Consider the following 144,179-nt stretch of genomic DNA (forward strand, 5'->3'; position numbering starts at 1 on the left):
ATCAAATTAAAAGCAGTGAAAACAATTTGTGAATTAATTCAAACATAAATAGTGTTTTTTTAACTGAAAATTGGACTTCCGCCACATGCAAATATAATGACTAAAGAGCGGACCCAGAGTTCAGTTGTTGTAAATGCATTGTTAAAGGTTCGCCAAACCTTTTTTTTTTTGACTCTAGCTTTGTAAATAGAGCCAAACCGCCCCGATTCCTGGAAAAAGCACGTTCTCTATCCGCGCTCTAATAATGACTAATATGTACATACATACATTTAAAGTGGAATTACTCAGTGGCGTAACTACTAATGTAGCGGGGGAGGCAATGCTTACGGGCTCACGGAGATAGGGGGCCATAAATCGTCAAAATAACTGTTCAAATTAGGACACATTTTGCGGGAATGCAGGTAGTGAAAAACTATTTCGGTTTTCTTGAACTTAGGAAAATTATGAATATGCTGGAAACAGATATCGAAAAGTTTTCTCAGATTAATTCGAATCTCAATTTTCTCATGTACTTTTATTAATAAAGAAAGATCTTTCTGAAACAATGACCATAAGGCAATTTTCAGAATTACTTATTACCATGTATAGTTATTTGGAGAGTGATTTTTCAGATTATTTTTATTCATGTTATTTTTACTCTTCCGGTAACTGTTGCTAGCGAAGAAAGAACATTAAATAAATTAAAAATAATAAAAGATTACAAAAGAGATTCGATCGGTCCAACCAGACTCAATGAACTATTTTTGCTTACAATTGAGCACAAATAAGCAGCCAAAATGGACCTCAAACAACTAATTCATGATTTTGCAAACGGTAAGGCTCGAAAGAATAAATTTTAAAATAGGCGAGTTAAATTATGTACTTACATATTAACATTAATTATATTTATATTAATACTGCGTTGCGAAACCAAAAATTTGGTATTTCGATTTTAAAATTTGAGGCGGGGGTCTTTGATGATTTTTTGCTTACGGGTCCAAAATTCCTAGTTACGCCACTGGAATTACTATTAAGGTTTTGATAACATCATGGTATACAGATCACAATAAACAGAGAGCTTCCATATAAACTTCATAATTTATCATATAAAATGTTCACCCACCCTATAATCAACTGTTTTCAACATGACATTTACCTTTCAGGTGAGTTGTGCGAGTATGGAAAATCCTTCACGATAACCGGTAGCGATCCAATCGAACCCCCCGATCCGTCAAAAGCGCAACCGCAGCGGACACGTCGACGGCAGACCACGCTCGATATACAGCAGCAGCTTCGCACATACATAAGTCACGTCTCCCATCCTCTTACCAGTGTCCACGGTGTGTTCATCTTAACGTTCAGGGGGCGGCAGCGAGTCAGTTGTCGGTGGGCCGCCAGTGTAGCAGCGCGTGTGCCACTCGCCATCAAAACCCGACCGGTTTACCACTCACGTACATTTACATACATATATTCGCCAAAGCTCTCGGCGAGAGACATCGACGAGCGGAGCCCGCACGAACCCCTGCGAAGAAAAGTCATGACAGTTTTTCATTTAACGTGATCCCCGTGTTAAATACAGTGCACATACGTCCACACACCAAAGACTCTCTGTTGGCGATCGTCCGTTGTGGGCTTTGCTGAAAATTCCGTCCGATCGTCGACTTTTGGCAAATTTACGAGGGATCGTGTTCAAGGATCGGTCGATCGGCTGACGTGGTGAGTTTTATGTTTATTGCTGTATTATTATTATTATTATGATGTTTTCTTATTATATTGTGTAGGTATTGTATGCGATGTGAGTAGGTAACGTATGCAGCGAGTGTTGAACAATTGAAATTCGTCCTCGATTTTTCCGATTTTTCTCTCTCGAATAATTGACCTACGCATAAAATTATAAAATTGTTCAATTATAATATGATTTGACCCTCGAGCATACATGCATGCGATATGTAAAGGAAAATTTGCATTAATTTATGGTAGATAAATTATGATTCTATTCGTTCGTTTTTTGAAGATATTTATTAATTCTGAAGATTTATTGGAAATGAGTTATTCAATGAATTCTATTCATCGTTGTTCCAATTTTTTTTTGTACATAATTTTTCGTTCAATATGATCCTCGCAACGAATTGATTGATGTTTCGTACTGGAAATTTAATTGATTGCCTAATGCAATTATCGATGTTATTCGTTGGTGGATAGTTTTTTTATCGTTAAATTGATTATAGAAACTTAATTACTTGAATCATCTTTAATTTTAAGCATTAAGTAAATTTAAAATGTCTTATCGTTTGATATTTTTGATATGAAAAATAATCTGTAATATAGAAATGGCATTTATGCATTATTTAAATAATAGATTATAATTTGTATGGTGGATTGCATAATTAGCTCTGTATATTCATATATGTATGTATGTACATATGTACATGAATGAGCCCATCGAATAAGTAAATACATATCTACATATATTTTGTAAACAGAGCTTCGATGAATTGAGGTTGAAATTCACTCTTCAGAGATTTTCCTCGAGAGTGAAAATCGATTTCGCTCGCACACGCGACCCGTGAAAATTCAACATTCATTCTCGTTTAAGTGCTTCACATTCACGTCATATTTTTTTCACCGCTTGAGCACCCAGCATCCCACCATACATCAATCACGATTGCATGGCCGCACGCAGAATTCATCTGGTGAATCGAACAGCTTTTAAAGATAGCGTGCTGAAATACAGAAATGAAAATCAGGGCACATTCCAAAGTAATAAAAATCAACATACTAATACACACCACTGTCAAGACGGAGTGTGAATAATTGTTTTCGTATAACATATAACGACCTGTCGTCGCCTTTATTGAGCTCTTCTTTTCATCGACGGTAATGGTTATTTGAACTCTGACACGTTTCACCATTTATCATATTTTCACTGTTGCTCAAATGCTTCCGTTACGATTTTTTAAGCAACACCTAAAACAACAACGTAAATTTTCCCAGTTGCTTGAAACAATACTCGCTACAATGTTTTTGCGTATTAATACGAAATACATATAATAAGCAATATGTATGTATTCGGTAAACAAAATATGTATGTACTACGCATGAATATAATATGATTTAAAATCGATTTCTTAATTTTTTATATTAATAAAATTCGTTCAAAAACAAAAGGCAATCTTATTGAACGCGCTAAAATTTGCGACACTGTCAAATTTTTCCCAGATTGTTTTATTCAAATTTTAATATAATGTAATCGACATTTGCATTAAAACATTGAGTTTGAAATTCTTTGTTTGAACTCATCTTATGTAATCAAAGTCTAATAAATTATTTGAAAAATTAATTTTCTATTAGATATATAAAATATAAAATTTTATTTTTGTGATGTAAAATTATACAAAAATAATATTTTTAGTGTAGTATACATATGTGAATATTTGAAGATGTTTAATATAATTTAATTGTTCAATACATGTACATACATATGTATGTAGTTACTTAGGTGCTTGGATAAAATAAACATTTTTTTTAACCACTAGTACTACACATAGATGACTAGTGAGTCTTGTGATTCTACATCTATAAATATTCGTATTCGTACATCTATAAATATATAAAATCAGTTTTAATGTTTAATATTTAGACAGTTTTGCATATCAAATAAATGATTTCACATTGAAACTAATGCAAATAGAGCATTTGCCGCATACAATGAAATCGAGTCGTAAAAATAATTACATTATTCTTTTACTATAACATGCGAAAGTGGCAATATATCAAAAAGTAGTCTTATTAACGTCGTGTTATCTCAGCAACGACGCGTTATAACGACGGAATTACGTTATTACGAGCGAATTTTCTACGACACTAACGCGACCACAGCCTGTGAGAAAACTTCACAGTTATTGTTTGGAAGAATCGGTTTTACTTTCATCACTCGCCGTAATAATTGCGGAGATCCCTTGTTAAACACACACACACTCACATATATTGGAGGAAGTCGAAGAAGAATTTCACACACGTGTATATAATAAATAAGAGTTCCATAAGCACGAGAAACCCATCTAGAAGCTCACGATTTGACCGTGAAAACGTACATATTATGGTTGCAAATTCGAACCGAGAGAACTCGGACAATGTTCTGCGGCAAATTTAATAGCCTGGTCGCAAAAAAGTGCGAAATTATCTCCGAAGTCTTGGGAAAATTTGCATTTTCGAGGCAAAATGAAACCGTTCCTCCTCCTTCTTCTCCTTCTCCGGCCGATTCACTCGGCCTTGTCCAAAATAGCCGCGGTCTCTTAACAATTAATTTTCCCTCGGTGTTGAGAACCGAAATGTACTCGTTGTTGGCCAACTGTGTGTCAAAACGTTCAAATATCCAGCGGGGAGATAAGGTCAGTTTTGAAATGCACATGTCGATTGTTGCGCTGAAAGAGTCGGTTCTGCCCTATCTGGGGTGTTGAGATAATGTGGATGTGGCGAAACGGTATCGAGTCGAAGATTCGCAAATTATAAAAAGAAGTAGTACATATTGAAGTTTGTACGTCGAAATATTTTCAATGTTTTCGAAAATCTTTTTGGATGCTTTTCTTCCTGTTTTTCGTTCTCTTCACCAAGGAGATGATTTCTAAAAGTGTGACGATGAGTTTTGAAATTTTTGATAGATCGATTTGGATTTATTTTTTCCGATAAATATCCATGGAAAATACTGGAATCAGTGTTTAATACAATATCGTATATTTTGTAATAGATTTGACATTGTAAATACGAAATGTGGATAGATTTTTATGAACAACTATTTATCTATGTATGTATATGAAATTGGAATAAGTTCATTCATATTAAAAAAAGTGCGGATTCTATGAGTTTTACGCGCAGTAGAAATATTTAAACATAAATACATGTACATATATCCTCGCAATCGAAATTTGTTAATAATAATATTTTTTATATCATTTTAAAATTAATTATAAATAAATTAATTTTTATATAGAATTATACTTTTTATGTCAAAAAATTTTACTCTAAATTAATCATATTAAATTTTACAACAATTATTATTTATTTGAATATTTAAAGCAAACATAGTAAAGCGTTTTTTAGTATTTGAATAGTAATTTGAATACGGGATTTTTTTTACACTGAATTAGTCCAAAGAAGGCATTGTTTGAGTCCATTGAAAATTTGTTCCGTTCTGAATTGCGCTTATATAATAGCCTATAAAATAATTAGCTTATCTTTTGAATACGATAAAATTATACAGTAGTGATTTAAATAAGGATTATTATTTTTGTTTTTTTTTTTATTATTTTATTTTGTATTTGACATTCAATATAATTATGTTTGAACTAACATACAATAATCTATACACTATTAAGCGTACTGACCTAATATTTGATGAGTTATAAATTACAGTTGGTCATTATTAGCCTTGCATATTAACTGGTAAGTTTGGTCGGCTTCTATTAGACTCATCGAAGTGTTCATTTCATATAAAGTTATAAAATCATTTAAATGATTTCGGCTTTCAAAATCCATTAATTTCAATTATGCATCGAATAACTAAGCAACTGACAAAATAAAAAGGTTTTGATTATGGTAAAATTGATTAATCTGAATCGAAGTGTGTGCGTAGTGGATGTTTAAATGCCGATCGTATAATTTATTTTTTCATTGAGGGTTGCGGCTAATCCCAAATTGATTAAGATGACCACAATCGATTGCATTAATCGGCGATAAGATGGAGCGTTTATCTACGAATTAAACTATTACACATTCGATATAATCGGCAGTGGAACGTAGACCGTGTGAACCTCGTAAAAGTAAACGCGATAACGAGCATGTCAATATGCGGAGCGAATTCGGCGCTAGTGAAATTTCAAAATATATATATACATACATATGTATATAATATATTTTCGGCGACGGTGCCGTTGCATCACTTCCATCATCATCATCATCATCATCAACAACAGCATCGTCGGCCAGAAGAAAAGTGGTGCAAAGGCTCGCGATCGCGCAGGCAGGCGAAATATTTGCATGCAACTTGCGAAGAAAGTCCGCGTTGCATTGTCTGCTCACATGATCGAAATTTTTCATATTTTCCCCGTGATGTTTTTTTTTCGCAACACGCAGACGACTTGCAAATTGTTGTGCTTTTATATGAAGACACTCACACACACGGTGTGCTCTTCGATATGTGTAGGTGCGTGTTTGGAAATCGTTTGCAAAATTCAAATTGGCGGGCTGGTTGTGTGTGCAACGAAATCGCATCCGATCCGTCTTGATTTGTGAGCGTTTTAAGAATATGTATATGTATATATGTATATATATATATATATATATATATATATATATATATATATATACATATATACATATACATATATACATATACATATATACAATGTTTGGACGAATTATTGTTTTGTTTTTCTTACATTAGATGAAGTCTTCTGAATGATCTTTATTATATGACGTAAGATTTTCGTTAAGTTCAGTATTTATAATGATATTTCAGTTGTACGAAAAAATTGTAATGAGGTTTTATATGCAATCATATGATTTTGTAATGGCGCTTTTATATTATATGGATTGAGAATGATTAAATTTTTTGTTTAAACTGAAATTTGTTCATAGACTTTTTAAGAAATATGAACTTTTTATTTATTTGAAATTAAAAGTCAACTTCAATATCCAGGATCACATTGACAAGTTGATTTCGGATAAATTTAATTCATAATAATTAGTTTTTTAGCATTTATTTCAACTGAGTGTATCCCTAACCTTTAGCACAGATGATAGACCTGTTAATTGAAAGCCCCGTATTTGAATATTTAATGTGGGAAAAAGATATCTCATAATCTACATATATAATTATATGCATTTTATAACATGCAAGGCAAGAAGATTTTTATAGATGAAAAATTTGCTTCTTTTATCGTAGTATTTCTTAATCGATATAATCTCATTTACATATCAACTGCCAAAGTTAGATATATGTATATGTATACATAGGTAATTCATATGAAAATTTTGCATACAATTTATGCACAATCAATTTGCTTCGACTTATAGATTTATCACCATGTTATATATAAGTAAGATATAATAATAATTGAAATCACTTAAATAAATCACTTAAATAATAATTGAAATCCTATAATAATTGAAATCACTTAAAATACAATGTTGTTAAATCGTTCGCTAATTTAACTAAATAATAAACGCGATAGCATTGATTATATTCAATTTAAAATTAGTTTTGCTTATTAGATACGGGTATAATTTTATCTCGTTTCAATTTGCACGTATTGTCTAGTAGTTCCCAAACAAACCGATTCGTATATGTATATGTATGTATACATAGTATGTTAAAAAAAAAAAACATGAAAAATATCTTAAATTACGGTCCCGTCGAAATATATTAACAATTTGTAGGCCATCAGACGTATTGTTTGGTAATGAACACTATGCTGAAACGCGTATTAGAATCGCTCCAAATTTTCCATTACCAAACAAAAACACGGTCGTGTGAGATTTATCGGTCGTTTACGTGGAAAATTTAATGTTACAGTAGTTGAATCTGGACCGATTGTACGTACGGATATATTTAGTGTGTTCTGTAAATAAATTTTAGCAATGATGACAGTATGTAGTATGAAGTTAACAATGAACGAATCTTGTTTTTGTACTTGCATTCTCGTGTCGCGTTTCGTACATACTTGCAAATATCAAGGGCGACGAGGAAATATTGTATGTATGTACAGTATTAATTTATTGTTTTATATTATATTATATATTCGAGAGTGCAAAAACAGGTCCAGTTAGCATTTTGCATGAAGGAACGAGTTCGATATTGATAGTCGTAAAATCTATAATTAAATGGTGCACACGATGTATTGTAAAAATTAATACTTGTGCTTGGAAAGGTTGAGCTCCTTTTCATGTGTGACTTTTACATATTTTTCTTGGTCATATTGTGAACATTTTTCTTGGAGTAAAATGTCTATATAGGGGAGATGTCATAGTAATTGGCCGATATATATGTAATGATTGACCAATTGGATTATAAAGTTAAAAGTAGTCATAGAAGTATTTGTAATGTTATCTACTAGTAGTGGACAATAGCACCGTTTTGAGCATATATGGTTATTTTTAATGTTAAAATCCAGGTGGTCAACTATAATAGACCCAATTACTGTTGAGTATGTTTTATTTTTGCTATACTATATTGAAAAAATTTATGTAATAAATGTCAAATTTGATTTGAGCTTTCGATTTATGCTTGATTTCGTATGGTATGCATTTCGTAATGTAATGTTTATTTCCCGTCAAAAAAATGTATTCAATTATTTTACTAGACATACTTATTGTATTTAATAGTAATGAAATATTAAATAATTCGATCGAATGTACTTTTTATGTATTTAGTTAGAAACGCGTTGAAGTTGTGTCATATGTACTTGTTAATCAATTATTTTCTTTGTAATTAATTGTATTAAATACAGAACGGGCTATAAATCAAATCGAAAGCTCATTGACCTTTTAAAGGTACGTAAAAAATATAACAATATTTTTAAACGCTCAATCAACGTATTGCGCTTCAAATTGTGTATTTTAAAATCGCGTGTAAAATTTCATTACAAATTTGAAATACTTGCAAGCATGTTACTTTTCAATTCTTCAAAAACATACACTAAAGTGATACAATAGAGCGATTTATCACGATTTAAATTATTCAACGCGAAATTCGATGAAATTGTAACAAGAAGGGAAAAAAAAAATTGGACCGTTTCAAAAGGAAACTGCATTAGCATATTTATACAAAACATATAACAATATCGAGCGTGTACATATAAAGATGTGATGACACACCGCTCTCGGTTAGTCAATACCGAGTCAGTTTTTTGCGGTTAATTGCATTTCGATTCTTTCGCTGTGAATTAATTAGAACTTCTGTTTTGCAAAGCGATGTTTATATTGTATTGTATTATTTAAGCGTTTTCGCTGAAATGAGATTGCGTTTCGCGCAAAGGTTAATGGGGTTTTAGAGCTAATGAAATCGTCCGATCTGATATTTGGGTGTGTGTCTGTTAATTAAATGAAATCTTCGTTCGCCTATCGGATATTGTTCTTTAAGACGCACAATAGAACGTTTTAATCCGAGACGTTTCACCTTTTCGGTGTAAATACATATAATAGTTTAGTAATAATGATCGTGGAGATGATTGTGAGCTGATGTTAGCTCATGAGTACTTCAATGCAACTGTTGTCAGCCCAAAGACGAGATTTAATGCTAATTTTAATTTAAATCGCTTTGAAATTCTAATTCGGAAAGAAAAATTTATGTCAGCTAACAGTTTGTCCGAATATCATATGCAAAACTTTTATTTAAAATGTATTGATAAATTTTATAGGGAAAATTATAGTTCGTTCGACTTTTATTTCAATACTTTATGTTAATTAATTATATTTATATTATTAAGTATTTTTCTATCAAAATAAATCCTTATACAAGCCCTAATAAAATTTAAAGAAGAGTGAAAACAATTTAAAGATCTTTATAATATATCATTTGAATCACGATTTTTTGACCTTATAGTTTAATTTAAAAAGTTTCATACACATAAATTCTAAAAGATTCATGATTGATTTTAAGGTGTTAAAATCTGGTATCAGGTAATCTCTCGGTTTATAAGGTTAGAAGTGTATAGCATAAAAAAATTACTATGTTATATAAAATTTCATAATAAATATCCGATATTCAGTTGCACTAGTTAGAAAGTATTGATAATCTCAAACTCTCGATGCATTTTTTGGAACGTTTATATGGCATTTGGCGATGTTGCGCCACTGCCACTGCACTCAAATGCGACTCGTCCAGATTTTCTCAACAGGTCAGACACACTCTTAGGTTAATCATTTCATCTTAGAATTTTATAGGTAGCGTTTTGCAACCAAACTAGGTGATAAATCTCAAGAGCGGTATTAAATTGTGAGTTTTTTCAGTTAAAATTTTGAGCTGTGGATGCCTATTTGTACGTCTAACGATCATCAATTGCTCAAACGATGTATTAAGTTGCTTTATTATCTCATCGGTTCTATGTATGTATGTACATACATATAACCGTCGAGATTCTACAACTGAAAGGCACTTACTTTATTGACCAGGAAGACTTGCGATTCCACGTAGAAAAATACCGTTTTATATACTCATAACTATTGATATATTATTTATTGTTTATAGTGCATCTATCGTTTACGTAAATGGAAGTAAAGCGTTCGAAATTAGGACAATACAGTAGATCAATCGTGTCCGTCACGGAAAAGGTTATGAAAGTTCGTTGAAAGCATTTCACAAATCACGATGGTTTATTAATTAAAATTATTTATCTAATAATGTAGAAATAAAGCTGATGATTTTATATATAATATTTTGTTAAATAAAATTGTGTTATAAACTTTTATAGCTTGTATTTTATACTGTTTACATGTAGTACATATGTACATATATGAGCCGTTAATTTGAAAGTGCCATAAGTCCACTTTTCCTCAATTCGAGAAATGTTTTTATTTAAATAAATTTAAAAATACTGGTGGTCTGTAATACGTTTATTCTGTTCTTCCGAGATTCTGGACATATCGAATTATAAGAAGTCATAGCAATTTGTGAATTAAGTCAAACAGAAATAGTGTTTTTGCAAATGAAATTTCACGTATTGTGTAGGTGTGGATATGCTGTAAAATTTATTGTATAGTCAGTTTAATGTTGTATTAATTTATTATAAATATTTTCAATTTCAATTCCGGCCTACTAATGGCAGTTTTCAATCGATCATTTTTGATAACATTCAATTATTTCGAACGAATCAAAATGTCAAATCTCTTATTTACAATTAAATAGAATGGTAAAAATGTAATCGATCAATCGCACATGCATCTTCGTTTAAATTTGAACCGAGCACAATATATCACCTTTGACCCGTTAGCTCATTTCATACAGATGCATGATTATAAACAATGTACAACGTAATAAATCAATTATTGCCGCTCGAATTCAACGAATCGTCTGCGAATTTACATTCGAAAAACATAATAAATGACACTCACTCAGATGACGGCTGTTACATTATAATGATGCTACCACTGAAAGTGAATTTTTTTTGGTATCCGGTTTTGAGTCAATGTGAGGTTAATCGTTTTTATTTTTTGTTCATTTCGTTTGAATAATTAACAGATTAATAACAACTATCATTAATTTGCAACTCGTTTTCAAACGTGCGCTTTACCATATTTGTATACATACGTTTGATTAAAAGTGAAGGTTTACAATATGAAAGTAAATTTGTTGATACGCTTGTTTTTTGCATCATTATGGGCTGTCAAACGTTTTTGCGTTGATTTTGTACGTGCGAAAGCATGCTTCGTTGAATAATAATAATTCAATTTGAAGACTCGCAAAAGTGCGCCCTTTGAAATAAGAAAATTATAATGATATTGATGAGTTCGTTACGAGGAAACGTAAAAATGACCCGACACGCAACCTTTCGACCACGATCTCAATTAACGGATACCTGACGAAATGTTCGGAGATCTATGAGAAATGTTGATCCGATCGGAAGCAGTGAAAGTCGTATGGATCGTATTTTTTTTATATACATAGATGAAAATATGAAAAAGTGCGATCTATTTTTTTCATTTGCACGATTGACATTTAAAAGTGTATACATTTGTTTGGTTAGATTTTTTTGACGTGACAGCATTGACAGGATCCTCTATGTTTCTATGCAAATTTATTGAAATGCAATCTTTTTTTGGTGGCTGGTTGTGAAATTTAGGATTTAGGTTGTGATATTTGTTTGTTACATTCTATGTAGCTCTAACGTGTATCTATTGTTTAGTGACGTTTGTATTTGTTAAAATAATCAATGTTCAAGTGAGAGTTTTGTGTGTAAAATTCTGTCGAGATGGTTAAGGTTAGATTAGTGTAGGTTAATTGAGCTTACTAATCGATTCGTTCATGTGAGTTATCTTTGTGAAAGTGTGCAGCTAGAATGAGTTAAGGTTAGGTTAGGTTGGGTTGTGTGACGACTATAATCGTTTGATTTGGTTGGAAAATTTGCCTTTACATATCACTAGAAATATTTGTATTTAATATGTACATATGTACAATTGGGTTCGGTGATTATTGCTCACAAAGTGCACGCCCAAAAGACACGAACATCTCTAACGGAATATCTGGCAGCCGAAAAGTCTATCATACTAACGATAAATCTATTGCCAAATACTTCGTATTCGTGAATTTCATGGCAAAAATCGTCTTTTGGGCGATCGCAATGTGAGTAATAATCCAATTACCGTACAACTGAATAGTCCAAGTCTTGATTTATATAAGTAGAAATATGTTGATTCATATGGCTGCTGGGAAGATTTGTTTGAAATTGAGGCAAATCATTCATTTATTATTAGATTAGAATTTTCTAACTGCATTGATCTCTTGGCAGTTTTATACCCTATTATTTTAGTACCATTCTAGCTATTCAAACATTTACAATGTTATTTTCAGTATAATACAGAGCTCTCGACAGTTACATATCCTTCAGAACTAATAATATCCTATCGAAACATTGAGCTACGATATTTCATAACTTTTTCTTCTGTTTTCTTAGGTCTATTGGAGACGAAGTCTTCTCGAAACATTATTTATGTATAAAATAAAATATTCAGAATTTTCATTCATATTATATGTATATGAATGAAAGCCCGTTTCTCGTGCTTTCCTGCCCAAATGAGGCCCGTTTCCTGGGTATATCGCGCCCCTAGGCAGATTAGTTTTCAGCTCCTCCCCCCCATTAATTAAAAAAATATATATATTTTATAAAATGTAGAAGTTGAAGAAAAATACATTGCAAATTTTTTATTCAAAATAAACACGTTTTATGTCCAACATATATTATAATACTAATAAAAATGAATAAAATAAAATAAGCAAAAGGAACATGTTATTGTGGGATATATTTTGAAAAATACATACATAAAATTAAACTAGAAACTATCTTTCATTCCATTTTATTTTAAATTTTAAACTATTGCAATGTAATATATGTAATATTTACATAATAATAAAATATTTGAAATAAATTTGTAATCAATTTTGTAATCAGTTGAAATGGAAGAATTGAATACAAATTTTCAATATTCGATACATCCGATATTTCGTTTGACGTCACGTTTTAGCAGTATTTTATTAAAATACAACTCCAAGTAATCGTTTGCATCGACGAAAGTTTATTTTTCAACAAGTTTTATTCCCGAGTGGTTGATATTTGACAGTCGACTTCCTGCGTTCCTCGTAAAAAATAATATATTATAGTCAGTATTGTTACTTAGAAAAATTAAGTTCTTTTTTTTTCAATTTTATAATAATAAAAAAATAATAAATGAGGTCCTCGCGGGGCCCCTTGGTTTGGCGCCCCTAGACACGTGCCAAGTCTGCTTCACCTTTGAGTTGGTTAAGTATTACGCTGATTAATATATGTAGTATTTAGGTACATATATGTACATACTTGAATGTATACATTTGAATTCTTGACATTCTTTTCAAGGCTAATTAATCTGAGATTTACAGATGAGATATGTATATAGGTACATACACATATAAATGTCAAATGATCCACCGAGATAGTCTCGATTCGTCCTTCTGCAAGTACCCGTGTAATTACTTATAATGTATATGAAACGTACATACATATTATATATGTATACGTAGAGAAAATGTACATGTTGAATGTAACAACTACATCATACTAATAGTACAACGAAAGACGTTCACGTAAACGACGCGCCGCTCTCATTATCGGCCTCGAGTTTGCGCAATCGGCGATTCTTCGTGAGTCTTCCGAGGATTGCCACCACCACTTTGGCTGCTGCTGCTGCTGCTCATCTCCTCCGGTTTCGCCATGTCGTGAGAGAAGATGAAATTGATAACGGTCGACGCAATCAGCCACCACAATTAGACAGTGAAATGAGTCCGGGAGATTGTCGAGCGGTGCACAGATGCACAGGCCCACTCTCACCGGCCATCTTCGTCCATCGGTCACGGACCGGACGAACAATCGCAGCATCCATCACGACGGTCCGTATGCAGGTTGTTGTCGCAAGAGTTGTGCCGCGGATTGCAATTATTAATTTGGCTTTCGGTCGACACTCTTCGTAACGGCACCTTTCGCCCCGCGTCCGTATTATGTTCCGAAATTTGCCTTTGACGAAGGTGATGCAAGACGTCTGTTGCGGTGATTAGGCAAATTTTGGCCAAAGATCCCTTTAAGTGTGATGATGTTACAATTGGAAAGGATTTCGTACGGGTTTTTTTTGATTGAGGTGTGCGTGTTTTACCTTAGCTTCAAAAAAAGTGAGAAAGCACTCAAAAGTGTGGCACGGGACACCCTCTTATTAGACTCCGACTGTATTAGATGTATCTTCATATCATTGTTAATTCGTGCGATCTTAAGTTTCTCCTGCATTTCTTCAAATATTATCACTGTAAAATATACAGATATGGTCACTTTGTAGGTTAAGAAATTTATTAAGTATAAAGAGTAAAATATTAATATATGATTGTATTGTACGGCCTCATACTGTATGTTGCGCTACAGTGCCCAATCTATTTAGTGGATTGTGTATTGATAAAATGCAGAAAGTGCAGCATAGAGCAATGCGTGCGATTTTGATTATGAGGAAACGTAAGAATGTTAGATGAATTGAAATGGTTGGATATTAGAAATAGTCTTAAATTAAGCTCTTTAAAATTTGTATATAAGCTAGATAAGAATCTGTTACCCAAATATTTTAATAATTACATGCATAGTTAGGAATAGAGATATACTTAATGATAAAACTAGAAATAGGAATAAACTAATTATAAGTAGAGTTAAGAAAGCAAAAACTGCAGGAGGTGTTTTCCATAGAGGTGTTCAAATATATAGGTATAGTAAATATATTATTTTAGGGTTACTCTTTATAGTTTTGTTAATTTTGTTAAGTAGGTATGTTGTGTTATAGTTATTAGTTTAAGTTTGATTTTGTTAATTGTTAAATAATCATTAGCAATTTTCTATTTAATAATAAATAAATAAAATCTATGTATGTCAAAACTAGAATAAAATATCGCGAAAATACTCCAGGGGGTGAGTTTTGTCAAGGATCGCAACGGTATAGAGTAGGCGTGCTATCGCACGGTATAGCGTGAAAGATTATCTAAAAAAACACGTTCGTGTCTATTTTTTTTTCATTTTTGTAATGAAAAGAAATTCAAATTAAAATGGAAATAGATACATTTAGAATTGATGAATTTATTTTAATGGTTATAATTGATTGTACAATACAGTCTAGTAGAATACAATTAAACTCGTTGAATTGCTTGGATTTTCTGGATTGCCAATTTTTTTAATGAAAAGTTGAAAATTGTTGATTTGCATAGAAGACAAACATATGTACATTCAAATTATGACTTTTAAATAACAGAAAGAAAACTATAAAATTGGAGTATTTTAATTGAAAAAATTAGTATTCTAAAAAAATATGATCGATAGTAAAATTCATTACAAGTAATAATTTATGTTAATAGGTATAATCAAAACTATCTGAATAAGCAATGCTTTTATTGTATATCGTGTAAAATGATTAAATTAAATTAATTTAAATTAAACATCACAATAATTGAATTTTTATATGTTATTAACTTTTTGAATCTATGTACACACCATACATACATATCCACATTTTCTCAGTGAAGTTGAAATTTTGTATTTTGAAATCGTTGAATTTTACAATCGTTTTTAATGGTTCAATTTGGCTTGCAATAATTCTAAAACGTAATGCTATCTATAATTTATATGACATTTAAATGTCACTAATGAACCATTCAATGAAACGTCTAATCCAATTGATGCGCAAATTTGATTTGTTTCCATTGAAATGCCGAATGACTGTCATCTAAATGGAACATATATACATATGTACATGGAATATATGTACACATGTACATATGTACATTACAGTCGAAGTGTATTTTCAGTTGTAATATAATATAATATATTCCAACTGGCGTATCAGCTCATTCATATTCGAATACAATTCAACTAGTAAATTATATCTCTACAAGACCAAAAACACTTTCAACAGTGTTCTCCAGTTGTAATATAACAGTTGAGATTTGACAGCTCTGATGTTTTTACGCATGCTTCAGAATTCAATAATGTCTTAATGTCTTGGTATTACGAATAAAGGTAATGAGTACCATTTACGATAACCAAGAGTGCGTTCAAAATAAAAATGTGACTTTCCAACTCAATTTACTACTTTACCAACTCAAGTGACGTTTTTACGAAAACCTAGCCTCTCCATTTAACTTGGCACGAATTTAAAGTTGAACTGTATTTTCAGTAGTAGTATATTTTTATCAGTTTAAATTTAATTTATCATACGAATCAACTTACGTGGGTTAGACGGAATATATTCCAACTAGCCAAAATATGTATATTACAACTTAAAATACAATTCAACTATAACGGTAGTCGGTTACGAGGTTAGATGGAATATATTCCATATCTACTACTCAAAATATATTACAATTGGAAGATACACTGCAACTGTAACATATAGGTATGTACATATGTACATATATACACTTAAAACCATCTCCAGATATAATTATCAATTAAATGAAAACTTTTTAAAATAATTCCTCTATATCAATCATTGTACTAAAATAAATAAAACCGTTTTGTAAATATTGCGCCATTCAATAATTATTGTTTTAGAATGTGGTATTTATTCTCGGTGTACAATTATTCCAATTTGAACCATCATTTGAATGTTGAGAAATAAACAGAACAAAACATCGCACTCTCGAACTCGCTTTAACTCTAACATTCTTTTACCAATACGTGCATACTTTTTGCACAAAGAGCTTTTCATTTAATTTTTTTGCAAACAACCATTATAACTAGCATCCACTATTTAATTAATTCCTCATTTTTTCGATCCAATCGAAACATTAAAACCGGTGCTACATACATACATAGATGCATACAAGACGGCCTTCGTTGTCGAAGTAAAATGCACCATCCCACTTTGCAGCCTTGGGCAACGAACCGAGACGAGCTTTTATTTAACCCGTAATTCGCAATTAAGTCGTGGAAAACCCTAAAGTTTCCCAATGACATAAAAAAGTAACATTTTGATATTTCGTCTGCGAAATAAGTTTCGTCTTGGGCAATTGGCGCCAGTCACGCAAAGTGTCGCACAGTTTAAATGTTAACAAATATCGGCGAAAAATGTGCCCCGCTATTATTACACGTTGCGCAATTCGCTAATGGTCGTATTAGGGTTAATTCAATATATATTATATTATTATTATTTTATATATGTATAGATAGGTATGCGGTTGCGTTAACAATGGGTATGAGATTAAGAGTTAAACATTGGTGTTGTTTGCGCGTATGCGGCAATGCAACTTCACACGGTTTATTCATCTCATATTGTTTATGTATGTATGTGTATATTAAAGTGCGAGATATAATAATCACATTATTGAGTATTAAAATATAATGTTGGGAAACTGCTTGAGGTGATGCTATCTATTATATAATTTGCACGTTAATGGTTCGTTTAAAATTGACGAAGTGAGGGGGGGGGGGGAGAAACGAATATGAGTAATGCAATTAGTGGTAAATAATTGTGCGGATGGATATCCGTTAATGAATTTTCAATTGAATGGTGTCTGATTTATTCGGAAAAGCGAAGTTCGTGCCGGATGTATCCGATTATGATATATAGCATTAGATTTTCATTCGTGTAAGTGGTGTCGAGTAAAAGAAAATTCGCTTCCGCGAACGTCGTATTCGTTTTCGAAATGGAAGAATGCGGTTTCCGTTTTGGATATCTCTCTTTTTTACGCTTTGGTAAAAAGATGAATTGATTTAAGCACGCAATTATTGCACTCATACATGCAAATTATGACTGTGTAAAATTTAAATTGATTTGATATTTATTGTAAATTGAATTAATAGTTGGTAAATTATAATAGGAGCAATAAAGTTCAAGATCGAGAGTGAAGTATTATAATTACATATTTCGAGTGTATTATAATTGTTCCACATGTAAATGAAATATGTTTTCTACGGTATAAAGATGAATGTTTATTTGCATATCTACAGTTTTTAATTTAAATTTTCAAGCTTTCGGCCAAAATTTATAAGACATACATATATTTGACCTAAAATAGAATTTGTAACCCTCATTTTAAAAAGGACGTTTTATTTTTAACCAGCATTATAGATCAGAGGCTAGTATGTAATGCTTTTCGATTCTATCCCTGGTTTTGATGCTGGCCAGACCTTGAATATGTGATTCCAAGGTCGGTCGTTTCCTTTCAAAGTTTGCCAATTCAACTGATTTCATTGGAAACGGTTCCAAAAATTTGGCAATCCTGTCCTATTTGAGTATAGAGCATCTCTTAAATTATCTATATTTAAAAATGCTGCGAAATTTTGTACCTCTACGATGAATTTTTGATGATCGATGTTTGTAATTGGCCTTGAATAATACTTATGTTCAATTTTGAGCATGATTTCCTGTTTATAAAAATAGGTATAAGAACCTGTATAAATAAATAAATAAATATTTAAAAAAAGGTCCAACGAAGAATGACAAAAATGCCTTCTGAACTTAAATTACTTTCATACGATATGAGATTGAAAATAATTTATCTTTCCACTTTGGAGACGAGAAGAATGAGAGGTGATCTAATTGAAGTCTATAAAATTATAAATAACCATTACTATGATCAACCTTCTTACAAAAACACTCACCTGAGAGGCCATATTCTTAGACTTCACAAATATATTTACTTAAAAATAATAAGAGTCCTTTCTTTCAAATAGAGTTTTCAATGTTTGGAATAGTCTATCTGTGGAATTGGTAACTTCATGTAACTTTAACATTTTCAAAATAAACTTGATGATTTCTTCCTTTTTAAGAAGTTTTTTGATCATGCGAAAATCATAAATCGAGATTTTGACTGATTCTAACTCAGAATCGATCACTGATCACGTTAAGAAAAAATGCGTGTATGTGTTAGTATGTGTCTTTGTATTTTCATAAATACATAAAAAAAATCATCAAGTACGTTTATGAGAAAAAAATGCGTTAAAATTTGGACAGAAAACTGTTTGACATATATTTAATATATTCATTCAGAATTGTTTATGAACAGAGAAGGATGTATGTAGAAATAATGTATAGTAGAAAAACATAATAGCTTATACTTTTATAGAAATATGTAAAAATGAATGAAGTAATGAAACTCAATTAAATAAAACTGTTAAGTACATACCTATATATAACATGTTTCTAATAACATATTTGATCTCATATACACGTTAAAAGCCTATAATATGAGCATTTATGAATTTCAGGTGATTAAGAATCAATTTTCCGAACAAAAGAATCTGTTGTATTACAATTCAAAGTTTAACGAGCTCATTAATTTAAGGATAATCATCAGCGTTCGTTATTTAATCGATGGAAAGCGATTCCCCCTTGACTACAACCAAGGATTTATTTCCTCATTTCTTCCGGCGAAGATTTATCGATTCGATTGCGACACTGCTATGTTCATACATACATATACATATATAAGAATTAGACGAAGAATAAAAAAAAACAATGGTCATTTTCACCTGCTTCCATTTTCGCAACATCCTCGGCCGTGAAAACCGAACGCGTCTATCTCGTTTGTATGGAAACTAATGCAAATGCAACCGACAACTGTCGATTCATTTAAAAGTCTCAAATTGAAGTCTTCTTTTATTTTATTCTTTTTTTTTTGTTTACTTTTTGTTCAATGAACATTCGGACGTTGCGTTGAAAGCTATGCATATTCATACGTTGCGATTAATTGCCGCTATAGTAATCCGTTACAATAGAGAACGCGAGGTATCCTCGTTATTTAACCAGTTTATTTATTAGACACACAAGAATAAATTAATACTTAAGTGCTTGTGAATTAATACTATCCTTGGTCATTCGTTTATTCATTCATTCTTTTTTTTTGTTCGTGTGTCGGATTTTTTCATTCGAAAATCTTGACGCTGGTGGGTTGCTTTTGTGGGCTTTGATTTTTTCGGATGTCGGAACGGTAGTGGCAAATTTGAAAATTGTTCCGTGAAAAGCGCGGATCGTCAATCTTTTGCATTATGCAAATTGGATTGAGGTAATTTTATCGGTTTTGTTTCATCGACGGTACTTTCTATGTCAGTTGCTTCATAAAGCGGTGATTAAATCGAACGATTTTCACTTTCGTTCAAAGATTTGATCTTGTTGTGAATGTGATAAATATACAAAGATATTTGTTGTAAATATACATATATAAATAAATAGTTTTGATCCTTCTTGAAAAAATACGGTTAAAATTATTTTTAACTGTATTATACATATGTATATAAAAAATCAGCACTTCTCAATAACATCTTGATTTAAAAAAAAAATCACAAATTTCATAGTTGAGATCTTTATACATACATATGTATATTTATGGAATAATATTTGTAAAAATTTTATTTTTTATTATAAAATGCTACAGGTATTTAAATATATTTTTTTTGTATTTATATTTGAAGATATTTAGACAGATTTTAGTTTGATCTTCTCATATACATAGTATTAAACTTTATTTATATATTAAATGCGTCTATTTTTTGTATAAAAGGTTACACTTAAATAGTATTTAAAATAATTAAAAATAAAATAAATTAACAAACACCTTCACCATATGAGCCAATATATTTGAAAGAGGCGTAAATCCGCTTTTCTTCATTTCAAGAAATATCTCGTAAAACTTATATATAATGGTTTGCGTTTTGTAAATATCCAAAAATATTGGTGACGTGTAAAAAGTGTATTCTGCTTTTTCGAGATTCAGAACATATCGAATTAAAAAAGTAATCATTATTTATAAATGAAATCAAACCGAAATAGTGTTTTTAAAACTGAAATTGGATTTCCGCCACTTATATAAAATAAATAATCAAAAACAAATATAATAATAGAACATGCTACATATGATCCCAAATTAAAAAATCCCTCAACCAGATCAGTACCTATATTTTTTAGATTAAACAAATCCAAATTCATATGTATATTTAATTTCAGATTTTTTATGTAGCATTTAGCCGAGTTAAACATATTTGCTTGCGTATGAAAGCTCTTCATTTATGGGCGAATTAAAATGACAGAAAAATGTTATACACATATTTGAACAAGAATAATAGTGCTATTAAAAAACAATAATTCGTATGTATACCTACCTACATATGCATTAGATTAATTTTAGAATTTTATTTGCGATTTGAACACAGTATTCGAGAATTTCGCACACATTAAATCTAGTATCTAATTTGCTAGAACGATAATAAATGGCCAAAATTCAAAATTGTAGCCTTATGCAACGGCAACGAGACCGACTCAAATTTATCGCTTTATCGCAAATCGTGTGGTATTTGTAAACTCTGACAAATTATACCTTTCTTCGTCTTCAGACCACGCGTGCCAGACTAAAGGTTACGAATTTGCGAGCGCCAAAAACAGTAATGGACCCGTTTACATTACACAAACTACATTTGTATATGTATATATGTGTACAAATAGGCGGATAAGAAAGTAACACACCGAGAAATCGCTATTTTACATACCGATGCGTAAGTGCATGTATAATAAATAATTTTTTTCTCATACGTTCGGATTATGAGTATATTTTTAGCGGATTTGCCGTATAGATATACATGCATACATATTTGCCCATTCACACAGTTCAGGCAGAGAGTCCTACATTGCGCGCGTTCGCCTCACGAACAATGGCTTTTAGAGACTCTCGCGTAACCTTTTCCACGATTTTTTTTCGGTTACGCAATTCGCACTATTGCATCGTAATTATCGCATAAAAATGAAAGCATTCCGACGATTTGGGGGGGGGGGGTGAGGAGAGTTGTAGGACGTTTCGTTTTAAAAGGGACCGCTCCACTTTTCACTTTCACTTGCGACTCATCGTCGTGTCGCACTTTGATGATTGATTTTGTTTTACGTAATCAATTTGTGACCTTGGTTCTTATGAAGGAACGTGTCTTTTTTCATTATTGAAATGTTAAAAGTCGATTAACCTCTGTTTAATGGGCTAATTATAGCTTGTAAACTAGGCACTCAATTGGGTGTAGTATGTGCGATATTCATTGTAATACAAGTGGTTCGGTTTCATTGTTTATTTTTAATATTTAATAATTTCATTGTTTATTTGCGGATTGAATTATTCAATTAAAAAAAGACATTAAGGAAATTAATCCGTTTTATTACTGAATATTGGAAACATTTATAAAGAAATTCATCATAATTTTTAATGCCTGTATATTGTACGTAGGTACATATGTACATTATCTATTGGTTCGTTATAAGTAACAAGTCCAGCGCCGTGTTATAGTGAGACATGATGAGATTTTGAGATTCAACTGTCATTACGATCGGTCTAATTGAATTTATTGTATAATACACATGGGTATGAATCTTAATCCACGCGTAGCTGGGTATATTTGTGAATTACATATGTAATACATTATATGTATATTCAACGAATGCAACCCTACTTTTAATTATATTTAATTTATGTTAACCATACATGTACTATGTGTACCAGTATACATATGTATGTATGTACTATATATAAACTTTTTATATTATAAATTTGAAATTAAGTTCAATAGTGGTGATAATTAGATGATAGGTGGCCAACAATTCAACAGTTACATCTGATACATTTTCAAACTCTGATCGGAAACGATTGACTTGGAGTTACAAATAGCCCAGTCTGATCAGCAGCAGCGCAGAAATACTCCAAATCATACAGTGTATGACTCTTTTTAATCGAGGTCAAATCAGGACTCGAACCCGAGACCTCTCAGTCGTTAGGATTATATGCTAACCACTGATCTATGCTGCTGGATAGTTATTATTAATTATTTATATGTACTTATTAGTCCGATAAATAAATCTATCGACTTTATTCGTGAATTTTTCTTCCGAACTGGAAGAATTTTCTTTTTCATATTATTTTGAAGTCTTAGAATTTGTTTCATTTCTAAATATTTTTAATAATTCTTAGTAATTTGAGTTTGTTTTTGATCTTCTCGAGAAATCGAGTAGTGTTATTCTTAAATATCTTATATTATTTCTATATCAAAAAGAACATTATAATATTGTCCTTTCATAACTCCTGTGGAAAGACATAAGGTCCGATGACTATAATTCCCTTGCTATTTCGTTTTTATGCTTAAATATAAACCTGTTGGTAAAATATTTATGGTTCTTCATAATAATTAAAAAATATATTGAAATTGTATGCTAATACATTTAAACTTAATAATGTTACGCAACGTCATTCTGAACGTACTGGAACTGTACATATGTATGTTCGTAGATATATACATATGTATACATACATATATACGCTTATAATAAATTTAATATTTAGTATTATAAGCGTACGTGTACACTTAAACGCTTCCACTCGAATCATTGCGCACTCGCACAATTATCATGATATTCGAGGAATTTTATTTCAATTAAAAATATTGCACAACCAAAATGTTTGCGACACCTGAGCGATGAGATCTTCTTATATATATATATATATATATATATATATATATATATATATATATATATATATATATATATATATATTTTATAATATACTTCCACATGTATGTATATAATATACTCTCGGACGCACATCTCACTTTCTAAAACTCCGTTGTGAACTTTGCTCTCGTTACACGACCTGGGCAAACACCGTAAATGCATCATCGGCAGTGTAACGACCCGTCAAAAATGACGGGTGCTGAACTAATTGCTTATATTAAATCAGCTGATCACTATCGAGGCACCCATTTAACATTTGATATTGCGACACGTTTGGGATTACGTTATATTTATTAATCAACGACATCAGTGGTCGCTTCCAAAGACGGAAACGTACCCGCCCACGAGTCATGACTAATTCTCGGGTATTTTTTTTTATTTATTTTTATATTATACATATTTATTTGGATTTGTATCGTGTGCATTTAAATGTGTTTTGTGTGTCAAGTTGCGTTCTCTGTGACCGATATTTAACGTCGTGACGCGATGCTAATGATAACCGCGAATAAATCACTTTCGTTTTCTCGGAGCGAAGATCCAACTGGGCGGGGTGTGCTGCAGAAGCTGACGATGATGATGATGATGGTTAGTGTTTATCACGAATTTCTAGTGTCGAATGATTTCAACGTGAGTTTCGTTTTTATATGAATAATTCATTATTAACCAAGTCTAATTATGCAGAAATAATACATACATACATATATGCGGCTGATTAAGTTTAATATATATCTTGTTTATACTTTGGATTTATTTTTGTTTAATTTAAAAAATTACAAAAAAATGCTCGTCATAAATATGTGTTATTAATTAGAAAATAATTTAATGTAATCGATTCGTAATGGTGGATTTATTTTGTAAACAAATGGAAGTATGAAATTTGACACACTTCTATGTCAATAAATTTACATTTTTTATTGATTAATTATATTTTCAATATTGAATATTATAAGTTAGGCAACAATTTAAATAGTCAGTAATTTTTACCAAAATTTTATGATAATAGTACTATTTTTTAAAATATTTTTTGATAAATAGACACAAGTCAAATAGTCAATGGGCGATAGTATAACTTACAAATACCGACAAAGTTACCGACCAAAGAAATACAGGCCTTATATGTACATATATATGTACATAGTCAAAAGCCAAATATGCGATAACATATTTCATTTTAACGTATAATGCGAAATTCACACATGTGGTAAAAATACTTCTGATTGTTATTGATATTGTATATTTATTATTTAATTAATAAATAATAAATATTAAGATCGATAAATAATTGAAATTGTATTTTTAAAACAATGAATTCAATAAAATGCCTATTTATTTATTACGGTCAAAAATATAACCATTTTCCGCAAAGAAAATAAAAAACACAATACAAATAGAGTTAGTAATAAACATTTAGAAAAAAATAACGAAAGACAAAAAGAGAAACTACAATATGTTATAAAAATACAACACAGTATTATGATTTTTTTTTTGAGGATTAATAAACATAATACAAATCATTTGAAATATTTACATATGGTATGTACGTTGACAATATTTTCTATAGAAAAGCACTAAAATATCTAATTTGGATTTTGTTATTTCGTAAATATTATTACTTAAATTAATCCGAGCCATCGATATAATAACTTTTTATTATACTATTGCATAAAAAATAAGACTATTATTTGAAACGTGTGAGCATAATCTTGATCTTTCTTGTTTCAGCAGGCTATATTTTTGTTTTTTTTTTTCTATGGCAATTTGCAATTTTTTATAATTTTGTTTGGATTATATTAAAATAATAGTTTAATAATACGAAATTGATAGTTTTCGACGTAATGTATTGTATCGAGTCGGTCTACGGTTGCATCAAAAGTTCGCACAACACCTTGACATTTCGTGGAGACCAATAAAGACGATACTATAATACATACATAGGAGTCGACATCGGAAAAATCTAATTTTGTTCAATATCCAAACACATATTCAACTTTCCATTATTGGAATCTTGTTCCGTTGCCATGGACGCAACAGGTAGATATCCATTCGAGGAGATTTCTCCTAAAGTACATTTTACGATTTGAATATTCTCATCACACGGGTTAGGTACGGGTAGGGAAGTGAGAGTTTTGTGCAAATTGTCGCATAATATGCAATTGCACGATGCAAAAATGTGATATTTGTTTTTTTTCATCTCGTCTCTTTCTCCTTGTTTCTGTTTTATCGCCGTAGCAGCCGATAAAAGAAACTGATACATGGTTGTCGATATTGATAAATAAATATACGAGGTTTATTCATGAGTGAAACTTGGCTCCTCCTTTGAAGTATCGAGACCGAATGTCACGGACAATGCTTTGAACTTATTAGACATTCATGCGACTCTCTACTAACAAGAAACGTTTTTCAAATGAAGATATTTGCTTAATAATGGCACTTTTTTCGTTTTTATTCTTTTTGGTCAAAATAAAGACTTTCTTCGCTTTAGAATGAGACGTGAATGAAAGGGAAATTTTGAATTGTATCATTGTTGATTTAGTGTATAATTCAATCATGGTATTTAATAATATCTACATAATATATAAAAAAAAAACCTATTGGTTTTAAACCAATACTATCTACATATGTATGTAAATATTAGTTATTCCAAAAATGTTGACATTTACCACTAACGTTTGTACCGGTATTTATATTTATTCGGAAATAGTCTCAGGTCTAAATACGATATTTTCGGCATACTTTGATTTATAAAATATAAAATTTTTCCAGTGATTTAACACTATTCAATATTTAAACAGCGTTATAAAATAAATTATAATACTCTTAATGCCTCCTTTGAATAGCAGGTCAAAAAGGATGTTGAGTTTTGACTCATTCTTCAGCTTCATAATCCATACAAACTAGCTAATACAACGCTTTCTTTTAAATTAAAAACAATTCTACTTAAATAAAATCGAAATTATTATATGTCGGTACTACTGTTAGTCTATTTTGTACTGCCAGTAGTACCGAAGGTTGAACATTGACCAAAAACCGGTATAATTGATTTCGGTAGTACTGATATTGGAATCCTTAGTACATACATATGTAAATGTGTATTATATTATGAAAGTTAATTGATATTAATCGCTTAGATTTTCTGATGCAATTTTTTTTTTTTTTTTTTTTTTTTTTTTTTTTTTTTTTTTTTTTTTTTTTTTTTTTTTGGTGCCATCTTATCGATTCCCGATAAATCATCACCAGCGATATCGTTGCTCTTCAGATCATGTACGGGCACTACGGAATCATCACTCCGTCCCCAAAATTGTGATGCAAATAGAATAATCATATTAAACTCCAATTAATATACACCCTTTTTATTAATTTCACTCAAATTAAAAGTTGATTTATAACTTTTGCGATTTTATTTAAATTTATTAAAGAAAGCCTAATGCTAAAAATATAAATAAAAGCTAGTCATGTGATAGTCGTTAAGGCTTGATTAGTATGCTGTTTTAGTGCTGTATATACTATTATTGTTTCGTTTCGAATCTTGCACACATTTTTGTCTTTTTTTTTATAATCGCCGTTATGATAAGTTTGTGTCGAATGCAATATGAAATATTGCAACAATGTGATTTTTCCCCGATTCAATGACATTTATCATAATGACATTTCATTTCATAAGTGCCATTGTTAATTATTATCAGCGTTAAAATGACGTTGCAAAATTGTGCTAAAATTCATCAACCTTCAAGTTTTTGTTTGGATTAAAAATTAATCGTTATGTGATATGAATTAATGAACGTCTAGCGATTTTGTCACAGAGAATGCAATTCAACTGCAGCAAAATTGTATGACAAGAAAAGTTTCAGACACGAACCCAACTTAATATTGTATATTTGCTTATATGTAATTAAATTTTTAACTGTTCGAACACAATCGTTCATACGAATAATTACTAGTTAGACAAAAGAAAAATGTCAAAATTTCAAGTTTATTGAAAACATACATATGTATGTATGTACATATGTATATAACAGTGGCGTGCCGTCATTGGACTATAGGAACATTGGACTATGTATACATATGTCCCCTAAAATTTAAATATATCAACAATTCAAATCGTTGCTAAATTGATATTGTTCACTCGGATTACCGTATTATTATGTAGATACTAAATTAATAACTATATTAATATTAAATTTTATAATGAATAATAATTTTAATCATTTATGATTTAATAGTTATCTAACTAAATAAATATATAATTTATTAAAATAATATAAAAATAAGTAATTATATTTATATTATATTAAATTAATAACATAATATTTAGTACCGTAGTATTAGTTCAGAAACCGGAATCGGCCTTACCTGAGGTAGTGGTAGTGGCAGTGGGTTGTTATAGTATGGTCCGCCGCGTCGTTCGCTTGCACGGACTAGCCGTCTCAATTATGTTCCCTTCGAGTTACTAACGAATTATTATATGTATATACTTACATATGTATGTAGGCGTTCCGTCGAACACAAAAGATTATTTAATTTATTATTTAATTTAATTATCTTATTTAATTTAATAATTATTTAATTTAATTTACTCATTTCTTCAAGCATTTTTAGAATTTTCACTAGGAAAATTCTGATTTGTGTCTATCAAACATTAGTCCGAATGATTTTTTTTTGTTAAAATGACTCATATTTACACAGAATTTCTTAAAAACAAATATGGCAAGGGACTCGGCTCCCGAGCCGATTCCTTTAGAACAAATCAGTGCGGAGCGTGCGGAAACAAATAAAAAGGCCTTGCAACGTTGCATTTTCAATCAATTGTTCCTCAAATCATTCAGAAGATTAAGTTGTGAAGACTAATAAGATGCTATTAAGTATGCTACTTAGGATATTTTCGCTCTCACGGAATTGAAAAATTATACTCTGACTTCAAGACAGATTATTATAATTCAAAAACTGAAAATATGTATTTTTTTTATATATCTATGTAGGTTTTGTATGTATGTATATATATATTTTTTTGTTCATACCTAGTCCCCAGTTTTAAAAATCACGGCACGCCACTGGTACATACATACACACATATACATATGTATGTAGATATAACTCGTATAATTTTTTCCGGAAAACTATCTTAGATATTGAAATATTTATAACCAAGTAAAATTCTGATAGTTTTATATAAAATTATTTTTTGTAATTTATATACGACCATGACTATGTATTTGACTTTACTTTTTTATTATATTATTTGCTATATTTTATAGTCATTTTTCAATGATATTTTCTCAGAAATCGTTCTACAATCAATATTTAGAAATATTTAGCATTGTCAATCACGTAATGCAACAGCCCTAAAATATCAACCAAATTTCGATCTACATACATGTCGTATTTTTCATACATATATGTACAAACGTATATGCAGTGCAATGTGATATGATTTCAACCTTAGTTTGATATAATTTTCTCAATATTTGATATAATTTTCTCAAAATTTGATATAATTTTCTCAAAATTTGATATTTAACTTTAATTTGATTAGATTTAGCAACTATATAGAAACAAATTAAATTGGCATAATAGTGCTATCATTTTCAGCATATTTTTAGCGAAAAAAGAACACTTGGTCCATTATATCCGTATGTGTGAATCCACGTACATATGTATGTATTAAATGTACAAACATACATATATGTAGTGTGATTTTGACGCGTCAGCGAGCATGTCGCGTGAAAGAACAAAAGCAGAATAATTTCCCCTCTATGTGGTGTTGATATTATTTTTTTCACACATTAATAACGAAATTATAAGAAAACAATGTCAATTGCTCAACTACCGTCGGGTCAATTGTTAGAACCATTAAAGGTTGTTATTGGGCAACACGTCGACGAAGGAGCATGTATGATTCTGCAAACCGACTTGCGATTATTATTATACGGACTACTCTATAATATCATATTATAAAATTCATGAAGTTAACCCGATCCGAATTTTATAGTATAATTTTTTATTGAATTTCTCGATAAGCAGACACAGTTGCACAATCTCGTTCAAGATTGGCTCACATGCAACCGGACGATCAATCGACCTTTCTTACGATCATAATATTTGCTTTAAATACCAACACTGACATCTCTGATCCACTTTTTCGACATCGTAACACTTCTACGAGACTATATTGAAAAAATAATACAAGGTATGGACGATATACCGAATTGATGACGAGATTTTATCTTCACTACCCTTATTTATTGGCCTGTCAAATTTCGATTCGGTGGATTGACAGACTTGTTCTTTATCAATATCTTTACCAAATGAACAAAGCATGCTGTAATTTGCTTTGAACTTTGATGGCTCAAAGCATTTTTCTCGTTCAATCTTTCACATTGGATTTTTTTAGTTATTACTTGGACCACATGTATGATGGTGATATTATCTTATTTCGGTTTATTCTTGAAGATTAAAAAAAAATAGCAGACTTGATAGAATACTTTATATATGTATGTACAACGTACATACATGTCGCTAAATCACTTTCTGAATATCATTATTTTGTGTACTATATATGTATATGTAGATAAAGACAAACGGTCATTAAGCCGCTTATTGATTCAAGTATTTTTGCCAAACAGACAATAATCAAACAGTCAGTGACCAATAATATAACTTACTGATTATTTATTTACTGACCAAATTAAACGAAGCTATCGACCAAATAAATATAGTTCATATTAATCAAAAATTGTTACATAAATATAGTTATTTGTATGTTTTATTTTTATTTTTCCACCATGCAAACCTACAGTTTTCAATTTAGTTATTTGATGCTACATTCTATCATGCTCTATCTTAAGCTTTATAAAACCCTTGACTTTATAAAATTTTCAGAATATATATTTTTTTCAATTTACACTCTTTCGAGTAACGACACGTACATGAATTCACTTAGTATAATAGTTGCAAAAACAACAATTTTAAAATATTGGCAACAGTTTTCAAAACAATGAATAAAATAAAACAATAAATTGGTGGATGATTAATTAAGATTTTTTGATTGGAAAGAGGAATATAAAAATGGGTTGATATCGACTGAAATGTTATTAAAAATATGTAAATATGCTGAATCGGAATAATTGATTACAGAGGGATTTAAATGGTACAAAGCATTACCATTACAAGACCAAGTTATTTTTTAGTATTGGTTTGAATATACATGTATATACATACATTATGTATGTATAAATGACTGGTTGATTTAAATTTTTTTATGTTTAATACTTTTTTTAACTAACATCCCAACTACACATTAACAGTGACCGAATAACTAACTGCACAAGTTCTAAATTGATGGACCAAAAAGCGAAACAATACAAAACCGATTATGGCGTAATGAAAACATTACGATTCTTGCGATGTGCATTATAGACAATCATGCCTATTTTTTTTATATAAATAGATATAATAAACGAACCATTAAAAAGGTGCAATCAGCCGTAAGTTAATCTCTCACAAAATACACTTACGACATAAATAAATACGTCCACACAAATATTAGACCACCGTTCGTATTTTATTTATATTGTATATGTATGTCAATTATCGAGTTGACATTTCGATATCGTTTGTCAGTATGTATTTTTTTATTGACCGGTTAAATAATTCTCATGTACATAAGTGGCAAGGTCGTTCAAGTTTTGACCATCGCATTGATAGGTCGGTCGAAAGCGGTCCAGAAGTGAAATGTTGTTGATATTTATATGCAAAAACTGTATCGAATGCTCTCGAATAATTCAGCTTTGAATTGTTTATGAATTTCTTTTCAGAGCTCCATTGAAATGTGAGATTTCTCTTTGGTTTCCTTTTTTATTTTTGGTTTTGTATGAAATGGAATTAGAAAATTTATAAGTGTCGCTAATGCGTTTTGAATAAGACGTGTCGTCAATGTGTGACGATAATTATTATTGTAGGTAAAGCCGGAATTATTGCGACAAATTCCGCAAAATGTCAAGGTTTGCGTTCTCATATCCGACCTTGTCGTATTGGCATAACCCACGCAATTATTACATATCGAGATCCATTAATTTCGTGTTCGTAATCGTGATTGACACGATGATATGTAGTTTGAATGACGAATATATGCTATAATATACATATGTATGTATATGTACGTGTGTGAATGCGCACGCGTGTTTCGGGTATTAGCCTTCGATATGCGAATGAAATTGATATTAAATTTTTGATTGTTAAGCTTATGAATTTTTATAAAAACGACGATTCATATGTAATACTTTCGCAAGCATACAATTATAAGATATTATTTAAACTTATTTTTTTTTAATTGATTTTGATTTTCAAATGATTTTTATCGTTCATAAATTGCGTTACATATTTATGTAGTTACTGATCTAGTAATCATTTTCTATATGACAATTTTTTGTTTGTTTATATTTATAATATAATCTTATTTTAATGTTAGTGTACAGCAGTGGTCGCCACGTGGGCTCTTTTTGGGTGTAGTTCATTTTTCGAGTATAAACCTAATGGCCTATTTTTTTCTCAAGATGCAGTAAACAGAGGTTTTCGATATAAAATATAATATGTATTTTAATAAAATAAGTCACAGTAAAATAAATAAACGAGTACTATGTACTGTGATAAATATAATATACATCATTAACAATATAAATATTTCGTACTAAATATTTTAGATAAAATACGTTGTCCTTTTTATCTTCGTCAGGGAGGTTTATTTGAACTATTCAGCTCCTTTGGGAGTATTATTTTTAAATAAAATGAACATCCCCTGTCTTGCTTAGAGAAAAAATTGTGTAGTTAATAGCAATTCATAACAAAAATAGTCTTAATGAACGGGCACAGCACGTACAAATATACCATAAATATTTATTGCAGTTATTAATTTGCAAAAGATGCGAGAACAATGACAATATCTTGAATGGTAGTCGTGTTTTATTAGTCGAAATAAAAAGGTTCACGCCCAAAATATAAACTAAAAATCTAAAAAAGCCCGCGTGGCGACCACTCGTGTACAGCATAGTAGGGAAATAGCTCAAAAACCTATTTACAACTCTTTAAATTGAAAATTCTCAATACTATGATCAAAAATGTGCTCGAGAGCGTGGATAACTTTTTGATCGGAAACAACGTGCAATTTTTTAATCTATACATATGTACATATATGTAAATCTTATCTATTGAATGGGCGTAGTTTAATTTTTTTTTAGAATTGGAATGTATTTTATCCGTTTATTTATCATAGCAGTTGAAGATGAAAATTTGTCTGCTAATTCGAAAAGTTTCTTTTATTACGGTCATATTATGTACGTAATTGCGGACTTAAACGCAATACTGTGGAATGCCTATAAGTCACCACTTCATCAGGCCAATTAGTTACTATTAGCGTTCTTGTCCTATTCAACGATATAACTATCATTGTTATGTGAGAATTTATCTCGGTTTTAAGTGATTTTAAAAAAGACATATGCACTTTATTGATAAAAGACGAGGACGTTGAAAATTAAAAATTATGTCTCGACCTTAGCGATATTTTTTTGTTTTCAAATAAAATCAAATAAATCAAATAAAATCAAAATAAAATCAAATAAATCATATAAAATCAAATAAATCATATAAAATCAAATAAATCCCTTTAATCCATATTTCTCATTCAAAGATCTTCTAGGATTTTTAATTTTATTTTTTTTATTAATATATTTAACTCTCACTGTTCCCAAACGAAAGCTGCCAACGACTTACTTTCAAAATAATGACGGAAACATGAAAAAAAATTGTAATTTTCTGAAAATAATGCTTCTGCCATGCAAATGGGCGTTGTGAGCGTGGCGCGCTTTATATGGGAGTTTCTGGAAAAACGGCGACTTTGAATTCTCGTCTATAGGTGAATGTTATGCATTTTTTGTAAATATAAAAGAAATTGAAACTAATCTAAAAAACTTTTTTGAAATTTTTGTCCGAGATAAATTGACATTGTTTAAAATTGATAACGTTTTCTTAAAATTGACACAAGTTTTCCACTAGGTCCATGGATGGAAATCCAAAATTAGCGTTTTTAAGTCCAGACTTACATATATTATTAAGTTGTTCTGAATTTTTAAACGGTTTATTTCTTACAATGCTTAATTTTCCACGAATTAAATGTCATTTGAAATTTTATGTTGACATAAAACGATTAAGATTGATGTAAGCATGCATGTATTTATCCTGTCAGAGGATTGTGTATTAAGAAATTTTACATTTAATCATTCACAACTTGTATATCAATGTTTCGCTACGAACTGCTAGCCTCCTCATTTCAATATATGCATATTTAATTACATACATTTACGTTTCAAACTCGCATTGAATATACCATCGGATCAAGGTTGAAAAATAAACTGTAAATTAATCGCACCAATTTTAAGCCCCAGATTAACTGAAAAAATATATAAATTTCGCAACAATATACATAAAATGTTCCAATACTAATATATAGGAGCACATTAGCTCAACCTTGTTCTTTAAACGAACGATTACATCTGCCGATGCATTTTAGCATGCAAGCAGTTATTGTGCAAGCTCAATAATAATTTATTATTATTTATTTTTTAATTGATCATCGCATTCCGTTGGAGTCGAAAATAATCGATGTAAAAATTAACGGAAAATTTATTGATAATTTTAGAATGTGCACGATATATTAAAATTAAAATTGCTCAATATTTATGATGATTTTCTGTTCCATGATTCTAGATCGCAATCGAGATGAAGATGTCCAGCGTAATGGGTGCTGGATCTGCAACGACGTTCGCGTGTCTCACATTAATCATCGGTAAGTCATTTCTTTCTTGATATTATTATCGTTTTTACTATATTATAATTTAATATCATACACATGTGTATGTATAAGGTTAAATTTTACGCAATTTTAATTTTCGCGTTGTGAAATTGCGCGTTAAACAATGGCACTTGCAATTTACTATGTAGATAGAGATATTACATATATACATAGTATGTAGTGTGTACGCGAAAACACGGGTTTTCACAGATTCGTATCGTGATTATTTTCGTATGAAGTTGTTTACACACTATTTACGTGTCGTTTTTGTTTATGTAAGTGGTGAATTTCATTCGCGATGATGTGAAGCTGGATGAATTAACAATGCACATTTTCAGGATGTCCTTATTGTTTTGTTTATCATATTATATGTCTGTATAATGCGTACAGCATGTAATACAATTCAAATCAAAATTATACACGTGAGTAGATTGAATTTAATGATATATTGTGTGTTAAGTGTTCCGTATCACACTCATATTCTTTTTTTTTATTCTTATGTAAAATGTGTCCATGCTTTTCATTATAATAATTATAATCTATTATTATTCAATATATTATACATGCATATACGTAGTTGTATTTTATTTTAGCGATCGAATTGTATGAAGCGTATTATTATTTTGATGACACTAAAGTCGATCACTTTTTGCTATTATTAAACATCATACGTATATTACCGGTCTCCGTGACGAGACAGAATGTTAAATTACAGAAAACGCAAATATCGGAAGGCAAAGATCAAAAATCGAAAGATCAAAAAAAAAAATGGTGCATGGTAAACGGTACATACTCACTTAATTTGCGCGAGCAGGATACAACAGGAACAAGAGGAACAGGCTTTTCCTCTCGTATTAATGTGCGCGCGCAGAATACGGGAGTACAGAATACGTTCTTCTTGTTCCTGTTGTATCCTGCTCGCGCAAATTAAGTGAGTATGTACCATTTACCATGCACCATTTTTTTTTGATCTTTCGACTTAAGATCTTTCGATTTTCGATCTTTGCCTTCCCGTATATTACAAATGTATATTAGAAATTTTTCATGAGCATTTGGTGCAAATGTATTTAAAAAAAAATATATTAATATTTTTCTTTATATCAATATTGTGTTCCAAATTGCTTTGCAATGCTTGAGAAGATGAAAGTCAGAAAATAATACAAATTGTAATAAAAAGTGTAGACACACAGAGTGGTTGGTACGCTTCACGTGTTTTTTTTTAAAGATTTTTGCACATGTAAATAAAACTCTGCTAGTTTGGATCTCTATCATCGCGTCTCTTCGCAAACCTCACCCGCTGGAGTTTTTTCGGTGATATTTTATTCTTGTTTTGATAAAGGTTTGACAGTGGTTCCCATATTTGAAGAAATGTTTTAGAAACATATCGAAATAATAAGATCGTACTAATTTACAATGACATAAAGATACGCCTATTATAGCTGTAGTCCAAACGCCTCCCGTGCCGCATTTTTGAGTGTTTTCTTATCATAATCCCACAGGCGAACTTATAGATTAATAAATAAATAAATAATGAATTGAAACATTAGTATTTTTTTTTAATTTAGAACTTTTTAAATTTTTTGATTAAAAAATGGTATCATTTATTTGAGGTGGGGAGAGGTGGGGGGAGGTGGGGGGGAGGTGGGGCCCTTAAAACAAAATTGCGCCTGGGGATTTCAATCGAGTTGATCCACCACTGACTCTAAAATATGCAATATATCAAATTTGATAGACTTAAATTTAGAAAAACTGTTGATTTGCATTACAAAAACAAACAAACATTAATATTGTTATACTTAGTAGATAAAAGTAGTGAATTTATTTATTTAAGTTTAAGCTTGGACCATTGTGGCATTACAGGAGTCCCTAATGCACTACAATGGTCGAAAGCATACAGAGAGATGAGAAAAATAAAAATATATACATACATATGTATACATAGAAGAAAAGATTATGCATACATGTATGCATAATCATAAAAAATAGCATTATAATAATAGCAGATAAAGTAAAAATATAATAAATAATTATAATGTAAAGCCAGCACCAATATATAATATAAGAACCAGCTGCAAATACAAAACATCCCTGTGAGGCCCAAATGGAAGACATAAGATCAAAATTCCACTCATACATTACATCCAATTATGAAAATAATGATGAGCGTAGGCTACTAGACAAATAGGTTGAAATAATTTTATAACGTTTAAGTAGGAAACCTTTTCAGAAATTCAAATATGAGCTGATATAAATTTGGTTTCAAACTGAAGCAATTTTGTACATTATTAAAAAATATTACTTTTTGATGTTATATGTAAATCTGAAATTGTATTGAAAGTTTGAGAGTTTTTTTATAGTGGATGTATTGCTTAGTACTTTGTACTTTCTAGAAGATGTAAAGGTTTTGAAAGGTGATAAACCGGTCGAAAGCTATATATTCTTCGAATAGCTGTACATATATACGTACTATTCGAAGAAAGCGAATCCATCTCACGAAGTCCTCACATATCTATAGGACATTACATTCTTACTCGGGTCAAAGTTGAACTCGCCCTTTGCCATTGTCGACAATGATAAATTTTCTACGAGGCACAATGGGCGAAAAGTGCTAATTGAACTCATTGTAAATGCGACAATAACCGCTATGAATGCCATCGTTAAAACACACACGTGTACTTTCATAAATAGCATCAATCGAATTCGGAACGGTATAGCCGTATTGTATTGTAAAAAGAGAACCTTTCTAAAATAGAATAAATCAAATAACGGAAATCTGTAGGAATTCGTCGTTTTTTAATTCGTTTATAATTACTGGTTCAAATGTGTCCTAATTTGACCAGATCGCGACCTTCGCGCCGTGAGAATCATCCGACACAATGACTGGTTTCATTATATATACAATATATATTTTTTGGCAATTTTGAAATATGGTTCTGCGTTGCTCAATAGTTCACCGTGCAACTGGGCTATGTATAGTATCAGTAGAAAAAAAAAAACAAAACAGAGAAATAATCACACTTAGGATTGTGATGTGTGAAATAATGGAGTTATAAACGTGTGTGACCTAATTAAGTAACGGTGGCGAATTCTGATTAATTGCACGGTTGCATATTTCGATTTTGAATGTCGACGGTTACTCGACCGGTTATGTGGATCGTTTCGCAAATCGACCGCGTTCCGGAAGATCTTCGGACGATTTCGGTGTGTGAAAATTCACGAAACCGGAACGAGGCGGGTCGCACGCGTTTGGGTCACAATTTCGTACCGGAAGTTGCGTTATTATTGTGTGTGTGTGTGTGTGTGTTTGTATTTGAGGTGTTACGTATAGTATTATACATATACATATATGTACATTCATATGCAATTGGTGCGTCACGACCTTACAATAACATCTCCGTGAGACGTCGTCGTTTGAGAAACTTGAGAGAAATGGAGTGAGTGGTTCACTCCGGAGGTCATTCTTTTATTTCCGTTTTTTTTTATTTACATATTTAAGAAAAATAGCCTGCGGTTATGATTTTTGTGATTTTTCTAGTGTGACCCATTTTTTTTTCAATTATCTATTCAATTTTGGATCTTTGTTATGCTGCGTTATTATTAAGGATACTATTACCTATTGTTTTATGCAATATTTTAATTGAAAGATAGTGTGAAATTCTAGTGACGGTCTGTTTCCGATGTGTCAATGCGTGACCTTCTTCAATTCATTCGAAAATATTTGGGGAAAGTTTTTTTGAGTCACAAATATGAATATATGTAGATATAATTATGCATAATAGATTAAGCCTTTGTGGGTATTCTTTTACGTTTACAATTTCAGATACTTTTTCAGTACAATATAAGAGCTGGCTTATAAAATTAAATGACAGTATTTTGTTACTGTTGTTAATAAAGATTATACATAAAAGATAAAACTTAAACGAGTATTAGGTCAATAATATTAATATATTTTTTAAATTATTTACATAGATATGTACATACATTCGATGATACACTTTTGATTATATGATTCACAGTTCTTAAAGAAGCATTTGTTTACATATACATACTTGATTTAGTACTATTCATTAATCTTATCTATGTAAACGAGAAATGTTTGGTTTAAATTTTTTTTTAAATTTATATTTTATGCCATTACGGTTTGCCCCTAAGCGACACCTATGGTATTTAACTTAATATATACATTTATAGATTCTAAATTTGAAATCATATTCAAATAGTGGGCAGGATAGTCCTGCCAAATTGATGAGAAGCTGTTTCAACAGTGAAATCAGATAAATTGGCAAACTTAAATTATAAATATATGATTTCGTAGGTTAAAATTAATTTTAACCATTTGAGAAATCGTCTCCTTTACTGATTTTTTACGTTTATAATTTAATTTCATGGCAAAAAAGAGAGGGAGGAGGATATTTAAAGATCATAAAATTGATTTCTCTATTAAATTTATAGCCATCGAAAATATTGTAAACATGTTAACATAGTTTGAATATTTAAATTTGACTTTCGTGATTGAAAGTCCATGTAAGATTGAACATATTATACAAGGGAGAGTTTGTTGTGGGAATTTCATTTTGAATAATTTAATTAAAAATCATATTATGTGGAAAAATAATCTTGAACTACTTTATGGAATCATATGGAATTATATTTGAAATTGATCAAACCCCTTTTCTTCATTTCGAGATAGGTATAATATTAAATATAATGTTTTGCGTTTTACAATATTTAAAAATACTGGTGGCATGTTATACGTTTATTCTGCTTTTCTGAGATTCTGGACATACCAAATTAAAAGAAGTGACAACAATTTGAGAATTAAGTCAAAACAGAAATAGTGTTTTTGGAACTGAAAATTGGATTTCCACCACTTTCGAATATAATGGTTCATATATATATATATATATATATATATATATATATATATATATATATATATATATATATATATATATATATGTATGTATGTACACACATATTTACAAAAAATATATTATAGATTAGTTTGATGTTTATCACATTTATTATGATTGAATTTCATGGAATTAATAAATAATTTTAAAACAATAAAAATTGAAAACATAGTGCGTAGACATACCAGTACGATGAAAACAAGAGAAAATTAACCGCACGCTTAGAAAGCGAAATGAACAGTTTTGTAATAATAGTCATAATATAATAAGCCGGCGCGTAATGCCTTTTGTAAAGTTCACACAACGTTTCCCATTAAGATTATTACTATTATTTATAATAAACGAACAGATGAAGATGTCGTTTTTCTACGAACGCGTGATAAATACAATGCCATTAAAATATACCGACATATGATACAAGCGAACGGAGACTATCGTTTAATCGGTCGGGCAAATTAACCCTATTACGAGATCGAACAGTCTAATTGACACACGCTGATTTCGGTTATAACGAGTCTACATATAACATACATCGGTTAATAGGATAATTTTGCAATTTTTTTAAATATGTATGCAACATGAGAACGGCGCCGTTGTCTTCGCAGGCCGTCGTTAATGTCATTGTCTCACGCCTCCGATCCTGCTGACGTTTGGCGAGATTGTAATGGCGCGTTTACACCGGAGAACTGCGATTTATAATACCGAGGGAGTATGCGTATGCATTAAGCAGCCTTTGGCCGGCTTTAGAATGCAATAGATGAATGATTTAAAGCTTGTTTTACGAAGTTGTATGAGGAAAGTGGAGTGATTTAGTAATATCGACTGTCATTATCAAATTTTAAGCGAACTTTAATGGAGTGACAAAATACAATAAAAATTTATTCATGTGTGAAGTTTATGAATTATAATTTGGTGTATTGTGAGAACTCCATTAGAATGTTTTAAGGTCGTTTGTAGAGTAAAAAAATAGGACGAATCGTGAATGTTTTAATTTATTATGTGTTAAAAATAGATTTGTTTGCAAGTAAAAGCTTTTGAAATTGTATTTCATTTACATATGTATATGCACAAATATAAAGATCGTTTTAAATACAACTTCCGAATAAATATCCGACTCGTCAATTAAATCGTTGCTGCTGTGCCTGAAAGTAATATTTTCCACTTCAGTGAGGGTGGGTTATCGGATATTATTTTAGCATACATGTCTGGTAGCCTGCGCTCATCATTATTTTCACAATTGTAAGTGATTTATAAGTGGAATATTCTCTCTTTCATTTGAGAGTTTTGCATTTACGGCTGGTTCTTATATATACCGATATATATACATACATATGAATTCGTGCTAGCTATATGTACAAAGATGCAGGACATTCCCTACTATGTATTCTGTTTATTTGATTTTTTTTTACTTTATCTGCTATTGTTTTTATGATTATGTATGAATGTATTTTTGTCTGTATATATACATAAATACATACATTTATGTACATATATTTTCTCTTCTTTCTGTTATAATTTCGATTATTGTGGCGCAGTAGGGATTCTTGTAATGCCACAATGGTCCAAACTTAATTAAAATAATAACTTACGACATTTTGGTTTTCCTACCAATAATTTTTGGAAAAATTTTGCTATTCATGAAATTATCTTTAAAATGTTTCATGACTAGACATTTTATTGAGTATGCATACTACATGGATATTTCGTAGAAAACAGGAATAGTTCTTGTTTCCATATAATGTATTTCTTTTAATGATTTTACTAATTGTTATTTGAATGGACAATTTGTTTTATAACAACAACCGGAAAAAAACTATCAAATGGATCTACGGCTAGTTACATAAAAGCCACATTTTAATAAACAATTCCATGTGTCTTTATCGATTAATGAGATCAAACATATCATTAAATTAATGGTACAATAAGTATAACATTTCCGAAGCATGCTATTTTTCTGAAATAATACGCCAATGAAGTCACAATCTTAACGTGTCAATTTGTAACAAATTTGGTATATTAAAAAGCGTTACTTTGAAATATGTAAAAAAAAAACGAACGTGTTTTTTTTTTACAAAATGAACCATGAATTGTAATTCATTAAAAATAAAAACCAAACGAATAAATATTCCATACTGATATTAGCATTCGAAACGTAAACAACATTTATACCACGAACACGCAAAGTTGTCTTATTATAATTGAAAACTGAACAAACGATCTTTACGAGACAGTAAAATGCGTGGAGGATGGTTTGATTATAGCCACATTGTACACATCTAGAACTAGTTTGCTTTCGAGGACACGCCGAAGAAGCGGAAGACCTCGAATTTGACACCGAAGCGGACCTTAAAAGGATTACTAGCATACGGGAAACCTTTATCTGGAATCTTTACCCGCAAACTTATCCACTGTATGGACCAGTTTTCCATCCACGCCCCAGGCCTATAGAGAAATTCCGTTTAAAAGTCAAGACCAATCGATTTCTCAGAACGAAAACGAGAGCAAGTTTTCAAGGCAAACGGACCGTGTAAAAAAGTGCAGATTCACCGAGTGAGAAATGATCCAGTGTTAATCGTAGATGAGCGTGTCTAGAAAAACATCGAGGTATGCTTCGCTTGTAGAGAAAGAAAAAAATGCAATTTTGATATTCAATAGTGAATTAAATTGTGTGTGAAATGTGTACGTATAACCTTCTATGACCCGTTTGTTAATTTATGCAAGTGTATTATATAGGTGTATACATATATATGGAAATAATGCAGTTTGAATATCAAAATAGTGATTTGTTTATCGGTGTATGTCTTATTATCGTTGTATTTAGTAGATCGTGAAGTTTTCTTTTCGAATTATAATTATACGAGCGTATAAAATAAATAATTGATGTTTTCGTGGTGATGAAATTGATCTTCATTTGTAACTGTTAAATATGATGGTATATGGAGCGCGTGTATTCTATGTGGATCTTGGCCTTTCTTGTAAGTAATGATGATGTTTGATTAATGACCGTGAATTTTGATTGATTTTTTACGGTTGTGTTTTTTGTATAGGAATGCAATTTTCTGGTATTGTGTTTTTTTTTATACTTTGATTGCTTGCAAAATTCATTGATTGATGGACCGAAGCACGATCCAATAAATGGCGCTTAATTTTTCTCTTAACTCTCTATATGACTTGGGTTGCTCTGTCCTTTTATAGAAATTGTTAGGTTAAGTAAAAAAAATGTCTATTTAAATTGATTCAGCGTTGAAATGATTCAAATCTTAATTCAATATTGATAACACTGAGCAACAAAATAAATTACCAGAGTGGAAACTTATAAATCTTTATTACATTTGATCCACTAAATTCGAATATGACAATGATTTTTGTTGGCTGTTTCTCATTTAAGCTAATAAAGAAATGATCAATTTTTGCATATTTTTGACTTTTGCTGTATTTAATTCAAATTCTAATATTGTTGTGCCAAAAGTGAGTATTGGAATCAATAGTCATATATGTACATTTCCTATTGATTGAAATTTTTTATTGCTTTGAAATACTTGAAATTAATTATCTAGTAAATTTTGAAAGTCAAAAATGTGTTTTTTTCATTAATATTATGAACTAATTTCGCTAATTTTCAGTTCTTCACGTTTACAAAGATTGCTTTTTATGTCAATTTATTTTTGTTTTATCGAAACAATACGCCCAAAGAAAGCATTAATCGCTAGTAAATTCTTCCCAACTTAAAAATACCTTTCGTTCACTCTATCAATTCAAACAACCCGATGACCCGACGTCGACGATGATGATAATGATACACCGCAGTGAAACAATAAACAAATTAAACTAAGTGGAATCGGTCCAGTGGCCTTGTTCGGTGAGAGGAGGACCCCGCGGGCCATCTCGTTTCTTCCACACCGATCATTGTACGAAATCAATCATGATTGACGGGATTTCCTCGGCGATCTTAGCACCGTTTACATTCCGATTAAAATCAATAGCAATAATAAATTTTAACACCATTAACGATTATACATTGGGAAAGGTCATCACTATGTAGCATCTGTACCTCAGCAGAGATAAATATGTATCTATATGGGTAAATAGATCGAAAACAATCCAAAATGAGTACAATGTATCAATTGTAGATATTTTAATGTTTTATTCGTGAGTCAAGTTAGTATGTAAGTCCAGGTCTGGGGTTCAAATTTTGGAAGAAGGAATGTTTCATATAGTAAATCATTGCTAGTTACTTTATCTATGTACGTAGTAACAATAGATGAAGTTTTGTGATCATGCGAAAATTCGAGCTCGAGATTTTGACTGATTCGAACTCGGAATCGATTACTGATAACGTTTTCATGATCTAGAAAAAATGTGTGTGCGTGTCTGTGTATTTAGGGGATTTTTTGAACACCGTCAGTCCTATCGAATCAAAACTTAGTATCGGTTACTGAAATTCTTATCGACATGACGTAAATTTATTTCAAATTTTTAAGTTGACCGGAAATGGTACCTCCCCTTATAGGTGTCCTTTTTTTTTTTTAAGTTTTTGAATTTAATTATCTCCCAAATCGCTAACTGAATCGGATTAAAATTTTTTATATGTAATAGAAATAATAATATCTATAACCTTATATTTTTTTATATTTTTATCTGAACCGGAAGTAGTAGTTTTACTCTAGAGAATCGAGGTTTTTTATGCTTTTATCAGAAACCTTTTGATTTATTGAACTGAAATTTCATATCTAGAATTTTAAGCGTAATAACAAGTTATGGATAAAATTTGGTAAGCATAACTCAACCGGAAGTGGCAGTTTACTCTTGTTCGATTTATCTTCCACTACTTTTTTCGACCCCTTAAACATGTGTGATCTTCACGAAAAAATTCAAGTATAATTCTTGTTTTTTTTAAATACTCTTTTCATATGTTATTCTTTTTCATGCTCTTAATTTATATACCGCTTCAAATTTTTCTATAAACACTCTCTATAACTTTATAAGTTCCCTTTGAATTTGTAAAATGATCTACGAGTACCAGTCGAGTGCTCTGTCATAACACAGAACATTGCCTCAATATTGTATTTTCTAGATGGTATGAAGATGTTTTAGGTTAATCTGTCACAGTGTGATATGATGTTGACCTTCTCAGTCCCATTCGTGGTTTTGAGAATTATTTTTATAAAAAATCTAGGACTTCTATGAATCCAAATATAAGCTCTACTTTAACCTTCAATCATTGTTTCGGTTATTTTAATTAGTAAATCTGCTGTCTATCATAATACTTCCTATTGTGTACTATTCGAGCATTATTTTCAATAATTTTTAATCTACATACATAGCAACTGCATAATTACCGTTTGATTAATAAAATGATATTATATTGACAAAACCTACATATATTATTCATATCCTTTTTGCTTACTGTTCTGTTCTTCTTTTAATTCCTGCTACTTACAGCTTATACTGTATTCAAGTTTTATGCTAAAGCTTTTGTTTCACTTTCAATCTCTTCTCATCACATCATAAATATTCATACATGTTTGCTTGAGTATTTTACATCACCATCTTAGTCATATTTTACTCGTGTCATTACACGCATACATACATCTTTTTACTCTTATAATTCGTTCGACGTCCTAGTTTCACGTAAAATTGGATTTATTTTCAAAGAATTGCGCTTTTGTAGGATTATTATCGATCAATATCTCATATACCTACGCGACACTGTTATTATATTAATACATATAACGCAATACAAGAAATGGTACGATCAAGGATAACTGCATTGTCTACCGGTCCGGTTTAGTCACACCGTTCCAATTCGGAGACATTATTACTACCAAGCCTAATGACACTTGTTCGGACACATGACGAACGATGGCTCAATTGTCGGATGCTTTTAAACATCACGATGGTCAATCGCACGATCCGAACCGTGGGAATAAACGTTAGATTTGCGGTACCTGCCTAGATGGTCCACGGATCGATTGCTCAACAGTGTTCGAGCTGATGCAGAGCCAAGGTCTGGCCTTTGGACGATCGTCCTACAATCCGAGTCATCTCAATGGGTCATCTCATTTCACTTGTTTGCATACGAATCCGATCGATGATTGTTAAAATCGGCGGGTATTGTCTCTGTGGTGATCTTGGGCTTTGGTCCTTGAACGTGTTGTAGGTTTTAAGGTACGTTTTCCCACACTCGGATGATCGATCAATAAATCAATTTGCATCCGTGATGTTTTTCCGTTGTGCTAATTATCGACTTTGATGGTGCTTTGAACCAAATGCCAAGACGTGCCTTGATGCATTATGAATGAGTCGATGTCAGGAGGCGTTCTTTTTTAATGTTAATTTTAGCATTGAAGATTGGATAGATGCAATTGGATGTCGACGGGGTAATAAAATTGTGAGTAAAATTGCCAGATTAAATTAACGATAGATAATTTTATAAGGTCGTTTTGTTTAAGTTCAGATTTTATTACTTAGCTTTCATTAAAGTTGTTTTAATAATAATATGTGCAATGTATGATGAATAGTCGTATTTTATTTCTGATTTTACGAATATATTATTTGGAGTATGCTATACTTTTAGTTGGGCGTCAAAAAGAGCACATTCATCGCAGCATTCGTGGGGTCAAAGAAAGTGACGAGAGTCGAAAGGGACTTGATTGCACAATATCTTTCAATTCCATTCAATGTCGATCCATATGTATAATATAATATAATACAAACATCGTAATATTACGTTACTCACGTTTGGAGCGCTTCAAACCGATTCATCATTATTTTCGCCAGACATGATCAATCATTCCAACGACACATCTTCATTTCACCGAAGACATGCACAGGTTTTTTTTTTGTATAGCCGAAATGGTCATCTGTGAGAATTTCTCTGCCTGGGAATTTTTAGTTGACTTTGAATATTGCTGTAGGTATGCAAATCGATTGGCAAGTTCGTGAGGCGTTTGTTTTTCTTAATTTCGATCATTGGATAACGGTTTGAATACAGGAAGTGACATTAATGAAAAACCTCGACATTTGTCCATCAAATTGCATGAATAAAATGACATGGGCAAATATGCTAATCGTTTATATAAATTGCATTATTGTCACGAGTGTTAAATATTTCTTCGAAAACAAATGTGATGAATGATTTAAAAAAGATCAATAAAGTTTTGTGAATGTAAACATACATATACTATATTATACGAAGTTTTTGTATGCATGTTTTAAAAAATCGACTTAAAGTATAATGAAAGTTTAATCATTCGATTATATGAAATATAATGAGTACTTTCTACATACACACAGACTCGTATTATACAGCGTTAACACGTTTTTATTTTTTTATTCATTCAAAATGTAATACTTTTTCTTATTTTCGCTATATTAGAAATAACTAGTCATTTTAGATATGGATAAACTTTTCCAAAAGTCGATTGTTTGATTGAAATTTTTAGCCATATTTAAATATGTACATATATTTATTTAAAAACTTACATGCACTCAAAAAAGTTGATACTTAGTATTATTTCTAAATCAAAAATCAACAAATCTTTATTATTCGATTATATTTGATTCGTTCCTTTTTGATTTATTTTGCATTTTAAAACTTTAATATGAATCATTTCCTTAATTCAATACCTGATTGTGTTTATACATGATATTGACGTCTTTAAAGTGCCCATTCAGTAGTCATTTACAATATTACCACACCCAATAGTAACTACTCATCGTTCGTACTAGACCAGAAAGATCCATCGAAACACGCCTATTCGTTCATTTACTCATCGTTTGCAATGAAATAATATCTTTATGATTTTTCTTCTCCTCTTTAACAAGTAAAATTACACTCTTCAAGCAACATCGAAATTGGGTCATGATGAAATGCATCTCTCGAACAAAAGGTGAAATGTATACGCATCAAGCCGAATATGAATCGTTGCGAATCCATTCATCGGTGCCTGTGTATACCCATGTAAATTTTTTTCCACTGTTTTTTATGGCGAAATGCGAGAAAATCCACAGGAAATGGTCTCTGGATTAGTGCAATGCCATTATTTACGCTCGACGCTTACTAAGAGGCGAGGGATTTGTGCAAGAATAACACTCAGATAATATAATATCTTTAAGTAAAAGTAACAATGTATGCATTACGTATCTTTGTAATATTATTCCCGACAGTAATGTGCGACTTAACCGTGAAAACCTTTCACTGAATTAGATGCGCTCGTAGTGTGAATTTCGATATTTAACATTTGCACTTTTACGATGTCGATCTGTAGTAGATATAATATAATGTTTATGGGTAAATTATAATGAAATAGCCTTTGATATCAAAGCTTATCTCATTTTATTTACACAATAGTTGCAAATTTCCAATTTGATGCTACAATATTTATATTGAGTATGGCAGAATTTTATGTACATACATACATACATACATAGATACATATAATATGATTATCTGAATTACTAAATCAGTATAGTAGACTAACTGATCCATTTTTGTATAGTAGAAGAAGAAAATGCTAGTGATGCTCGACGTTGCTTGAGCGAATGAAAGTCATAAAACATTTCTTTAAAGAAGTTCGACCCTTTCAAAATCAAAGCCAATACGAGAAATAATATTTAAAGTACAGGTTAAGGTACCGTAAATTATTAATGTTTAAAAGATGTTTAAAATTTAAAGATAAAGATAAAGATAAAATTTAATGTTTAAAAGATGAACTTCATTAATCACTATGAAATCTGTAGATTTACATAGTGATTAAAATACTGATAGAAAACAGAATACGAAATATTAATGTGTTATTGTGGAACATATTTTATAAAAATCATAAAATAAAATTTGGATACTATCTTTCATTCCGTTTTATCTTGAATTTCAAACTTTTACAATATAATATAATATTTTCGTAATAATATATACAAGATAATATTCAAAAACTATCAAAAAAGATTTAAAATATAAGTTTTTTGACTATTGCTGATCAAAAATTTGTAATCAATTGATGATTACTTTTTAAATTTTCTATATTCAATACTTCCAATATTTCGTTTAACGTCACGTTTCAGCATGGTTTTATTAAAATACAATTCCAAGTAACCATTTGTACCGACCGTAGTTTTTTTTCAGACAAGTTGCGAATGAGATGATGATACATTGTATGTATGTACATATATGTACATATGTAGAACATAAAATATATGCATATATAGAATTATCTTCATTTACACGAACATTTGTGATTTTTTAGTTTTCCATAAGAGCTCTTATAAAAGTCTTTGGTGAAAGTTTTATAAAGTAGAAAATACATACATATGTATATACATATATAGTTGCATATGTATCATAATAAAGCTTCTGATTAATCACAGATTGAAGTTGATTTGCCGAATCTAATTTTCGGTGCGCTTACACGGCAATTAGTCGAGATTAAATATGCCCGTTTAAATTATTCTCACCGCATCGACGATGACGCTGAGGACGATGATGATGATGATGAGGACGATTACGACAAAGACGTTCACTTTCCTTGACCTCGTAGCGGCTGTTAGATGCACCGCTGTTTATCCCCTCAAACATGTATATAATAAATTGCATACACGGGTGCATTGGATACGATTGCATATCAAGGACGGTCCAATTTTTAACGTTCGAAATGTCAATTAGTGTTATCGAATGAGGCGAAAAATTTCACAATGCGACCAGTTTGGCATTTTACTTTGCGCATAATGAAAAATTCACTTTTGTTTGCGACACACGCCTACTGTTACCACCAAACGAGAGTAAATCCTCTTCTTTCAAAAGAGTAACAACTCTCACTCTCGACGTAAAAAATATATACATACATACAACACGTATACAATACGAATTTGAAACGGACGATGATACCATACAAGGTGCGACACATACGTGTGTTTTTATTGATTTATTCTTTACAAATTGTTGTTTTATATAATTAATCTTCGTGTATTTTTAATCTTGCTTAATAGCTTAATTGGTATTGCGTTTGGTGAAAGACTGAAAGGTGAAAGGTTCGTATACCTACTAATAAGTACATAAAAAGTAACAGGAAATACATTGATTAAGAGATAGTATAAGTAGAATTATGAAATAAGCCAAATAAAATGCGAATAAATGTAAAAAATATATATAAAATATCTAACTTTGTTGTTTGATGATTTGATGCCGTATTTTTTTCAGTATAATTTCATAGGAAATAGTAAATTGTAAAAAAAATAATCAGAATCGCCATACATTTTATATCTATGTACCTATAGGTATTGTTTTGAAATACGAAATCGTTTAAGGATTACATTTATCTATTTTTTATTGTGTAATTCGGAGGAAGAGGGAGTTGGCAACTGCACGCCGACTTTCATTGTTGTTGTTCTTGTTTTTCACAGTATTTATCTTTTCTAATTGAATGTTCTTTGGCTTTGTGTATCGGTAATTGCCCGGTGCACGGCATACCTCTGAAAAAGCAATCGAACAAAAGAAATCAACCGCCGAGATTGATCTGTAATTATTAGCGTTGTTCTTTGTTGATTTGAGCAATCGCCACTCGCATGCATTCGCCTCCATTTAAAGGTGACATTTAGCAAGTAATAAAACGCTAAATTTCACAACAGATAAATGCAATTTGGCAAGTGCGTTTGAGACAAATTTTCGCTCGAATATTGAGATAAGTTCCAACTAATTTTAAAAATTGTGTTTTCATACTGGTATAAGTATTTCTTCTTTGATCTAACCGTCAATTAAATATTTAACGACCCATTCTAGTCCAATAATATATAAAACTATTTCATTTGATGCAGTTTTCACATTCCATCTATCGTCAATAACCAATCGCACCAATCGTCTTAATTAAGTCGGCGCTTCTTAACCATTATTACCCGCTTTCGCGGAAGCTGCGGCGCCCGTTCTCACCGAGTCAGCTACTCGATTACACGCGGCCCTCTAGAGGTAAATTTATACCACGATCGAGAGACCATTTTCGATGCCGAATTATTTATGTAAGAAGTCGAAGAACTCTTCCAATTGTCCGACAGACGGATCGGGGTTACGCAGGCGATAACCATCGGTCTACGCTCGCTTCAGATCGCCTTTTACCGCGTTTGTGATGTGCTCTTAAACCGCCCCGGTGCGAATTGACTGACTGACTTAACCGACTGATTTAACCGGAAATTTGAAGATTATCGCATAAATTTCGATCTTTATTTATGTGCATCGCATTGTGGTATGGCAAATTGAGCAGCGCCGCCGCTTCGAAGAAAGTTCGCGTGCCCATCGTGCCGTGAATTCAATTAGCATAAAGCTTCGGTAATGACGGTCACGATATGTTGCGCTTTTTCAAAACATTGATTTGTTTATTATATAATGCGGCGGTTCATTAATTTTTCTACGTGTAGGAATAATGAATTTAAAATAATTCAGATCGAATTATAAAAGATCTATGTGGGTTTTATGCTTACTCGCGCGTTGATGTCTCCATTTAGAAGATATTTGTAGAAATAATTATTAGTTTATTTTGTATTTACCTTTTTCATTTGTTTTATATTTGTAAATTTCAATTTCTTCTTATATTCTATTTTATAACCTTTTCCAAATATTTTAATATTATAGTTTAATTATGCAATGTTCTACATATTTTGTCATGCCTTTATTCTTTACTTTTTAATTTGTTTTCCTTATATTTATCTTTTTCATTTTTGTAAAAATCTATTATTGGACTCGGATGTTACATATATTATTTATTTACTATTTGTTTTTTTTATACATATCTACATATGTACATCCTGTCTGTTGATTTTTCAATTTATAAAATAAAAAATAAAATAAATAAAAATAAAAATTAGTAAATTAGTAAAAACTAGTAAATCAACAAGATTGTTAAATACATTCGAATTTAATATGTATGTATATTCCAGACATTGAATTTGGAGTTATTGCCGTAATTTTAATGTTGTGTATTCATATGAATAAATAAATATAATAATAAACTTACTTTATTTCATATATTTAGCATTATATTATAAAAGAGCATTGTTTAGATATATTTTCTTAATTTAATTATAATTTTTATTTAAAGAAAAACAGAAATAAACAGCATTACTACGTGTATAACATTGACACCAAAAAAGTTTCTAAACAACAATGAAAAAAATAAAAATAATTTATGTACGTTTATATTTATTACTAAGAAAAATGATCAAACAATGGGAATTTAAAGCAAGAAAAGGAACAACATTAGTATCAATATGAGGGGAAATATTGTTAAAAGAAGAGCAAGATCCATGTATATAAAATGAATAATAGAAATAATTGATAGAACAGAGATCAATGTGAAATAAAGAAAAATTACACGGGGATCTGATTGGACATTGAAATAGGATCTTACCTAATAAATAATACTAATTATATAATTCAAAACCTTCAACAAAAACATAAATCATAAATTTTCCTCCTAATTGCAAGGAAACATAACGATCATTGTGAAGAAATCTGGAATAACAGGAATGGAATTTTTCATTTATGCGTTTTAAATTATTAAAATATAGATACGCGATAGAAGGGATTCGAAACAGCACCTACTAGCAAATATAGATTTATCTGGTAAATTAATTAGTCTATAATTTGTAATGATTATACTTTGCCTAAATATTCAAATGAGACCGTTACTCAAGAGGAATACAGTAAGAATTCGTTTCTTTGAAAAAATTAGACCTTCAGGAAAAAGTAGACCTTAAATTTTCAAAAAATGTTTAATAAAGTTACACATGTCAAAAACAAACATGCGAGTTGATTCTATTAGGAAAAACTACACATAGGTACATACAAAAACATGTATCGAGTACATGTTTATATATAGATAGTAATAATAGCTGTCAAATTTGACTGTTTTTTTTATTTAATAACCTCGAGTTAAATTATCAAAATGATTTTTTCTCCCCTAAATACAATAATATGTCGTTAATTTTTTGATGGCTAAACTGCAATCTTTTCACTCATAAATCTAAATAATTATAGCATCTAAACGTACATAGTTCGTACTGGATAGTTTCACTTTGCGACACACGCATTATAATTCACGTTAGTTAAGTCAGTTAACACCGATTGACATATGCATTTCGCTAAACGAAACAATAACGACGAAAGCAAATTCGCACACCGGAAGACTTTCTACGAGACAATAATACACCCAATCGTGGGTGCTATCGCAGACGAATTGCACAATTATTGCCCACCATCGTTGTCGATTTGAATACCTACGAACATCCGCCACGGAAGGCGATGAGCAAATCCCCAAGTGAAAGCCACCATCTTGCTGAAAGTTTACGTGAAAACTTCACACCCACATTATGTCGTCTTGTCTCTAATTCACATTAACTCTGTTGCACTTTGATGGTTGTATTTGTCACCGAATCCTGGAAAATTGATTCATATAGTAGATTGAGAGATATATTTTATATTCACTTTGAAGACAGACAAGTAAAACCAATTAAATATAACAAAATAAGTGCACTATATGTATATTTAATGTTATAGTCGTTTTCAACCAGTCAAAAATTTAAATGTCATAACAGTTGCTAAATTATGTTGCCGAAATTGTCAATGTATAAAATTCCAATATGAACATATAACTAAGAACTCTCATTGTAATCAATACATATGTAATACAAAATTAAACGTATAAATATAAATATTTTATAATTTGACGCCGTTATAATATTTTTTTGAAAAAAAGTTAGACCTTGGACTGGAACTTTAAATTCATATTTTTTATTTACATTTTATAAAAAACTTGTTAATATAATTTTCTTTTGATTTACATAAATAAGGTAAAAAGGTATTGAAAAAAATTCTTCAAAATTAGGTTTTAATAAATAGCTAAGCAAGTATGTAGATTTATGTAATTAAGTAAATTAGTCTATAATTATTATACATACAGAGGTTTTTGATAAAATTAATTAGATGATTTCATTATGATTATAACCTTTTTCCCTTTTGCGTAACTGCTCAAATGAGACCTTCCTATTATACAAGATTACATTGTATGCATTTTGATAATTTTTAACTGGATATTTGATTTTGTGTTCTTATTTTATGTTTAATGTTAATTAAAATGAGTATATTTTTATTCATAGTAATAAGTACGTTTGTAGTGTGCAAGGAAGAATAGTATTAGGTATTTTACAAAATATACTTAAAACGATGAATGTAATTTTAAACTGTGAAAATTTCTATCTTTATAACTCATGTTTGAACATTCTTTGTGAATAATTAATTTCTTGTATTATTTCAGGTGTCCTGCTGTCGGTCGATTCAGCATCTGCAGCCAGACGGAATGTAAGCAAATAAACAACACATAAAATCCAATAAATCATTCATCATTGGGTGTATGCACAATATTCATATGTTTAATACGACGATATTGATCGATTGTGACTGCGACAATGTTTACTACCATGTTTTAACCATAGATAGTCTTCCTCGGTAACGTTAACCACTTGCGTAGGAATAATCGAGTCATAAATTCAGAATTGAAGAACGGAGATGAGAATCGTGCGACCTTTTTGTCCTCGACATCGAAATCGCTAATTTATAACGGAAACTTTACAAATAAATAATTGATTGTTGCGGTCGTCTCAAATTCGCCGCGCGTTTCAACCGTGAAGCGACCTGTCGAACGCCATTTTTATTCCATTTACACTGAATACACAATGGATATACCCCGTTATCATTTCGGCGGCTCGTCTAATCGCATTCGCACGATTTTGCGCTTTTAGCCGATCGATTTGACCCGTGAAACTTAACCCTTTAAAGGCCCACCCGACAGCGGCGTGAAACGACAGCTTTCATGTTTATTCAATGAAGACAAACGCTGGTTTCAATTGTGGACGATGGCGTTTCGGCGAAGCGGAAATTTCGATTCAGAGCTTTTTGTTACACGACGTGAATGCCTATTTGCACATTCATGACAGCTGTGATGAAAATACAAAACTGAATTGTAAATCTTTCAATACTAAATAATCACAGATTTGTATTGCTAAAGTTAAATAATGATTTAATTTCATCGTAAACTATGGATTATGTTTAAAACATGCCCCGTTCCGAACGGGCAGTTCGTCAGATGGCTCTTAATTGATTTTTATTTTTACATAAATGCTTTTTATTATTACGAAATTATGTTCACAATACATCTTATATCTATTTCAATAGCTACTGATCTACTGATCATTTTATATTTTACAATTTAATTTAATTTGGTTAGTAATCATAGTATTATATTATTCTAATGTTAATCTACAGCATAATAGGAAAAAGAGTTCAAAAACCTATTTACAATCCTTATAAATGTTCATAATACATCTAATACATAATATTAATTAAAGACTCTCTAAAGTCGATGACCTAAAGCAGATTGTGTTTAGGTAATCTGTGTTTATACCTGAAGGGTATAGACATTTTGTTGTAATCACCGAGACTCTTCACAAGTGTGTTAGTATGGTTATTAGTGATTCTGTCATAGAATCTACTGGTTAGTTTGTTAGTAATGTCTGTAACAAACGGAATATTATATATGGCATGCAGTTTTTCAAGTTAGTATATATGGGTGTATTATAAATTATTTTTAGGGATTTATTTTGTATTACTTGGAGCTTGGAAAGATTAGTATTCAAGGCGTTATTCCATACAGGTGAAGCATAGGTTAATAATGGTAATATGAGCGCGCGATATAATTTTAATGGCTCTAAATAGTCATTTTCGATGTTTAAATAAAAATCTTTCATTTTTTAACAATATTTTTTTACATAAAAGACTATTAAATGTTATAATATATTTTTATATGTACTTACAAAAAGGCAAATATTTTTAGGGCAGATAATACTTCATGCAACGTATTAAATTTATTTAGTTTAAAGTAAAATGATAACATATGTTCACACAATTGAGATGTAAAAGAATAATACACAAATTTATTTTGGCTGTTATTTAACTGGTCAGAAATTTTAAATGATTTTGGTTAGTTAATATTAGCATATTATAAATATAATAAATTAACATATAAAAAACTTTCATATCGATATTTACAGAAGACTAACGATTAGTATTATACTTTAAATAATTGTTATAATTGAAAGTGGCAGTCCGGTTTTCTTCATTTCAATAAATATCTCGCAAAACATCAAATATAATGTTTTGCGATTAACAATATTTAAAAATACTGGTAGCCTGTAATACGTTTATTTTGTTTTTCCGAGATTCTTGGCATATCGAATTAAAATAAGCGATAACAATTTCTGAATTGAATCAAACAGAAATTGTGTTTTTGGAACTGAATATTGGACTTCCGCCACTTTCAAATTTAACGGCTCATATAGTATAATAAATGATTTTTTGAAGCTGAAAATATGAGATATTTTGATGGATCCAATATAAGTATTTACGACTAAAAGTTTTGTGGTATTTTGCTACAAGATTCTAAACGATAGTAAAAATAGTAAACAATAAACTAAATTATTTGTTTACGACTTTTCCATTATAGAACACAATAGCTACGTATCGTTTCGTTTAATACAAGATCATCGCCAGATATACCCACAAGCAAAATGCATATTGTTTGATTTATTGCGAACACAATCGTGATAGATCCTTATCGTTCGGATAAGATCTAATCGAGGGAAACTTTCGTTGCTATACCCATTCATTCGGACAAATTTCGAAAACATCTCCATGTCGGACACGTGAAATGCAAAAGACATCGCCTTCACATAAAACCGTCGTATAAAAACGCGAAAAGATACAAAATATCCAACGATAGATACTCGGACACACGGCAACGTTAAAAGCATTGGCAAATCCACTTAATGCGATTTAAAACGTGCAATTGTCGAAAAAATAACATAGGAACGATATTAGCATTGCGGTCGAATATTGTTGACCAACAACACTCGTTGTGGGAATTCGGTCTCGATGCACAATTAAAGACACGTAATGACACATATTTCGTGTCCAGTATCATGAAATGTTATGCAAAAATCGTCTAGACTTACCTTCTCGAAGACAACATGCAGGACAACGACTGTTTTTATCGTTTGTTTTTCTCTTTTGCTCAATCGGACCAAACGTGAAGATCCCGCCCGTTAAAAAGGTCGTTGATTCTTTGATATTAGCTTTGATTGGAGTCTGTCGATATATTTAGTTATGCATATGACGAAGTCTTGTTGTCTTTCTAATTGCTACGAAAGGGGAAATGTATAATTTGTGGCGTTGATGTTACGGAAATGCCTGTTTGAAATCAGTCGAGCTCAAATTTTGATATCACATCCTAGTCAACGCGACACGTTGTGCGGTCTCTTATGTAAAAATACCATTAGTTGACTATTGTTATTTATTGTTTACGTCTGTATGTATATAGATTGCTATTTCCGTTGAGATATATGTACAAATGTATGAGAACAAGATCATTAGATATGTATATATTCTTCATATATACACATATGAAGAAACTGTATGATAGAATCAACATGATTTCATTTCATTAGAATTATGCTTATGTATTAAAAATCAAATTTGGATTCAAATTTTAACTATAACTTTGTCTGTATATTTTATTTAATATAGATTTTTTTGCCTCACTATCGTGAGCTATTTTTTACTGGATCAAGTTAAAGTCGATATAATGAATCAAAAAGTTATTTATTTATACGATATTATGTAAGGCGTCAATAATTGATTTTATTAATGTAAAAATAATGTTTGATTTTCTATTTTTTATTAAATAACTATATTATCCTTATAAATTAATTCATTGGTTGCTTTTATATGGTTTTTGGGTGAGGAATTGAATGATAAATCGAATAAGAAAATTTAAAAATAAAATCCTTTACTTATTTTTTATATCTTTAATATATTGATAACATATTCAAAGATAAATTATAATAAATTATAATTCGTTCATATTTTTTTTTAGTCATAACTAATCTTTCAACTATTTAGTTTTGTACTTCCACATACATATACATGTGTATCTAGAACATTTCATCGATATATTTGATTTTTATCTCTGAAGAAGTTAGATATTTCGTATATACAATATATGACTCGTTATTTCACTACTAAAATAATTTATTACTTGACAAAGATTCTTCAATCTAAGCAATCATTGTCAGTAAGTGGGCAATTGCGAGCGAATTTTCCGGATGGAAAATGTACCTATCTCGTCACATTCGAGGTAGCTCGAACAAATACCGGATACCAGGCATATGCTGATATATCTAACCGGATTTTATCCGGCTCGTATTTACTCACAAATCGGAAAAGCAACGCCTACATACATTGCCTTTACGAAATTTACCGTCTCAACCAAACGGCCAATTTGTCCGATCGCGGTTACGATACGCGTATTCCAAACCATATTTACACCAATCCTATCATATCACTGCGATGTTTTGTATCGAAAATTATACATTCAGACCCTCATGTTGATTTTGTGATTCCAAATTTTCTAAAATGACTCTCAAAATGTGCGCCTAATGTGGGAGAGTTGACCGCGAGCTTTACATTCATACATTTGAGGACAATCGCTACAAATATGCGAATGTCGCTATAGTGAATAACGATAAAAAATAAGAAAAATAGACAATAATCGCGTATGATATAAGCAAATGAACAGCCTAGTTTTTTGTGGCTGGGTATAATATGCATACATACATAGTTATATGTATGTATATGGAATCCACCATCTAGGTAGAACAATGGCCATAAGTGTGGTTAATTATTGCCGTGGTGCTTTTGTTCGGTAACGTACTTACGCGTAACAACGTGTGGTCAAAAGTCGTGGAAATTAAATATGATAGCCTTATATTCGTACGATATTGAAAGGTTAATGTATTTAGGTTTGTGTGAGGATGAAATTTTATGTCCGATCTCTTTGTGTTGATTGCCAAATTAGGAATGAAGCGCAACAAAACAAATCGATTTTTCTATTCATGCTTATGGATAATTATAATTATTTTTAGTCCATCGTTTCATATATGTTTGTATGTACAAATAATATAATAATGTTTAAATTTATGTCAATTTTGGCTCCTTTTGACAATTATACTAAACAGTTTGAAACGAATATATACTGTGTAATATTTATATCTGTTTTTAAAAGATTTTATTTATGTGGGGTCGTCAGTATTTAATAAATTCTAGTCAGTATATGAGCAGTAGTTTAATATTAAATTATGATAATGAAATCAAAAGGTATACAATATCGACCATACTTTACAATTATGTATACAATATTTTATAAACATATTTATATACATATGTCTATTTTATTTAAAAATTAAAATTAAAACCACAAGCAAAGTTCAGTGGTTGTGTTAATGGTAAGTACCAAAAGGTCAGTGGATTTGATTCTGTGAGCTAACCTCAATTGAAAAGAATTTATTCTGAGTAAAATCTGTAGTGCTGCTGGTCAGACTTGCACATTTGTGACTCCAATTCGATCGCTTCCTATCAGAATTTTCCAATTTATCTGATCTCATTGTTCAAACAGTTCTTCCATTAAAATGGCAAAAACTATCCTACCCCCTCTGTCAGCACTATTTGAATATGGTTTAAAAAAATTATATTTGTAGGTACAAGTTTAACACCATAGGTTTCGCTCAGGGGCAAAGCCCGTAATGACATCATGGGGAAATATAAAAAACAACCTAAACGAATTAGTTAAATAAATCCTGATGAAATGAATATCATTTCATCAGGATTTATTTAATTTCAGTACTTTCTTAATATTACAAGGTAAAGTGGAGTCGGAAATCGTCATAAAATGAATATATAATTTTTGATATATTGCAAGTAATAAAAATGCATACGTAATCTAAAGACGTATGTACATCCTCAACAAAATCGTATACATTTTAATTGCAAATTTCACTTTTACGAGCGCACAATTGAAAGTCCCTGATGGCGCCTTATTCTCGTAACTAATTCACCCATGGCGAGTGTACATATGAATAACCCATTTTTCGTGTGATATTCGCTATCGTTAGTTCGAAATCCACCATTTTCCCACGACAGTTGTAAAAATCGCAGTTACGCACAGAAAAAGTGATCTCCTTTTCACTGCATTGTTGCGCAAGAAAACACGTAACGAGCCGACGCGAAAGCGCAAATTTGACGAACCGCATGCTAATGAATAACCCATGGACAATCATTTTCAGGCCCGTCTGCTTCCGGCGAATCCCACCCCGCAGGCTCTGAGGGAAATCGCAGATGCTGTGGGAGCTGCAGGGTTTGAAGAGTTAACAGTCGATGCTGTCGCACAAGCCAGTGGACGGAATGAAAAACAGTTGAATGCTGCTGATGAAGATATCGAATACCTCAACTATCAAGGTTTAAAAAGATTTGTATGCTAATTTTATTAATATTAATGATTGTCCTTTTGCTAATGTATTGTTGAATTTCATTTCAGGTGTTATGGGCAGACCTGGTATTGATTTTCCAGTGTTGCCTTCCATACCCAATACAGGATTCAACTGTAAGAAAGTTACCACTGGATATTATGCTGATTTGGATACTGATTGCCAGGTTTGTTGTTGTTATTTGACCTATAAGAATATGCAATAAATTTATTTTGTCTTTAAAAAATTAGTCCTTGATATTTTAGATGTTGTAGATCAGGTGTCGTTTAAATGATCCTAAAAATACATATGCGTGATTTTTTACTATTAAATATATGTAACACATATAACTGGAATGTTGTTGATGTTATTAATATGGTTTTTATAACGTTCTGATGATTGCAGTGCAGATTTTTATCAATGATTAATTATGTACATACATAGCCTTAATGAAAAGTTAGTACGTGGATATTAAAAAAATCACACACAATAGTAAAATCTAAAATATTACTGGGCTATCCAAATAGTCGTACAAAAAAAATTTAAATAATGTAAAATACAAAATAATCAAAAGATTTAGATATAATGTAATATAATTAAATTAAGATAATGAAATGAAGTGAGGATTTTGGTAACTGGACTATGATCCCTAGAGATAGAAGGTTCATTAAAGAAAGATCGATGTCATTTTTTTAAGTGAGGACGCTGATCTTCAAAGAAGAAAAAAATATATAATATATATACATATGTATATATTATATACACCTATTTATATTTGAAGAAATGTCTTTTAAAATGAATCTTTTTTAAAATTATTTCCAAAGGTGAATTACAACAGACTTGATATGTATTTCATATTAATTATTTTGTTTAAATAAAATTTCGCCGATGATGCTTAAACGATGATATGAATGTATTTTCATTTACATTTCATGTTACATTTCCATGATATCATGGAAATGTAATAAACATGCCAAAGTTCAGAGAGTCACGCTATTTTTGAAGTCTGTATGTATGTATGTAAATAAAAATTATTAATAATAATTCCCATGATTTCACTAGTTGTGAGAAATTTTCTCAAAAGATTCATCTGAATATCTTAAAATTCATACAAATGAATTTCACCTTTTTTCGTATCAATTTATTGTAATGTAAAAAATATTTAAATGCAATTTCCATAGATTAGGCGATAAAATCGTTGTTGAAAAATTCTCTTATCTTTGTTATTTTCATTAGATTTGTTTTCCAATACTTCCTCTTTCATAACAGCAGACTCATATTTTTTGTACATATGTTTATATATACATATTTGCACGTTTTATACTACATATAATTGTACGTTTTATGCTACATAAATTCAGTTAACTGTATTGTTGATTAAAATTATCCAGTACAAGATTTAATGTATTTTAAAATTTAAATTACTTGAAATGAATTTTTTAATTATATTTTTATTCAAATCTCAATTATAAAATTTCAGGTATTCCACATATGCGATGGCGGCCGGAAGATATCCTTCCTGTGTCCCAACGGCACCATCTTCCGTCAGTCTCACCTGATCTGCGACTGGTGGTTCAAGGTGGATTGCAACGACTCGCCTGGACAATATGAAGAGAGCGCTGAACACTTGGCAGCCGACCAGAGGAAAAGGGAAAGAACCAACAAACAGCCTTCGAGGAATTACGACACCATTCAAACGACCAATAGAAAACGACCCGTGAATGATTTTCCAACGAACATTCTTTCAGCACAAAACAGCAACAACGAGTACAAAGCGGAAGCGAGCTTCACCAGCGTGGCACAATCTCCAGCACAACAGAGGAATCACAGCAACGAGAGGAGACAGCCGAAGAAGAACCAAAATACATCCAGACAGGAGAAAACGACAAGCAGGCAATACTCGAGTTTTGAATTCAGCAAGGAACAAATTAACGATGAAGACGAAGAAGCGAAACGGAAGAATAGCGCTAAAGAGTATAAAATTTCAACCACCAGACGCACAATGCCTGATTATACAGAATCTACCATTTACAGAGGAACAACTCCATCTTCTAGAAACTCCAAGGAAACTCAAGTATTAGCTGAAACTGCTTCTTTTGCCAACAACAGAGGAAGGAACAATTACTATCACTACTCTACAGCTTTTGATAACAGAGCTAAAACTACGGGAGAACCCACTTATTCTTCAGCTAAAACTACAAAGCCTACATATACCACAACTTATGTTCCTGGAACGAAAAATTACGTAGAAGTCAGTAGAAGTGTCTCGCACTCGGTATCTCAAACTACCTTGCCTCAAACAGTTCAGACGACTCCAGCAACACCCGAAAGCACTTACAACAACAATGAAAATATGTCTTTTAATAGTTACATTCATTATAACCAATTCCCAACTACCAACATTCCACAAAACAACTTCGAACAGTCAACAGATCAAACTGAGCAGCCACGAAAGGGCAAAGCGTTCCAGAGCAATCAAGATCCGAATAAATCACAACAGTCAGACAAACCGAACAGGAACGCCTATCCTATTTATGATAAGTCCAATAAACAGAACTTCTATGCTCCAACTGTACCCACGGTGACTCCAAAAGTTACATCTTCGCCCGTTCGTTCCAATTGGTACAAGTCTACATCTGATTCTCAATCGATTTCGACTACACCCACACCTACAACCTATTCGCCTTACGTCACAGCACCTACAGTTTCAGAACATGCTATAGATATGTTGAAAACATTAGAAGAACTGGAATTTGGAGCATCTCAACCGACTATAGAGACTGAAAAAATATTCGGGAAACGTCCTGGATTAGTCGTACCACCTTCAGCAGGTCCAAATACGCTTCATTCTTTAGCTATCTATTTTGCAACAGCTGTAGATAGTCTTGCGGCATCAACTCCAGTACCAACAACGGCAACTGAAGACGTGGTAGTAGTAGAAGAATCTACTGAACCTAAAAAAGCTTCCGAAGACAGCAAAGAATCGATCACATCTCTTTTAAGTAGAAGCACGTTAGAAAAGTACACCGATCTTTTCAGGAACATGTCTGAAACTTACAACCAAGAGGAAGAGCAGATTGAGGAAGAAGTAAATAATGATTTAGATTTGTCTCAAAGTCGAGGACCACTTTCTTCATCACCCCAGATCAGAGAATTGGCTCAAGTCTTCACTCACGCGCTGTCTGCTTATCTTCAAGACCCTGAAACTTTCAGAAAAGTTCTTTCGGAAATCAGACCTACAGATCCAACACCAATTGCAGATGTTTCAACTACTGCTAGTCCGATATTTGAACGAACGACTATAGCTAATGAGTATTCTTCGGTAACCAAAGAAGACGATGAAGTATTAGACTTTTCAGATGTATCTAAAACTTCGAAAGCTCCCACACTTCCAACTATAGTCCCATATGAAGTGAGCTTAAATTCTAAAGATTATGAAAATCAAATCCAAACTACAGCTTCATATCAACAGATATCGACTGTAAAGGATAGAACTCCAGGATCTAGATTCATCACACAAGGTGTCATAGAAGACGAAGAAGGAGAAAATCGTCGTGGAAAAGCAATCGTCACTACAACTTCAATTCCTCAAACAAGCAATCCAATTGCCGAAGAAATAAACGGGGGATTGTCTTTAAATAATGATAAAGTACCCCAAACTTTCGCTGTTGAAACGAAACAGAATTTCACTGACGATTTTAATCTAGAATCCAGCTACTTCCCAGTTAGATTTGATAATTCTAACACCCAATCGGTTTCACGTTATGGTGGCTTCCAAAATAATTCTTCAGAAGTTTCACCGTATGGTGAAGGTGTTAAACCAAGAGACTCTACACCAATCAGTGACGACTATTCATCTACCAAAATTGAAGCTTCTGCTATTCCATTACATTGGGGCGATTCATTAACGACTAAATCTACCGCCGCTGATTCTTTGAAACCTAGAGTTCCTTCTTTTGATTTATTACCACCTGGAGGAGATCAACAGAATAACAAACTAGATTCTGTTGAAATGTCCGTATTGAACTCTTTCGTACCTGAAGATTTGAACGATCTGGCGACCATTAATAAAACTGAAGAGCCTGTTTATACCACTGAAAAGGCAACTACTTACTTTAATTCTTACAATACTGAAAGCGCAACCTCAAAATATACAACATATAGTGATATTTATGTGGATAACGATAAGAAAATAAACGATAATGATGAACAGTTGCAAAGAGCCCACAGCCAATCATTCGTATCTTCGAACAATCAGATAGGAAGGCGCGGAAAGAAGATCAGAACTCAAAATTCGACATCTAAAAATGATGAAGAAGTTGACGATAAAACAAATAACACAGTCACAGTAAGAACATCAAATGGTTTGATACTCTCCTTGCCTACTTTGAAAGATATCTTATCTAAGCCTACGAGTATGAGCTATACGGTCACTACTAAAATAGCATCTCCTACTGATGTAACTTCTACAACCTTTGAAGCATCCACGTTCAATCCTATCGTAGCCGAAGAAACAACTACCCATTTCGAACAACCTACTACTGAAGATTATACCAAAACTTCTCCTAAAACTCAAGGAAGTACTTCTCAATACAACTTGTGGTCCACTTCTTCAGCTCTTGGTCATCTCTGGCAAACTACCGTATTCTTAGATCCAATGACAATCAACGACGGTTTGACTACAGATTTAGAAACGATACAGCCTAGTGCTAATACATATCTATCTCGCAGTAACACTCCTGTTTGGACCAATCATAGAAGCACATATGAACCTACAGTTACTACTGATAGTTCACGTTATTCCACATACACAACACCTTTGACGATATTTAAAGATGAATATACAACAGCAATCCCCGAAGATGTTACAACTTATCATCCAGACAGTCAAGGATTCGAATCATCATCTCAATCATATGCTAGTTTGATTGAAAACAGTGAATATTTAGCTCAATTTAAAAAGGCAAATCAAGCACTTCCGCCCAAGAAAGAAAGGGAAGGTAAAGCTATTTCTAGGTTTGGATCATCTGATATTCCTCTTCAGCAGTTAAACGCTACGGATGTTGATCAAACTATGATGGCCAAAGCTAAAGAAATGTTTGGAGGATTGAACGCAACGAGTGCTAACACTTTAATGAGCGTTATGAAGCAAGCTGACAAGAATACAACAGTGAGAAGATTAATCCTCTTACTCATCCAAACTTGCGATGACGATCATAATAAAACTCTGGAGGCTTCCAGAACAGCTCTGCTCGACGCTCTGATAAGATTACCAGTGCAAGAAATCTCCGAACAGAATCCTTTGAGCGATAGTTTAGAAATTATCGGACGATTTGGTGATAAACAAACGATAGAAGAAGATTCCGACGCGCAACTGAGAAGATCAGACGAAATTATCGATACTGATGATACTAAATATGCTGATGGAAATAGAAGGGGTAAGAGTTACGAAGAAATTATTTCGACTACTGAACCAATTCAGACAACTTTGAAAGAAATTATAACTACAACTCAAACTGAACCGCCAACTACTAGTACGTCTACTACTACTACTACGACCACAACAACTACGACTACTACTACCGAAGCTCCTACTACTACTACGGCTTCTACGACAATTAGCAATCCTCCTACTCCAGTAGTTTCAATAAGAACAGGAAGAAGAGGAGGTAGAAAATACGTACTGAAATCGACGAAGACTCCAATCAATGCCAGACAGTATTTCGGAGGGGATTCTTACAACTCAGCAGATAAAGGAAATACAGTATCATTGGAAGATCAATCGGTGCCATCGGATACAAGAGCTTTGGAATTATTGAGATCGTTATATTCACTCGCATCGCGATGGGGTTAAAATAATTCGCCTAAATTAGACGTATAAATATTTTAAAACTACTTTCCTATGAAGCAGTTCTTCTACTATCTCTCAAAACTGAAGTGAAAGAATTTAGCCGTAGTTCACTTGAGGCTTACGTGCAATTTTGTAAATACTATGTCGTTTATATTAAAAGCAAAAAAAGTATTGTATTGTTAATGTATAATTTATTTTTGGAAGATGTCGATCGTAGTACTGTATGTTTATAATATCAAAAGTTTGCTTTTTTTTATCTTTTTTTCACGAATTAAAAATGTTACCCGTTTAGGTTTACAGAAGTATGATGTTTTAAGGAAAATTCCTAGTGTTGATTGTAAAGTGCGATTATTGAGATGAAAGAAAGGGGGCAAAATCAGTTTTTTCATTTATTATTATACCTACTTTATATATATATTATATAAAATAAATAAAAAAGCCATAGATTTTATGTAAATATAATGAATCGAATAGATTGCTCTATATGTAAGTATATAATTGATTTCACTGAAACATGTCTAATGAACGAACAAGTAATCTCAAATGTTATTTTTTAAGGTTATGTATTTTAATATTAGATAGTTAAATGGTAATATTTTGTATTATGAATACAAAAGGTGTGTGTTTGAATCGTTGTATTATTTTGTGCGCTTGTGTGTGTATTGTTAAAATAAAATTAAAGAAATCTTAAACGTTTTTTATTTTATTTTTGTTTTAAAATTTTCTATACTGAAATCACACCATTTTATATACCAATTCGGTTAATTTAGAGTAATATTGCAATGATAGTTGTGAAATTTTATATAAAAATTTGAAGAACTTTTCCTTTTGCAACATTATTCTAAATTTGTTCAGTAAATCAGATGATATGATTTCCACATTACCTAAGAAATAAAAATGTTTCCTTTATTGAAAATAAGTACATATAGTAATCAGAGATCTGGAGCAACCACTTTTTTGAGTTGTTCCGCTCCAGCTCCGCTCCGACACCTCAGTATTTGCTCCATCTCTGCTCCGAATAAAAAAAATAGGAATCATATTATTTATCATCTTTATTCAGTTAATTTATTAATTTTATTCATATACATATGATAAAAAATATAAAATTATATTTATAGACAATTTATTTATTATTAAAATATTTAATATTTAATATATGTATATATAATGAAAATACATACATATATAGATATAATGGTTGTCCCAAGCTACCATAGTAACAAGAATAGAGAAAATAATCAAGAATATAATTTGATCACGATGGAAAAATAAAAAAAACGCGCGCATACATTCATTTATACAAAACAAACAATAAGTGAAAAAAGTATATAAAACATAATATTTATAAAATAATATAACCAAACTACATGATGTGCCACATGTTAAATGATTCCAGGATAAAAAACCATCAAATATTGAATTAATCATAAATTGAAAAACAAATTTAAAAAAGGCATTCATTTAATTTTTAAATTCTGAAAGAAATTCTAATACATAAAAACAAAATATCGGAGCAATGGAGCACTACAAAATCTCGTGCCCTGGCTCCGCTCCTGCTCCGTGCAAAAACTCGTTGCTCCACTGCTCCGCGCTCCTGCTCCACGCTCCGCTCCAGATGTCTGTACGTAATATTCCTATGAATAAAAACAAATATTGTAGTCTTAAAGTCATGTATTCATATGTATACATTACATAATATGTATTTCTTTTGCTATAAATACCAATTAAAAATTTTCATCTCTAGTATACATATGTATAACAAAAAAAATAAAAAAGGACTATGAGAAATTCATTGAGACTAGCGTTCAGAGGATAGCCCAAAAAATAAAATAAATTCTGCAAAAGTATACATCTAATATATAATTTGGAAAGAGACTTTGCATATACATATGTATGTATGTAACATTGGTTGGTTGTTGGTTGGTTGGGTGGGTGGGAACACAAAATTCCATTTTTTTTTTTCGATTCATAGGCACCGATTCGATTTTTTTCGATTCAAAGGATTCGAAGTCCCCGGGGGCAAAGGCGTCGGGGGCGTAGGCGCTGCCAGGGGTGAAGCCCTAAGGGGCGAAGCCTTCGGGGTCACAGTCGCCGAGGGCGAAGCCCAAGGGGTCGCAACCGCGGGGACGCAGGTGCCCGATTCTAGTATACATATAATTTTTTATAAAAGACTTACTATATATGTTTGTTTGTTCTTGATAGTCAATTTAATAAAAAAAAAACAAATGCGTTTTCAAATAAATTTATATATGTAAATAAAACTATTCAAATAAATTTAATTAAATAAAGGTATTCAAATAAATTTAATAAAATGTTTACTATTAGATTAGTCATGTTTAAGTGGTTTATATTATAAATACCGAGCGAAGCCGGGTAATACAGCTAGTACATAATTTAGTGAAATATTATAATCTATGCATTCGTGTACTCTTAAAAAATCAAATATCCTTGGAGTTTCTTTGTTCCTTATATTATATATCCATGGTATGTACGTATGTATGTAGGTGATATAAATATGAATAAAATTTTCAAATAAACAACATTTTTGATCAAAGCACATTCGGCAAATGTTTCAAAATCATCCCTCGAATGACGAGCAAGCTAAATAATGAAATATTACCGACATCCAACAACCAGTAAAATAATTTAAATTAGCTATACAAAAATTGATAAACAAATTGAAAACTATTTTTCAAAACTCATAGATGTCTCTGCTTATGTGAAAATTATAAAATTTTCTTTGAAATTTTTATTTTTTATTATCAAATTCAATTTTCAAACCTTTATATAATACAATAATTTAAACTAAATCTTTTCTTCTATATTTTAACACATTAAAATTACACATGCAATTCTCACGAAAAGCTCGATTAAGCACTCTCATAAGAAGCATGCAGAATTATCTAGTTCACCTTTTACGTGACTTATGATTACATAAAAAGTTATCACGTTGAGTTTTTAAATACACTCATCATAGACGTGACTTAAGAGACAGTGACTGATGAGTTCGTTTAATGAAGCCGTTTCAGGAAACATGGTATGTATGCCAGAACAAACATACCGAAGACGAGACATGCAATAACAAACTGATATTTTCTTGAAGAATGAAGCACAGATGAAAAAATCTTTCAACTAAATAAAGTATCTTCTTCGTCTACAACTCTGTCACGCCGGATTTTCCTCGTGAACTATTAAAGTGAATTTCCGGTGAACATTGAACAAATCAATCGGTCATTATCGGTAAAAGCGACATCGATTGCTATTTCCTCTTCCCAGATCGTGACCCAAGTTCCAATAAAGAAGAGCGAATCTGTTAGACTAATTTCATTTTACTGTAAAAGTCTATACCATCGTAGAAAGTTCAGATATTCTAATCAAAAAATCTCTATATATATTTTTAACGAGTGAAAGTTGAAACTTTTTCAGAAATTTTTTTTGCTCTCGATATTCATAAGTTAGAGAGATGTGGGATTGTAGATTGGCTTTATTAAGTGTTTGTTGTTCCAATTCCAATTTCTTTCACATTTTTTATTACTTAATATCATGATAAAGATTTTAAGCATCCAACCAAAATGTCATAAAATCTGAAAGAAATAAGCTGAATGCAGCTCCAAATCTAAAATTATGTAGACCTTGCATTGGATTGAAACTGATCTTGAAAGAAAACAATGTTCCTTAAAACAAGCAGAAGAATCTCACTAAATATTTTTTCGATTAAGGAGTATGTAATATTTTTTTCTGAATGATCCTGTTGCATCTTTTACTTTTTTTGCCGTTAAATTCATTAAGTTTTTCTTGTATAGTGCGATAATTATTTTTGTGTTATCTGCATACGTTCTTCCATTAAATGTATAACTTCATCCGTCATCCAAGGTTGTTTTTTATTGGTTATATTCTTTTCAAGAAACTTTTTCCTAGATTGAGGCATTGCTGATTTCATATCTTCCCACTTTAAGTTTACATTACTACATATTTTCTTCAGTACATTTTTGTTTAAAATTTTTACTGAGTTCTTTTGCAAATTCTTCGGGGATCGTCAGATTTTTAAGCAGATCTAAATCCATTATTAATTTAGCTTTTGATGTTTTCAAAATCTCTTTCAATCCTATCTTCAATTTGTTACAAAGTAGATTATGATCGGATGCCACGTCTGCACCAAGGTAGGCTTTCACCGAATTTTTAAATATACTTTAAATCGAAATAAAGTCAATTTGGTTTCGAAAAATATTGTCAGGATAGTCTATTGGGTATTTCCATGTGTATAATACTGTTTTAGGTACCTTAGAGAAAGTATTCAAAATAACATATGCTCTTTATGCTCTTCCTGGCAAAACTGAACAAGCCTGTCTTTTCTCTTATTTCTTTCTCCTAGTCCGAAGGGACCCTTTGTGTCTTCGTCTCTAACATTGGCTTTGAAATCTTCCATTATAATTTTAACATCATCTTTTTTCGTATATGTCATCAATTCTTTGATTTGTTGATTTCTTCATTATCGAAAATGGGGACAAACACTTGTATTATGTTAACATTTATAAGTTTTCCTGCTAATTGTGTCATCACGGCACGTTAAAATAACGGAATAAAGCTTCTCACACTTTTACTTATGTCGTCTTCCAGAATCCCAGCAACGCCATTCTTTATGAGTGCCGTCAAGCGATCCCGAGTAGTAAGTCGCGTATTCATTGAAATTCCTCATTTTTCCTGATCTACATATGCTATCTAGCTTCGCTTATATTGAGCATCTGTATTTGATTTTTTTTCATTTCTAGTATCATATTTCGATTAGATTTTTCCTGCTTGATACATGGTCTTAGCGTTCCATGTACCAAATTTTATGTTCACCACTTTGAGTCCGGGGATTCTTAGCACCCCTGTTCCATTAAAGGGACACCGGTAATTCGAAGACGGACGCCGCGGATTTAGGTTTTCTTTTATGGTGGTTATACTAGGGATATGAAAGCACAGCAGTTTTCCCCACACATTCTGCTTCCTTCCACACCTTCTGCTTCCCACACCTTCTGCTCCGTAGAGTTCAAACCGATTGAGTGGCTGCCACGTCGCTTTGAATCTTTCATCTTTTGCCTTTTAGTATATTGCATATACTTCCACTGCGGATGGTACTGAAAAAGCTGCTGTCCACTACCAGGGATTTATTATAGAGTTTCCTTTTCTGGGAAAGGTGGTACCTTTCAAAACCGGGTTGTGCTTTTGATAAGCAGCGGCACTTACTCGCCGCTGACCTGACACCGTCATAGTGTTGTGTGACATTTTATAGTATTTTTATACTTTATATCATAATTAAAACGAATTTGAAATATCAGCAACTATAAACGTAAAATAAAAATATTTTTGTAATGTGGGGCATAATTATACGAAATACAATTTTGCAGTTTGGACGTGAGTTAAAAAAGTTGAGAGCCGCTGCTCTAGAGTAAAAAAAACTATGTAGAAGGGGAGGTACCTATAAGGGGAGGTACTACTTCCGGTGAACTTAAATTAAACAATTTAGACAGTAAACACATAAATGATTTAAACACCAAAGAAACTTTATCAGTGCTCGATTCCGAGTTCAAATTATTCAAAATTTCGATCACAAAACTTCACTTACTCTTAATACATACATACATACATACATACCTATTTAATACATATGCATATATGTACATACCTACATAGATAAAGTAAAAATACGAAGTTCCACTGAAACATATTAACTAGAAAACATGAGCAGATTTTGAACAAGTACAAATATACAATGTATGTATGTACACGTGAAAAACCTTTAGGTCAATCTTTTCAGCATGGTAAAACTTTTTCCAATTGAAAAAGTCTATCATATAATTTCGATGATTGTTACATTGCATTTTATACCTGCTAATAAAAATTTAACCAGCAGAATAGACTAATGGTTAGCATATAATGCTTTGAACATTGGTTAGCATAGTCACGGGTTTAAAGTTTGGTTATTTTTATGCGGTTTTAATATAATATTGTAAAAACATGTTTTTAATGTAAAATATGTGAATGAATATCTTTATTTAACTTGATAAGTTAGTTTCCAAGAAAAAAGTTAGTTTCCAAGAAATCATTATTCTCCGAAAGTATCTTAAAACATTCAATTTCAAAATAAACTTATGTTGATACTAAAGCTACAGTGGAATCGAAAGACGATTCAAATTGAATATAAATAAAACATGCTTACAAGTAAATTATCTCTGTGAGTTAAATTAATAAAAAGTTGTAGTCCCCATAGTAACAACTTAAGGCTTCGCAGCATCTTTAACTTTTTCCTCTATCTACATACATATGTAGTAACAATATATGAAATTTTGTGAACATGCAATATAAATTATAAATTTTATACAGTAATATTTTATTTTCAACCAGAAGTAGTACTTTTACTCTAGATAATCGAGGTTTTTTTATGCTTTTCTCAAAAACTGTATTGAACTAAAATTTCATACCTAGAAGTTTAAGTTTATTACCAAGTTAGATATAAAATTCGGTGAACTCCCAACCGAAAGTGGCGTTTACTCTTTTTCCATTTTTCTTCTATTATTTGTTTCGACCCTTTAAATACGTGTGCTCTTCATGAGGAAATTCAGGTATAATTCTTGTATTAAAGTGATGAAAATAAAAAATAAAAAAACCATCAAATAATAAACCGGATGTAGGAAAAGTCAAAAATGTTGTGACCACACGATTCTTTTAACACCACGTATTTAAGCTGAAAATGTGTACTTGTATTCTTTATGTATTTGCTTATAGTTGATAAGGTTTTGGCTAGATATTGTTAACCGGAAGTATTAATTTTTTTTAAAACAATATTTCATTATTTTATTTTTACCTTTAAAACTGTTTCTATCTTCTTTCTATTTTATATTTATAATATTTATAGTAATAAAAAAAATTAAATCTGACAAACGAAGGTAGAACTTTTGTCTTCGGTAAATTTCCCTACATTTGCGATCAATTTGTATCGAAAATGCTGGCCGGTATGTGTGAACGTGTATGTACATTCATACATACATACACATCTTTTATTATCAAATTTTGCTTTTTATACTTTTAATATTCCCCAAATATGTACATAGAAAAGTCATGGGTTAGTCACATCCGAATTTTTTTATCATGTTAATTAATAAAGCTCCGTAGTAGAAATAGAAATTTTAATTTATTAGTTATTAAAATTTTTATAAATTTTAATTTAATTTATTAGTAGTATGTATTTTAAAATTTTAATTTAATTTATTAGTAGTATGTACTAATAATAAAACAGAATATTAAAAAGGCTGTATGTTTTTTTCATTTGAGGGATATTAAATACGAATAAACTCTTTTATATATACATATATGTATGTAGGTTTATAAGCATGGTTTATTATCCATTGAATTTTTAAAGAATATTTAGATTGGAATATTTAAAAAAAAAAAGTTTGACCCAATTGAATATTTAATTGCAATTGATTGGGAATGTGAGTGTTTCGTTGTAATAAAATGACATATATTGTATCAAAAGGCTTTTCCTTTTATTATTGCAAATAAAAAAGTACAAAAAAAAAACACAAAAAATAATAATGTTCTAAGATTGAACACAAAAGTAAATGTATTATGTAGGTGTCTAAGAAGTAAATTACAAATTATATTTTACATTATTATTAAAAACACTACATTGGATTAAGCTTACACACATATTGTTTTTGTGATTAAAAATAATATAAAACGCAATGAAAAAAGAATATTAAAATCAATATGGCATTAAATAAATTTTGAAACAAAAAAAAAGCTAAATTAAAAAATCATATTTAATTATTTGTATATTATACAAATTTTGTCTTAATATTATGTCTTACATATAAAACAAAAAAATATGCATATAAATGGTAACCAATTTTGACTTACAAAATCTCTTTTCAATTATTTATAAAATGGTAACTGTAATAAATAAATGATGAACGATGCGCGAAATTCCAATATAACCTTACTGGCCGATGAAAACTACTAAAGTAATAATTTATTTACAATTGAAATATCGTTTTAAAGTAAATTTAAAGAGACTGCACCAACTGTGTTAATTTGTCACCGCTGGTGCTTTTTATTTTTAATAATTTGTAATATAAATATTTTTAAATTAATGTATCCGAACCGTGATCGTTGCCAAGTCAAGGATGCTTACTTTTATATTTCCATAAGACACATTTGTCGATTTTAATACACACAGGTTATTAAAATACTACAAGTTGCCGCTGAAGCAAAAAGTCAACATCCTCAAGTTGTTCGTGTTAAATCATTGAGCCGATTCAATTCCTTGGTGGAAGGTATTCTCTGTTGGGTTGTTGTGGGCTACCCGGGAATCCAGAATCGGATTGGGATGGGAAACTTCCAGGTTGGCTGGACCCAGGTCCCGATGGGAAGGCTGGTCCACTGGGAGTTCCAGATGGGTATCCTTGAGATCCTCCTTGAGATCCTCCTTGAGATCCTCCTTGAGATCCTCCTTGAGATCCAGGGTAGGATGAAGTGGGGCCTTGAGGTCCTGGGTACGAAGAAGACGGGGATCCTGGGAAAGACGACGAGGGGCCCTGCGATCCTGGGAAAGAAGAAGTTGGGCCCGAAGGTCCTTGAGATCCTGGATAAGGGGTTGAGGGACGAGGATAACCGCCAGCTGGGCTCGTAGTTCCAGTTGGATAGCCTTGCGAAGATCCTGGATAATCAGCATTTGGTCTTGTGGAGCTTGGATATCCACCTTGTGATCCTGGTCCTTGGGGACCTGATGGACCTTGGGGACCTGATGGACCTTGAGGTCCAGATGGTCCTTGTGGTCCGAATTGGCCTGGGAAGTTTGCTGATGGTCCTTGAGGTCCGGATTGTCCTGGGAAGTTTGCTGATGGTCCTTGAGGTCCAGACTGTCCTGGGTATCCAGCTTGTGGTCCTTGTGAGCCTGGGTAAGATTGTTGCTGGCTTCCGACTATTGAGTAGTCATACAAGTTAGCGTTGAGACCGAAGAAGCTAGGAGCAGAATTGCAATCGAACTGATTCCACCAGACGCATACGAAAAATTCTTGAGAGAAGATTGTACCATTGGGGCATAAGAAATCATATGTTTTGTTGTTGGAGCAGACGTGGAATATTTGACATTGAGCCTCAACGTCAGCATAATATCCAGGATATTGTTGGGCATCGCAGCTGAAAGACGTTTGAAAGACTTCGGAATAGATGGGATAATCACGCCCGGGTTCCCCAGGGATAGCTGAATAATCTCCATTGTCGTATGAACCATCATCGCCATCGTTTCCAAAGTTAGATCCAGACTGTCCACCTTGAGGGAATCCACCGAAAGATCCTCCAGTTCCACCTTGAGGATAGTCAGCACCTGTTACGCCTCCTTGGGGGAATCCTGGCGCGGGTCTGGTTGGTCCTGTAGGTCCGGAAGGTCCTTGAGGATATCCACCAACACTACCAGTCGATCCACCTTGAGGGAATGGACGTTGAGATCCTTGGGGTCCTTGAGGATATCCGCCAGCACTGCTGGTCGATCCACCTTGAGGGAATGGACGTTGAGATCCTTGGGGTCCTTGAGGATATCCAGCTGGTCCACTAGGACCTGACGGCTTCTGTCCACCTTGAGGTCCTTGAGGATATCCACTACCGGATGGTCCTGATGGTCCCGAAGGGAATCCTTGAGGTCTGCCGGGTTGGCTGTCGCTCTGTGAACCGAATGATGGTCCTTGTGGCCTTCCTGATGGGTATCCAGTAGAACCAGGAGATGATCCACCGAAGGGTGTGCTGGATCCGGGGTATGATGGAGTCGATGGGTAAGCTTGAGTTCCAATGGGAGAAGAACCTGGGAATCCACTGCTGGATCCACCTGGCCGAGGAGAGGATGGTCCGCCTAAGGGTTTGCTCGGTCTGTCATAATTGTATCCATTTTGACCCTAAACATATAATAAATTATTTATAAATACTATAAAAATATAATATATTGCTGATAAAAATTGAAAATATTATAAACATCACTCACATGTACGGTTGCACTAACGGCAAAAAGCACTGCAAAAATAATTGAAATGTTAGAATACATAAACATATATGTATGTATGTATGTATGTATGTTCATATATAATGGAATACAACAGTAAAATGTGAAGATGTGTTTCTAAAGATAATTCTGCTGCTTACTTAAGGATACATCAGTGAAAAGAAAAGGACAATGATTAATAAGTTTGTATAGATTTTCTTATGAAAACACCACAATAATTTAGTTAAATTAAAATATAAATTAAAAATGTATGTATGTAGAAAAATATTCATTTAAACTGAGTATTATTTTTATCTAACTAATGACTATATCGTTGAATTACTCCAATTTAATTGAGAAAAACGAATATAATTTTCGATTTTTTTTAGAGATTGAAGTAAAAACCTTTCGTATTGGCTCGCATATTTGTAGAAGGTACATATTTAGTAATGTAGAATATTTATACTAATTTTGACTCACTTTATTAAATGACTGCTTATAAATTTAAGGTTGAACTATTTTTATTGTGCTATATTGCAATGTTAGGTATTTAAAATAATGACTTATTTAAAAGCAAACAATGCCAACAAAGATTTCAATAGAATATCGCTTCAATTTCTTCATTACAAATTTATAAAACGAACCTTGATTTTACCTCAAAAATGCAAATCAAATACTCATTAATGCAAGCTTCCTTCCAATAACAAGAACTGAATTGTTCTTATGAATATAAATTAAATATTTGTATATATATATATATATATATATATATATATATATATATATATATATATATATATATATATATTGAATACGACCTTTATGTCATCAAGATAGAGATCGTTAACAAAACGATTGTATTTACATTTCACACAATACGAACCACACCAAATAAATCACAATTGTATTAAAAATGAATTAACAATACGAACCAACAACAATAATTAATATTGTGATCGAATTACATGCGGATGAGTGAAACCACCTTCGTACAACCTTCCTTTTATTATCATTATACCATACATATTTAGAAAAAAAAATAACGAACGGCTACGAATGTGTATGCCTGCATAAAATGTCGAAATTCGACATGAATATGATGTGCGAATTGAAAATTGCATCAGAAGATTAAAACGACCGCAGCCGTATGTAATCTGTAATAATGCATTCACACAATGGCACACTCGAAGATCGGATCTTTGCACAACAATAATGGCACAAAGAAACGCGAACCACTTCTCTCTAGACTTAGGAGATGGAACACGACCGAAAGTGCCTTTTTGCTCAGAACGTTCTCCTTTCAAGACAATTTGACCGGATTGATTGTTAAATAATTGCGCACACGAGAGAAAATACCCTGTGAAACGTCAATTTATTCCACTGTTGCTTTACTGCATCTCGCAATATTATTATAGTATGCAAACCCGTGTGGATATTAAGCAAGCAAACACGTCAACCTTACCTCTGATAACTAAAATATAAAACTTTATAAAAGTATTTTCATAACAAAGTATAAAATGCATTAATATACAGATTTATTTTTGGAACAGGATTTGTTTCCTTTTTTTGTATATAATATACCTACATATAACTCTATATAAGTCAATGTTCTATTAATACAAATCCAGATTACAAACTGTAATTTATATACATACATATGTATCTATTTTGATCAGTGCTCCTAGTTTATCTTGAGATACATTTGGAATCTTTGGATAATATTGGAATGCTAGAAAGATATTTTTTGGACAGTGTTTCATATATGTAAATTCTATCCAGATATAACCGAAAAAGTTAAATAGGAAAATATTAGACTGGATTTAGTAATACTGAGCTTTGCCGCTTTAGAAATGGTTGAATACCGCAACCCTTCAATTTACAAGAAAATCCTCTTCCAACTATGCTATCTTAATCACTGCTGTGTTTCGATTTAAAAGCAGTGCAGCTGTTGCAATTTGTCTACACGATTACTCTTATCAGCGGAGTCAAGTTTGGAATCTGACTAGCTACTGCCGATCTCGGATGGTATATGTAATGGATTGTGAAGATTCTGAGGATGACGCCAAGCAACGATGATTAAAAACCGATCCGAAGTCACGATTCGGCTTATGCTGAACGTACAACAACCACCTGAGGGCTATCTCTAACGATCAACTAACCTTTCTTCCTATACTTAAGTCCATTTCGATCCGTGTAATGAGACGTTTATGAACGTGGCACGAGTGAAAATATTTGTCTTGTATATATGTAAGTGAATGATTGAATAATCCGTCGATAAGGATTTCAAAGTTTCGTATGTCAGCATACAACAGGTAGCTATGTTTACAATTGCGATCGACATTTGACACCGATCCGTTGCATTTGCGTTCGTGGAAAACGGATGTAAATGAAGCCTGAGAATATGCGGCATTAGTGAGACGATATGCGGTTAACGAATAAACTCGTACAGCGAACGATACCTGTGTACATTGTACATACATAGGTACATTTACACGGCAGACGAGCATCGTTGAAGTTAAGAATCGTCACGACTGAGTTGTGTGTAGCGATGTGGTATTTTAAGGTATTTTCAATTGCAAAATTTTGCCGATCCTCTTCTTCGTTTTTAAAATTTTGAAAAATCAAGAAGGAGACGACCCACGACTTTGATGTTCAACGTAGAAGTCATGAAATACTTCAAGTATACATATTTTAATTCAAGCTCTATATTTTAATTCTGTATCAATTTAGATCAATGCTATTGCTTTATCTTGAAATATGTGCACTTTGTTAGAAATATTTGTTAGAATATTAGAAAATTGTTTTTTTGGAAACGGTTAGTGGTTAGTGTTTTTTTTTGTTTGGGGTGAAATCAGCATGAATATTTAAATAAATTTAAGTCGAAATACTATGATAAGAATAAGATGTACTAATATTTAGTATAATAAGAGAACTTTGATGTAAATATAAAATGACAAAATTTCTATTCAAATGTACATAAATATGTATGACGTGAAAAGAAACATCGACGCGCCCGTATATTTGAAACCCAAGTACGAACAATTTCATCAATTCAATTTCAAATTAGATAAAAACTACTCACAACATTGTGTTGTAGCAATCAGCTGCATCAAATCAAATCCCAATGCACTAACGCATCTTCGAAGAGTGCAATTGGCACATTCTAACCTTCCGCGTTTGTGTTAATCGCAATTAAATTACCGCGCTCGCACCGCGTATTTCGTCACACGCTACATACAATACCGTTCAAGGATTTCACGTCGAACATCCCTTTTAATGAATTTTCAAAAACACACATGCACACTCCGGTAGAGCAAAAGTAATGGCAGACGCATTATCTGTCATTACGGGAAAAACGCATATCGTTATCATTATATTATCCGGTGAAGGATAATTGCGGACGAACCCCTCGCGGCGGCCTTCTTGCGAAAATTTTGCACCACTGAATCGGGTCGATTGTGCAACGCGAGCGCGAGAAAAAAATCGGCACAAAGGAAACCTTATTAGGTTTTCGCTTCGTGATACTGTCGATATGGAAAAGACGAAATGTGGCGTCGAAATTTCGAGCTTCGAAAGTGAAATCTTTCCCACTCGCAGCATAATCCAATCTGTGAATGAATGAAGCGCACGTGACGAACGCATCAAGACTACAAAAAATCATGAGATACATACTCAAACTTAAATCTGGTATGTGTGTCATGAGGTAACATATATATTTTTTTTTTTCGCTAATTTTTGTTTCAGACGATACGGTCGAAAAAATGGCATTGTAACGAGACGTCAAAACTAACGACGCAGACTGTAGTTAAATTTCCCAATGAAAATGTACTGACATTTATTTTAAATGTATCTTATGAAAATTGCCGTTTGCGCAAAGATCGTTTCGAGGATGTCGCGCATATTAAATTTTATATACACACAGTGATCCGTAAAAATCGTGCGAAATGAGCAGATTCCATCTGAGCGTATCGCTTTAGCGTAATTTTGCAACATTTCGCGAATGATGGCTTTAAAGCGTCCGTTGCGCCAATTTCCCCCCTTTGTTAATTTTCCCAATAGATCCATTGTTAAGTGAAGATTTCAAATATCAAACAAAAATTACTATTGACTAACGTGTAAGACACTTTTAATCATCCTTATCGCTTTGTAAACGTTTAGCAACAATTCGCTACGACTGTCTAACATCCACATAATCACGAAAAAAGTCAATATTACACACACTTTTGAACGAAATACTATGGGGTAATTTAATAGGAATTTTCGTACGGCCTTGCAGGTGAAAAATCTCGTGTGAACATTGCCAGTAAAAAATCATCAATTTTGCATCAAGCCAACGATTAGTTCGAAATTTGTCCCGTTTGCGTACTTAAAGTCGGGTTTTTTTTTGCAACAGAATTGCCATTGTTGTCGATGCGAACTGTAAGGAGGCAATGGTCTTGTGTAGAGACAGACGGACGGACGAGCCCCGGTCGACAAACCGTGTGGCGAATTTAAAATGGTCAATTAATTTTTATTGTGTTACGATCGACCTTACATTAATTATTCCGGACACCTACCTTTCAGAATTTTCACACTTTGCGTACGGCTTTAATGTCGTGGAAAAACAATTAATTTTCCACGCACACTATGCTAATTGTTAACTGCGATAGCTACACCATAAATTCATCAAACCTTCAAGGATGGATAAAAAGCTCGCTTTGAAACAGACAGCTTACTTTCAAATGTAGTCTTCACACAATAGAGAAGTTTTGAGCTCTCGCTAGAATAATAATTTACTTACACATATTATTATTAATAACTTACTTATACATATTATTGAACTTGACTTGTTTTAAGCATAACATGAAATCTGCATTTTATATACATATTTACATATAATATTTAAACTAAAAATAATATATAATTTTGGTATAATCGATTTCTATGAAAACTGTGCCCTATTCAATTGAACTCTATCACATATTTGTAAATAATAATCAAAAATATGTGACTGATATATGTAGTTAGTAATACATGCATTTATATGAAATTTTAATTATAATATGCGATTAATATTTACACTATAAAAGCTTGAGATATATCATAAGATTAATTAAATAATAAATTGTTATATCCTTAAGAAATTTGACTATTAATTTATCTTAACACTCGATAAATCCGAAAAACTATTATTAGCAGAAAATAAGTATTATATTAAAATAAAGTCATTCGACAAGACTTTTGATTAAATTTTCCGATTTTTAGTGGTTTTAGTAAGTTCGAATTTTAAAGATTTTTGAGTTTCAAGTTTGATTGCGGTTCAACGTTTTCATATTATATAAATGAATTTTCTAGACTACGAATAAATTGAAAAATATTACTAAAAATTTAAACAGTAATTACTATTCTATATACTAATTTACGAAAATTCGCAACAAAAGAAGATTCTCATATGGAGGACCAACAATTAGCCGTATTGTTATTTTTCTAACTAAATAATGAATTTACAAATGCAACAGCGTGATCTCAATTAATAAACGAAGCACCACGTGCAAAACAATGGCTATAAAAATGTTGGGAACGACCGACTGACGCAATGACTTTAACATTGCCATATCACTCGTTGCAGAACCCTTTGTCCGCATCTTATCTACCACTCAGATCTCATATTATATTTTCCCATTTGATACTACGAGCAATACACAAAACACACGTTCGAACACGAGTCAAAACCGATCGATAAGCATCAAATTCGATAATGCATATAATCGCGGTGTCATCAATAAAAAAAGAAAGGTTTCGTTGCGACGAGTGTTTTGTAACGGTTAGGTTACTGGTTTGAGGTAGATGCAGTTAAAGTTTACTGCGCTTTGATTGCACGCATAAGACGAGTTTTCCACGTTCGATTTTCCGTTTGCGCGAGCCCTTGAGGCTTTTCTTTCGCAAGTGCCATTTACAAATTGCAGTCGGAATTGCATACATACGTTCATCTGATGTGTTGTTTGTTTCGTTTTTTTTTTTGATCTCTCGGCACGTTCAGATAGACACGCACCTTGCCCGGAATTCGATCCGCAACCGATAGCCTCGAGCGTGATGTATGACCGATTGTTTGAGAGCCATTAACACTCTGAAGAGCCGAACGGATGAAAACAAAACCCTTGGAAAATTCGACGCATAACTTTGTACTATGAAGTAAAATTTATACAATCGATATTAATGCATATTCATAAGGCTTGTTTTGTTATGAGATTCAAGCCAACTGACAGCCGATGTAAAGAGTTCAAATATCGATGGAAATTAGTCAAAAAAAAAAAACAATTTAAGATATTTTTATGTAAAATTTCCAACTTGAAGATAATATTATATTTTGGTTGAAAATTTATATTAAATTTGAGCTTTATTATTGAACAGTAACAATGAAAAGAGTCTCTAAATTTTATAACTTATATATTCAGCAAGTTTTTTCAAATAAAAATATTCAAATATTTTTATTAGGTCATATTATAGTTATTAATTGTACCTGTACTATTTTTGGTTTTCAATATTATATTTAGCCAGTTTTTAAATAAATAAATAAAACATTCATTACCCTAAGATAACAGACTACTAAAAACTAATTGAATTATTTCCTTTTATTTTTAATCGGAAAATTTATATTTATTCATTTAAATAATATAAGTATAAATGATTTGACATTAAAACGTACCACCAATGTTAATAAAAAGTATTCTTTAAACAAATATGCATGCTATCAATATTAAATTGCGTATTAACTTCTTAAATTGCTTATTTTCATAGTAAAAAATCCCCAAAATACACAGACACACACACACATTTTTTCTATATCATGAAAACGTGATCAGTAATCGATTCTAAGTTCGAATCAGTCAAAATCTCGAGTTCGAATTTTCGAATGAATGATCACAAAACTTCATCTATTGTTACTACGTACATAGATAAAGTAAAAATGCGTTTATATGTTAATAATTTATAACTACTCTTATCGCCTAGTATTTAAATTCTCCAATATATGTGTAACATATTTAAAAACTTGATAAACCATTTCAAGAATAGCGTCTAAGTTTTATTATTGATTGAAACTAAAGTACGTAATGTAATAAATAAAACCGTCCCATATAAATTTATTGTCAATACCGAGTGAAATTCAATACATATTTTACACGCATGTCACAATATAATAATATCGAAGAATACACGGAAATAGAATGAGACATTACAAGATCTTTATAGACGATACTATTTTACGTTCTCCGACTATAAAGATGAAATGACAATAAAAGCGCACGCAATTCTTCTATGCGAAATGGAAACAAAAGCACGCATAAGTGCTTTTGAACCGATGGACATTTGTATTAAGTCGACCTCACGAGCGTGAGGAAATGCAAATAGAACTCGTAAGCAACGCGTGTAAAGAAAATGTAGATTGAAAAAAATCACATACGATATCAAAATGCATCATTGTGATCGATGACCCGATTCTTTACCGCATGAAAATTTCCATACTAGCGAGGCGAACACAACTGGGCCGAGATGCGCTCGCTATTTTTCCATGCAAATTTTCATCTTATGAATGCAAATTTTTATAGGAAACTTGTTCGTATGTCTTTTTTTTTTTCTATTGATTTTTTGTAAGTATGTATGTATGTGTTAGTGAAATCTTACCGAAAAACACTGAAAAATGACGCATATTGTTGGTGCTTAGTCTTCTTTAAATCAAATTCCACTGCAAATAAAAATGCAATTTAATTATGATTTGAATACACAAACTTTCCAAATTGAATTTTCAACATTTCAAACAGAAATGTTGAATAAAAGATATCGGCGTTAATTAAATAGTCCTATAATCTACTATTCTATTGCACATATGTATGTACATACTAGTGAATACAAATGTATATCAATATGTATAATTGATTATTTTTAATTAATTTTAATTTTAATTCATAATCTGAATGTTTAAACATATGTTTTAAACATATGGTATTAATTTTAACGAAATTTTTACAAAAATTCCCCGGAAAAATCATATGAATATTTAATTCAATATTATAAAGTTTATATACACATATTTTCAGCTAAAAATTTTGTAAATAATTCTAACATTCTAAATCTTTTTTAGTTACTATACATAGCGAATTTTGTTACAAAATCTATAACGATTCAACTCTTATTCATTGAAATAATATAAAACAATAAAATATGTTTCAACCCCGAATATTCTCCCTTAAATTATTTAAATTTAAACAAATGTGTATCATTAGTTTTAAATTTTTAAACTTATATAATAAATATAGCCTAAAAATGCTTGACAAGTTCAATAACGATGATCCTTTATGTATAAAAACAATTAAAAATGAGACAGTTTGAACGCAACCCCATGCAATAAAAATTTATATATTAAAATATATCGAACTATCACTACTGTACAAAATTGATTTAATATAAATGCATCACTCCCTTGAATATATTCTTATCACGATAAGGGTTGAGAAACAACACTTCAACCGAACTACATATACTATTTAAGCCAATCCAATGGCGGCGAGCAAAATCCAACACCAACCCTTACAGCGAGCTCAAACGCCCCAAGGGTTGATTCAACACCGTTGGTTCGACAACTCACCTCGTCAATGATCGAGTGGTAAAACCGAGAGGTTATTTTGTTAGTCAAACGTGAACTGACGTCTGTGAGTTGCAGCAGCCAGCATTTATACGCTGCGTCGTGGGTACCGCGGGGTTACGTCGTCTCCGTCGACAAAACGGGGTGGTGGTGGAGGATCATCGTCACCAGCATCATGGTAAAAGTATGGGTGTGTATGGTGTGTGTATGTGTGTTATGTAAGGCCTCGGATCATCCACGAAAGCGAGACAAAGGTATCAAAGCCGTGCCGAGAAGAAATGTTACTAATCGGTGGCCAATGCTCGGTGTGGTGTAGGAACGTTGCAATGCAGAGCGATTGCCTATACATATGTATTGATTTTCCTTTTAGTTATTCAAATTGCACATATTTTAATGAATGAGTTCAGTTTGGGTTTTAAATTGTTTCAGTGGTAGTGCGTTTCAATTAGGAATGTCTTTTATCGATTGTATTATTAATATTTCATTCACCACTAATATTTAATATACCGGACACATATGTATGCATACATTAGAGATTGAAATACCGGTTGAATACGTGAATTAGGTACATATACAAGCATAATATTACATTGATTCCGATTTTTAAATGTTTTTTATTATAACTAAATTATGTTCACAATCCATCTTACATCTATTTTAATAGCTGCTGATCTACTGATTATTTTCTATTATGCAATTTTAATTTAATTTTGTTAGTAATCATAGTATTATATTATTCTAATGTTAATGTACAGCGTAATAGGAAAAATAGCTCAAAAACCTATTTACAGTTCTTTTAAATGCTTATAATATCTAATACATAATATTAATTAAAGATTCTTTAAAGTCGACGATCTAAAGCAGATTGTATTTAGGCAATCTGTGTTTATACCTGAATGGTATAGACTTTTTTTTTGTATTCACCGAGACTCTTCACAAGTGTGTTAGTATTGTTATTAGTGATTCTGTCATAGAATCTACTGGTTATTTTGTTAGCAATGTCTGTAATAAACGGAATATTATTTATGGCATGCAGTTTTTCAAGTTAGTATATATGGGTGTATTATAAATTATTTTTAGGGAATTATTTTGTATTGGAAAGGTTTGTATTCGAGTATAATATTACATTAAAATTCGTATTTTAGTCTGAAATTTGTTTATTTTCTGTATTGAATGTGGAAATTTCAATTTGGCAAATTCACTAGCACAGACTAAGCAAATTGTAATAAACGGAATCAGACAGTTGTTTCAATTGTGATCCAAATTTTCAAATGTTTCAAATTCTAAATAAATAGAAATGAATGGTTAAAACGTAAATAAAAATAAAAAATGGAATTAATTAATTATTATGAATAAAATTTAATGTATTTGCATATATGATTTCACCTGAGATTTATTTTTAATTATTTACGATTCAATCTACATGTGTAGATTAACGTTTTTAGGAAAAATAACCACACACAGTTATCTAATCCACGTATTATTTTCATTTACCGGTAAATACGGGTATACCGATAATAGGAAAAGTCATTTAGCATTTACCGATTTGTGAAATTTAATGGTAAATTGCAATCCCTAATGTAAAATTATGTATACATAGTTTACAAGAAAGCAAGAATATACATATGAGCCGTTATATTTTAAATTGGCTCCACTTCATTTCCACTTCATGAAGTCCACTTCGTTTCCATAAATATTCCGTTTTACAATATTTAAAAATACTGGTGGCTTGTAATAAACTTATTCTGCCTTTTTGAGATTCTGGATATATCGAAAAGTAGTGATAAAAATTTTTCAATTAAGTCAAAATGAAATAGTGTTTTTGGAACTGAAAATTGGACGTCATTCACGTTAAAAAAACGGCTCATATATTGGTTTAAGCTATTAAAAATCTATTTCTAAAACGAATTGGGGCTACCTGTAATTGCTATACTCCAATTTGAAAATAAAACTATAGTAAATAATATCAATATTAATATTTCTTGTGATAACTACCATATTACCGAATAATTCATATGTATGTATGTCGATTCTGAAAGGTTTAAATTTAATTAATAATAATAATTTATTTTAATGACTAAAAGTATTTGAGTAATAACAAAACTAATAAGGAATAGTATGATAAAATTTATCGAAACACATACATACATTCATCAAAATCAATGTCTGATTTACTTTTTGACACAATTTTAAAAATTTATTTTATTACAGTTTTTCATTTATATTATTACTGTTTTTCAATATTTTAATATGATTTTGTAACTAAATGTTGTGAAATAAATCACTTGAAATCTGATTCCATTTTGAATTTGTTGACAATTTCCGTTATTTCAATTCCTATCACTCTAATCTTTTAAAAACTACTTCCATGCTTTTATAAGATTGGGCTTTTGATTATTTTGAAAATAAATTCAATTGCCAATGTTTGAAAATTATTAAAATTAATTCCCTCAATTACAATTGCAAATTCACATCAACAACGTAGCAAGTGAAAGAAACAGTCGATAGTATATTTAACACACTTAGATTGGTTGTACATATGCTGTTTATATTTTTAACATGTTGACCCATGTTAGTTAAGGAATCTCAATCTAACCTTGCTTTTCCTTTTTCTTTTGAAGAACCTTTAATTTTAATTTGTTCATTCGATACAAACACACAACAAAGGTATTAAGAAAAATTTTGGAAAACTCATAGGCACCAAAACCGAATTTCCCACACACATCTCCCGACTTTTTAATTGAAAAAAATAAAAAAAAACAACACATCAAACAGCATTACAACAGCGTCATAAAATCCGTCGAGCAATTTCATTGTTTGTGTCGATAATAACATTTCGATATGAAAAATGATCCGATGAAGAGTCGATTCAGTGTACGGAGCCTAATTACGAAAAGCGCCGCATTTATGTATATTATAACTCAAATTCAACGTTTGACCATAAATTTTCACGATTGTTATTACATCAAACAATGCTAGTCGCATCCGTGAAATTGAAAATGACGATCGATAAACGGTGGTGATGCTTTTAAAACGTAAATTATCCCCTCGGCTTTATACATACATCCATTGCTCAATATGTATTACAAGTCTTATATCAGAATTTACAACAGCTTAAGATTAAATCTCATTTATTACAACATATGGAATGGATATTGAGAATTTTAAACATATATATTCTTGATAAAGATGATGACATTGATGCTCATGTACATACATATGTACACAGTATTAAAAAACGATTTCTCCCATATCAGCAAAGCGTTACAATTACATTATATGCATTATATATAAAGCTATAACCGCAAGAGTTTTATTATAATTTACATCAATTTTGATAGTATAATATTTTTAATATACGTTTTATATAAATATTTATCACATAATAAATCATTCAGCCACAACATTTTTTTATAATTTGTAAATATTTATAGCGTTTATGCCTTGATTATATCGAATTATTCTAATTACATACATTACGCTCGAGCATGTTCGTGCAATTTAAATTTGCACGTTATACGAAAATTTCACTCGTCGAATTTTCGCCTAGAATACATAATAACATTTAAATTATTATCATCACAATTATTAATGTAATCCTATGGTAATTTTTAAGTTGAGAGTTATTATAGTAACGTAAGAGTATTTTCGCGAATTTATGAGGCATGAGAATGAGCAAATATTGGATCAAAATTGCATGTGATAAATTATACGTAACTCGTTTGATTTTATATACGTGTATGTATATCAAAAACGGCTGAAATAATCTAAATAGAATCTATAATGAGAGCACTTTCGATTCGAATAACAATGAGAACTATCCCAAATATCCACGATGGTTTTTTTTATTGTAGTACATATTGAAAATTTTGAGTTCTGCTGGTCCAGATCTGTTCAAACCGAAGTGGCAACTATTAAAAAATGATAAATTACATCTCGTGACATTTAACGTCGCATTAATCCATCATGTGGGTTATAGTGCAAGTTGATAAAGCCTTCCGACAGACGCATGTATAATAATTGCCGTACGATTTTCGCAACTATCATAGAAAGAGGTAACATTTGGCACTCAGGATTAATTACTTAATAAAATCTGATACGTCTGATATATTACTAAAAAGTTTTTGAAATAATATTATGAAATGTTAAATATTACATAGTAAAATTTTACTATTAGGATGACTACGATATTGGTTCTATTTTAGATAGGTATAATGTAAAAATCTGTGTTTTGATTCTAAAACTCTAATACAAATTGTGACATATTGAAGTGCTATTAAAACCCATAAGCCAGGTTGCATTATTAATAAAACACTATTGTCAAATAGTGTTTGATAGATGTCAGATTTGATTTGGTCAGTAACTAGGTTTGATGTTATCAGTGAATAGATGATTAGTAAGTCATATTATCGGTCACTGACTGATTGATGAAATATACTTTAAACGATAAGCGGTGTACTGACCATTCATTTTTATCTATAAAGTACACTATTATAAAAAAACAGTGCTGTGCCCGTTGATATTTCAACGAGTGGTTTTGGAAAAAGATTTAATACATTAAAATGAATTTATATAATGTATAATAATGATAACAAATAACAAAAATTTTCATCGTAATCGTAATTGTTATTGAAGTCGGAACTAGAGTCAGAACCGGAGTAGAAACCGAATTTGGAACCAAAATCGGAACCAGAATAGGAACCTGAAATAGGAATCAGGAATTGGAACTGAAATCATCAAACTGGAATCAGGAACCGGAACCAAAGTCTGAACCAAATTTGGAACCGAAATTTGAAATCAGAACTGAAATAGAAATCGGTAATCAGAACTGAAATAGGAATCAGGAATCGGAACTAAAACAGGAATTAGGAACCGGAACCAAAGTATGAACCAAATTTGGAACCGAAATTTGAAATCAGAACTGAAATAGAAATCGGTAATCGGAACTGAAATAGGAATCAGGAATCGGAACTGAAATAGGAATCGGGAGTCGGAACTGAACTAGGAATTGGAAATAGGAATCAAAATTGAAACCGAAACTGAGACCAGAATTGGAATCGGAATCGAAATCGATATATGTAATACATAACTTTTGATAATGCTAAAATTAGTTTTTTTTTTAATTTCCCTACTTTTTGATGCACACGCCTCGCCACATACAAAAAACATGCCTTCCGTTTTTTACATATAATATACATACATATATCACTATATTCGTAGATATTACTGACCATTTAATTTTTTTAATCATTATTTATTTCAATTTGATCTTATTTGTTTCCATACAAAATCACTGACCTGAATTTTTATTTAAAATCAGCTTTTTACAAATTAGTAATTAAGACATTGTTTTTTTTAATATAAAAAGTTGTATTAAAAAAAAATACAAATACATGCATTTGTAAATTAGCTTAAATTTATTGCCTGAAATCCAATTAAATAAATCACTGATAAATCAAGTGTATGATAAGAAGGGTATTTATGAAAATTATATGATGCTACATATATATATATATATATATATATATATATATATATATATATATATATATATATATATATATATATATATATATATATATATATATATATATATATATATATATGTATATGTATGTACATGTTACATATAACAGCCAAAATATCTAAAAAAAAACATATTACACATTAAAACATGAAGAGTTCACATTTTAAATGACGCCTATTATCGCGCGTTAAATCCAAAGTGCAAACGGTTAGAAAACGACTTAACGAGAGCGTTAAAACGAAATAGCGCGAAAATAAAACAGTTCGCAATGCGATACCCTCATCAACGTCGATGGTAATCCGAAAGATCACCATCGCAACAGATCGAGACCATCCGTGGACTAATTGACGAGTCATGTACCGTTTTATTGTGCTCCACAATAAAAGCATGCGCTTTCAAAATGCCATCAAAATGCGTGCCCACTTATCTATCGTCTGGCATTTAACCAAAGAATCGAAACAGCCCGTACGTGTAGTCCGGTAGTCGTCGTAAAATCAATCGCACAAATGAATAAAGTAACAAATATCATTAATTGTCGGTGAGAAATCATTAGATTCGGTGACCTTTTTCCATGAAACTAATATGTGAGTGATCTAACTGCAATGCGGTGATCTCCGTACATGAGATCACCGACTTTTTGCTTCAGAGTGCATGTTTATTGCTATTCAATATGAATGTGTGTGTGTGTGTTTTGTCGTAATTCCTATTTTGAACTTTAAACTTCAAATCGGAATTTGAATGGGTTTGTATTTGTGCTAGTATTATAGTTGCATCAAATATTGTATTAATGTGGGCAATAACTGTATAATCAAAAGGTATGTTGAATTGTGCTATTTTGTACAAGAAAATTTGGGACATTTTTCTGTAAGTATTTCTAATTAATTTTCGCACTTGAATATTATTGATATTCCTTTATTTATTACACATCTAAAATTTGTACAGATTTCAGCAGTTTCAATGCTGTTTCAGAATTTAAATGATTCATATTCAAAAATATTGTTTTATTTAACTTGAAAATGTGATATGTATGTAGACAAGGATTCAGCAATCACTTTTTGACCCACTTGTATAGAGTCAATTTTCTTGAAATGATGCAAATTAATACTTCAGTGATAATATACAAAATATTCTGCCAAAATTTTAGTTGAAACCTTCCTAAAATAATTATTTATGTTAATTGAACCGTTTGTGAGTGTTGAAAAATTGTATCTCTTTATTTGGTTACCATATCAATTGATCAACATTCAGTATTTGCTTTATAGTGTGTGAATATGTTGTAATTTATTAGTCTAGAGATGAAAAATAAAACAAGATTTAATTCTGAAACAAAATAAGTATACATTTTACATATGAACGAGCTTCTCAAATCTTTATTGTATGTACCTATATGATGTTTTATTTCTAAATTTACATGTATAATATTTGGATTACAATACCTTTCAGCATGGTTTTGTTGACATGTAATTTCCCACATGTAAAATGTGTTTTATTTAAAGAAAAACTCCCAACATAACCGTTGGATGACTTGTTATAAGTTTATTACGATGCTAAAGATTTTGACGTAACTAACGCCTTTCTAAATTAATAATAATAACATGTAACTCAATATTTAAAGAATCCAAGATTTCCATGTTTATGTACATACATATATATTATACATATGTATGTATGAAAAATTTGGGAGTTGAGAAAACGATAATCAGTCGAATTGAGTAGACCCGAAAAATGGGGTGAAAAAGTACATACATATTTATTTATTTATTACAGTCTTTACATATTAACATTACAGAGTAGTTCAAAGTTGTCAATGTGGCTGAAAAACAAAAAAAAAAAATACAATATAATAATAAAAAATCTAGCATACACATAAAACAAATATAATATTAGAACACGTTACGATCTCAAATTAAACTATACCACAACCAGATCAGCATATTTTAGATTAAAAAAATTCAAGTTAATAGAAATCTGGTTTAGGAGCTTGATGCCCCTGGCAACAGACGACGAAACCATCAAATTGGTACGTCTATCAGGTGAGGAGAATAATATGTATCATATTACATATATATGTATCAGTGGCGTGCCGTCATTGGACTAGAGGGACTAGGCTAGTTCCCTAAAATCTTACATATATATGTAGGTTAAAATTACAAATTTAACAGTCTTTATTACAATAAATTCAAATCGTTGTCCCTATTGATATTTTTTACTCGGATTAGCGAAGTTCAGAAACCAGAATCGGCCCTACCCGAGATAGTGGTAGTGGATTGTTATGGTATGGTCCGCCGCTTCATTCACTTGTACGGACTCGCCGTCTCAATTTTGTTCCCTTTTCGGTACTGGAAAATTGATATAGGCCTTCCATAGAAGACAAAATATTTTTAATTTACTTGACTCTTTAAGCATTTATGGAATTTTCACTAAGAACATTCTGATTTGATTCTAGCAAAATTCATTCTGAACTTTATATGTTAAAATAACACATATTTACACAGAACTTTATGACCACAAATATGGCAAGGGACTCAGCTGATGAAATGATTCCCTCAGAATAAATCAGTGTAGAGCGCGGAAACAAATAACAACACCTTGGAATGTTGCATTTAATTTTAAAGAAAAACAAGGTGTTATTAAGAAAGGTAGGCTACTTATGTAGAACATTTCTGTTAGCGCAAAGATAGTAAAAAGTTATACAGATTATTATTATATAATTTAAATATTAAAAAAATATCTTATAACACTCTAATTTATGTCGACCGTAAATAGTTTTCGAAAGGGGTCGGAACCCTTGGAAGAATTTTTTTTCAACTTATATTCGTCAAGGCAACACTGAGCATTTCAGCTAGTATACAAACACACATATAATTAAAAATAATGAAATATTTCTTTCCAATAATACACACTAAGTAATATTAAAAATATTTAAACACATTATTAGCTGATAACAAACAAAACTTAAGTCTATATAAAATAATAATAAAAAACGACATTAATCAGAGTTCACATCACTTCCTTTGAACTTTATAAATCCATATTAAATATATCAAACAACCAACCATAAACAACAATACATACAATGCATCCTTCAACGATCACATCCAAATATGTAATACATCATAATGCGAACACAATAATTTCATTAGAATCATCACATATCGACCTTGTACTGACGTGCGAAATAGGGCACTGGATATATACATATATTTTTTTTTTTTTTCATATACATCATTGCGTCAATACCAATCGATTTAATTAGATTTGAAGTACATTTTCAACGCCTCAATATTGACCTTTAGTCTGCAGCTCGTGCATGTTCGAACCCACACATGACGAACCTCTAAAATCACCAATATATTTTTCCCAACGACAAACACGTCATCGCCTGTCCATCATCGAGAATCAACGACTTCTGTACGGCACGCAAGAATTAACCATCGATTTCAATATTGGAAGGGAACGACCGTTCGATTCTATTATGAAATCGGTCGATAAAACTTATATGCCAGGTAATTGCTACCGGTTTTTGCAGCTGCCTAATTGTAAGTTCATCTCGAACATCTCCGATAATTGAAGGTATGTCTTTGTCTTTGCTCTCTGAACGATCTGCTATCGCATTGTATTGCGAATCGGCAAATAAAGGTAAATTAATCTAGCATAAATGTGCTACAAAGAAAGATATAAACATAAAAATAACCTTACGTTCAGGTAGCGGTCCCAGTTTCCATCAGATTAAGGCAAATTCCGACGAAGAACATCAACTATTCAAATGCCGATTATTCTCACTTTTCTAATTATTTGCAATTAAATAATTTACGTAATGAAGCCTGGTAATACAAGCTTAGATATTTTAAATATAAATTGAAAACAAATAACTTTTATTAACATATTAAAGAAAAAATGGTATAATACTATACTATAATAGTTTACCTTATGTCATATTAAATTTGATCATAAGACACATACATATGTGGAGATAGATTATGTACATATATTATCTATACCATAATCGATTTGTAATCAAATTAGTAATTATATACTTACGTTTATAATTACTAATTTTATTAGGCTTTAAATAAAATCAAAAATAAATAACACATTAATGCCCACATTCAATTGTCGTTTGATATGATATAATAGATACATATAACCTTTAAACCTTATTGTATATTTCTAAGCACATTTAATGGCAATACGATTCCATTCAAATCCAGACACTCGTAAACATTTTTTTAAGTCAAACAGCAAACGAGCACTAAGATGTCTTATAAATGAGTCGTAAATGAAAGGTACAAACATTTACGATATCTTACAAAACTACATAAGATTTTACGACCAATTTTTTATCAAAATAATCCTTTTGATTTTGATTACATTCCATTTTTGTACATATAACAGTACAATGCTATTTCACGATTGAATGAATACGCAAAGATCGCACATAGGTACATAAATATTATATGTATATATGTGTGAATATGGTTTCAAATGTCTTTATTAAAAAATATAGAAGTCCTATATTTATTTTAACGATTCTAATTAACATTCACATCAGTATAACATCAATGCTACTGAATTTAAACAGATGATAAAAAAATATTCTAAAATTTTATGTAAAAACTCAAACGAAATCAGTAGTTGTCGGGTCGCAGGTCAAAAATTTTGGTTAATCATCGTATGCCGTTTTTTTTACGCCAACTCTTTAAATCGATACTGGAAAATTGTTCGTGACCTGCTCCAGTGTCTTGTGAAACTGATGTAATCCAAAAACAGTAAAAAAAATAATAACTTAATTTATATAACGATTTTTTACGTGCTTTCGAATCTATAGCGAAAAATACCAACTAATTGTACATATGTAATTTTTTTAATAATAATATATTGCCTGTTATGTATGTATAATATAATTATGGCCCCGTCAAAATCGACAATTAACCCGTCAAAACAATATTAACCCCAGAGGTCAAATGATGACATTCGGAGTGATTCAATTTCGACCCTCAAAATGAGCCTTCGATTGACTTGGCCAGGTCTTGGAGCAATGCCACTCTGAAATTTCGCATAAACGCTGGAAAAAAAGCTGTAAAGTAATTTTACGGTGCATTTTTTAAATGTTTTACATCACGATTGCGTCATAATTTGCCCACGAAAAAAAGATGAGTAATGAATGTGTGGCAAGTCACGTCTAATGTTGGCCGATACCGTACTCAGATTATTTTTAGAATAAAATGCGTGCACCTTTACCGTACGGTAAATATTATATCTTTATATTCTTCTATTAACATGTTTGACCTGTTTGAGCTTTCCCTTTTCAATGAAATGTATGGAAACTTTTTCTTCAGGAATCGGCGTAGGTCTTTATTTTCTTTTTCTTCTTCGACTATATTCCTACTTTCGAATATTTTCCCAAAGGCCAAAAGTTGGATGGATGAACATTCTAAAAGAGGAATACTCAAAAAAAATAGTGTTAGTTAGAGTTTACATTTCAATGAAATTGTAAATAGGTTTTTTGGGCTCTTTTTCCTATTATGCTGTACATTAACATTAGAATAATATAATACTATGATTACTAACAAAATTAAATTAAATTAGTACAATATAAATTGATCAGTCGATCAGTAGCTATTAAAATAGATGTAAGATGTATTGTGAATATAATTTCGTAATAATAAAAAGCATTTAAAAATAAAAATAAAATATATCAATGAAATGCATATAATAAAAATCAACTCCGTTTTGCCCGAAGAAACGTTGCTGGAGTTTTTGATTTTATTTTTATTATTAATATATTTTATTAAAAAAAAAAGTTAAAAGTAAGGTATAGGAAAACTATATTTTGGTTTCTCTGTATGTACACCGTTGGAATCCGCATTAAATTATCTAATATATATGTATGTATGTATGTACAGACAAAGTATATATGTATGTATGTATGTACAGACAAAGTATATATGTATGTATGTATGTACAGACAAAGTATATATGTATGTATGTATGTACATATGTACAGACGTACTACATAGTATGATAAAATACTTGGAAGCTGTTCTTTTTTTTTTGTATTTCCTAGAATTGTTCTATTAAACATCAATATTTCACTTAAGATATTACCATAACTTAAGAGATTGCCATAACTTTCCTATCGTATGTAATGAGGTTATATAGTTATGCATTTAAATAAAATCGGATGTGACCAACCCATGACTTTATCTATGTATTTGAGGAATATAAGAAGGCCACAAAACAAAATTCGATAATTAAACATGCATACACGTTCACACATACCGGTTATGAGCGCATTTTCGATACAAATTGAGTGCAAATATAGGGAAACTTACACAAGACAAAAGTTCTACTTGGGGTTGTCGGATTTTGTTCGAAATTTTTTTATTACTTAAAATCACTATAATTATTATGCACATTAAATATTAAGAAAATAAAAATAATTTAAAAGGTCAAAATAAAATAATGAAATATTGTTTAAAATAAAATAATACTTCCGGTTTACGAATTCTGACCAAAACCTTGATAAATCTAAGTTGGAATAACAAAGAATACAAATATAAAATTTCAAACTGATAGGTTTAGTAGTGTGGAATAAATCACTTGGTCATAACATCTTTTACTTTTCTTAGTTAGTACATAAATAATACAAATATAAATTTTCAGCTCGATACGTTTAGAGGTGTGGACAAAATAGTGGCCACAACATTTTTGACCTTTCTAAGAGGAAAAAATCCCACTTGCGGTTTATTAAGTTTAATGATTTTTTTACTTTCATCTCATTGATGCAATACTTATATTTTTTTTCGTAAAGAGCATAGACGTTTAAGGGGTCGAAAAAAATAGTGGAAGAAAAATCGGACAAGAGAAAACTGCCACTTCCGCTTGACGGATGCTCACCAAATTTTATACATAACTTGGTATTAAGCTTAAACTTCTATATATGAAATTTCAGTTCAATAAATCAAAAAGTTTCTGAGAAAAACATAAAAAAACCTCGATTCTCTAGAGTAAAAGTACTACTTCCGGTTCAGATAAAAATATTCAAAAATAAATATCAGGGTATAAAAGTTATAATTTCTGTTGCAATTAAAAAAAAATCAGTCTGATTTGGTTAGCGGCTAAATTAGGACACCTATAAGGGGATGTACGACTTCCGGTCAACTCGAAAATTTGAAAAAAATTTAGGTCCTATCGATAAGAATTTCAGTAACCGATACTATGTAAGTTTCAGTTCAATATGAATAACGGTGTTCAAAAAATCCCCAAAATACACAGACACACAGAAACACACATTTTTTCTAGATCATAAAAACGTGATGAGTAATCGATTCTGAGTTCGAATCAGTCAAAATCTAGAGTTTGAATTTTCGCATGATCACAAAACTTCATCTATTGTTATTACGTACATAGATAAAGTAAAAATGTTACACATATGAATATTAAAAAGATCGCCCTAGTCCATGTAGTCCATCAAAATGCACAACTCTGCTTCCATAGTCCTGGTTTATTGAGACATTAAATATCAACTAACCAAGTGTAGACAATGAAGTGGGCGGTTGTCGACGATAGCACTGTTCGTGTTCGAGACTCCTTAGATAGCATATGCACGGGCGAGATGCTTTCGTTTTCCCATGTTTTCAGCGAAAGAAGAATGCCGATGCAATATCCTAACAATGTCTACTAGCCGCAGGAATGATTTACGCCACTCGGCAGCAAGACGGTTGCATCGTCACGAAGCGTTCGGATGCATCTTGTGATGCATCTGGGGAGAAAGAGAGAGAAACGACTGTGCATCGGTGATATATTCTTGAGCGCGCGCACTCTTGTCGGAAACTCGTGTGGCGAAACGAAATGGTCCAGCTTCGGGATGCACACTGCACTGACACGAATCGAATATTAATTCCGGTAGATCGCATTTGCGCAATGCATTTTCGCGCTTCCTATTGTACAATATGCACTTCCGCACGCGTACATATTGTACAATATGCGACTGTAAAGCTCTAAGCTTTGATAGTCGCGATACTAAAATGTGTCATATTAAAAAATTGCCATAAATCCGAGATTAACTTTTGGATAGCTATGTATGTATTATGTATAATACTTATATCGTTAAATAGAAGAAGAGTGATGTTTTATGATGATAATAGCACCGAGCAACAAAAAACACGTTTTTTACTTACCGGAGGGGAGACTCGTCAATCCTTACTAAATTTGACACACTGAATTCGAATATGAAAATAATTTTTGTTGGCTTGCTCTCGTTAACCTTTGAAGGTCGAGATCCCGAACCGGGGTCGAGTAAGACCCCAGTATTTTTAAATAAAAATACAGTTTGATATATATCTTATTAATCATTTTATACATCAACATAAAAAAGTTTTAGTCCTATAGCATGTTTTTGACTATTTTTGTATTAAAAAATAACGACAAGCATCAACACGCAAACGCACATAGGTAAGGGCCGGGCCGCACCGTGCAACTTGCGAGCGATTTGGTTGAGGGCGACCAGACCAATGCATGCAGGTAGATGGGACATGCCACACCCGTCAACTTGTTTGTCGCACACATTTCCATACATTTTTTCGTGTCGCACAACTAGTCGGCCGACAAAGTTGCACGGTGCGGCCCGGCCCTAAGGCCAACAGGCGACTGCATGACCCAATAGCCACGCCCCAAAAGCGACGAAAATATAGCTGTCTCTTTCTCTCACATTGATTCATTGATCAACAATAATATGCAAGCGAATAGTCAAAAACATGACTTATTGCTACCGCTTTTAAATCATACTTTGGAACGTAGAAATGTATAAATGTATTTTTTTTTTACGATTTACCCCTTTTCTAAATCATACAAAATCTATTAAAATAAATTTCTTGTAGTTTATTTTAGGAATACAAGAAATGTGGGGTGTATAGCTAAACAACATAGTTATTACAAAAAAATCACTTTTGGCACAACAATACTACATAGATTTGAAATCTGTAAAAAATGTCCATTTTTCTAAACGCTCACACTCTTAAACAAAAGCAAACCAACAAAAATCATTCTCATATTCGAATTCAGTGAGTCAAACTTAATAATGATTGATGAGTCTTCGATCCGGTAAATTTGTTCGTTGCTCAATCAATTGATCCAGTGGCTTTGAGTTAGTTAAGAATTTGTTTCTATATCTTATTTGTTCGTTATTTTTATTTATACCTATATATTATTTGTTTCTATCAGATCTGCATACATTGGATATTTGTAAGTCATCTTAAGTTTTAAATTTAAATTTAAAATTAAATAAATAAAATAATAAATGCGGTTTATTTTTAGCACAGCCCTTGATAAAAAAAAAGACAAGTAGTGCAAATCGAATTGATTTGTATATATTAAATTAAACTGTGTAATTAATGATAAAAATATTGAGACGTTTGATTTATCACATTGACTAATTGATTTTGTGTTATATATGTAAATACGTCGTAAATCATTGAATTTTTCTCACTTGGGTTTAAATAATATTATGAATATTAACGTAATATATTGATATTATGTGTGTATATAAATCACTCTTCCATAAAATCATCACCTTATTTGGTTACACAAAAATTTACATGCAATAAAAAACACCAACGAATAAAATCATTCAGTAGTAATTACCCTTGAAAACTTAACCTTTAATTTTCATAATATGCAATCTCATAAGAATTAAATCAAATATAATACATAGGTACAGATAGATGATTATCGTGCGATATTTTAATCCATCCAATTAATTTCAATACTGCACGAATTTCACGCATGAAGTTCGCAATCAATTCCATAGTAATTTCGCATGTAATTATAATCATATACCGTATTATTGAATGAGCATACTCGAGCAAATTCACGTACGAAATATGATAAAAATAATGATAAAGTATCGCCGACTCAATAAGAATTTCCCATGCATAAATTAATGCAAAATATATTGTACGTACATAACGAAATCGTATTAAAAATGCGCAAATAAGTAATTTTCAATAACGTTTCTTAACAAAAAATACCGAGCACGTACAACTTCTCGTTCGGGTCATGGTTTCACGTGGTGGGAACACACAAACAAGCGTTTACAAATAAATTAAAAATTAAAATTAAAAAAATAACGAAAAACGAGCCGTCAGGTGTGAATATCGCGTTTTTGCCTCGCGCGCATTTATATCTTAGGAAACGGACATTCAAGTGATTGATTACACGCTGATTAACTTCATATTATTGTTATTATTATATTAATAAATTGCGGATTTAATTAGCGTCGAAAACAATGACGATAGAGTGATTCGCACTTGGACGATGACGACAATGAAATGTATACCCGGTACGCCTAAAAGATGATTCAATATTACATTTTCTAATAATTTTACATCATACCTAATAAAAATTAGAGTACATCTTAATCAAATCAGTCATACAAATACATACGTATTGACTGTAATGTTTCTTTGATGCTTCAATTAATTGGGCGATTTGTCACAGCGACAATTCATCGATTAAGAAATCAGTATCACTCAATTCATATATAACTAGTGATGTGCCCGATGAAATATCATCGCATGGGTTATGGTATATTAAGCTGTTAATTAAAAAAAAAATAAAAGAAATGTGTTCGATCCGCACGTGGTTGTATTTTTTTCAAATACCTTTTAAATATATTTAATTGTTAAACAAGAAAAAAAAATGGTAAAAACTACCTATGTACTTACCTACATATCTAATATATAATTTGGAAAGAGACTTTATATGTATGTATGTAACCTTCGTTCGTTGGTTCGTAGTTTGCAGACAAATTCGAACCAACGAACTCAATGGAGGATTCAAAGTTCCCGGGGGTGAAGCCCTAGGGGGCAAAGACCTAGGGGGTGAAAGCTCCGGGGGCACAGGCGCCGAATTCTGGTATACATATAATTTTTAAAGAGACTTATTATATATGTTTGTTTGATCGTGACAGTCAATTTAATAAAAAAAAACAAATGAGTATTCAAATAAATTTATATGAAATAAAACTTTTCAAATAAATTTAATAAAATGTTTATTATAAGATTAGTCATGTTTAAGCGGTTTATATTACAAATACCGAGCGTAGCCGGGTAATACAGCTAGGAAAAAATATAAAACACTCATAGAAAAATTAATTATTTAATTCATTACGTAAAATTTGTTTTCAATAGATGGCGCAAAATGCTCAGACACTTATTTTATTAGAGGAAACATTGGTATCAAACAGTATATCTATATAGAAGTTTTTTTATATGTTATTATGTTCGTAGTATATTCCTACGTTTTGTTGGCAAAGTTTTAGCTGTGACGTACATATGTCGAATCGAAACGACTATTATAGTATGGCGAGCGTTATCGCACACAGATACGCAGACGCACAGGCACACAGAATAGTGCTATTATATATATGTATATGTATTATATATATATATATATATATATATATATATATATATATATATATATATATATATATATATATATATATATATATATATATATATATATATATATATATATATATATATAATATGATTTGTAGTATTGATATATGTAGAATCCTCTCGTTACATGTTGAATTAAAAAATATTCTTAGTTGGAGCAATATATAAGTTGGGCAATTTGTCAAATTACACCGAGCAACAAAACGTATTTTACTTACCGCAATTCGAATATGACAATGGTTTTTGTTGGTTTATTCTCATTTATGAAATATGAGCGCATAAAAAAAATGCACAGTTTTAATAGATTTTTGACTAACTCAAAATCTAGTTTTTCTGTGCCAAAAGTGAGTATTGGAATGAATAGTCAAATGTGTTTCCATTGATTGCTTTTATTTCTTTAAAATGCGTATGTATAATTACCTATCGAATTTTAAAAGTCAAAATATATTTTTTTCTCAAGATATTTTGTATCCATTGGGCCAGTTTTATATTTTACTACATTGTGTGTATATATATATATATATATATATATATATATATATATATATATATATATATATATATATATATATATATATATATATATATATATATATATATATATATATATATATATATATATATGTGTATCTGAAATTGCAATTGGCCAGGTAAACGTATTGGGCTTACCCGTTAGGCTTTCCTGGTATAAATATATAAATAAAATAAAATTTACTGGTTAAGGAATGGTTTTCAATGTCAATATTTTTATTTTTTTTATCTGAACGTACTAATTTGAGCGGTAAATGATTTTCATAGACAGTCATACACATTGCGTATGTGTGTATTAATTATAATGTTTCTGTCCTTACGATTATTTGGGTGATTTATCACAGTTCATCAAAGCAACAAATTAACATCTCTAGAAACTCATTTAAAATTAAGATTTAATGCATTGAATTTTAAAAAATTCTTAGATAAAGTACTCTCTTAGGTAATTTGTCATATTTTTCAGTAACTCCAAGTTTTATTAAACAATAGAGCAATCAAAATAAGTATGAATGCTACAATCCAAACAATCCAAACAAATGCGGCAGACAAATCAATTCACCTGTGTGGCTCATACACTTTTGAAAGCTGCTTTAAGATCATCTTTATTTATTTAGAACTTAATCATCATACTATTCTGAAGTCTCAGTAATTATCCAAAACAAGGGCTATTTGCCAGTTGCTACTCTTAAAACAATTCAATACAAAAGATTTTTCTGTGTTGTGCCTTACTTAGTTCAGAATTATAATCCAAAATTCAGAATTTGACTTCCGGAAATTCAAAGATTGAAGAATTCTCAGATTTCATAAAAGACGAGTTTTCAGAATTCCGAGAAATAGCCTCATTAATTTTTTCAGTAATGCGATCAGCAAACAACGAAAGAATTGGGTCTGATGTAAGTTTTTTAATCTGACAACTTTGCAACTATGTATACCTACATACATATTTCTGTCATAATGACAGCGTCCGAGTAATTTATTTTTTTCCTATTTCTTATTACATAAATAGTACCTAAATATTAATAAACCAAAAGGTATCTGAGAAAAACATAAAAAACCTCGATTCTCTAGAGTAAAACTATTACTTCCGGTTCAGATAAAAATATTTAAAAAATATAAGGTTATAGATATTATTATTTCTATTACACAATTTAATCCTTTTCATTTAGCGGTTTGGGAGATAATTGAATTCAAAAACTTAAAAAAAAGAGGACACCTATAAGGGGAGGTACCATTTCTGGTCAACTTAAAAATTTGAAAAAAATTTTTGTCATGTCGATAAGAATTTCAGTAACCGATACTAAGTTTTGGTTCGATAGGATCAACGGTGTTCAAGAAATCCCCAAAATACACAGACACACACACACATTTTTTCTAGATCATGAAAACGTGATCAGTAATCGATTCTGAGTTCGAATCAGTCAAAATCTCGAGTTCAAATTTTTGCATGATCACAAAACTTCATCTATTGTTACGACGTACATATATAAAGTAAAAATATTATGATTTATGTGTCGATTTTTGATTCACCATTTCGATCAATCAAGTTAACGATTTTAAGCATTCAGCTTATGTGTATTATAATTAGTATTATGCTTCAGTAATTATGCTTCAGTAATTCGAAAAATCTACCCATAGAATATGTATATAATTAAAATAAAATAAATATTATATCGACAAATATACTAATTTATGTCTCTGGTGGAACCAATCATCAAAGAAAACAATGGCAATATAATACTCGCCAATTTGCCAATGTGAAAATCGCCATTCAAAAGTTTCAATGTCTCTCAAAACTCGTGCATATTCAAAATCGTGACCGTCGCGCAATCTAATTTCTCTGGGGCCAGGTCACAGACTGACCGATGAGCAGTCTCGTGAAGAAAGTGACAAATTCAGACGAGAAAACGTAGCAGACCGGTAAAAATGTGTTGGCATGGTGAGCGCGCCACCGCTTGAGTCGCGAGCTCTACGCCGAGCGAATTGGCCGTTAAATAGAATATTACCGAAGCGATTATCCATCGTAAAAGAGAATCTTCTTGATAATAATTATTATTGATGTCACTGTTTTTCCGTTATTGCGAAATGCTACGAGTGAAGGTGTCGATGGGAGGCTTTATTAGAATTTGCCTATAAATTTTACACATCGCAATATAGTATTGTCCGTACTGAAATATTATAGGAATTTACATAATGCACATTATATTTTGTTTGCAGTATGAATTTATTTAATGCATCTATAGACGTCTATATTAGTGTGAAATTACTACCATACGAAATGAATGGACTCATTCATGGATATTGTTTTCTTTGAATCTTTTCTATTTTACCCGCTGTGACACAATGGGGTCATGATGGTTCGAATTGTCAATAAATAAAATAATATAAACATAAATAGGCAAGAGGTTACTTCCGATAATCAATTCTGGTAATCAATCTGTCAATTGTATAAATTTGAGTAATTTTTTCACACCTTTTGGCATGATATAAAATTTAGCTATAGCAAATAGCAATAAAATATTTTTGCTTACTGTTATTATATTCTGTAAATTTGCTTTCATATCATACAATAAAGAATATTCATACAGTTGAGGATGTCGAAAAATGAGGTTGATGAAAATTCACCATAAAAAATTACATACATACATTGTATGTATATGGAATAAAAACCTATTTTCTTTTGGGTTTCTGATATTAAAATTTAAATTCTTACTCTTTTCTTTAATCTGAATAATTCCATAGAAATATTCCTGATCTGAAAGGGACTTTTTATACATTAAATAAAATTAAAATGTGTTCGAAAATAAGTTTATTGCTGCTTTTCTTATACTCGTACGAATACATATGTATAATGTATTTATGTATATGAATCGCTTTTACCTATTTATTCTCAAACTGACTTCTCTCAATGTTCATCTTCCGAAATAAGACTAAATTCTGCAAATTTATACAAAATTTCTATATCTGAATTACTCTTGAGTAATTCAGATACATTGATAAAGATACAGTGACACAAAACTATATTTTATTTAGAAAATCATCCATCGATATTATTTTAATTAATTCTCATTCATATATTACTAATCTTATCTCTATCAATTAATCATCCAATATACAAATGCACATCAATTTGAAAAGCATAAATTAGAAATACATATGTATTATATCTTAATACATAATATATCAAAATTTTCAGTTAAATGTAGAGTAGTTAAATACCAATAAAAATAAATTACAGATGAGCTAAATCTAACGATCATTTAATATATTATATAATGCGAAATTGTTATTATTTAGAAACCTAAACGCATTTAATACGCCACATTGCAATGGGCGTGTCGATTCGCCCATTACTCCTAGATATATCATTTCGAATTGCCATCATAAAAATGACTCATGTATAATATAACCGAGATGCTATACATATGTATCTATGTAGTATGCTTGTTCACATATTATTCGAATAACTTACTACTGACAACGTTCGCGATCATAATAGAACGAATCCTCATTTTTCGTTTGGACTAAATAAAGGTCTCTCTCTTGCAAAGTGACTGTTGCATCATGATTTCATATAAAATCTATTGCACGGCGAAATGTTAACGACGTTGGCATATTATTCGGTGACGTCGCTTCTTACCGAGAATTTGTCATGTCGATGATCATCGTCGTGTTCCAGATCGGTTTGCTCTAAATCAAGTCACTTTTGCAAACTGACGTTACGCCGAAAACGTCATCGGAACAAATAACCGTACGAAACTTTGATCGGATTTATTGAAAAAAACCCAAGTGAATCGATAAAATTATCTTTTTAAGCATTTTACAGAACTGAATTAGGCATATTATGATATTTTTTAGTACATATTCTTCAAAGATGCAAGTAGTTCGTCCCATCTTATGAGAATTGCTAAAAAAGAATATGAGAAGTGCTAAAAGTATTGTAAGCAATTTTTCACCTGAAAAATCATCATGAAAGAGAAATTTTTACGATTTTGTAACAACATATGTATGTACATGCATGTATGGTCAATCAAAAAGTCATTAGTTCTAAATTCATTCACAAACACATTATACGAAACCTAAAATAAACAAAGATAGTAAAAGTATAACGAATATATCAGACAATGAATATGCTGAAATTTCAACGGTTGAAACGCGTACAATGTAGCTAAATGAATGGATGAACGATTTATAAATGAGATATCTACTCAAATTGTACCCAAGAAAATTGCAATTTTTGAAGGAAAAATTTATAAAAAAAAAATGAAATATTTAAATAAAAATTAACTTTCAATTGTTGTTTCCAGCAATATATTTTATTGAAATATAATCTTCGACAAAAATTATAGTTATATTTCAATAACTTTCATAACCATATATGTTCATACTTGTAAAGGAATGCCAACTATGTATGTATTTTCAAAACAAATAAATTATCCTATTCGAAGCTCAAAATAAAAGCTGCCCATTCAACATCTAAAAGTACACATATTGAAACATGGCAAAAAAATCCAAAGGTCGTACGTTCACCGAAGCATTCGAAATACAACCTGAATTTGTAACATCGTGTTGACAATGCGGTCGTTTAAGAATTGGAACACGTTATTTTTTCCCTCGGTTGTTTTTGTCCGATCTTCTTCTTTTACCACTACTCGTGTTGCGCAACATCCACCAACATCTCCGACAGGCGAATAGATTTCGTGCAATTTGTGCAAATTTTATTTTTGCCACGATGGCTTTGGATATCTAAAGTCGTGACCGTCTCACACGGTTGGCTCCATTTCAAGGGCTCGTTCTCCGCTGATTGGCTATTTCATAAATCAACGTTTCAGCAAAATGATTCTGATCCTAAAGGTCTAGATTTAAGCGGTCGCACTAAATCAACTCGTACAAAACGTATCATCACCGGATCTGGATTTCTTAGAAGAGCATTTAGCAACACTTATCCGGGGTGCCTTAATCTTTTTTTTTTTTTTTTTGTACATGTTTTATCATTTATTTCAGTTTATTCTATTTTTTATATATTTATATGACTGTATCTTGATGACAATATTTTAATTTGAATAGGAATGATGTTAATACTAGGAGTATATGAATTTTAAATCGTGTAAATGCGTGACGAATACGCGTATCCTTCGAATATATTGCAAACGGTTGTGTTACATTTAAGTTTTGTTAATCTTAAATTAACACATTTATATAAAAACAAAAAATGGTTTCACACTAATACAGTTTCAGTTAATATTCTAAGGTAATAAACAGGCGTATGACGTAATAAAATTTAGGGAAAAAATCTAAATCAAAAATTCTGATTTTTGATGTCTCAAATGAATGAATGTTTTGAATGTTTCAAATGCAGAAATTGAAATGGGTCTAGATTCAGTACAATAGCTCTAATAAAATGTCTAGCTGTCCACTAGATGACTATCAAGAAGCAGTAAAAGTGAACGATATTCGTAAGAGAAAAAATCTAAATCAATTAGAAAAACTTATCTAAAATACCTCATATGTACATTGTAGCTTAGAACTATTGACCATGAAAAATGATTGCAAGCAGATAAAAAGGAATAAACATACAGGTAAATATGAGGGACTCAGTAGAGAGAACTTACCCATATTAACTGAATTGTAAAATTTGACAAATATATGGAATCTACAATATACCAATCATATTTTCTTCAATAAAATGCCTATTTCTAGTTACATAATTTTTTTTGCACAGAAAAATTGGCATTCATCATCCGAGCTTTCAATCGATTGGATTAAATCTTTCATTTAATTTTCATTGCATCGCAAAGACGTTGTAATAAAGCTATTATAATAAGACGTACTCGTTCAAAGACAATAAAATGTTTTCACGGTGAAATAATATCGTATCATACACAATCTAGAACAACTATCAAAACAAGAAAAAAAAATTAAAAAGTAAATAAAGCGTTCTCACTTTTCTGGCCAATCTAATATCCGTACTTAAAAAATCCAAATTCCAAACACAATAAATTATTCAGCAAACGAGTGAAATTTCGCACACGTCCATAGAAAGTGTTTACAACTCATCGTGTTTTTTCCCGTCATGTATGAAAATATTATTGAATAATATTTAACGCTGTACATGGATGTTGCAAAACGTTTCGCATTGAATCTCTTCATCCATCTCTCTCACCGCGAAAACTGTCTCGAGGAAGTGTTTTTGCACATTTGCGGATTCCTATTCAAAACGGTCGGTGTGTTATTCGTCTCCATTCATTCGCCGAGCGCATTTCTTTCATTTCGACCTGTAATTTTATGCAATTGCGATTAAGATGTGTTCTGTCGAGACCGAGATACTCTAAATCGAGTTCAAAATATTTTCCGAACAATAAATATCGCACACAGATTATTCCGCAACGATCGTTACAACATCTTATTATTATATTATTATAAATAACTGAGATAAACGGTAGACCATCGGAAAATGATCTAGTGGAAATGTTAGATAAAAGTATCCAATCAATTTTGAAATACAATATTTGTTCATATAACAAACAAAATATACATATATGTACAATAAAATGCGTTGTTATATTCGAAATTAGCGTAAGCCGACTTTGCTTCAATTCACAAAATATTTCGCAAAAATTAAATATAATACTTTCGGTTTAACAATATTTAAAAATACTGGTGGCATGTAATACGTTTATTCTGCTTTTGCAAGATTCTAGACATATCAAATTAAAATATATACCATTTGTGAAATAAATCAAACAGAAATAGTGTTTTTGGAACTGAATATTGGACTTCCGTCACTTTCAAATATATCGTCATATGTACATACATACAATGTTGTCATCCAATTTCCGTTACAACAAATTTTCATTAAAAACTTACTATATGCGTTTTTTCGCGATGCCTTAAATTTTGCTACACAATTATTATTGTAATAATATTTAAATATTTTTTTTACGAATGATACTCAATGGGTTTATCATCAGGTCAAATTTATCATAAATTTACCTATGGATTTATGTACATACTATATAAATGGCTAGCTTGAATTCTTTATTTGAAGATTATAAATGAACATTAGATCAATCAAGATTCATATCCCGCATCGTTCCCAAGAAAAAGCGACTAATTAATTTGCATATTTCTTTTCTTAACAATATTCCACTGTCAATAATTAAAAAGCACATTACTAGCATACGAAATTTAACAGGTTTTTGGAAACTTTAAATCCAACAAATGAATTTTGGCAGCTCTTGGAAACCTACAGGATGTCAGCACTGTAAAATATGTATTTACCTATCGTAGTGTAAAATTATATACGATTAAACTTTTGACCATCATCATGGACCCAAATCAATGTAGTATACGAGTATAGATTGTAGTGTGAAGGTTCGAGCGATTAAACGATTTATTTTTGGATCATGTCTTAGATAGATTTGCACAAAGCTTACTTCATAGGTCGCAAGTAATTGTGGTATGATATTATATATGGTAGTCGTCAGCCTTTGTCGGCTAACCACCAACCATCGAAAGCCTTCGTCACAGATTTATGCATGCGGTTGGCAGAAATAATTACTAGACAACATCATAATCTGAGGATGAGATAACCAAGAGGGCCGCCTCTTAGTCCATTGTTCTAACGAAAGTCCTTTCTCAGTTTCAATTACATATGACGAAATAAATCACACAGCGCGGTAATTAAATGGGAGTTTATAAACATCAATTTGTACAAAAAAATATTACAACAAAATAAAAAAATAATGATGGCTAAATATCATCAATGTTATACCGTTTAGTTAATGTTAAACATTAAACGGATGCTCAACAAAGGTTATGCAAAAAATGTGCAATGAAAAAAATGCAGTTATTGTGCGTTTCGTTTGCTACTCTTTCAACGTCAATTTAAATAATCCAATGTCACTTTTTTAACATTGAAACTGTTATTAAATGTTAAAAAAGTGTTATTACAGTCAATTTGGATCGATTTAACATTTCTAAAACGATGCCACTTTTAAGCTCGGTCAAACGTAATGTGAGTTGCAGTATGCTCCTATTATTACAATTAAGTATGCATCAAAATTTAATTGTATGCATATAAAATTAAATGTTGAACTTTATTCTTTATTACAGTGCAATCAAAGTAGCTTAAAATAAGAACGAATGATCTAATTGTATGCGCTTTACAATCGCCCGTATTTCTGCCGCATCACGCGCGAGCTTTTAAAAGTCATCGCTTCGAAAGGCCTCAATCGAACAAGGCTACCTTTAATTTGTGTAACTTTGTGTTGACCTTCGAAAAACGTCATTTTTTATCATTTCAATTCCAGTGCCACCCTTGACATAATCAGAACGACGACAATGCGCCGATGATGAATTCGTTGCATTTTGTAAATTACTCATTGCACGTGGCAAATGTGTTACGCTCTAACGAGCATTCTCTCCTTGGTGATATAATTCCGTTTTCACGATGTACATATATATGTATGTATGTGTGCTTCCTTTTCACGTCAACGAAGACTAAAGCTCGTTTCTAGCGCATCTCCGAGTGCATCTGGTGCATCTCGAGATGTCATTGTAGACGCCTCCGCAGCTTCGCGATTGATTTACGATTAAGTCTGACAGAAATAATTGTCAGGCATCAACCATTTGTGACATATGTGGACTGTGATGCACATTTCAGAGCTTTCGCAATTTTGCTATACAGTTATACTAATTATAGGCATATGACGGAAATGCTACAGCAGCTTCCACAGTGGAAGAGTTAAGTAACAGGGGTAGTAGCACAATATTTTCCACTATGTAAAATAATTTAGGTGACGATCTTTCCTAGGACTCAAAACGGGATGCTCCTCAAAAAATTGACCCCTCTCTATATACAAAAAAATGTGTTGCATAATTTATCCCTCAAATAACCATTCATATTTTCAAGGTATTATAATTGTTTTTCAGAATGTACAATTCTTGTGTAAAAAAATAGAAACAAGATAAAAATATTTACAATACTTGATGTTCTCGCACCGTAAGCTTTTTTTATGAATAGTGGAAAAAAACAAATAAAGTAATTACAAATTTTGCATAAAGATTTTCTGTTTCTTTTAATTGCAAAAATTATGTGCAACTGAAAATAGTATAATTATAAAGTAATATAATATATTTATTATATTACTTTATATATAATATAAAGTAATATAATTTTTACCAGAACGTGTCGTATATATAAAACCGAAACGGCGTCTGTAATTCGTTTTTGATTGGCTGGATTGGTCAAAGATGATTGTGATCGGTCGATCGTTAAATATTATTTTTTTCGATTCAAATAAATTTAGTAAAAAAGCAAATGAAGATTTTTTTCATGGTTCGACGGTATTCTCACTACTAGATTACATATCCATTTCAAGTTACTTTCATTATATCCGTGCTAAAACGGAAGAGATCGTCAAAAATAGAACCGAGCGAAGCCGGGCAGTACTACTAGTATTTCTATGAAAGAAGAAAATGAAACAAGATAAAAATGCATAATATTGTATATGCCAATTATGATGAAAATAATAAAACAAAGTGATTTTTTCAGAAATATTTAAAATGAATCATGTAACAAAATATTTAAATGCTACTTAAATGAATATAATGTATGTAAGTGTACATATATTTATATAATAATATTTTGGGAAACAAATTGATTTGGAAAACAAGGAAAAAATGGGACAAACAAAAAACGACGAATCGAATACAAAGCACGTAAAAATGGGACTGTCCGGACAAAATGGGAAGTATGGTCACCCTAATAATAATAATAATAATGTTTAGTACTTATGTGCAAAGGTTTGACCATATGGGCAACCTGTAATGGCAGCTATGGTAGAATTGAAATATATATATATTTAAATAAAATAAAATATAAAATATTTACGTTCTCATTAAAGTGAATTATCATATTCTTCAACTGCTAAGCAGGTAAGTAATTTCTTAGTAGTTGAAGACTTAAAAGTCCATAAAAAATTAACCCAAACAAGAATATATCCTCTTCATCAAAATATTAAGCACGCATTCCTACTTTCCATAATTTACGATCCAGAAGACAAACAGGAAACTGCTGAATAATAAAAAACTTTTCTAATACAACTTTACGAAATTTCGTTTACCGACAAAAGAAAATTTGGAAAATTAACTTCCAAGTTAAATTCGACACAATGAAGAATGTACGTATGAATGTATGTACATATTTTAATACAACAGTACCACGGTTAAATAATAAACAAGTGTCAAAAGTCGACTTCAATAAACTTTAACAATCGCCTCTACCATTTAATGGAAGGCTCTTGCGTTGGCTTTATTGCGGAGCAAAAGCTCCGTTTCAAAAGTTTCATAACGGAACGCTTAATAGAATCGTCATGAGTGCATTTCAATCTTATGCAATCGAACGATGCCACGTTAACCCTTTTAAATCTGGCACAATGATTCGATGCAATGGGAAAAATTAACCGCATATTCATAAAACTGTGTTGAATTTGAAACTGTGTTGAATGTTATGTATCTTATACGCTTAAGTCATATACAAAGTATCTCCCGATATTATGTCAGTATTTCATTTTGATATATGAATACAATATCAATATTATTTTGACTTTATTTTTGTAACATACGTACTACATATTTAATTACAAATCTTACTAATATGAATGTATTATATAAAACATCCGAATATTTTGAATTATGAAAAGATGCATTTAAAAAACATCACTGGATTTATTTCATTTTGTATAATATTTGTTTTAAATTTATTTAAAATCTATTTGTGAATTTGAATCCATAATTTTCAATAAAAAATCCATCAAATCCAATATTTAATCGATTTCTATAGAGTTTAACCTTCTATTGAAAGAGAAGTTCTCTCTATATACAAGTACTATATGTAGCTGTGTTACAATGACAAACATTCTAAGAAGACTTTTAACCTCTTCTCGGTATAAACTCGTAAGTTAACGCAATGTTGAATTTAATAGAACACTTTAAATCTATTACGACTTCATGCTCACATTTGAACTACCACCCATCTTCCAAAATACAAAAAGGGTCACGGATTGTTTTACGACAGTCATTTTCGTAAATCCCATAAAGAAAATTGCCATAAACGGTCATTTTTCGTCATCATCACGATTCAAATTTACAATTTGTCGATTGCGTATCGCACCTACATACATATGTACCTACATATGTACTCATCATATGTACATTCAGCTTCAACTTTTTCGTCTTACGCACTTTCTTACATTGCGAGAAATGTATCGTTTCGCAACACTTACGATATCGCTGACAGTTTGAAATTATAATCATCACTGTAATTAAACGAATATAAAAAATGAATAAAAATCGAACGGTGGCTTATTGTGCAATGCGTGTTTTTTATTTTCGGTATCGTGTAAACGATGCATTAATCACGTGCGGTTTTAACGTGCATGCAAATTTATTGCTCGACGCTTTCAAACATTGCGAAATTTTTGTATTGTAATCTTGGTGTATTTATCTGTGAGTTTTTAGATTTAATTGTTGATTTTGTGTGAGGTTTTAGAGGTACTGATGATCGTTTCCTTGGACACGTTCGACCTCTTCATCTGCAGTCGATTGCATTTGCTCGTATGCAATTTTAACGATCGCATGACATGAAGTTCTCAAATTTAACTATTTCTTATTATTTTTTTGCTTTCGGCAAAGTCGCTGTTTGTCTTCGTTGTTCGCATGTTGACGTTCTATTTTGACCTCAAATTGTTTTTGGTTTTTTTTAACTAAACACGTTTGATACTATCAAGTTAAAGTTACGTCTTTATATGTCGTCTTACATATAGTATGGTTTTCTTATTAATCTGTAAAAAAATTGTACTGTTTTAATTGTTTGATTGTTTCCTCAATATATGTATGTACATCACCATCATATCCATTATGTACACCATAAAAGCTACCGGTATTTAATAATGAATAATATTAAATTACACTGTGCGAGAAAAATGTAATGATAATGCAATTTTTTCTCAAAAAGTATAATGCTAGGCGGATCTCCAGTCGTCGGCGAAATAATAATTGATCGTAATCATCATCATTGTTGATTTAACGTAATTTTATTATTATATTGAGTGCAAAAAATAGCGAAAAAAATACAGATAGACAGACGTAGAGCTAAAGGTCAAGAAACGATTGCCGAATTATATAGACCTCAGGAATTTAACAAGCACTATATTCCGGCAATAAAATATTATGCAATTGTCATTCTAGTTAAAATCCCATTTGATTAAATCATTACTAGGCAAGATGCGATCAAAAAATTTGGCCAATGAACACATCAAACAGAGCTATGCGACGTCTAAACCAATTATTTGGCATTAAAAAACTACCTACAGAATCAAACGAATTTGTGTGAGACTTTTCGAAGATGTTTTTGTATGATATTTTAAGAATGATTCTGCCATTTTGAATCCATTAATAACGAGGAAATATTTTTATTATAAAATAAGAGATTCCATCATAGCTCAAAATATTATTGAAGATTATTGAAATGGTTTTTGAACCCATTACAGAAGAATTTCAAAGGGTATTTTATCTACATATGTATTTATTTATTTCAACAACATTTTATTTTTTAAATAAAAAATATATTAAACAGAAAATTGTTTAATTTAATACTTAAACTTATTATTTCTTGACTAAAATAAAGATGAGTATCAAAAGATCTACTTAAAACGTTAACTATAGTATTTGAATATGAACAAATTCTATTATACTTTTACCTACATTCCTAATATTAATTGAATTCATCTCATGTTAACGAATACATATAAGTTTGAAAATAGATCTGAACAATTCAATCATGCGAAATTGAACTTTACAAACGGGCTACAAGTTCGATAACACTGAAACAGGTTTTTTCCCATGTGAACAATGATCCAACGAAAGAAATGGATCAAACACCTTGAGTTAGGAAGACCTTCGCTTTGAATGAACTAATAATTCCATCCTAACGAACTTCTATTCATTGATTCGTTCTTGACCAACGGTCCACATCTCCGGATGACAATCGATCAAATTAATTAATTTGTTTCGAGCGATTCCTCGTCGAAGCGTTTGACTCGATTTTTCCACGCCTATTCAATTATGCAGAGTTCAAATCGCGTTTTTGGCCTTTCGGATAATTTTCGGACAAATTCCCGCCGAAAATTGTTTCGCAATTGCGAATTCGTGTTTTCTTTGAGTTTATATTTCATATGCCAAGCGATTTTTCGAATCGGTAACAAGTGAACCGGTCGACAATTATATCTACATTACACCTGAGCTCGCGCGCGCGAAAACGCCGTTGGCGAAGGTCGGCTCGCTTTTGACCCCTAAAAATAATATTAATGTGATCAAAATGTTAGGTTTTTATCATAATTTGAAGAAGCCTTGCCGTTGGTGATATCGTGACCAAATTTATAACGAGGTGTAATAAGTGTGTGCGATTTAATTCGACGTGATGTTGGAATGCGATGTCGATTATTCATACGGATGAGTTGCCATTTTAAGAATATATTTTCTATTGATAACTTTTTTTATTTAAATATATAATATATAAAAATACATACATGCATACACTAAAACAATTAAATTAAAGCTTAAAATTTAAATAGTAATAATAATACTAATATTTCAATATAAAAAAATATTGCATTGGATGTCTTTTGAAGTAATTTATATATGTATATTATGTCATTTGGCTGTGAACCGGAATTATATACATATCTAACTGGATTAAGATTTAATAGCTTTTGACTATTTTCACATGAGCGACGCAATGCAATGTGACCTATCTTTATGTATTATTGTATGTATGAAAGATGTATTGCAAAATTTGAATTATGCTATATGTAATTCTTTGACAGACTTGCATTTCTTAAGGCTAATCTAATATAACATTATCATCTGTAAATAATATTACATTGTATGTACATACATATGTATATATGTAATATTCAATCGCGATAGCCAGTTCGATGTGTACTTCAAAAAATATAATGAAGATTCAGTATTTGTTCCTTAAAACATGTTATATCAACCAAAATGAAATTATCTGTATATAAATATCTTTTGTTTGCCTTTCTAGACAGTTAATCACAAACATTGCAGCATTTTTATTACATAAATCACTGTATTTTTCAAAGAACAAAGTTACCAATTAATTAATTAATTAATCAATCCATAGAGACATCTATGGGTTTCGACTTTTACATCAATTTTTACATATTGTACATGAATCAAATTCATATACATATACAAATGTCGACTTTTCTTCGTTTCGAGAAATATCTCGCAAAACATTGAATATGATATTTTGAGTTTAACAATATTTTAAAATACTGTACGTATACTTTATAATACTTTATGTATACCACATAAATTACCTCGAAAGGAAAAACTTGAATTTTTCTAGCATCTACAAACTTCAAATTCGATACACTTTCAAAAATGGACATACAATATATGTGCACCAAGCCATCGATATTATTATTTATTATTTCATTTTTATCATGGTACCATGACAGGTTGCCTCAAATCGACACTTATAGCTAATATAAAATTTTATTTATGCATATACATATGTATGTATAGGTAAATACTATATCAGCCGTTATATCTGGTAGTCTGCGCTCATCATTGTTTTCATGATTGATTGTGATTTATGAGTGAAATTTTGATTAACTCTCTTCCATTTGGGCCTTACAGGGATGTTTTGTATTTGTAGTTGTTTCTTACATATTTATTGAAACTGGCTGTAGGTGCAAGGCATTCCTTATGCTATATTTTATTTGATATTTTTACTTTATCTGTTATTACTAAATGCTATTTTTTATGTTTATGTATGGATGTATTTATGTTTTTGTTTAATTGTTATTTTGTTTTTTTTGTGTTATATTTTTTGACCATTGTGGCGCTTTAGGAATTCCTGTTATGCCACAATGGTCTGTTTAGAATAAATAAATAAATAAATATTTGAAAGTGGCACTTTTCTTCAATTCTAGAAATATCTCGCAAAACATGAAATATAATGACACGCGTTTCACAATATTTATAAATACTGGTGGCCTGTAATTTGTTTATTCTGCTTTTTCGAGATTCTGGACATATCGAATTAAAAGAAGTGATAACAATTTGTGAATTAAGTAAAAAATAAATAGTGTTTTGGGAACTAATAATTGGACTTCTGCCACTTTCAAATATAACGCCTCATATAATGTATGTATATATAGATATGTACACTAGCTAAACCCGGCATGCGTTGCAATGCCAGAATAAGACATGCAATTCCCGTTCTCGTTCCCGTTCTCGTTCTCGTTCTCGTTCTCGTTCTCGTTCCCGTTCCCGTTTCAAGGGATGGTTGGAACTCAACAACGTCTCTTCAACGCCGTTTCGTCATAAACCAACTGGTAACGTGGTTACCAATGAACACATTTCCTTGACTACGAACGTTTAATGCGCTTCAAACTTTCGCTTCGGTAAAATCGTAATTACTAATAATATTATTAAGAGTTTTTTTCCCGTTTCTTTTTTCACAGTAAGCTTTCTGGACATGCATACTGAAAGTTCCATCGTAATCTGTTCAGTTGTTTAGGAGCCTATACGAGACAGACAGACAGATAGACGAACAGACAAACAGACATTCAATTTTATATACATATACACATATATATATATATATATATATATATATATATATATATATATATATATATATATATATACATATATATATATATATCATGACTTTTGTAAATATTTAAATATAGTGACGCCCGTAATGTTACTATGGCATAATGGTAATAAATAAATAAATATACTACACCGATACGAAATGCACTTAGGCGAATACAATAAACTTTTGCTACCTATAAATGTACATATATGTATATAGATATGTATATATAATTTATTTTCAGATAGCAGTGACAAATAGACAGTAGGTAGCCAATTTGTAAGGAACCGTTTCAACAATTAAATCAAATAAATTGGCTAATTCTGACTGTTAGCGATCGAATTCAAGTCACAAATATCAAAACTGAGCAGCAGCACCTAAATAATTCAAATCATACAATGTATGATTCCTTTTAATCGACATAGGCATGATTCCTTTTAATCGACCTCTAACCTCTCAGTCGTTCGCAATTTACGCTATACTGCTGGCTAGATAAAACAATTAAACCGGTTCAACCATGTTGACCGGTTCGAAAGAGACGATATCTCCGCCTAAATTCATACATCGAAAACTTCAAAGCCCACGCTGATTTACACGTGCTCAGGAGAGAGGCTCGAGCCCCAGTTCTCATAGCGGACGCATCCCGACACGCGGTCACACCGATTGAGAAACCCCGATTTGTTTGAGGAAGTGATCTTTCGCTTCTGTGCAGCAACGAGAGCATGAGAGAATAATTGCACACACCCGCGACCCATGAAATTGCAAGACCTCATGTCACGAACCTTGAAAATTTTCGCGACGATGCGACCCGTTGCCAAACTGTGGGCCGCGCTAACGAAGCCGCGATTAAGTGACGATTAATGGCCGTGCGATTTGTACTACATTTTATTTTCGATACTGTCGTAAAATGTGTTGTTTTTTTTTGTGCTCGATATCAATCGCATTGTTAACAATGTACGACCGCTGTGACGGTGTTAATTACGAGTTGCGAACAGAAGCCGTTGTTTAATTAAAATGAGTCGCAATCGTGACGAAATTAATTTAGTGGGAATTATGACGACGACGGCTCGTTGTATATTTAATATTTTTATTCGGAAAAAATTAATATTAATTATAGCCGCTATGTATATATGTAAATGTTATATTATAATGTGATCCAGTTAATGAAAAGGTCACTCTGCGATTATGTTAACAAGAGTTACGACAAATAGCGTCACTCTCATGACATGACTAATGATCGTATCTTACATAGCACGGTCGGAATCTGTGATATAAACGGTGAGAGATCCGATTGAAAACCGATTGTGAACCACACGCAACTTTCTCCATAATTAATTGATTTTATGGGTTTAAGGTGTTTTTTCGTCAGTGATTTCATCATAGAAGCTGATAAAACAATGATCAGTCAAAATCGTTTATTGTATTCGCCTAAGTGCATTTCGTATCGGTGTAGTATATATATTTATTTATTACCATTATGCCATAGAAACATTACGGATGTCACTATATACATACATATATTTAAATATTTACAAAAGTCATGACCAATAATCCGAAATATATATCAACCTAATAGGGCATGCAAATTACCGAAAAATGGCATTACCGGTAAATCAGTAAACAATATAAATCATTGTCAGATTACCGGTAATTTACTTAGAATTTTTAAAGTATCAAAAAGTTAATATTATGGCATTATATTTTGATATAAAAATATCCTACAAGTAAAACATTCATTTTAAAATGACAGTATTTATTATTCAATTCAAAAGGTTTTTCACATACATATGTATGCATAAAAAAAAGGAACGTTGAAAAAAATATTGATAAAAACAAAAAACATTTATTTTGCGCAAATTATTTGCATGATACTCTTTCAGAAGAGAAATCAAAATGAACCTGTGCAATGTATCATCATTTAGACTGGGATCTAAACTTTAGTATATTGGCGTTATATTGCTTTGCATTGCTTTGACAATATAATTATTTTCTCTTTTAAAATTTAAAATAATGCTATTTTGAATTCATTGCTCAGTACAGTATTCTGCTTCAACAGTTCATCCAGCATAAACTTTACAGTAATATCTGCACTAAAAAAATTGCATCTACAATGGTTACACAGAGGTTCCACGGATTATTTTATCAACAGCCATGCTTTGACTAATTATGTGAGTAAATCAATTTTATCCTTGTAAAATTCAACTCTATCTTTAGATATATGCAACTCTTTCTTATACAGTTTTAAATCTGATCAAATCGTTCCAATATTGCAAGTAAGCTATTCCAACGAGTCCAGCAATAACGAAAGCTTCTCCCAAAATCTTTCTTGACGTATTTTTGGAGATTGTCGCTTTTAGTTGTAGAGCGACAAAACATGCTGACATTCTTTCGTATTTTATTATGAATGTTGAATGTTTATAACATATTTCGAAGAAACTTCAACTGGTTCAGTTAAAATATCAAAAACTTCATTATTGCCGCAATCTTCTGTCTCCATTTTCTTTCTCGTCTGCAACCGAATATTCGGTGATTTTTTGACAAATGAAATGAATGACAAAAAAGCATAGATCCTGTTCCTTGCAAATATCATCATATAATATCATAGTTTACTGAAATTACCGGGAATTACAAAAATATTTACCGCTAATTCGGTAATGGAACTTGGACATAATTACCGGTAAACTGGTTAACCGAAAACCGATAATGCATGTTCTACTCCCTACATATGTACATACATAGTTCCGAAAAAATATTTCAAACAAAATAGCCCCGATTTAATTTCATTCAGCCACAGCGTAGTGCACCGGTTGAGCTATTGCATACCAGTAGATATTTCGTGGGTTCAATTCCCGGCCAAATTGTAAAATAGAAAATGATTAGTAGATTAATAGGTATAAGATGAATTGTGAACATATTTTAGTAATAATAAAAAACATTTAAAAATCAAAAATACCGGTCAAATATGCTGATAACAAAGTTTTAAAAATAGCACAGATCGACGTCTCCTGTTAGAATTTTCCTAGCTTAATTGTTGTGACGTTTCGGTATCGGTATCCTCCCCCTAAGTTTCTCGCAAATTCAAGTTGTTAGCATCTTGAATTTTTTTGAATTTTATAAATGCTATTGTATTTCTCGCAAATTTGCTGTGTATCCATTTTTTTGATTTTCCATAGATGTTTCTATTTGTTTTCTATGTACCGTTATGTTTTGAAAATTGTTAGTCTTTATCTACAAGAATTAATCTAACCGTGTGTCGCCTTGGGGTAATTCCTATCATGGCACTTATGTATGATGTATGTAAAAATAAAAATAAAAAATTGGTACTCCAACTTAAGCGCGAAAGACAAAACCACGTCGATGTAACCTCCCCGACATAACCACTCAACCGCAAAAAAGGCGCCGGATTATATTAAAAAATTTAAATATCAATTTCGACTTTGATTTCGAAAAAATAGTCGCCCCCAATGTACATATGTATATATTTATGTACATATGTACAAGGCTAACGTTGAAAGCGGGAAATCCCACATCACTAATGGATTATGCTTCAGTTGCGTTTATTATAACGTTCCCTTATTATATAATATTTTAATATATTCTGGCGCGGTTTTGTAGACGGAGTTTAATGATTAATAAGGGATTAATTGGGATTTTTCCTAGATTGACATTTTGGTGGGCAATACTTTTATTTTCTAATATAGCTGCTCCTCCTTCTTTAAATCTGTTAGGAGAAATTAGTTTAATAGTTAGAATATAGTTAATAATATAGTTATATTAATAGTTATATTATAGTTATATTATAGTTATATTAATAATATAGTTATATTAGCCTCGTATATTTTGTCGGGGTGGTTATTCCGGGGTGGCTTTGTACCGGGCGATTTTGACTATCATGAAATCACTCACGAAAAAACTCACCTTAAATCCTCATGTAAAAATACAGAAAATTCATTTTAATTTGATTTGAAGTACAATTAACAATAATCAACAGACATTTTTAGCTTCGTATTAATTTATTATTATTTAAATACATTGTAAATTTGTAACAGACGTATCTAACGAACATTGTTGAATAATTACTATTGTAGACTCCAATGAAAATGCAATCACAAGTAAGAAGAATTCCTCAGAATAATTTGGCACCGCCTTTGATGCATTATTTATGCAAATTTTCAACAGAATCGGTTCGATATAATCTAATACTATTATAATTTTGCAACACAATCTTTGGTATTCGGCGTGCATTATTTGTCACGGAAGCTGGATCCGCGTCGAATCTGTCGGTATTCGTTCAGGATTGCGGAGGTCTGGGGAGATTCCCACTGACGATGGGCTCTCTTTATTTGAAAATCGGTGTGTACTTCTCGTTTTGTTGCGACATGTTTCACATAATCAATTGTGGTGTCTGCGGTGCGGTCTGTGTGAACACTAATCTGTTTCGCATTATTCACGGCGACCGCCGCCGTTGTTGCGCACGAGCCTTCTTCGTGCCGAATTACCATTCTCTGGTCTCGCAGAATCTATCCATGTATAATATATGGTTCGGATTGGAGGATTTGCGGTGTAAATGGTCGGCTCTTCCTTGTGACGCAACTAGCTAGGGGAAAATTTGCATGTCGTTCGCCGTGATTGTGTGTCTTGTGGTTCCGAGTGTCTTCGGGCGACATTTTGCAGTGTCTGCAAGGAGTTTTGCAGACTTAGTTTGAAACATTTGATAGTTATGATAAATGGTGTCACTTTCGGCAAATATCGCTTCAACCCTCCCTCACTGAAGTGGGGTATGCAAGTGCCCCAACTTTTACGTTTTTCGTAATAACTATGTGGTTTTCAAAGCTATACACCCTATATTTCTTGTATTCCTATAATGAACTACAAGAAATTTATTTTAATAGATAATACCGGATCGAAAACTCATCAATCATTATTAAGTTTGACTCACTTAATTCGAATATGAGAATGATTTTTGTTGGTTTGCTTTTGTTTAAGAGTGTGAGCGTTTAGAAAAATGGACATTATTTACAGATTTCAAATCTATGTAGTATTGTTGTGCCAAATGTGATTTTTACGTTAGCCAATTTTTACGTTTTTCGTAATAACTATTTTGTTTAGCTATACACCCCACATTTCTTGTATTCCTAAAATAAACTACAATAAATGTATTTTAATAGATTTTGTATGATTTAGAAAAGGGGTACATCGTAAAAAAATACATTTATAAATTTCTACGTTCCAAAGTATGATTTAAAGGCGGTAGCGATAAGTCATGTTTTTGACTGTTCGCTTGCATATTCTTGTTGATAGATGAATCAATGCGAGAGAAAGAGACAGGTATATTTTCGTAAGCTATTGTTTTCGTCGCTTTTGAAGCGTGGCTATTCAGTCATGCAGTCGCCTGTTGGCCTGCCTATGTGCGTTTGCATGTTGATGCTAGTCATAATTTTTTAATACAAAAATAGTCAAAAATATCCTATAGGACTAAAACTTTTTTATGTTGATGTATAAAATGATTAATAAGATATATATTAAACCCATTTGTATTGAGGAAAGCTGTATTTTGATTAAAAAATACTGGGGTATTACTCGACCCCGGTTCGGGACACTCAATCGATCTCAACGCTCCGTCCTTCAAAGGTTATGGTGAAAGTATGGTGTTTGAGTGCAATACGATTCAAATCTGTATATGGTAAAAGTGATGTCAACTTTTGAGTAAATTGTCTTGGGTGCTGAATCAACTAAAAGTTTCTTATGTTATTATGGAAAAATGTTATGCAAACTTTACTATATAATATAATAAATTATTGTATGTGTAAAGATGCAAAATCTGGGTTAGATCATGTTAGATGATCCAGTATAGGCTAGAGATGTAAGAAGAGAAATATAATACCTATACTATGCCGGTAGCTGGCATAGTGAGGCAAATGAAGAGGTTAAAATGATACATCTATAAGATTAACTAGTATGGTAATGGTAATTGTAAACATATGTATATTTAACATAAGTGGGTTGAAATTATGAAGTTAGGAAAATGCCTTAAAAGAGTACATGAATGTATCATAGAATGAAAGCATTTTGGAGAAGATTTTACCATGCAAATGCATGCTAAAATCTTTTTGATGTTTTGATATATATATAAGAATTATAGATAAAAATTATGTTATTACTTTATTGAGAAGTAATTTAAGAAATGTGTCATCATATTTCATAATCATGTAACAATAGTTTCATATATTCGAAAGTCTTAAGAGTCTAAAACAATGATCAAAGCATCATTGAGTTATCTGTATGTGTTTATAACTTTTTTACATTTAATACGATATATGTACATATTTAAAACTATTATAAGATAAAAAATCACATTATGGTAGCATATAAAGTCTCAAATCATTGCTTCGACATTTAGTATGATATTACTTACCAGTTGCTATGCAGTTGGTTAGAATATACATACAAAATATTTTCAGGAACACATGTAAAAAAGTATATACATATCTGGAATATATTTAAATGCGTCATGTTTTAATTTAATCCGTCATACAATAGATATCATTTATTCAATGATCAATCAAATGCCGCAATGTATCAATTTAAAACATACATACATATATTATTTAATACATATATTCTCATATTGGTAATTTCAACGGCTCCTTTTCGTTCTATTAGCATCGATGATTCAACAAAACATCTAAAGATGCAAAACATAACAACGCTAACCTCAAGATGAAATCAAATCGCAAAAAAAATAATAGATCCAATTAATTTATATACGATCATTTCTGAAATTGAAAATCAAAATGAAGAGAAGCCGCACGTTTGGTAATCATAACAGATACAATAGTGAGCAAATAGTCTCGAGGTTCGTGACGGAACTGCCGTTTGAGAGATACCGAACCTTATCGGTCGAAAGGATCTCAATGGATTCCTCTAAGCCTTCCATTTCCTAAGAGTGCTTCCATTTCGTCTTCTGTACCACTTTCACTGATGGTCTGCTCACGCACGAGAGTCCTCAGGTTTCTAGGCGTGATCATCGTCAATCAGACCAATAACAATGGCTCGTCGTAAATCAACATAAAAGCTCCATCGATTTCCGGGTGTTTTGCACAATTGATGTGTGTGTGATACCGAATCGTGCATCCATAGTTTAGGCTACTTAATCATAGATGTAATGTAATTTTAACCCCATAATCCAAAGGTTTGTATTATAATCCTGCATGGTAACAAATTTTAACATTATTTAAACCAAATTACATCATATTAGGTTTTTGGTTTAAAACCTCTGCTTATATTTACTAACTTTTGAATTATTTTATCATTGTATTATAATATATAGTTGCCTCTTTAGAGATAGCATGTCTCATAGGGGTCTACCTCACGGGACCGAAAGTGAAATGGTCGAAAAAGCAAATATCGGAATTCAAAGATCGAAAATCGAAAGATCTTAAGTCGAGAGATCAAAAAAAAGGGTGCATGGTAAATGGTACTATGTATATATAATATATATGTATCAGTGACATGTGGGGAAATTATCTCTCTTTTTGTCATATAGCATAGTTTAATGTGCGCGCGCAGGATATGGGGGGGGAAAGCCTGTTCCTCTTTTTCCTGTTGTATCCTGCTCGCGCAAATTAAGTGAGGATTAAAGAGGAAATTAAGTACGACGGGGGAGAGAGACTTTTACCGCACTCCACTTATATACATATATACTAACCGTTTTTAATATGTATGCATGATAAACGAATATTTTCGACTTTTTCACGGTCACCCGTCTCATAGCTATGTACATATGTATATATGTAGAAGTATTTGATTTTATAAACCTTAAAAGGAGACATTGTTTGAATACATAACCCAATTCAATTTCATGTAAACTAAAATTATTAAAAATGTATATATGTATGTACATACATATTTATATTGAGTATTCGTATTTTATATATTACTAGTGATTTTACCCGGCTTCGCTCAGTGTTTGTAATATAAACTGCTTAAAAAATTGCCAAATCTAATAGCAAAAATTCATTTGTTTTTGTATTAAATTTATTTGAATAGAAAAAAAATAATATTCAACGATATCAATATCGTCAGCATAAAAACCTTGATTTGCTTGATGACATCACGGATTCTAGGACCCAAAACTTACAAAGTCTCTTTCAAAATTATATATTAGATATAAGACATTCCTAATACTATAATAATATAAAGCGTGTGAATTTTTAAAATTTAATATGTACCTAGCGCTATTCGTTCATGCTAAAATAAAGAAGATTATTTTTTAATGGATATCTTTCTATTTATATAAAATACGTATTACGTAATACAATATAATAATAAGGAGTAATATCGTAAAAATTACTCAAGCGATAATTTCGCGACTACCTTTATTAATCTAAGTATAACCTTTAAAACAAACAATGTGTAATATATGCACAATAATTTGTTCATAACGTTATTTTTTTGGATCTAAAAAATATATACATATAAAACGCATCACGAGCGCAGAATATGTGTGTAATATGAAAATGTTATTACAGAGATGTTAATTTTTTTATTTTTATAATATATTCTAATATTTTTTTACGATAAAACGGGGTCACTATTGTCACGAGTGGACAAAACGTACATTACGAACAATTTCTCCTTTGATTAGATCGTGTTAAATATATTGCGAATTTATCTCGCTTTTGTGAAAAATTTATATTCAATATATTAAGCTGCGTGCTGACCTTTCAAGAGATACTTTGCGAGATTATTGTTACTTTTTTTAATATATTTTATTAAATTATTTTAGATCGGCGTTGAAATTGTGTCATTAGTGAGATTTATGGGGGAAATGGAGTTGCCTCAGTTCGTGATTATTTTCAAAGGTTAAATTTTCAACTCACGCGTGTCAATCTCGCATTTATTATACTGCAATAAAACTTACACACACATAGGCACATGCAAATAAAATTTAATAATAATTAAAAAAAATGAGTATACAGAAATTATTATTAATGACCGGCATCACATTGCAAATGATTAGGCATGAATAGGGATGTTCCACATAATTTGCACTCGATCACTATACCCGAGGCCTACAGCAATATTAACCGTGCATTATGGCAGCCGTTAATTTTAACGGCTCTCGCTTATTAGAATCGCGTAATATTTGCTATAGTAATTCGATCGATTCACCCGTGGGAAACCACGACGCGTATATGATTTATATTCAGATTATATTTTTATATCCATATTTATGTATATATATAAATACGTGTGCGGTTTAAGGCTTAAAGTTCGCTGATTATTATTACAGCATAATATTATGGTTTGCGTTCACGTATTGTTTACGCAACGATTTTCCTATTAAGTTTGTACGATTGATGAAAATAATTTTCCAACACCTCATTATGTGAGCGATGATGCGCCGATAAAAGTCGGTTGGTAATTTACACACGTTAACGGTGGAATTTTATTTATTAGATATCGTGATAAGGTTTAGAACCCTTTAGGGGTTTATTGTAAGTCATAGTTTATTATGAAAAGGTATGCATAAATACTGGAGAATTCGTTGATTTCGTTTTCCTGGGTTTTATTCGTACTTACTCGTTGAAATCTCTTAAAATGCTACATATAAATACATATATAGTCTTGCTTCTTGTACTTCTTTTCTGGAAGAGACATAAATAAAAGACAATAAAAAATAAATAAAGTCACAATCAATATGACTTAAACATTTTACTATGTACATTTGTGTGTTCATATATACTCATTAATCTATAAAATGACCTATATTTTAGTAAACTGTACACATTTCCGGGTGTAAATACCTTTTTAAATATTTTATGATTTGAAAACGTCCAACGAAGAATAAAAAAATACCTTCCGAACTTAAATCAGTGTCATATGATATGATATTGAAATTAATGAATCTTTCCACTTTGGAGACGAGAAGAATGAGAAGTGATATAATTGAAGTATATAAAATTATAAAAAAACCATTAAAATTACCCTATGATAAACCTCCTTACGTTTAAAAATAACACTCATCTGAGAGGTCATTATTCTCAGACTCCAAAAAGATATTTACTTCAAAATAATTAAAGAACCCTACTTTTCGAATAGAGTAGTTAACATTTAGAATAGTCTATCCAATAAATTAGTAATTTAAGCCTTTTTAAAAATAAACTTTCCTTAAAATAAAGTTTTATTTTCATATTAACCCCTTTTTTTAGTTCCATCAATTTTATCTCCTTATTTTCGTCTATTTTCAGTTGTTTATATTTACTTTTCAGTTTTCTTTGTTTTTTATTTATATATTTTTTGTTTTTTTATTATCTTATTTGATATTTGTATTTCTGTACTACTCTATATACATAATAACAAACCCCTTGAATCCATCGGTGTGCCCCCTTGGCCAAGTATTATTAAATAAATTCAAAAAATTTCAATATGCAAAAAAAATGCATTGAAAAGCCAAAAGAAATATCAATTATAAGAAACACAAGTTAGCAGTAAAATTTAAAGTACCTATTTTATGAAATTTTTCAAAATTCTATAAACATGATTGATCTACATTCAATGCATTGCGATAATAATTAAATATTGTATGTACATTGACATCACTGAAATCATCCAAAAGTCCAAATAAGCATTTCATCCGAGTCTGGAATCGATCGACGAACCCCCATTCAACGAGTCCAATGCTCTACAGTTTTTTTGACTAGAAGAATAAGTGACGAATTTAATTAGCATCGCGTGCTTATCGCATCCGATTCTGCCAATTTAAAATCCGCTGATTGTGACGATCGTGCCATCGTCACCGTAAAACTTCATGATCCTCGCTCTGCAACGATCGTGTGGTGATGGTGACAGGTTCGATCACGAATCCAATCGTCGTCTTCATACAACGTACAATTAATTGCAGAGGATTTAAAACCATAAGTAGGTACGCGATCTCGTCGAAAGATTTAATTGTGTAACTTCAGCTGAGATTTCTTTAGGAATTGAAAACTTCGAAGTACAACGGCTCGTTCTGTAAACCGTCCATTTTGTCTAAATTCGTAAATCGTGCATTTTTTATAGGTCAGTATGTAGCCTTCGCTCATTAGATATGTTCTTACACACTAGAGGTTCCTACACACTTGATGTGCAATAGATTTCAATTATTTTCGGCATTGAATGTAATTTAAAATATCGATTACTAAGATACCCCCGTATTAAAATTTCGCTGCGGTGATTTGTCTTGAGTAATGACGGATGAAATCATCGTGACAGATGTAATTTGTTTGTTAACTTTTTTGACATTAATTGTTTGTGGCGTGTGTGCCGTTGTTTTTCTCTTCTATTAAAAAGTAACGCTGTTTAAATTTGACATGCTTATTATTTGGTAATTTATTTGAATCATTATTTTATTATATCATAGTATTTTGACGCAAAAAATTGTGACATTGTTCTTCTTATGTTTCATAAAGTTCATGAATTTTTTCATCATTCTTTGAATTCAAGTTTAAGTTGGTAGACTCAAGAAAGCTCTCAACGACTTATATTTTCAAAATAAAGACCAGAAAAAAAATTAAGATTTTCCATACAAATGGACTGAGGTTGGCGCGCTGTGTATGGCATTTTCTGGTATAAACGACGAATTTCAATTCTATTTAATCAGTCAAAATATATCATAATTGACCCAATTAAATTGCAATATTTGAATATTTTTTTAATAATAATATAATTGAAACTATTCTAAAAAAAAAACAACGAGTGGCCTCCCTACGTCGTCGTGTTTTTTTTTATCGTCAAAATTATAGATTCCTGTCAAGTCTTCTCATTTCCACTGATCTCTGTATGTTCGGTGGATGGACATATTTCACCGATCGCCTTAAATATATGTACGTACATTAAATTAAATAACGACCACTGTAAGTAGAAAAAAAAAGTTGATGACATGGATGTGAAACTTGGACATTGAACGCCAACTTGCTTCAAAAATTCCAATGCACTCAAAGAAGTATGGAACTTTCCAGCAGTGGGTGGCGAATGGCTGTAGATGATGACGATGATGATGATGATACGTTATTTATATTGACGATGGGGATCGCACTATTCTCCTTATCGTCTGGAATACAAAAAGTTATTATCATTAGTTATTACCGGTTGCCTAAAATCGATAGAAATTTAAATTAGATCACGGAGACAGATTTTGACAATCGTAGAGATTGCTCAACCACTCATTGATAACTTTTTTGATCGGTAAAACACAGTCGTAATTTCATAAAATCGCTAACAATTACATTAATATCGTAGTTAGTGACCTAAAACAAACAAGTTTGCCAACAAACAGTGTGTTTTTGAACTGTTTTAAGCATCAAAAAAAAACACGGAAAAAGATTAGGTAAATCAAAACTGAACTAAACCAAATATGTAATGATTATACATATGTCATAATGGACATATTCAGTTACACATAGAAACGTGCAATAATCGCACCCTATGATAATCTATTATACTGCCGATTTTTCTTTCACGATCTGATGAAACATTTGCATACAAAATAACCTGCAATCGTTCAGTACACATACTGAATTCGTGATATTAAACCATAACGGCATAGACTAATGACAAAAAAAGACCTGTGAAAATATCCCAACGTGCATTGCGAACATAGATCGTGTCGCATATTATTACGTACATACACACATACATACATATATACATATGTAGGTTTACACGTCCATTAAAACCCAAAGGAGTCATGAGCTTAGAGAGAAATCACACGCATATGAATAAGATATTATACCTGCAGGGAGGATCCTTGATGTGATGTTCGTGCTTTAGCGTATCTAGGTTGGCCATTAAATAAATAAATTCGCGGCCGGTATAGGAAAACGTGGAAGGTGAACTGCGAAGAAGATATGCGTTAGTTAACCAGATGAGTAAAAATCCTGAGGAAAGAGATGCTGTTTTTCGCGTTATTCGGGTCGTTGCCAAATGTCAAGGTGCGTCTCGGCGTGCTCGAGAGCCAGGCACGTCCGAGGCGCAATATTCGTAATGAGATGAAGAGGCGTGTGGGTCGGGGAGAAATTAAAAATTTCGTACGGGTAGATCGGTCGATCGATTGTGTCTACCTGTGTTTAATATGTACACGTGTCTTAACTGTGTAATATTAAACACAAATGTTAATAATAGTTTGAAAATGCGGAAACTTCACGTTGCAGATATTAAAGTTGAGTTTATCCGATTGGCCAATCGGCATAAAAGTTGGTCAATTTCTTGAACACAGTATGAGCCAAGCTATTTTTTAAATTTAATAATATTTTTGTGGTACACTAACATACATATGTACATACATATGTACAATGCACATCGGTCTCCGTGACGAGACAGAATGTTAAATTACAGAAAACGCAAATATCGGAAGGCAAAGATCGAAAATCGAAAGATCTTAAGTCGAAAGATAAAAAAAAATGGTGCATGGTAAACGGTACATACTCACTTAATTTGCGCGAGCAGGATACAACAGGAACAAGAGGAACAGGCTTTTCCTCCCGTATCAATGTGCGCGCGCAGAATACGGGAGGAAAAGCATGTTCCTCTTGTTCCTGTTGTACCCTGCTCGCGTAAATTAAGTGAGTATGTACCGTTTACCATGCACTTTTTTTTTTGATCTTTCGACTTAAGATCTTTCGATTTTCGATCTTTGCCTTCCGATATTTGCGGTTTCTGTAATTTAACATTCTGTCTCGTCACGTAGACCCGTATGTACATATGTGTACCACATACATACATACATACAAACATCAGGGATGTCCTTTGGCGGTGGCTGAGATCCCCCCTCCTAGATTTGTCCAGGAATATCTTAAATATTTTGAATTTCAATGTAATCGTTTATACGTTGCTAAAAGTCTAAGCCAAGAGAAAATATATTTTTTAAATATTTTCTTATTCTGTGACAGTTAGTTAAACACATGTTGATCTTTTCATAAAAAAAATATGATTTCCAAAAGATTATTGTACATCACTGGTCGCCACACAGGCTTTTTCGGGCTTAGTTCATTTTCCAAGAATTATCCTTTTGGCCTATTTTTTATCTATAAATGCAGTTTACAGAGGTTTTCAATACAAAATATAATATACATAAATCATAATAAAATTAACAATTACTATGTGTCATAAACAGCGTCAGGGGTTCTCTCATTAGCCCCCTGCATTATGGGGATCTAATAATGAATAAAGCATCGTTTAGAGCTTTCGAAAAGTACGCGGAACGCTTTGGGACTACTCCACTTGATTGCATAAGCATTTATGAGTTCATTTTTATTTATTTATTATTTTTATTCTGTGAATGTGTATGTGTGTATGTGTGTTGGTGTGTGTGTGTGTTGGTGTGTGTGTGTGTGTGTGTGTGTGCGTGTTTATGCACGTATAAACATACATACATGTATGTTTACTTGAAGTGTGCGTGCATTCGCACGGCACATTTCAGGTATTGTTTTCTAACGCATGCGCGCTTTATGTGTTCATGCGTTGTTGTTTATTTTGTACTTGGTTATGTACAGTGTGGTTTTTTTTATTAGAACAGTGATTTGCGGTTGTTCTTGTGCGATATTCATGAACAACCGTCTCGTTCTCCGACGAAAGGGTCTCTTAGACTGTATTCGTTGGGGGAGTGGTGGCCTCATGTTGAGGGCTTTGAGGGTCAAATTCCTTGACCTTTAAAGCGGGCTTAGTATGTGTCATAATAAAAAAAATCGTATTAAATATTGTAGATAAGATCCATCGTATCCTTTTTCTCTTTTTCGGGATATTAATACCTACTTAGTATGTACATATTTGGTATTTAGGTGTGCACTTGAAACGATATCATTGATTACATTTAGTGACATCGTTCCGTACGCCAGTCATAAACATTATTTCCAATTCTAAACTATTCGGCTACTTTGAGAGTACTATTTTTAAATAAAGTGAACATCCTTCTGGCAGCCTAATTATGTCTTGCTTAAAGAAAAAGCTATTTAGTTTACAGTAATTTCATACAAAAATAGTTTCAATAGACGAGTATAGCAGGTACTAATATAGAATTCATTGCAATTTTTTTATTTTCAAAAGATGCGAGAATAATATCAATTTCTAGACTGGTATTCGTCCTTTATTAGTAAAAAAATAGGTTCATATACAAAATAGAAACTATGCCCGAAAATAGGTGTCAGCCACTGATGTACATAATAACAATTTTTATTTTTAAACTTTGTAGTATAATTATTGGACAATTTGCAAATTTTATTAATTGAAATAATAATAAATTACTGTAAATAATAATAAATGCTTAAAAAAAAGTTCACTTTCATATCCACACATTATACACTTTTTGAAAATATTATATTACATACACCCTGAAATACCATTACATGTACATATTTATGTATGTATGTATGTAAATATGTACAAAAATGAATAAATGTTACTATTATATGAAAGATTATTTAAAAAGTTTCGTGGAAATGTTGTTAAATCATATCGATAAGAATTTGCTTTATTTGTCTTTTTTATTTACCGTCCAAGATTTAGGAAATCTCGTCTGAAATAATCTATGAATCAATTAAATTTTAAAATAAATGTAACTTCAAATTAAACTTGAGTCAAGTTAATAGTTTTTAATGTAAATATTTATAAATAAATATAGTGTAATATTTTAATTTTAATTCTAAAAATAATTAATGAAAATTTCTATAATTTTTGTGGATTGTGTAATAGAGACATCTATTGAAACATCCAAAAGCTTTATTTCTAATGTGTACATGGTTTAGGTTCATGTATAAAAATAATAAAATTATTTGGATATTGAATTATTTATTTGGATTAAAAATTGTAAAATTATTTATTATAAAATTGCAACATAAAATCACCATCATATGCATTAAAAAAAATCATAAAATAATATTTTAATTAACCTAATTTCCCAAATTTAATCAATAACGCAATTTAACAGAAAATACAGCATCATGTCATATTTCAAATAAAGTAAAAATTCGATGGTGATTTTGAAGATTAATCAATATTCTACAAACGTGCAATAACTACAATACAATACATTTGGTATCAGATTCATTTTCAATATGATAATAATATAAAAAAACATACATAGTACAGTTTCAAATACACTTAAAAAATTAAACAGGTAACGATAATTAATAATAAAATATATATCAATAATAAAATACTTTTTCATTAGTTGACTTAAAGTTAAGTTTACGGGTTGATAATCTTTAGCCTCAGTGGATCAATCGATTGTAATATCTTGAAAATTATTTTGAATAGTTGTATAAGTTTCAACATAAGATTTTTTTTTAGTCAATTTTTACATCACAATAATCTAAAACAGATCACGATATAAGAAGCCAAATAGTTTTAATTTTTATAAAAAAATAAACTTTTCACAAGTCTTTATCAAACACGCATTGTACAATATCAGTAATAATAATTAAAAATAAATTTGGCAAAAAATGGCACGACATTTACACACAACAAATAATACAATACTAAAAAATAGACACAAAATCAGGCACAAATAAAACATTCACTACAATATAACAAAATTATCATAAAAAATACTGCGGTCATTGGAATTAAACATTAAAATTAAAATAATAGTTGAAAGACTCTACAAAGAAACACATAATATTTTAATCATATAGTTTTGTTAAAATTAATTAATTGTGTCAAATAATAGTTATTGATTTGTGACGTGAAGTTGCTGTTGTTTCAATGAACGTCTTAACATTTTGACTAGTATTTAAAAATTGGTAACTATCGACAATTTGACTTAAAATACATATTTCAAACATAAAGTAAAAAAACGAACAAATAGTCATTAATTTCATAAGTCAATTAATTATAACGCTGTTAAATATTTCAAAGTCAAATTTAACAGCAATAACATAATCATGTAAATAACGACCTGCATAATATCACAGACCTCATTTGTAACGTTTGTTTTGTATCAAATTCGCAAGACGTTAATAATATTAAAAAAAATAAAGTGAAAAAGATGGCCTTAATCTTCATCTTTAGGAATAAATTTAAAAAAAAATGTAATACAGTGCAGAAATACGATCAATCAATGTCGATCCAGCCCCTTTTCAAGTACTCATCGATGATACCGCACAACCTTTCTCTGTATATTAATTGCTGATTAGCTCCGTTCGAGTTCAAAAAGTCGTATGTGCCAGTCTTGGTATCCAGAACAATCATAGGCAAAAGAATAATGGCATTAACAAGTCCGTATAACTTATATTGCAAGAACTGATTTAAGAACTTTTCATACGTGAACGCGTTCACATATGGGTCTTTGGAAGGCAAGCACTGTCTCATATGCTCGCCTAGCTTTGAATGGTAAAACTCGATGATCTTATCAAAGTTCTCAGTCCTCACTGAGGGCTCTACGCTCAAGAAGATGAAGTACAACAAGTCCTTACACACGGAGCCGGGACGAGTGCCTTGGAAGTCCAAGAATTTGGCATCAATCGGTGTACTGGTTTCGTTGTCGTACAAAAACATTATGTTGTTACCCCAGAGATCACCGTGAACAAAAACGACGCTGTCTTCCTCTGGACACATTTCAAATTGTACGATTGCCTTATCTTCCTTCTCGATGAAATCCCTAAGGACCTTGAAAACGCTTTCGTACGCATCTTCTGGATATTTGTGAGCTTTCACCAAATCTATGGCGTCTAAGATGGATTTTCTGATGTACGGTGCCATACTTATAGCGTTTTCCGAGGAAGACCAGGGATGGTTGTAATAAAACATTAGTTTTTCGAATTCGGGCCTGTTTTTGTATCGGTATGCAAAGGAAGCTGCGTGAAATTGGGCCAGTTTCTGAAAATTAATTATTTGGTGTTAAATTAAGTTCAATCAAATAGACAATAGCAAATATTTTATATAAATGCACTATTCATTTCTAACTGAACGTCGATATACATACATAGTATAAAAGAAAACACTGGATATATTAATGTATTATATAAGTATAATAATTATTTATTATAAAAATTAAATAAAAGACTTCTGAATAGAATATAGCCTTGAATACATAGGGCGCCAGTTCAAGATCGTAATGTGGCGCTAGTCAAGGCTTCCAGGTGTTTTAAACATTTTATAAAATAATCGAGGTAAAATTTCTCACTGATTTACACTGAGCATCAAAAAATCACGTATTTTACTTATCAGGACGTAGACTAATCAATTATCACTAAGTTTGACTCATTAAATTTGAATACGACAATGATTTTTGTTGGTTTTTTCTAGATTTTAAAACTGAACGCCTAAATACATACATGAAGTATTTAGCTCAAAATCTAGTATTGCTGTGCCAAAAGTGAGTATTGGAATCAATAATCAAATTTTTTTCTATTAATTCTGATTTTTTATTCCATTAAAATATGTATAATCAATTATCTAGTGAATTTTTAAAGTCAAAAATATATTTTTTTAAACATTTGGTACAAAAACAGTGAGATAAAGACTGCAAAAGCCTTTTTTTTTTTTAAAACGCACATTTTTTAAAATGCTCATATCTCATAAATCAGAGCAAACCAGCAAAAATTGTTATCATATTCGAATTAAGTGGGTCAAACTTTGTAAAGATTGATTAGTCTCCACTTCGGGAATTTTTTTGTTGCTCAGTGTAATCAACCATCGAAATTACTATAACCAGTCCCGTATCACTTCAAATGTTTAATATGTAATAAGATAATTTTCCTAAATAATATAGTATCTCTAAAGATATAAGCATTGCTTTTACTATTCACCCTCATACTTCAAAATAGTAATTCGGTGTAATTTTTAATTTTTGAGAAAACCAAACTTATCACACGACGGATTTTAGTTGTGGATAGTTCCAATCTAGGCATATAATAACTGTTTATGATCAATCATGTAATTTACATTGCCGAAAATTTTGCATACGTTTGCTTTAATGTTTTCACCTCTCAAAGGCATATTTAAAAATCCGACGTTTAAATAGAAACAAATAAAAAAAAATTAAATACTTGGTAGAGGCGGCATAGCCAATGAACCCAATGGGCTTGTTAATAATAATAACAAAATAAAATAGAATAAAAAAAAAACAGAGAAAACAAAATAAACCGAAAATTACACTGTTCGACACGAAAAATGGTTCAGATACGAGATATGACTTTTTTTTATAGATCTATGCCCAGTAAACACGAATCTGGTAATAAATGTTGATTGGCTCGAGATTCAGAGATATATGTGTTTTGTGAATTTTTGTTATTAATCCACAAGAATAGTCGAAATATGATTTTCCAAGTGGAATTTTATTAAATTATCATATAAAGATAATTTAATATATTATCCCTATTAATTCAATTCAGATTCGTGTAAATACTAGTACGAGCTTTTTGCTCGCAATTTTACCGATTTAAAATTCAGCACACTTTCAATTAACCCTTTTAAACGAAAAAAAATAGTGTGGCCAGAACACTATCCTAATAAACATGTTTCAATAGAAAAATCTCAATATACAATATTATTAACAGTGGGAAAAAATCCCAAGTGAAAATACGTACTTTTGACTTTTGATTTGAACTGGATGACTACTTAGAGAGATTTGAAAGTACTACAAAGTACTACAAATGGAAGATAAAATAGCCGACTATAGATTCCAATATACATTTTGAACAGGAAATTGACAGATTTTGAGAAATCGACCGAACAACACCAAGATATAGAAAAATCGCGCGATTTATAAAACACATATATCTCCAAATCTCGAGCCAATCAACATTTTTTATTACAGATTCGTATTCACTGGCCATACTTCTAAAAGAAAAGTCATATCTCGTCTCTGAACCAAAAAAAAGTCGTCATTTGTCGAACAGTGTTATTAGGAAATTATCAAGTTTATTTTTAAAGAGGTTTAGGTTAATAAAAGCTTCTGATTCATTCATTAGACTGTTTCAAATTTTAGCCACTATATTTTAAATGAAAAAATCTCTAATTTATTGTGTATTAAAGTATTAAAAACACGTCTTCTAGAATCTAGACGACGTGTTTTTGTTAAACGTTATGAGGTTTAATCATAGGCCAATTGTAGTGGTTATTTATAATATATTTACTTATGAACATTGAACCTGTATTAATAGCTAATAACTATAATTCTTATATGTACATATGTATATTCAGTAGGTGGTAGGTGACTTTTTGTCCTAAAAAAAAAAATTCCCTATTTTCTAGCGTGATATGAAGTTCGTTTCCGTAAGATAAAATCAGTATAAAAACAATTCCTTGAATCAAACTATATACAAATTATAATATAAACCCTACAAAAGTTACCGAACATAAATTCAACAAAATAAACTTTCAACTACCAACAGTTTCGCACAACTGTAATGCAGCTGTGGCGTGCAGTGTTGCAACATTTCCGTATGACCGAGTTTCCGCGCATCCGATAACATACATACTACGGTCAAGGTTAATATCAAGTTGCAACAAAATAGAACGATTCACTATTTACGTAATACACCCTGTATATATGTATTGAAATGGCCTTTTAAAATCGCCAATTTATCTATTACGTGCCAAAAAAATATATACATAATTTTGAATCAAAGAACGTTGAACTTTTGAATCAAAGAAGACATACATATGAACATTTGAAGGTATGCAATGACTAAGATCTGAAACGTTATTGATTCATTTACGTCACGTAAATAGACCCTAGCTTCGTTTTAATTACGTGTATATATGTACATAAGTAATCTAAAAAAAACTATGTATATCCAACAGAACAATAAACAAATTAACATTCTTACATCCATGACGAGCAATGTGTGATCCAAATTTAGCCCTTTCGCTCTGTCTCCCATGCGGTGTCCACTTTCGTCAAGATCTTCCAAAAGGATCATCTTATCGTCCCCATAATAATATTTGGGACTGGCTATGGATGAATTGGACAGCTCCTCCAACCTTGGTATAATCGAATCGTATACGAACTCTTCATTGGCCCAAACTTTATCGGTGTTCAACAATGATTTTTTCTCGTCAGCCTGATCCTCCACTTTCATGATGAAAAACTTATTCACCACTGCAACGTAAGATTAAATTTTAATATATTTTAATTCGATGTATTTGTAATGTACATATTATATTTTATGTCGTAATTACAAGTGCCATCTGAAGACACCGCTGCAATCTTAACCCTTTGTATCTGTGACATGTAATTGTCGCCGGATTTGGAAGCTTTCGATATTTCGACATTTTCTATTTTAATATTTGGATCATTGGTGTCCTTCTTCAACAGTCTGGTTAGTAGATGTCTGTCATTTAGCTTGTACACTCCAGTCTCCACGTCTAAATCTAACCGTTCGGGCATCTGAAATCAAATTTTTATCAGTGTATTAGTAAGATTCTAAATCAAATATATGTATTTATTATATGTCACAGTGAAATTATATTTCAAGTGAAAATATATTTCCACTGACATTTCCAAGGTTGGTTTTATTCATTTAAAATTAGATTGTTAGGGTTGGTATTATTTAAGGGATAGGATAGGTTAAGTTATGTAAGGGTTGGCCCTATTAATTTAAGATTGGGTTGTTAGGGCTAAATTTATAGAGTTAAACGTTGTTAATTCATTGTTTCATAAATTTTCACTGCTTGAATTGGTGAACATATATTTTCACTACTGAAAATATATTTTCACTTGAAAAATGCTTTCACTGTAACATATATACAATATTTAAATTAAGTTCTGTATGTTATAATAATTGTTCCAATTTGCAAACGATCATGTCAAATATTGTTACATTTATTTTATGCTTGGGAATATTAAAGTGGTGCCAAAGATTATATTTTTCTCTTCCCATAATTTTAAATTTCTATCTTGTCTCCTAAAATTTCTGATAGACCACTATCTTGATTCTATCGGTCAGATCATCTTAACTGACCAACACGAATCGAATTCATATTATTTCACGTTTTATATAAACATATTTAAGTCATATCTAACTTTTTCTCTGAATTAAGTTCGATTTAAGTTCGACACGTGACATAAAAAAGAGGAAGACTCAGATAGGTACATAGGTTCAGATTTTTATAGACGCTTATATGTAATTCATACATTATACGTACGCTTTTCTAGACGACCGAAAGGTCAAACTAGGAATCGGCATTTTTAAAATGCAAGCCTTTGCATATAATGCACAAACACATAATTATGTACAAATTAGAATATATAGAGTGACTGACACTTGCATATGGAGTTCAACGACATTCGCAACGGCAAAAATATGGGTCATCGTACTGCAAATAATTGGGTCGACTTACAACATTGACATTCACATTGAAATTTCTGACTTACACACACATATGTATATTAATTTACACGGCCCAATGTGAAATATTCAACACTGAAACTGGAAACTTATGAAATATGTCAGCGGTTTTCAAACGATGCCCGAAATTGTTAGATGTTTTCATTTTTTTTCCTGTAATATGAGATATGTAACCACACGTCGTTTCTTATGTTTTATTTCAATGTGTGTTTGAATTTGATACATTCATAATATAATAAAATCATGTATGAAAATACCATATTTCGGTGCTGTTGAGTTATGATATTATTTATGAAAAGATCATTGCACTTTAAATCAACGTGAAGTGATGCACTCTAGTCACTACAATGAATATGAAAATACCAAGCGCAAGACTAGTACATAATGTTGCATTTCTCTAATTTTGTGTGAAATGTGATATATTGAAAAATAGTATTGAAAATATTTTTGTTACCGATTTCTGCAATTTTAATAAAAAAAAACAATGATTTTACACAAATTTTATACACGCATATTATATTATAGTATTTGTTTTGTTTTAAATTAAGGGGAAAAATATGAATATTGCAACCAACAACCTTAAAGCCGTTATTAGAAAACCGATGGATTGGCACATGTCGAATTTTCCACCTCATCCGACCAACGATCGACCTCAACATTTCGTTTGTGATATGTTAGGTGTGCGTTGATATTGGATTGTGATAGATAATGTTTAGCTTGCGCGATTGTAGACGTTGACCTGTCTAGTGTGTCACTAATTGTTGTATAATTTGAACTAAAACTTATTTAATACTTGCGATTGGTACATCAAATATGTTCACATGTATACAATAATTGTATAAAACTTCAACCGTTGATTGCGCGCAATGTGTCGTTTAATTTAAAAATGATATTAAAAAAAATGGTTTAAAATACCAAGACGTCCCTTGGTGGATGAAAATTAAAAAAATATATTTCAGAGGTTTTTGATCTATTCTAAAACTCATTTTTGTTTTAAGCTAAGGTATCATGAGACAGTGTGTCAAATTTGATTGTATAAGTTGAAAACTGAGGATTTTCATAAGGGGAAAACTTTCATGCAAACATACAAACATATCGAAATATTACAATATTAACAAATCGTACAAAAATGTTTGAGCAATAAAGAACCATACAATATATTAGACATAAGTCAATAATATTCCATGGAGTATTTATGACTCATTTTGTATATTATGACAATATCATAATATACAAAATGAGTCTACTGAACTATTTTTTGTTGTATTTAATTAATTAAATTACAGGGTAGATTAATTAGTTGAAAAAGTATTGTTGAAATACTAAAATTTATAATTGCATTTTTCCTAAATTATCTTTCAAATATAATTATTTTATTAATAATTATAAATAGCATAATTTAGTGTTAAACTATTAATAGAACCATAATCAACTTAATATGGTTTTAAATATATTTTTAAAATATCGCATTGTGTAGGTAATAAATACAACAAATATTTGATAATAATATGCGTATTTAAACGATTCAATTTAATAATATTAAAAAAATAATAAAATCAAATACATCTTACCATTTTACCAGTTTGCTCTTTTAATTCCAACATAAAAAAGATCAGTAAAAATTCGTATATTATCAGATTTAACGATGTCGACTCAATTGATGTATGTAATTTGTAGTAAAACTAATTTATAAACAATTAAAAAATTTACATACAATATAAAATATAATAAATTATGGCTAATATCATGATTGACCGTATCCGACTGACTTGCAATACGGTATTGATGCATATATGTATGTATGTGATACATAAATATGTATGTATATATTTACAAATTTTTCAACGGTGGAGAGTATCATCACGCTAGCGTTTGTTGATTTTTCGATATTTAAAACAATTATTTAATATGTGCTATCACAGAATGCGTTTACCATTGAGATATTATTTGTATATATTATATGTATGTACATATATTTTTACCAATAACCATAACGTGACCAAATCTAGTTTAGAGCGCAACGAACGTTGCTTTACCTTGTTTATATTCTTGGGCGTTTGATAGCTTTTTGTGTTTGTTTTTAAAAATTACCACATGTTGTATATTTTTATTTCAACTGAAGAATGACCCAAATATCGTTATCAGTTGAATTAATCATTATTTTGCATAGTAAGTAATAATTGAATAATACTCAATTTTTTATATTCAAATATTTGAAACTCACTTATATATAAATATATATGTATTATACTTACTTTAAAAAGGACATAATTACTTTTACACTTTTAAAAACCTTTGCTTTAAAAGTGAAAGACTTATGATTATAAAACCAACACTCATCTTTAATTAGTCATATTATATTTTCAAGCTATATAAAAATCAATTGGAATTTTTTTATGAAATTTGACACTTGTTTCTCGATACTAATAAAGGCTTTAATTTGGTTGTAAATAGTAAAATAAAAAATTAACTTAATTAATGACTATATGATAAGTCTATTTCCATTAGTTGATCAGCTAAGCGAATATCATCCATATGCAAGAATAGTCGACGCAAACTTTAACACGATTGATTGGCGCTTAAAACGCATTTAAACAGAAAAAAAATTGTATGACAGCAAAACTCAAAAGCTGCAGTTTGTTCCTAGGGCACTTTGGGAATTATACAATGGGTTTAGGGTCGGAAAAATCGCGAATTTTCCGCGTGACCACGTCTCACCTCGATGATGGTCAGGGTTTCCGTGGCCGATGGGCACTGGTCGCGCGTCGCTCGACATTCGCTAAATATACGCGATGTCGACCTTGAGTCAACTGCAACTTCATATAAATGCACATTTGTACACGCCCACAGCACGTGCACACACCGGAAGTGCACTTGCACTCGTCCGGACTTGCCCCTGAAAAGTGGCCAGCGGAAAACTACCCTGGAACGGCGCACCGATCGATGAAATACGTCTCTCTCATAATAAAACACGTACATATATAAACGACTATTTGCTTTCATTATTATATTTAGGGGTGAGATCTGCTTAGAATATAAAATGCTTTCTAAAATTGAAAAACAAATTTTATTTAAGCCACTTCTAAAAACTTTTAGTATAAAATACCAAGTATGACAATGTGTGTGTGTTACACCGAATCCGTGAAATTGCCTAATGCGTGAAATCGGCAAAAAATAGCCGAATTCATGAAAAGTGCAAGCCCGTTGCTTTATTCATCAAATGAGCAAGTTAGCTGCCGAATGCGTGCAATGGGCTTGTAATGTTCTTGCTTGTTTTATGCATTGAGCAACGTACGTTTTCCACTAAGTAAAGGCAAAATCCATTGTACGTGTGTGCCGTTTGATGGCGACATCATCAACTGGTCACGTGGGTGGCTGTTTTTGTCACGTATTGTGTCTCTAACTTCTCTGGATCTGTCAAACCTAAACATATTATATGCGACTGCTCATCTCTAAAACATTTTTCCCTGCAAATAAAAATAATGGCCCTCTCTAAAATAGCTCACACGACAGATACGGTGTTCGTATATTATAGTAATAGAAATAATAATATCTATTACCTTATATTTTTTAAATATTTTTATCTGAACCGGAAGTAGTAGTTTTACACTAGAGAATCGAGCTTTTTTACTTTTTTCTCAGAAACCTTTTAGTTTATGGAACTGAAAGTTCATATCTAGAAGTTTAAGCGTAATAGCAAGTTATGGATAAAATTTGGTAAGCATACCTCAACCGGAAGTGGCAGTTTACTCTTGTTCGATTTATTTTCGAATGGGCTGCCGGTAACAAAAATAAAATTTGACAAAAATAAATACCGACCCTAACAAACTAATCTTAAAAAAAAGAATAGGGCCAACCCTAACTTAACCTAACCCTGAAATTAATAGGTGTTGGCTGCTAAGATATTACGATGTGTTTGGATGGATATTACGATGTGTGGACCATGAGGAGAGTGGGAATGGACAGGAGCGGGGCGACGCGCTATCATCCAACTGTCAAAAATTATAATTTCACTGATCAAGGGACCAAATTACAAAATTACTTACTGCCAAAATGAATTACTGTCATAATGTCAATTTAAGAATTCCTAACTAACTTGCCCATTAGATGAATAAAGCAACGGGCTTGTGCTTTTCATGAATTCACGAATTCGCTTTAACATATGCAATAAACAACAATCCAAACACCAATTTAGATAATTGATGAGTTACCAACAAATTACAGCCTGTTTTTGTAGTCGTGGTAATTGTGGATTCCTGAGAGAGAAAATG

General features: G+C 31.1%; 3 protein-coding genes across 3 annotated transcripts; 1 reads left to right on the top strand and 2 right to left on the bottom strand.

The window, feature by feature from the left end:
- Window positions 1-1,357: 1,357 nt before the first annotated feature.
- On the top strand, window positions 1,358-65,728 carry thw (chitin-binding domain protein thawb). The gene is made up of 6 exons (XM_077438814.1): window positions 1,358-1,695; window positions 34,483-34,561; window positions 53,778-53,821; window positions 59,695-59,866; window positions 59,946-60,061; window positions 61,355-65,728. The coding sequence occupies exons 2-6, from the start codon at window positions 34,495-34,497 to the stop codon at window positions 65,726-65,728; spliced, it is 4,773 nt and encodes a 1,590-aa protein (XP_077294940.1). The 5' UTR covers window positions 1,358-1,695; window positions 34,483-34,494.
- Window positions 65,729-73,234: 7,506 nt separating this feature from the next.
- Window positions 73,235-84,423, bottom strand: LOC143916719 (uncharacterized). Its single transcript, XM_077437943.1, has 4 exons — window positions 84,364-84,423; window positions 83,403-83,463; window positions 75,744-75,772; window positions 73,235-75,657 (listed from the first exon to the last, which is right to left on the bottom strand). The coding sequence occupies exons 2-4, from the start codon at window positions 83,425-83,427 to the stop codon at window positions 74,026-74,028; spliced, it is 1,686 nt and encodes a 561-aa protein (XP_077294069.1). The 5' UTR covers window positions 83,428-83,463; window positions 84,364-84,423; the 3' UTR covers window positions 73,235-74,025.
- Window positions 84,424-133,972: 49,549 nt separating this feature from the next.
- On the bottom strand, window positions 133,973-138,947 carry LOC143916614 (uncharacterized). Its single transcript, XM_077437797.1, has 3 exons — window positions 138,740-138,947; window positions 138,388-138,659; window positions 133,973-135,430 (listed from the first exon to the last, which is right to left on the bottom strand). The coding sequence occupies exons 1-3, from the start codon at window positions 138,945-138,947 to the stop codon at window positions 134,666-134,668; spliced, it is 1,245 nt and encodes a 414-aa protein (XP_077293923.1). The 3' UTR covers window positions 133,973-134,665.
- Window positions 138,948-144,179: the final 5,232 nt, after the last annotated feature.

Source organism: Arctopsyche grandis, chromosome 9 (assembly GCF_051622035.1).
Source record: "Arctopsyche grandis isolate Sample6627 chromosome 9, ASM5162203v2, whole genome shotgun sequence".
NCBI lineage: Eukaryota > Metazoa > Arthropoda > Insecta > Trichoptera > Hydropsychidae > Arctopsyche > Arctopsyche grandis.

What these genes read in the sequence shown, in the direction of transcription:
- thw (XM_077438814.1), top strand. Translation starts at nt 34,495, where the DNA reads ATGAAGATGTCCAGCGTAATGGGTGCTGGATCTGCAACGACGTTCGCG. An exon ending in GTGTCTCACATTAATCATCG is followed by an intron (nt 34,562 to 53,777) that starts GTAAGTCATTTC and finishes GTATTATTTCAG; the next exon opens with GTGTCCTGCTGTCGGTCGAT. An exon ending in CGAATACCTCAACTATCAAG is followed by an intron (nt 59,867 to 59,945) that starts GTTTAAAAAGAT and finishes ATTTCATTTCAG; the next exon opens with GTGTTATGGGCAGACCTGGT.
- LOC143916719 (XM_077437943.1), bottom strand. Translation starts at nt 83,427, where the DNA reads ATGCGTCATTTTTCAGTGTTTTTCG. An exon ending in TCATTTTTCAGTGTTTTTCG is followed by an intron (nt 75,773 to 83,402) that starts GTAAGATTTCAC and finishes TTATTTTTGCAG; the next exon opens with TGCTTTTTGCCGTTAGTGCA. An exon ending in CCGTTAGTGCAACCGTACAT is followed by an intron (nt 75,658 to 75,743) that starts GTGAGTGATGTT and finishes TTATATGTTTAG; the next exon opens with GGTCAAAATGGATACAATTA.
- LOC143916614 (XM_077437797.1), bottom strand. Translation starts at nt 138,947, where the DNA reads ATGCCCGAACGGTTAGATTTAGACGTGGAGACTGGAGTGTACAAGCTA. An exon ending in GGTGTCTTCAGATGGCACTT is followed by an intron (nt 138,660 to 138,739) that starts GTAATTACGACA and finishes CTTACGTTGCAG; the next exon opens with TGGTGAATAAGTTTTTCATC. An exon ending in ACACATTGCTCGTCATGGAT is followed by an intron (nt 135,431 to 138,387) that starts GTAAGAATGTTA and finishes ATTAATTTTCAG; the next exon opens with AAACTGGCCCAATTTCACGC.